Below are 144,179 nucleotides of genomic sequence, written 5' to 3'. Positions count from 1 at the left end.
TTTGTGCAACTTTTGCATATCTCTGTAGATTATGCAATGGCGTCAATGATATTGTGTGGCTTGAAACTATTCAATTTTTCTGAAGTTTGATACTCAACTCACTGCTTTCCCTTGCATCAGGAGTTCATGTTATGATGAACTACTAGCTTTTTCTTTGGGTCTAAAGTTAGTTCATTTCCATCAGGTCAACACTCAAGCACCATCTAATGTCATTGATTGTAGTGATCGAAACAATTCAAAGTATTATGTTGTTGTTGTTCAGGTATTTCTCTCTGTCTCTGTCTGTCTGTCTGTCTCTCTCCCTCTTTCTCTCCAATTCATTAATGGCCTGTTTGGATGTTTAAAAAAGGAGGGGGAGTAGAGTAGAGGGAAGGGGAGTAATTCAATTACCTTGTTTGGGAGTTTTTTAAGGAAGGAGGGGGAGGGGTTTGGAGGGGTTTGAAGGGGTTTCAACTACTTCCAACTCCCTCATTTTTAATTCCCCCAAATTGGAGAGATTTGGAGGGAGAGTAGAGCACATAAAATTATTGATAAAGTAAGTTACCTAATTTACCCTTATTATATTTATAAAATTACAATGTTAAAAATAAGGGGAAGGGCTAATTACTCCCTTCCCCCTTTCTAATTATAAAAACATCCAAACAAGTGGAGGGTAATCATTCTACTCTACTCTCCTCCCCACTACTCCCCTCCCCTCTACTCCCCTCTACTCTCCTCCTCCTCTAAACTCCCAAACAGGCCATAAGAATCTGCTGTCTGACTTGGCTAAACCATCTCGTTTGGACATTCTCTTTATTGCAGTACACTGCTCGATTCAATGCTGAAACTGTTAAAAACTTTCTGTATTTGCTCAACAATGGCCAGATAGCTAAAAAGAAATTCAACTGTAAGTTGTCATAGACTTAATTATCAAAAAGTTACAAAGAAGTTCCAGAGTTACTGAATATATGTGCATTGCAAACATTTATTACTGTTCTGAAATGGACTGAACTAGCCATACTTATATTGTTGGCTTACCATACCAAAGAAAAAAAATGCAATATTCTTTACTATGTTGACAAAATGTCCCCAGTAGTATAATTAGGTGTAAAAAACTAAAACATATCTGACATACTAACTAAGAAGTTGTAATGTTTTAAAATGATTATGCAGTGAGGCTTGCTCCTGAGGATACGTCTTTGAAGTTAACTGGATTTGAGCACAATGCAGTGACATGTATTGGCATGAAAACAGACATTCCGGTAAAACATTCTCTATTTAATTATTCCAGCTTGATATGACAGTTGAAGTGAATCCTTGTTCATGTCATTTGATATGGTCCTTTTGCTGTTATTATCTTTTATCATTTACTGGATTTCATATTCTGCATTTTTTTTTTCATAGGTAAGAATTCATATTCTGCATTGTTCTTGAAACTTTTTGTGTTGGTAGTTAACTTACTAGTAATTGATCAACGTGTTCAAAATGTTAGTATAATTAGAGGGAACATAAATAGAAATTCTATCTAAATTTATGTTGCTGGTTCTTCCAACATGCTCAAGGTTTTTGAAGTTTATATAAGTTCTTTTTGCTGTACACATGCATTTGACACATTTCCAGGCAGTGCTTTTAGAATGTCCTTTCCTACTTGATTTACAAGCCATGTAGCATGGATACGGACATGATGATAGTACAACATGACACGTAGTACGGTGACATGACATTTCTTGAAAAACTAGGATACTATACATTGAGGATACGACAATTAATTAATTAATTAATATTTATTTTTAGGTATATACATTTTATTTTTGGAATAAGTTATGTTTATTTTGGATTTAAAAAGTATGTAACAACAATGAAATGTCTGGAAATATATCTAAAATTAATTTAAAGATAATAAAATGTTGTTTAAAGTATGAATAAAAGAGTTAGGGTAAACTAGACACCCATAAAAAGAGCTCAAATAAACAACATTCAACATCAAAATAGAAAAACTGAATTAAAAAATGATTTTTTCTTCCTGAGTGCATCATGACACATTTGTGTCCATGTTGGATACGTGTTCGACACTAGTACGTTGGCAATTTTGCAGTGTATGTGCTTCCCAGTTTACAAGTAACTCATTGGTAATATATATTTAATTTCCTGGGCTTGATTACAGCCATGCAACTGGTGTATTCAAAGTTTCAGACAGAGGTTCCAATATATTTTGGTGGGAACATGGAACGTTCTCCATGTGCAATATGCATTTCATCTTACAGAACCTCTATTTATGATTTAATCTTTCTAACCTTTTGTCCCACTGCCAGCTGTTGGGTGGGTCGATGGTTCCAATTATCATTCTATCCCTATAGGTGAAAGTTAGGAATTAGGATCCTTCAGGGAAGTTTTTGAATGTATTATATGCTGGCCCACTATTGAATGATTGACTGTATCAATGGTTTTCTGGCAATCTACTTTATCTATAAGAATTGGGGTGACACTTAGAAAGGAATCAGCTAGCTGGGTAGTTTGAGCTTTTGCAAATAAATTTTGTAGAGCCATGATATAATGTTTTAAGATTCTTACAAATTGTTTGAAATTAAATGAATGAAAGTTCCTTTTGTTTAATGAAATTATTATTATTTTTAAACACTGTCATGATAACACATAACAAATTAGAGAGGAAAGAATACAAATGAAATGACATTGTTTGATTTTTATGACCACAGTAAAATTGTTGTTAAATGAGTTCAGAAAGATATTTTGCATTTTTATAGAGGAGATAGTATTTTATATACCATTGGCTTGATTTCAGGTGATTTTGGATGAAGCAATTGTAAAACTTCATCCTGATTTCTTCTGGTTGGGTGGTGGGGAGGTTGATCTGAAGCTGGGGATCAGGACCTCTGAATTTATTGACTTTGTTAAACCTTTTATTGTCAGCTGCAGTGGTACTTGATTTCCTGACACGAGCAATCATCAAACTAATTAAAGCACAAGTCATCTAACATGATCACCCAGTGGAGGCTGAACTGATGCCATTCTATTGAGAATCCATTGGTGTTTGAATGTTTTTTGGGGCGGAGAAAATGTCTTATAGATCTGGAGAGCTGCTTCCCTTTGGTTCTCTGGAATACTGAAATTGAATAAGATTTTTTCCCCCTGGTAACATTTTTTTTTTTTTTATATATATTTGCTCAAATGAATCTTTGCTTCTCTGGGTATTATAGATGAAAATTGACGCAGTAAATTCAAGGCCCATCGCAAGTTGCAACATGTATAATTTTTAAAACTTAGTCATAGCCGTGGTAGTCATAGCCATGGTACGCTAAAATCTGTATTAATACAAATTACTTATAAAATGCAATAACTATTAAGTACCAAATTACCAATATATATATATATATATGAACAAATGACAAACTTCGTCAGAGTTATAAGCCTCAAAACCACAAACATTCTTGATGTCCCAATTAACATAACATATAGAACAATGTTTCTAGCCAATTTCTTCATGGTAAAAATACTATCATCGCTATCCAAACCAAGCTGTTTATTACTTTGTTGAATTATATGCATAATTCTGTATTAGTATGGACTCAGCAGAAGCAATACCAAAAAGATGCTCAAATTACATTATTCTAAGCAAGAACATCTCTCAACCAAGCCTTTAATAGAGGGAGGGAGAGAAGTTTTAGAATTCAGATCCTGTGCAGTAGCTAGGTTATTGAATGGGATCTGGATCCGAAGTTGTATTACAACAACAAAAAAAAAAATTGAAGTCTTTGGTGGGCATCAAATTTGGCTAGTGCATGAGCAATTGAGTTCGGCTCACGATTGACCCAAACAAAAGAATAACTAATAAAATAGTGTCTAAGCAACTTTGCATCATTGTCTCAGTGTGTATGTTCCAGGGCACTGGCACATTATTCGGATCCCCATTTAAGGAATCAACACAGATTTTAGTGTACCATTCCACTGTGATCTTTTGCAATTTCTCCATCTTTCCATCTTTACCAGTTCTAGAACCCAAAGCCTAAAGTATGGTTGCAGCCTCAGCTATTATTGGCTCTGTAATAGGGGCTTCCTAATTCCAGGTCTTCATGATCTGTCCTTTATCAACGCAAACCACTATAACTAAGAAGGTTGATTCTTTCATCAAGGCCGCATTCCCATTCAACTTCACAAATTCATTACAGGACTTTGACCATAGGGGCTTCAGGTTTGCCCAATAAAAGTACATTAACTGAAAATTGGTGGGTCGCACAATTACCTGTATTTCTTTGTGTTCAACCTGTTGGGTGTTGTATGGATAATGATTCTTTTGATATTATTATATTCAATAGAGTTTTGACATTAGACATAAGACACTCTGACAGAGGCTCTCTCTCCTCTGCCTCTTCAAAGATACAAGGGCTATATTTATAGACAACGGAGCTTAGATACAATTAACATTATATTTTTACAGAAGATGATAGGGGCCTAAGTTATGAATGACAAGTGGTGAAGGGCGTAGAGGCCTAGCTGGAAACATGTCTTCATCTGGATAGACTTTTGCAAGGGCAATACGTATGCCTATTAGGTAAGGATAAGGTTCACTTGCATCAGGACGTTTCTAGGACCTTTTTTTATTTATAATTTTTTTTAAGTGTTAAAGCTATTTAGTCTCATCCATCTCTTCTTTGGAACCATTCTTCGTTAACATCAGCTTTAACATCTAGGTCATTGTTATGGTAGTAGAGGTCATTGTAACCAATAAGAGGATTGGGCATATCCCAATGATCTTCATGTGGCCACTGTTGTCTACAAACTTCTGGATCAGTTGGTATAATTTCGGATAAGATTCCCTTGTTAAGGGATTTTGCCTTTGTAAGAGCCTAGTAACAAGATACCCAGGAAGTGTCCATATGTGAATGGAGTGTGTCAAGCCATACATCTTAGGCTTAGACTTGAATCCATCTAACCAAAGAACCCAAGGGTCAAGCCATACATCTATTAATTGAAGCATCATAACCTATTAAATATCATGCCTCTTTTACCATCAAGATCTTTGACCATTTATTCGATTGCTTTCCAAATACATGATGCATTCTTGACTAGAGCTATCGGAACCAATCTTCTCGTGCCTTATTTTTGTTTCATAGGGCCTTCGCGCACTTGTTATCCCCCCTTCTTTACTATCATCCATGTGATCTTTGCAATGAAGGCAGCATTGAAATCTTTAGGGTGTCTGAAATCCAATCCTCCATTCTTTCTTTGGTACTTTTGGTCCCAAAATTTCCAAGTTAACTATTTCCATTCTCCTTTATTAAGCAACACCAAAATCTTCTAGTAGTGACATCCAGTTTATAGTCACCTTTGTAGGGATTCCGAATGTGGATAGTGTAGGTGAGTAAGGCCTACGCCACGGATTTTATCACAATGTTTCTACTTTCTACCAGCCCAAGACAGAGTTTTGCTTCTTTGTCTATAGTTTGATTTTTAATCTGTCGCGTAAGAAACTGAAGTCTTTAGACTTATTTTTTGTGGTGAACAAGGGGCTCCTAGTTACATTTGAAATAACTTGGGAAACAACCTTAGCTTATTCTCGCCCTATTCTCAAGCTAAAATTTTATCAAGTTATAATACCTAAAACTCAAACCCATAAAATAAAATAACTTGGGAAACATTTTTTGAGATGTAACTTGCATATTCATTAACAATAGCTATTTAAAAGGAATAATGCTAGTACTACAACAAAACTCAAAACTTTGCTATAATTTGTTTACATGGTGAGTTATAAGTAGTGGAGTAAAAAGAATAATGTTAAGAGCATCAGTATCAGCATGTGTAAAGTCTTGCAAAATAGAAAAAATAATTGATTTTATATATTTTGAGCAAAAAAACACCCGTAGTAGTGGGTGTAAAATTGTGCATAAATGCACAAGAGCTACAGTAATTGTGCAAATATGTGCAGTTACTGTAGTTCTTACATTTACTATTTTAATAATTTCTAATTCGCTCATTTTTTTCTCTCTCTTCTCCATTTGCAAAACGAACGCATTTCTCCCTCATCATGCTCTTTGTTCCATTGTTTAAAAATTGGATCGGACCGGACCGTCTGGTCCTACCAGTTCAACTGGGAACCAAGAGTCGGTTCGGTCTGGTAAAAACCCCTAAAACTGGTGAAAATGGTCAAAAATCGAGTGGAACTGAAAATTTTGAAAAAAACGGTTTAGCTCTCGGTTCGGTTTTTAAAACTATGTTTTCTTCCTCTGATATTCACACTCCCACAAACACAAAATCAAAAATCAACTACAAAAATAAAAAATCAACCACAAAATCAACCACTGGAACAAAATTGTTGGATTGGTGATCGGTGATCGTGGATCATGGATTGGGGAGATGATTTGGATCGGTGATCGGTAATTGTTGGATCGGTGATCAGTGATGTGGGTTTTGATGGTTGATCAGTGATGTGGGTTTTGATCGGTGCTTCTAGGTTTTGATGGTTGTGGTGCTTGTGATGGAGTGTTGATGGAGATCGGTGGATTGGAGAGGCGTTCATCACCGTCGCCATCGCTGTTGCTGCATGTGGATCGATGCTTTTGGGTTTTGATGGTTGTGGTGCTTGTGATGGAGTGTTGACAGAGATCGGTGGATTGGAGAGGCGTTCTAGGTTTTGATGGTGGTGTTGATTTGACCGTGAGAGAAAGAAGAGGAAGAAAAAGAAAGAAGAAGAAAGAAGAGGAAGAATAGGAAAAAGAAACGGGAGATAAAATAATATTAAAAAAGAATATAAAAATATTATTTATATAAAATATAGTGTATAATAGATGAACTGATGTGGGTGTTTTGTAAAAGTGAGTATGTAAAATAGAAAAAAAAAAAGAAGTAATTTTTTATGTGTAAAATAGATGAGAGCTCTAATACCACAATTTTTACTAATCATGGCAAGGTCATTGTTGATGCCCCGTGATATAACCAATTCTACTTAGTTACAGTTTTGAATTGACTGTATCACATGAAAGTTGGCGATGAAACATTTTTTTTTTTTGACTGAAAAGTTAGAAATTATATTAAAACAAAAGTAAGGTACAAGAGTAAGTAAGGGTCCAGAGATATTTCAGGCCTACACACCTAGCCTAACACCTAGGACAAAGAAAAAGCAAGGAAAACATCACATCCCAATCCGTTCTAAAGCAAATTTGCATGTTGATTTCCCACTACACCCCCGCCTATTAAAACCATGCAACGGTTGTCCACGTCCAACCATGCGAAGCTTACATAGCCCCACTAAGGCCAATATCGTCCACCTTTGAGCCACACCAACCCCTGATATTCAGGCTGCCCCTAAAGGAGGCTTGGCTAACCGTTGGTACTCTTCTAATAACTCAAACGCTTGCCTATATATATCAGTGGGGTGGGTCTGCACTTGCTTGAACTGGGCACGGTTCCTTGCATTCCATATAGACCACGCTGTAATAGACCACACTTCGAGCTCCTTTTTGTCAAGCCTTTCCATCATTTGACGTGCCAGCATAAGGAAGTTGACCGTCGCCGAGTTGCTCTTTTGAAGCTTTCAGTGTTGGGTTCTACCGACTCTACCCCATTGCGCATATTGCACTGCGTCAATTTGGACTGAACCATTAATTTGGTAGCTGAACAAAATCTTCTTTGATATATAGATCCTTCAATTTATTATGTTGTCAGACTCATACTAAAGTATGCACTGGAAATTAAATGTTGTGACTAGTGAAGAGTAACAAGGAGTAGCAGAGTTGCCAGGTCTAGGACTCTAGGGGACAACTTGAACTCAGGGTGCACATGTAGAGCTCAAGTCAACTAAGATAGATTTAAAAAAAAAAACTTAGATCTTTTTAAAAAAATTATCATAATAACCGTGGTAGTTCCAAGAATTTTTTCAGGATGTTCTTCAAGAAGTATAAATTATACAATCTAATAAAAAGAAATTTTATATATTGACGACGACAACAACAACAACAACAACAACAACAACAATAAAAAAACACGTAAATACATAAAGTTTTACAACATAAAACTTGTGAAGTTCAGTTATGGTTGTTATTAGTGTTGCTGAACAGAGATGGACGACGATGGCTGGAAGAGTAAGTGAGTTCTTATTTCCTTTTAGCCTTTAGGTTTGATTTAATTTTAGTTTAAATTGTTTAATGACTTGTGAATCCGCGAGGCATTGAGGCAGTGATGATTTTTTTTTTTTAAATATTTGTTGAATTAAAAATGTAATTATGTTGGCGTTGGAGTAGTGATAGACTTAGTCTGAGATGAGATTGATCTTGTACTGGGTTTTTCTTTTGGCATTTGGTCTGAGTCTATTAGTGGTTTTATTATATTTATTTTTCTAGATTTTCCTTCAAGTTTTTTTTTTTTTTGGTTTTTTCCATGGTTTTATAAACCAGTACGGTGAAAGAACTGAAAAAGTGACTGGTTACTGATTTTTTGGTCGGACCGAGATCCAACCGATGGTCGAGCCGGTGATGTCATAAATAATATAATTCATAAAATTTTAAATTATATATATAAAAATATAATAAGTTTATTACTAATAATATGATAGCAAAATGTAAAATATAATATTTAGTGACACTTTTCGTGTAAATTTAATCAAATTTGCTTAGAATGGACAATCACATGTTTAATTATAATCATAAAAATAAAAATTTTATTATATATATATATAATGAATTAATTGATGTTATATAAAAATTAAGTAACTTTTTAAGTTTATTCACTTAATTAACTAAAACTACTATTTTTTTCTAATCAAAATTATCAGAAAAAGAAAAAATAAAAGTAGTTGTATAATGAAAAAAGCTAATTTTACGTAACTTTGACTAATTAGTTGTATAATATATATTATAATATTTTTGAGAAAAAATAGTCGTACAATGACAATGTGTCAGGTAAAGTAAAAACTAAAAGTACAGCCGTAGAATAGGCTTAAAAGAATATAAAAGCATGTGAGTCTTTTTGCTTGAAAGACTCTTAACATATTGTTAAGTTGCTCAAATTATGGACCAAAATTTAATTTTGTTAGCATAAATTTTTTTTAAAGATAGATAAATATAATTTTTTTTAAAGGTAGATAAATATAAAATTTTAAATTATTATGTATAATTTTTTTTTTCAAGTCAGGGTGGTCCTGGAACCGCCCTGGCCATAAGGTGGCACCGCCCTAGCATAATAATAATTATTATTATCTTTTTAGGATAAACAGTATAATTTTATTCAAAGAAAATAATAAATCTATAAAGTAGAAGCAAAACCTAGTTACAAAGGAGATTCTTGTTACCAAAGCTAACTGAAACAGCATTTTAGACCAACAAGGTTAAATCTAGATCAGTTACAGAACTTTCTCTTCCTCTAACAAACAAACCTTGTCTATATGCAAATTTATATCAAGAAATTCCTAAAAAAGACCAAGACATTCCTACAAAATACTTGAGGAAAGCTTCCATAATTAGCTTCTAAAACTCTAAAGCATGGGTAGTAGTAGACCGGGCTAGGGAAGGAGGATTAGCCCAGCATCATACAAAATTTTTCTTTGAGTCTAATTAGCTTTAGTAGCGCAAGATCTCTCTCCAAATGAAAATTTTGATTTTATTACATATCTTGACAGCCCAAATTGATGTCCAAATTTTATTGCTTTGTGAGTGATTGGCTAATTGGCCATGAGAAGAACTCGTTTGTTGGATTCAGATCATCTTATGTGCACTTTTTACCGAATATTGGTCTGTATATGTGTATACCCAAATTTGGATGTCTTTGCACCAATATATTGCTCAATATATGGGATGGATTTAACAACCTCAGCTTCATGGGGGAAGAAATATATTATATATGTGATCAATAACAGATACTCATTATTTGTAGGGCATGCGTGCGCATGCACGAATTCAAATATTTGCAGAATTGCAAGGAATAGGTCTGTATTATCAGATCTTTGGAAGCTGAAGCTTCTAGTGACTAAGGTTATCAATTCCAAATTGGAAGAATATAGTGGCTTTGAAGACCATCAATCTGGAAGTTTATTTCCACCAAAAGCTCTTAATCACTGCTATATCAGTCATTTTCTTACCTTTTACTATTAAAAAAGAAAAAAAAAAAAACCTAATAACCTATATCAATTAGTTCACAATGGTGAGGCCCGTGGGACCATGTGAAATCTTTCTTCTCTAAAGCATGCATGTGCTGCTTCTCTGCTCATCAGCTAAAACAAACATTCATTTTGCTTGGAGAGAAAATTAGGGACACACTTTATCACAAGTGTGTGGAAGTCTGATCACCACTTGATATATGTGCAAGTCAATGTATAACAATATAATGAGAAAGTTTATATACACAAAATAATTTAACAAAAAATTTTATATTTGCTAATGTGGCAGATTGCTAATAGTAGGTGTAGGGACAACAGGCCCAAAAATGCATATTGGGCCTTGAGCTTTGTCTGAGGATGTTCATTGATCCAAAAACAGATAAATAGTATTGAAGATATCAGACCTAGAGGTCCACGAGCAAGTTGCGACTGAGAAGGCTAAGGAAGGTGAGGGGTGTCTCCTCTGCTAAGCGAAGCAAAGGTCAGATGGTGTGCCTTGTTATCTAGAATGACGTTCCAGGAGATTCTATTGATGTTGATATACTTCATGGGAGCACAGAGCAAAGAAACAACTATGAAATATCTAAAAGAAAGCTAATACCATCGCATTGAATGCTCTGTATTCAACTCTTTGACCGCATTGATGAGGAAGTGATATTTGAACAATAATTTTCAGCCTTACAGCTGCTTCCAAAGACTTTAGAAAAGAGCTGATAGGACAAGGACTAAGACCAGCAAAAAAATCTACACGTGGAGGACGGAGATGGAAAATGGGATATAATATAAAATAGAAAGACGTCCCTAAGAGGGAAAAAAAAAAAAAGGAAAAAAGGGAGAGAAAAGGGGAGTAGTGATCAAGAGAGGAATTTGTAATCAAACTTGAGATATATATATATATATATATATATATATATATATATATATATATATATATATATATATATATATATATATATATATATAAAAGAATTGATCTCCTCGGATTTTGCCGAGGATGATTTTCTTTCGATTTAATAAGTTTATCTTCACTTTCTTGTCATCTGGATTCACTTTATTTGTTGTCTAACTCATTAAAGCCCAGTTTTCCAACTTACTCTACAAATTCATTGTATTGAGCTTTTTGGGCCAAAGTTCATCCATCCTTTGAGCTTGGGAACCAAATTGCGTCCTTGCAGTAGGTCAAAAAGTTATGTAAGTAACAAGTCTAAATGAAAATTAGTAAAAACTTGATTATTGAAAAAAATATTGTTTGTTTCTCAAAAAAAAAAAAATATTGTGAATTTTTTTGTTTATGTATCATTAATTGCACGGCAAAGATTATGTCCATAGACTTTTTGGAAAACCTTTTTTTTTTCGGAAAACATTATTAGATTTTATTTTGCGTATGTCTTTTATGGAAGAATTTTTTCAAAATTCAACCACGTCTAATGCTTTGTCCAATTATTATAATTTGAAATTCCATAAATCACTTTTCATGAAAGGTGAGATTTGGAGGGAGTTATATACTTATATTATATGTATTTAATAAAAACTTTTTGCCATCTCCTACTGGATGACGTTATTTTACCAAAAAGTCTATGAGTACAACTTTTACAATTGCCCTACAATTATTTATTCTATATGGCTGATTGTGAGTACTAGAGAAAATATGATAGACTTATATGAATGTGATAGACAATCAGTGACTATTTGTCACATAAAATACTTATGGGCTATAGAAAAAAACTTGGTCTCAGAGCAATGATCTGGCTTACACATACAAATTTTCTTATGTGAGAGACTGAAACACTACTCTAATACTTTGTAAGAATTACCCATGAGTAATAATATGATAAATTAAGGTAGTGGTAGTAGAACAACTGTTCTTTTACTACAATCACCAGCGTCCTAGCAATTGAAAACAAGGCCTAGAAAGACATAGGGGACAGGTTGTAGGTAAAGAGCCTCTTTCATTCAAGAAGAATACCAACAAACATATTTACAAACGATAGGGACACATCCATGTATTAGGATTCGCATCTTTTATTCAAATCAATTATCCACAATCACGATGACACAAAATCATCATTTTGGCATCACAGCATCATCCAACATACTTGTCGAGAGGGAGTTGATATTCTGCCAAGTCTTTCCCTACGAAATCTGTCTCTCTTTTGTTTTTTGGGTGCAATTCTTAATTTCTTCATATGATACAAGTGTCCTTAAGATTTAACTACTTCATTCTTCATACATTACTTTGAAGCATATATATATAGTTCCCCGTAAGATGAGAGTATAGGTTAAATAGTAGTATATAATAAATTAAAGAGACATGTAGGAAAGATTTTGATGATCTAGGGCTTTTCATTGTGAATGGGTGGTTTCCGATGGGGTTGCGCATAATCCATCACTATACTCACACTGTTGTCCACTCCCTCATTTTCTATAGCATCTACTGTTTCTTTAGCAGTGTCATGTTGCGCAGCTCCCAGCAATGACCGTACGTTCCTCTTCAATCCCTTCACAAGAATTTCAGCATCATATAAGAGAAAAATGATTGTCTTATTATTTTTTTTTTAAGAATAAAGGAAAGTGAATTGAAGAAAAGAAAAATAGATAAAATAGAATTGAATAATCAAAACATTTTCGGAAAGCACCCCCCCCCCCCTTTTTTCAGTGATTAATAAATTAAGATTTCACCCCTCAACTGTGCAACTAGGAACTCAATTCAAAAGCAAATATTAAGTAATATACATGAAAATTTATGATTTTAAAATTAAAAAAATACAAAGAAAATGAAACTTGAAACTCTATTTTTCCATAAGTTTACGTATCATGGAGATCAAGCAAGCATAGAAAAACTTTCTTAAATGCAGTATATTAAGTTTTTCAATTAAATTTAAATATATAATTGTATTGACTAAGAAAAAATAAAAATTATTTTTTTCCTATGATATTTAAATTTAATGTAATTGTGCGTTTAAATTTAATTGAAAAATATAATATATTATTTAAGGTATCGTACCTACACTTTACCCTTAGTTTATATATAGAAATAGTAAGTTTAGTTTGAGAAAGAATATACTTGTTCTAACCGTTTGATGGTACTCCCTTTCCTTTTATTTTATATGGTATTTTGAAGGGTATTGTATCTACCTTAATCATAATTGTTCATTTCAAATGTTTTCATTTTGGTCTTTTATTTATATTCATAAAGGTACTACCTTCTTATTAAAAGAAAGAAAGAAAAAAGAAATTATATTCATGAAGGAACAAGGGAGAAAAAACATTATTTATTAGTTTTTTTTGGCAAATATTATTTATTACTATAACCACAAACATAATTACCTTTCCAAAAACATAGAGGCATTGTCCTCTCTCTCTCTCTCTCTCTCTCTCTATATATATATATATATATAAATATATCATTTTTCTTAGTAAATACATATAAGACCAACACCATCTGTCGTCATTTTTCACATGCATTGTCACGCAAACATATCGATATCATATGACACCATTTTCTCATCTTAGTTGTTTTGCTCTTGTGCATATACTTATAGCTAGAATGATGCATGCATGCATGGAGTGCATGCGCATACCCATTGCCATCCTTAATGAGGACATGGTGAAGAAGGGTGGGCCATTATTAGTCTAGGAAACTACCTTTCCGTACATACAAAACTAAACCATGCAAACCATTTTTTGATGTAAACGTAGTATAAACTATATATACAAACGTATTCGGAGAGTTAAAAAAAAAAAAACATGGAGCAGGTTATCTACCTGTATACTTCTCGCCAGTTGTAAATCTGTGTGGAAAGGCGACAATATAAGATTCTCATATCCTGCACATCGCACCAGTAATATACGTATCAATCAAATAATAATTTTGATACTAAAGTATAGAAGTAAAATTTACAATTTTGATACTTGATTAACTGTGTATACAAATTTTGTGCAATAGTTATTCACAAATAGTATTACTTTAAATTTAACATTAATTACAAAAAAAAAAAAAAATGGTGAAGTAATCAAGTTTCACTTTCAATGAGCTGTCTAGATGATAATCACTTTTCCCATGCAGTTTGAGTAAATAAACCCTCCTACGCTTAGGAAAATAATCAAAATATAGATAATATAATAACAAGTCTAACATATATATGTAAGTCCTCCAAAGTTTCTGACTCTAGTGGGAAAAACAAGAAAAGAAGCTAGGTAGTTAGGAACTTAGCAAGTACAAATTTGATAAGGGAACTAATTTTCTTTTATGGAAAAGAAGTTGGAGTTTAATTCTCCATGCACGTTTATATCTTTTTTGAGGAAGTTAGGTGCAAAGAATTCATCACAAAAATCAATTTGAAGAGAACCTGAAGCTTCCCCATTTTCTTGTTTCTTAAAGGGGACCTTTGATTTCTTCTGCTTGTCATGGCAGTTATTTCTTCCATCGTATTTTACACTTTCTTGTTGTGATATGCACTTATCAAAGGGGCAAGGCCTCGACCTTGATGTGATTGTTGTCTCAAGAACTTTTGTCCTTTCTGCATCCTACAACGAACCAAAATTTTAGATCATTCTCCTTGAAAATGCTTAACAAGTAATTTATAATAATTGTTTAGAATACTTTACAAGTTATTTCTTGCATATGAAAGAGAAAAATCGTATAGTCATCATATTGCTAGTTTGACAAAAATATATTTAGTGCTCTTATGAAGGTTTGGATCAAAATTATTATATATATAGATACTTGAAAAGTCAAGAGAATTCATTTAAGTTTTAAAAAATTGTACATAAAATATATAACTTTAATATAAAAAAAAAACTTTGAAGATTGTTAGTATAACATTATGAATAAGAAATATATAAGATAGTTGAAGTCAAAACCAACCTTGCTGAAATAGTCAGCTTGTTTTCTATTCTCCTTATCAGTAAGTCGTAGACGGGAGGCATCACATGCATGCAAAGAAAGACATAGGAGAATGAGGAGAATAAGAGAAGACATGGTTGGAGGTAATGGTTTTGAACTGGATTACCAGGTTAAAAGTCACAGAATGGAAATGCATGTGGTGTGAATTTAGTGTTAGGTTTCCCAGTATTTGTAGTGGTGGAGCCAAGGAAAAGCATTAAATGCAGGTTTCGTATGTAATGAGAGACGTTCTTTAAGAGAACATGCAGGTGTTTGGGTGATGAACATTGAAAACGAAATTCAAGATATTGAGGGCCTCCCTTGTCCCCTTCCTCTCTCACTTTTTAATAAACTGGGGGCCTCAAGAAACAGAAAGGCATTATAGAGTTACATGGTGAAAAAATTTTATAAATCAAGAGAAATGACCACTTTCCACTTATATGTTAGGGCGAAGCTATAAATACATTCATATATATAATATTTTTTTACTAGTTTATTTTATCCTTAAGAAATAATTTTTCACATCTTGGTTTATATTTTACATACTCTGATCACAAATCACAAAATAAAGTTATATATATTATACTTGTATTATATTTTTTTAATCATGTTATAATAATATTTTGTTATAAAGTTAGTGATTAAAAAAAAGTAAAATTAATGATTATTTAAGCATTTGATTAATTAAGAAAGCACTTAGTGTATTATTTATATATAGATGAGTGTGATTGTGTAGGTTAATAATTAATACAGTACTAATGAGTTGAGTTTTGCCATTTAGTTCAAAATATTTTTATAAAAACAATGAAAAATAAATAACGATAATTGCATAAAAAATTATATAAATTTAACAAAGTAAAATTGTCAGACCTACCCATATTAACAAGAAATAATAAAGATTGATAATGAACCATCATATAACTATTTCAAAATATAAAAACTCGTAAAAGAAAATTATAAAATTTCATATATTTGCATGCATTTTTTTTTGTCAATTATAATTCGATATATTCAAGTTCTCTTTTTTATTAAATTTTGTTTAATCTAAGTTTCTTAATTTAAAAAAAAAAAAAAAAAATTGGAGCCATCAAGGTAACGAAGGTATATATGTTACTCAAAAAAACAAGGAAATTTAGCTCAGGGTAAAAGTAAAACATTGGCCTGAGAGGCCTGGTGTAAAAAGAAATATATATATATATATATATAGAATATGGAAACAGGAGAGCTAGGACATACGCATGTGTTTTTATAGATGACTTGCATTCTTTGTCTCCGCGCTACAAGTTAATTACTGCATAACTTGCAAGTTGCAACTACTTCATTTTGTTTGTACTAGACAGTGAACATGCAGCGAAAATTGAATGCATCTCTCATTTCTGCAAGTTACTAAAGGACGTGACTAATGGACCAATTATTCCTAAAAAATGAATAAAGACAATGGACATAGTTGAAATAGAAGCAGTTTCCTTAGCGAATATAATAAAGTGACCATGGTCAATCTGTACAAATTAAAGTGTTGGATCGTTTTCAAATTGAATACATGTTGAAATATGTATTTCTTTATGTGAAGTGTTGGATCGTTTAATAGATATATGAAGTGTTAAGTGTTGGATTGTTTCAAATTTATGAAAAATAAAGGTAGCATACATTGAATATTAACAAAATATTTTAAAAAAATTACACAAAATAATTATTCTCAACACATTTTCGAATTAATTATTTATCAAAATAAAACTTGAAAATTTTTAAATCTTGAAAATCATTTATTATTTATATTTTACTAAATTTCATAGTAATTTTCTTTTCAATTTAACTATAGAATCAAGTAATACTTTAGAAAATCATCTTCATATTGTGAAGCGTAGTTTGATAACATTTGTGGTTAAAAATGCTAATTTCATAGTTACAGTGATAAAGTTCAAATGCAACCAATCTATAAATAAATTTTTCCAAATTAAAAAAATATATATATATAAAAAAAAATCTATAATTGAATCGGTAGGTAATCGATTTTTAACAATTTGAAAGATTCTGTAAAAGGAACAATGATGAATATAAAAAGAAAAAAAAAAAACGCGTGTATTTAAATTTAGGGAAAAAGGAGGGAGGGTGTGTTAGGGCTAGGGGTCATGGGCTCATGATACTATAGTGGGTTTGTCTGGTAGTTGCATTCATTATTGTATTAGCATTACTCAAAGGATCTATAATAATTATCGTGTTAAATTCCTATTCCATTATTTTTGGAAAATTGTATCCAAAACATATCCAACTATGCATTAAATAAGTTGTAGGCCTTTCCTGATCTAGGAATTGAAATCGAAGTTTAAGATGATCAAGACACAACTCTTTAAGAAACTACTGGATCTATTAGCTCAATTGCAGGCCTAATTGCACTCAACTGATCAAGCTTTACTTAAGCTCAACTATAGGCTTGACACTATTTGACCGATTAAGCCTTGGGATTTTAGATTAATTCTTGATTCAGGCACAATTTGACTTAATTAATTAAGGCCTTTGGAATTGTTCCCTACACATCTAAAGCATAGAAGGTACACCTTAAGTCAATCTAAACATAAGAGATGAGAGATCTCTGCGTGGATGTGCACCAAGGGTTATGTACCAAACAAGTATCTGTCGTCAACAATTAAAAATCCAGATAGGTGATATTTTGGAAGCTATTGCGTCTATCAATTCAGTCTAGCAAGTGGTTGGTAAACCTTCAAGTTGGTAATTGATTTGAAGTCATAAATAGGGTATTTGTGTTGAACATTTCTATGACGAAAAAGTTCAATAGGTTGCAAGCTCAAGAAACAATATTTTATGGAACACCATTTTTATTTATCCTACGAAATATTATCACAGCAAGAAAGAAACCATAATAGAAAGTTCAAATTTGGATAATCCCAAATCAAAATCTTGTCTCGGCCCATGAAAATACAATCTTGATCTTCCCTATATTTGAAATAATCTTTGTCAAGAATTTTGTAATTTAATGACATAACATGCTCTCTTTTATTAGAAAAATCAAAGTTCAAATTCCCTTTCTCATTATTGTCACTATTTGAATTAAAAAGTAAAAAAAGAAGAAGAGGAAAAGTTTTTCCCAACCCCATAAACAAGCAGTCCTATCCCAAAATCCTCGAAAAGGTTTCAACTATCTAGGTTAGTATCACAGAATTTGTCCTACAAAGAAGACATATTAGACTCAAAACAATGGTTTCTACTTCTACTTCTTGAAATTTAGGGCCAATTGTTGTCTACTAATTTTTTATTTTTCCTGTTCAATTAACTTTTCAAATTATTTATTCACCACCAGAAAAAAAAATTGTTTCCACATTCCAAATTCCTTTTTCTTCACTTCCATTTGCACAATTTTAACCGACTTTTTAGATTTCCTTTAATAGGTATATATTTCATATAAAGATATTAAGATTCAAGCACCCAATTTATTTGATAATTCAATGCAACTGGGAAAAGGAGGATTTAAATCCTCAATATTTTCCTTAGAAATGTTAGGAAGTACTTATTAAGTTACAAGATTTTTGACGATTCAAACACCCAATTGCAACATAAAAGAAATCAAATAAATATACATACTAAATCCAAAACAACAAGGGGAGCAAGCAAACTCAGTAATGCTACACATAGATTAAAGTAAGTTGAATTGAATGAAATTCAAAAATGGGATGATGGGGTTGAAATGTAAATGAAGGTTTAGGAGGAACATGTGGGATCTATAGGGAGTGGGTAGGTAGGGTAAGGGAGTGAGGAGACAAGGGGACAAAGGAGCATGGCCAATACCGTCTCTTTGCACCTCCTCTTCAGAACATTGAAAAGGGTCGACTCCTCTAACTCCCACTGCCGTCGGTATCAACCTTTGCATCATCCCAACTTACATGTACACCATGTGTTACTTACACATCATTATTATTATTATATACAGCAACTAATTTTACTTTACATGAGTCTAGTAAAACAATTTGTTTAACGATTAATGAATCAGGCATGCACAGTTTGTTATCTTCAAAAATTGTGCTAAGTTTGTGTATCCATTAATTCCATTTACTTATCCTATAGAGTATGTCTTGAAAGTGCAAATTGATATTCGTCCATTAAAGAAATGATACTTCAAATTTCTCTTAAAAAAATGCTAATTCTCTGTATACTACATAGTAATTGCTTTTATCTACGTATCAAATGATCAAGCATATAAGCCTTTTGGCTCTAGCTTTTTTTTTCTATTTCTCCCTCTCTATAGATAACTGGCAACTCTCTCTCTCTCTCTCTGAAAATGATCACCATATTCGAAAATCTAAAAAAGACAATGCTAAAAAAACTTACCAAGCCAACACTAGCTAGTGTCTTTTGGTTGTTAAAGTTTAGTGGACGCTGATCCTCCAGAGCCAAAAAGGTTTTGGAAGTTTGGGCGTCCCATAAGAGAGATTGGCTTTGGATCATGGAGCTCCAAACCTGCAAATAAAGCTATTAAACAAACCAAGTTAACCATATACATTTACAGTTGAGTCCAAATCTTCTGTCCCACTTTTCCTGCTCCACTCTATACTCCACCAATAAAAACTTGCCACGTGTTCAAATTTTTAATTAATTACTACTATTAATTAATAACAGTAACATTTAATAAGTCAATAATGATAATAATTAATTAAAAATTTAAACACGTGGCAAGTTTTTATTGGTGGAGTATAGAGTAGAGCAGAAAAAGTGGGACAGAAGATTTGAACTCTTTACAGTTTGATTTTTACAAATTAATAATGATGAGTTTAGGTAGTAGGTACACACTACACAACTTTATGGCAGGTTGTCATAATGATGCTTAACAAAAATAATGTTGGTGGTTGACCAGTGTGAGATCCAATAAAACCTTGTAAGTCATGAAAAAAGTTGTGAGGTGGCATGTTTTTTTTTTCTCCCTTAATTACAACAAGAGAGAGAGATTCAAATTTTGGTTCTCTTTCATAGGGTAATCGGGTAGTATTATTGAACAATAGGCCCCGTAAGACTGATGGACTTGACTAACCCCAAGAACGATAAGGAATCTTTGGAGAGGACCCCAACTTAAGCAAAGTGAGGAATGACCCTTTTTTTTCCCTTACAACAAAAGTGAGAGAGAGATTCAAACTACCAACTTAGGCTCCAAGTGTTTTATTGTAATATTTTTCAATGAAACAAATAGAGTCTTGGATTCTTTTCAATGAGAGAATTGAGTAGTACGTATCACTTAATTGCAGGGACGTAGCCAGAGCCCAAAGGTTTTTCAAAAGATTTTTAATGAGAGAATTGAGTAGAATTTAGGTTCTTACTTCTCAGGGAAGATACTTTCGCTTTTAACAAAAGATTCCAAAGGTCACTCTATATCAGTCAAGTTGTTCATTATGCACAGAATTGCACAAATTAGGAAGGGAGGAGAAGGGAAGTGTTGGATCTGTATATGCAACATGCCAATCAAAATATGTAAACCCTACATTTTGTGAGAGTTCCAAACTTGACAAGTCCTTAATTAAATACCACAAAGGTTGTGTTTGAATGACAACATTTGGATTTGGATTTGAAATCCATTAATTTAAAATGCCTTGATTTGAAATCTCTTGATTTTAAAATTCTTTGTTTGGGTCTTTTTAAACAATGAAAGATTTGAAATTCCATTGTTTGGATACCTAAATTTGGATTTGGATTTGGATTTAAGATCAATAAAATATATTTTTTTAATTATTATTTTTCTTAATCCTTCTACATTTTAATTTTAAATACATGAGGTAATATAGATAATCCGAAAGAAATAAAATCTTTTTTTTTTTTTTTGCTTGGGATAATCCTTATTGATGATGCAAAGAAGATCAGTAGGCTGGATGCTTCGGACTTGAAAGGACTACTGGTTCTCTCTGCGGCCTGAAAAAAGAAAGAAAAGCGAATCAAAGGCGGCCCAGGGGTAGGCCAAAAACCCTCCGATGGCAAAGTTAGTTTTTCTCTCTATGTTATCTGAGTTCCAACTTTTTTGGAGTAAAAAATGAGCATACCTTGGCCTTGTCTGAAACAGCCTTTATATAGTGTTCTTATAGGCGGTTATCAAAGTTGGAACTTCTTCTGGATTCAAGGAGAGGTAGAAATCAAACGTAACTTGCATAACCGTTTAGAAGTTACACTTCTGTTCCATAACGGATACCTGGCGGTTATGCGTGGGATAAGGGACTATCACGTCATATTCGGAGATTTTCCTAAGTATGGTACCGTCGTCCTGGAGTTCCTTAGTTGAGTGCTTTGGTGCACGCGCAGGGGCTGTCTCGTCTAACAGGCAAATTCCTTCAAGACGAGGTTATCGGCACTCTGGACGAGTGCATCACTCTGGTGGTGGTTACCTCGTCCAGAGCTCTTCTTCCCTGGACGAGGTAATTGTTGGTAAGTTTCTGAGTGTTTACAATAGTAGGTGGGTTATGGACGACTTGTATGGACGACCTGTATGGACGACTTGGAGATAGGCTAAATCAGTTATCTATTAGTTGCCCCCTATTCAAGGGTCGTCCAAAGCTCTTTGGTTTCTGGACTCGCTTCAACGTATTATTCCCCGTGTCTCAAGATAGAGGACGAGGTTCCAAAGGCCCCAGATTATGCCACGTGTCATTACTTACCTGGGTTAACCGTTGCATCGATTTGGGTTTTTGAGGTTGCCACGTGGTTCTTCCTGATTGATCCTTCCGTTCTGGGTTTTACTTTTCAACACCTATAAATAGTGGATTTCCTCCCCTACCCTCTCCATTTTTCAAATTCTCTCGTTTGACATCTCTCGTCCATCCCCTCGTCTAGGAGTATTCCAGCGTCCCTAGTTTCCTTCGTCTAGAGCCAGGTATTTTCTCTACGATCGTCTTTAGGTTTCCCTTGCATTTCCAAAATGTCCGAAAGTTTTTCTTCGTCTAGCAATAGTGTTGATAGGGAGATAGATGAATATCGTAACACAACTAGCTATAGTGGTTCTAGTAGTGACAGTAGTAGTAGTGGTAATACCACAGACGAGTATGTTTCTGGGGTTCCTGGGGTTCCCTTAGAAGTTTTCCAGGAAGAACTTAGGACGAGGGTAGGGTCTGGGTCTGGGGCTGGTCCCTCTAGCGTGTCCTCGCCCATTAGAAAGGACGAGGTTGAGACTGTATACAGCTGCGCTATAGGGGTTTCGACCAAGACAGACGAGAGGAAATTAGCGTCCCTTATAAGCTGGTACTAAATCCCAGATGAGCTAAATCCTAGATTAGCTGTCTGTGATGAGTGGTGTTGCCAACCTCACTTTGGCATTGGGGTTTATGAAGCCTATCTTCTAGGGGGTCTTAGGCTGCCTCTTAATGCTTTTGCCAGGGAGTTACTTAGTAGGTTAGGTTTAGGTTTGTGTCAGCTAAATCCTAATGCATGGAGACTAGTCGTTTCTATGCAAGTTTTGTGGAGAGAGGTTTTTGAAGGGGATTGTCCTCTTACCGTGGACGAATTCCTTTTTTGCTATAAACCCTCTGAAATTAGTCAATCTCGTGGCTTCTCGGTTCACGGCCCAGGAGAAAAGATTGTAGGATTATTAAATCTTTGGTTACTACAGATAGGAGCTGGAAGACGGAGTTCTTCTTCGTCTCCGGCTTTTGGGCAGGACGCCCTATTGAGTTGAGCAGGGATTCGTTTCCCCCCTATACAGGAGACATAGGGAACCTTCGTCCTGAAGGTATGCTTACCATTACTGTAACATTACCTTTATTATACATCTTTCTATGTTAAACTCTTCGTCTTTATTGCAGGTGTTAGAAGGCCCTCGTTGAACAAGTTCTATCTAGGACGCGTTCAGAAGGCTCGTCTTCACCTAGAGAGGGACTTCCATTCTTTGGTCACCCTGCAGCGTCTTGCGACTTGGGGACTTGGCCTAGAGCCCTCTCCGGAAGCTTTAGCTCACGAAATCACAGTTCGCCGACGTGAGTTCTCGTCTTGAATTTTCTCTTTTTCATTATTTTCTTATTTTTGTCGTCTTAGACAGATTTGTTAACTTATTCATCCATACCTATTATTATCATTATTTATTTTAGGGATGGCCACTATGAAGGAAAACAAGGGCAAGGGAGTCGCGGACGAGCGTGCTAAGCAAGACTCCGAGACAAGGGCTCGTCCTGCTGCTGGCGATAAGAGAAGCCTGTCAAAGGCTATCAACCTTGAAAACCTCCCCAGTCGGAGAGCCAAGCACAGGAGGTCGTCCAAGCCTGGGGTCATCTATCCCGCTGTCCCTGTTCTTCCTCCTCAATCGCCGTCCGTCCAGATCTTCAATGTGGAGTCGTCTGAGCCTGTTCACCCTCCTCCGTCCAAAACTAGTGCTCCTACCTCGTCCCAGCCTCCCGTTGACGTTGTGCCTAACCTTCTTGAGAGTGAAGGCTTGGCTTGGGAGAGGTTTCAACAAGCAGTGTCTGACGAGGACGTGACTGCATGCTATAACATGTCCTTGAAAGATTTTGAACACTCAGGTGTCCACGATCTTTTCAAGGTAAGTGATATGAATTTATTCTCGTCACTAGTTTTGCTTTTATGCTTGTTGACTTTGCTTAATACGAAGACTCTTATTTGCTTGTGCAGGCCATGTCCAAGTTTATAGGCTGCGTCCGGGCGGGCTGCGAGGCTGGACGGGGACGAGGCTACTATTGGAGAGGAGGATCCGGGAGGTCAAAGACGATTGCAAGGGGCTGAGGGCAGGACGGCAAGGCTAAGGACGAGGCCAAGGGTTTGCTTAACCTCGTCGAGGAGCTAAAGGCTGATATAGTGGAAAAAGACTCTCGTCTTGACCACTTCCAAAGGAAAATCGACGAGCTAAACAACTCCCTTGCGAGGGCCAAGGACGAAGCTGTGGAAGAGTTCAAGGCTTCGAAGCAATTCACTGACCTTCTGGATGCCAACTATGCAGCTGGATTTGAGGATTTTCGCATGGAGGCGAAAGAAAAGTTTCCAGAAGTTGATTTCAGCCCCATCGTCCTTCAACTAGGAGGTGCTACCAGTTCTTTTCTTCAGACTAGCTCTGAAGATGTCAATGTTGAAGACGATGCCTCGACCAAACCTGCTCAAGACGACCCTGATGCCTGACGCCTTTATTTGAAGATTTTATTACTATTTGTTCAAGTGTTTTGCTCTCATCTTTTTCTTTCTTTTTTTTTTTTCTTTTTTTTTTTCAATTTATAATACATTTATCTCGTCTGGAGTACTTTTGACGAGTTTATAAACAATTGCCTTTCAAGGCTTATTTCTTAAGGGTTTTTGGACGATGGTCGTTCACCCTTTAATGTCTAATGAATGTGTCTTTGCTTGTCACTATTGTTGTTCCATGGACGAGTTTATGTATTATTTTTTGTTCAATTGCCTTTTAAGCAATGTTCCCAAGTGTTAGGTGATTACATGATTCCCTCATGGACGACTCGCTTAGGACGACGATGATCATTTTGCCTGCCCTATAGGCGACTACTACTCGTATTTTCACAAGTTTACAACGTCTTGACCATTCTCGTCGTTGGAATGCCATGTGTTAATGCCTACTTTCTTTCTTAGACAAGTGGGCCCTGGCCCTTACCTTGGACGAGCATGCCTTAGCATTTTTCTATTTGCTCTATCCCCTTTTTTTTTTAGGAAAGCTTGGACGAGCATGCCTTAGCATTTTTCTCTTCGCTTTATCCTCTTTTTTTTTTTAAGGAAAGCTTGGACGAGCATGCCTTAGCATTTTTCTCTTCGCTTTATCCTCTTTTTAAAGGAAGGCTTGGACGAGTTTGCCTTCGTCCATGGATTTTATTTTTCCTAGGCTTTTGCCTCGTCCGTTGGTATTATTATGGAAACTGGATTTATGCTCCAAATATATAAGAAATTTAAACCATATTATAATTCAAACCATATTATTATATGAACATTGTTCACAAACGCGGCACATGCTTGTAAGCTAGTGCCTTATTAAAATACTCAAGTACATAGCATCGTTTTTCATAGGCTAGTCTGTAAATAGTGCAAAAAGTTTAAGAACTAGTGCACTTTTATTCATAACACATCATAACAGTAGTAAAAGCAAAAGTAAATATAAGCCAACACGCAAATCACAACTGTAATTTTGCCACTGACTTCTTCCCTCGTCCCATCAGCGATAGTACCTTCTCGGATGTTCCACGTTCCAAGGATGCTCTAACTTCCGCCCGTCCGGGGCTTCCGGGTAGTAGGACCCCTGCCTCTTTGCGGTTGATTACCCTGTAGGGTCCTTCCCCGATTGGGTCCCGAGTTTTCCATGGTGGGTTCTGGTTGCCAAGGAGACCCTTTTGAGGACAAGGTCCCAACAGAAACGTCTGGGTTTTACCATGGCATCATGCTGTCTGGCCATGAGATTTTTGTACCTTGCCGTCCTTTGCTCCGCATCCATTCTTACCTCATCAATAAGATCGAGGTCAAGGCGAAGTTGTTCCCTGTTGTCTTTCTCCTGGTACTCCATCACTCGGTGGCTTGCCATATGGACCTCCGCTGGTATGACAGCTTCGCTCCCATAGGCTAGTTTAAAAGGGGTCTCTCCTGTCGGAGTCCGTACAGTCGTCCTATAGGCCCAAAGAACACCTGGTAGCTCGTCTGGCCATATCCCTTTTGCCCTCTCAAGCCGAGTCTTGATGATTTTCAGCAGGGATCGGTTTGCCACTTCTGCTTGCCCATTTGCCTGTGGATGGGAGGGTGAAAAATAGTGATTCTTGATCCCAAAATGATTGCAAAAGTCCCTGAAGGGTGCGTTGTCAAATTGACGTTCGTTGTCAGATACTAATACCCTGGGTACTCCGAACCTGCATAGGATATTCTTCCATACAAAATTTTTCACGTTCTGCTGAGTGATTGCTGCAAGAGGCTCGGCTTCTACCCACTTGGTAAAGTAATCTATTCCTACCACCAAAAACTTCATTTGCCGGATTCTTACGGGGAAAGGACCCAGGATATCCAGTCCCCACTGTGCGAAGGGCCATGGGGCCGTCATTGGGGTCTGGTATTCTGACGGCTGTCTAGGCACATTGCTATAACGCTGGCATTGGTCACATACCTTGACATAGGCTTTAGCGTCTGCTTGCATTGTTGGCCAATAGTAGCCGGCACGGACGATCTTATGGACAAGGGACCTTGCCCCTGAATGATTTCCACACGATCCTTCATGAACTTCCCTCAGAACATAGTTTGACTCGTCAAGAGCTAAGCATCTTAAGTAGGGTTGGGAAAAGCCTCGCTTGTACAACACCTCATTTATGAGGACATACTTGGCCGACCTGACCCTTAACTTTCTCGCTTCATCCTTGTCTTCTGGAATCCTCCCATCTTTGAAGTAAATTATTATCGAACTCATCCAATTCTCTCCTCCTCCTATCTGCTATATGTCAGGGATGTCTATGCTCGGCATGTACTGGATGTCGCCGAACTCGTCTATGACCCCTGCCGAGGCGGCTTTCGCCAAGGCGTCTACTTCCGCATTCTCCTCCCTAGGAAGTTGAATAAAACTTATGGTCGAAAATTTCCGGGCAAGGCGTTTCACTTTGTTGAGGTACTTCTTCATTCGATCTTCCTTGACATCACACATCCCATTTACTTGGTTAATGACCAGTTGAGAGTCTCCTCTGATTGTTAACGACTCCGCCCCTAAGGACTTGGCCAATTCCAATCCCTTGAGTAGAGCCTCGTACTCAGCCTCGTTGTTGGTAGTTGGATACTACAGACGGGCCGCACACTCCAGCTTGTCACCCTCAGGGGACTTCAGTACAATTCCAATCCCTCCTGCATACAGTGTGGACGATCCGTCTACATTAACCACCCACATTTCATTTCCTTCATCCTTGTCCAGGTCGTCCTGACTGGGGGTGAATTCTGCAATGAAATCTACCAACGCCTGCGCCTTTATCGTGCTCCTTGGGAGGTACCTGACATCGAACTCGCTGAGTTCAACGGCCCACTGTACTAGCCGTCCAGCAGCTTCCAACTTGCTCATCGCCTTTTTTATGGGATGGTCTGTTAGGACGTTGATGACGTGTGCCTGAAAATAATGTCTCAGCTTCCTGGAAGCCGTGATTAATGCGAAGGCTAGTTTCTCCATCATCGGGTATCGTCCTTCTGCCCCTCTCATCGCGTGGCTTGTGTAATAGACCGGCTTCTGGACTCTCCCCTCTTCTCTGACTAGCGCTGAGCTTACTGCGTGTGGGGACACTGCCAAGTACAAGTACAACTTTTCCCCAGGTACAGACGGACTCAACAGTGGTGCCGTCATTAGATACGTCTTCAAGTCTTGAAAGGCCTTTTAACACTCGTCCGTCCATTCAAAAGCCTTCCTGAGGACTTTAAAGAATGGTAAACATTTGTCAGTAGCTTTCGATACAAACCTGTTGAGGGCGGCGACTCGTCCAGTAAGAGACTGGACTTCCTTGATATTTTTCGGTGGCTCCATGTTCAGTATCGCCTGAATTTTATCCGGATTCGCCTCAATTCCCCTGTGCGACACCATAAACCCCAAGAATTTACCCGTTGAAACCCCGAAAGCACACTTGCTCGGATTTAATTTCATGTGGTACCGTCGCAACGTATCAAAAGTTTCTTGAAGGTCGTCCAGATGTTTGTCCTCGTCCTGGCTCTTCACCAGCATGTCATCCACATAAACCTCCACATTTCGCCCGATTTGAGGACGGAACATATGGTTAACCAGCCTTTGGTAGGTCGCCCCCGCGTTCTTCAAACCAAAAGGCATTACCTTGTAGCAATACAACCCTTGGCTCGTCACGAATGAGGTCTTCTCCTGATCCGCTTCATTCATCTGAATCTAGTTATACCCTGAGAAAGCGTCCATGAAGCTAAGTATCCTGTGACCTGCCGTCGAGTCCACTAACTGGTCAATGCGCGGTAATGGGTAGCTATCCTTGGGGCAAGCTTTGTTTAGATCAGTGAAGTCCACGCACATCCGCCACTTGCCATTGGCTTTCTTGACCATGACTACGTTCGCCAACCAGTCTAGGTAATGAACTTCTCGAATGAACTTCGCGGCGACCAACTTCTGCACCTCTTCCTTAATGGCATTGTCTCGCTCGAGAGCAAAAACTCTTCTCTTCTAACACACCGGTTTCGAATAGGGACACACGTTCAAGCTATGGGTAATGATGCTCGGATCAATGCCAGGCATGTCCTCATGACTCCATGCAAAGACATCGAGGTTTTTCTTCAGAAACCGAATCAAAGCGTACTTTGCCCCCTCTTTCGTGCTCGCCCCAACTCTAGTAGACTTCTCGGGCTGGTTATCGTCCAAAGGGACGTCCTCTAATGCTTCAGTGGGCTCAGCCACGACCCTTCTTCCATCTATGCTCATTGCCTGCATGTGCTCGTCCATGGCCAGCATAGCTAAGTAGCATTCTCTGGCAGCCAGCTGGTCTCCTTGTACCTGGCCTACTCCGTGCTCGGTTGGAAATTTGATGGACAGGTGGTAGGTAAAGGTTACCGCTTTCCAGCTATTCAAAGTTGGCCTTCCAATAATTGCATTATATGACGATGCACAATCAACAACAAGGAAATTTACCTCCTTGGTTATCTGCTGCGGATACGTTCCGACGACCACTGGCAACGTGATGGTGCCCACAGGTTGCACCTTCATTCCTCCGAATCCTACCAACGCGAGTTCATGGTCGAAGGCGGAAATCTCGTCCTAGCCTCGTTTGTTGGAATGCGGGGTAGTAGAGAATGTCTGCGTTTGCCATTGTCTATCGATACCCTCCTGCGAGTCGTGTAGTCGGAGATGAGTAGGGTGATGACTATCGCGTCATCGTGTGGGTGGTGAATTCGTCACCTTCCTCGTCGTGAACGTAACGGCTCTTGGTCTACCTCCCTCGTCCTAGGAGGTCGTCCGGCAGTTGGATGTTCTGCACCACCTTCGGGTATGTCTTCCTTGACTTGGACGGCTGGCCGTCGAGTTTCCTCCTACAATTACCCTTATCTCTCCTAGTGGGGGGCGTGATGATTCTTCCACCTTGGCCTTCATCTTCTCATCTCTTTGGTCTCGTCCAAGGAAGTTCCTCAATTTTCCTGTCTAATGAGATTTTCTATCTGCGCTTCAAGTCAAAGCACTCGTCCGTATCATGCCCGTGGTCCCTGTGAAAACGGCGTACTTGCTCCTATTACGCTTGTTGGGGTTTCCTTCATTTTGTCTGGCCACTTCAAGGACGGATCATCCTTGATCTGCAAAAGAACCTGCTCTAGTGGCATAGTCAGGGGCGTGTATTGCTGATTCCTCGCGAAGGAACTGGCCTTCTTACCATCCTTATCTTTCCTCTCGTCTACCCGAGCTTTCTTTGGACGAGGTCCTTGATCCGAATAACGATGGTGACCCGCTTCTGAACGTTCTGCCCTTTTTCTCTTCTTGGCTATGATAGCGTCCTCAGCGTTCATAAAATTCTGGGCCGAGTGGACGAGATCGGCCATGGTCTACGGTTCTTGCTCGTAGAGCTTATGAATGAACAAGTTAGAATTGACCCCATTGTGGAAAGCGGCCAGTAATAGCTTGTCATCCATCTCGTCCACCGTCAGGGCCTCCCTATTAAAACGGGTGATGAAGGATCGCAAACTCTCATTTTTCCCTTACTCTATGGTCAGTAAGCTGGAGGAGGAACGCTTGTGACATTGCCCTCCAATGAAATTGTTGACAAACAACTTACTCAACTCTTCAAAGGATCCCACCGAGTTTGGGGGTATTTTACCGAACCACACTCGTGCCGGTCCCTTAAGTGTGGTGGGAAAAGCTCTGCACATAATCTCGTCCGGGACTCCTTGTAGGTGCATGGTTGTCTTGAAAGTTGCAATGTGATCGCAAGGGTCGCGATTTTCATCATACGAGTCCAGAGAAGGCATTTTGAACTTTGGAGGTAGGGGGTGACTGCTGATGGAAGCCGTGAAGGGGGAGTCCGTTCAGTGAACTATATCATCCACTAGGTTCGCTCGCCTCATGTTTTCCCTCATTTCATCCATGACTTTTCTCATTTGGTTCATCTCTTTTTCCAAGTGCGGCACCCTTCTTGAAGCGGTACCCCTTGTTTGATCTTCGGACTCTATATTTTCCCTTCCTCCTTCCTGACTTGGGGCCCTTCCCTCCATGTGCCCTTCTTGACGCTGCCTCCTGAGGTTGATCTCCCTATTCAAATCCACAGTTCGACGTGTCGGTTCTCCATAGCGGCGGCCATGGATTGTATGTCCGAATAGAAGGCGGTTGCATTACGGGTCTTGATACGATCACGAAGGGGATTGCTGGATGCATCCCTACTCTCCTGGTGGCCTGGGCTGGTAGCCCTTGATCTTGTTCGAACCATTCAGCCTTTTGTCTGGGATAGAATAACTTTTTACAACAAAACACGATTGAACCAAAAAGGACTGAGTAGTGTTGGTATGCTCTGCCCTTGCGTTCTGTTTTTTTCCCACAGACGGCGCCAACTGATGATGCAAAGAAGATCAGTAGGCTGGATGCTTCGGACTTGAAAGGACTACTGGTTCTCTCTGCAGCCTGAAAAAAGAAAGAAAAGCGAATCAAAGGCGACCAGGGTTGCCGGCCAAAAACCCTCCGATGGCAAAGTTAGTTTTTCTCTCTATGTTACTTGAGTTCCAACTTTTTTGGAGTAAAAAATGAACATACCTTGACCTTGTCTGAAACAGCCTTTATATAATGTTCTTATAGGCGGTTATCAAAGTTGGAACTTCTCCTGGATTCAAGGAGAGGTAGAAATCAAATTTAACTTGTATAACCGTTTAGAAGTTACACTTCTGTTCCATAACGGATACCTGGCGGTTATGCGTGGGATAAGGGACTATCACGTCATATTCGGAGATTTTCCTAAGTATGGTACCGTCGTCCTGGAGTTCCTTAGTTGAGTGCTTTGGTGCACGCGCAGGGGCTGTCTCGTCTAACAGGCAAATTCCTTCAAGACGAGGTTATCGGCACTCTGGACGAGTGCATCACTCTGGTGGTGGTTACCTCGTCCAGAGCTCTTCTTCCCTGGACGAGGTAATTGTAGGTAAGTTTCTAAGTGTTTACAATAGTAGGTGGGTTATGGACGACCTGTATGGACGACTTGGAGATATGCTAAATCAGTTCCCTATCACTTATAATTACTACTTCTTAGCTTTCAATTTGCCTCTGACCATCAAATGAAATGAGAATTTTATTTTATTAATATACTATTTCCTTGGATTAATTATTGGAAGCACATATATAAAAAAATTCGGCATGACAAGTGATGACTAAATATATTTAGTCATAGCCAAGTATCCAACTAAAAAAATATTTTGCCAATTATTGACAACTAAAGTGTTTTATATCAACTAGAGAGGACACCCACAACATTCAAAATCTCAAACTAAAAAATTATTCTAAAGTTATTAACAACTAAAAAGTTATAAATATGTGTCTTTTATACAAATTCCAAAAGAACAAATTAATGGCGACTAAGGCTGTGTTTGACTCAATGTAAAATGTTTTTTGAGTGTAAAATATTTTCAGATGAAAATATTTTTCAGAAATGAAAACATTTTCAGGTGTTTGTTTGCATTCCAAAAAATGCTTTGGAACATATTTCCAAGTGTTTGGTTGTGTACCTGAAAATGCTCTAGAAAACCCATTTTTATTATGTTTCTCACATTTTCTTAGGATCCAAACAAATATTATTATAGAGAATCAAAATATATAAACAATCAAAGAAACAAAAACCAAAACAAAAAAATCAAAATCACAAGACCAATCGAGAGAGAGAGAGAGAGAGAGATCGGTTCGTGGGTGACTTGGTGGTGGCGACGGTAGTGATGACATGGACATGGTGGGTCGATCCAAAGGTGGCGGCTTGATCTAAGAGTGGGTCACTCACTAGGTGGTTCGATCTAGGAGTGGGTTGCTTATACAGTTGACAAATCGGCTCAGGGGTAGGTTGTTTATGGCGGTCCGATGGGCTCAGGGGTGGGTTGTTCACTGGGTCATGGACTCACGATGGTTCGATCTATTTTCCAGTGGCTCCTACTCTCTCCGTGCTCCATTGTAAGTGTTCTCCTCTCTTCTCATTGGCGCGGAGGGGGACACGGCTACGCTGCTTGTCGGAGTGTAGGGTGGACCTCAGACTAGCATTAGAGTGTGGGGTGGAGCTTTGTCTCTCTCTCGTTGGTGCGTTGGGTGGAGCTAAGGTGAGCTTGTAGATGAATTTCGGACCATGTGAGAAGTGTGGGAGAGGAGTGTGTGAGGAGTGAAAAATTGCGGAAATGGTTCAAAGGTAAAATGAAACCTGAAATGAATTTACGGGTTTGGGGGCCGAATTTTACAGTCTATGCAATGGTTTTCCGTTTGACCAAATTTTACATGCGCAACCAAACACACGGCAGGGTGTAAAATATTTTCAGAAATCCATTTTTAGCCGAAACAAATGCAGCTTAAGTAGAATTCGTATCCAATCATTTTTATCATCATCATTTGAAAAACTTTAAAGTCCTCTACACCTCTATGCATTAATTTCTCAAATATTATCATCATTTGAAACCACTGCATGTATCTCTTCACTAGAAGGTTGTGGTTGCTCTTGATTTTTCTTTACTGTGAAGTACTCTTTTACAAATATTGAACAATACTCTTTAAGAGAGGAACCAATATTTGCAAAACTTGTTGATACAAAAGGCTAATTTGGTTGTTATGCAATGGAAGAATTCACCTCATTTTCTCCTTCCTCAGCCATAACTTCAACTGCTTCGTTCATATGTTCTACACCAATGCCAGTAGCTCTATCCCTCCCACACAAGATCTCAATGTCCTCCCAATTGTCAATAACTTTGTTTTTATAAGCACTTGCTTTTGCATTTTTCTAAATAAGTAAAAAAAAAAAAAAATTAGCAGATTATTTTGCATAGTCTAAGCAAATCAATGTAGTGAATGTAGCAATATAAAATGACCTCATAGGCTTATAGTTTCACGGGCTTACTCAGTGCATTGGTAATTTTTAAAGAAAAAAGCTACATCAAAGATAGTGCACTAAGGATAGGGCTGTCCAAACCCATCCGAAGAACCGACCCACCCAAAGAAACCGACTGGATCAGATCAGACACCGACTGACTCGACTACTCTAGCGGTTGGCGGCAGATCTTCCCCGCTAGAATCCGACTTCGGTAGGTCGGTTTCAGTTTCCCTCCCTCCAAAACTTGAAAAACCTGAATTGTCCAACAAAAACCCATATTCTAGCAAAAATTCTCCAGATCTCGACGAAAAAACCCTGATTTTAGCGATATTTCAAGTAGATCCTGTGAGATTTTGACTAGATCTGGTGAAATCTCATCGAATTCGGTGAGATTTTTCTAGTGAAATCTCATAGATTCCAATGAGATTTTCGTCGAATCTAGGTTTTCTTACCGTTTTCTCGCAATTTCCTCGCCGTTTTCTCAAATTTATGACGTTGACCGACCCGTCTACCACTCGTTAAAGGTTTGATCAGCCTAACCCGTCTACTTCGGCGGTTGGCAATGGGTGAGATTTTTTGAAACCCGATTTCGTCGAGTCGGTTCTAGGTTGGGCACAAACTCGACTTAGACCAACCTGTGAACAGTCCTAACCAAGGATGTGGGGAGGAATAGAACACTTCCGCTCCATTTTGCATTTTCTTAGACTATAAATTAGTTTCAGGCTCCATTTTGCATTACTTGTTAAATTAGTTTCTATCATTTATAAATTACAGTTGTAGTTGTTTTTTTTTTTTCGACTTAAAATGTTTTTAGTGTTTTTCAGGTGTTTGGTGTGGTGCAAAAATCTTAATTAAATTAAATGTATTTTAGGTTGACCATGAAAATGTAGTGGTTTCTTAAGTTGTTAACAAAAAAGTTCATTTTTCTGTATAAAAAATGAAAATTTTTTAATTGTATGTTCTTAAAAATGATTTTTGGTTATGTTTAAGAATGTAATCAAATACTTAAAAATGAATTTTTTATATATAAGTATTTTCAATTAAAAACATTTTCTCTCATAGCATTTTAAAAATGCAGTAGGACCCATTAATAATAACAAAAATAAGTTGAATAGTAAAATAAGTTGGCAAAAATAATTAATACCAAACGCACACTTAGTCAATTTACATATACACAAGCATACGACCTTCTCTTTCCCTCATTTTCCTACGGTTTCCTAGGGAACCAAACTACTGGTCCACACTAACAATTTACAAGAATAACAAGCAACGAAAAGTGTGTCTATTCAACACAATGTTTGGAGCAAACAGGTGTTACTCTATACCATCGGATCCCCATATTACTCGTTTTTCCGCAATTTCTGCCCTCAATTAAATATCCCTCTTACAGTCAGAGCCAAATCTACCGAAATTCAAATCCATAGCTCCCTCCACTAACTCAGATCTAAATAACCTATACACTTGTATTGCAGGCATAACCTAACCTCACATATTAATTAAATCGATTACTTACTCCTTCACAACTCATAAGCAATTCATAGAAACATTTCATAAAACACATAAATAAAGACAAACCTAAAACAAATTATTGAAAATACTATGAAACAAAATGCACAAACAAAACCCACAAATAAATCAAATGAAACCCAAACAAATTCACAAAAAATAAATAAATTAAATTAAATGAAACCCATAGAAAAAACCACAACCTTTGTGGATTTAGATTCAGTAGAAAGAGAGAAACAGAGAGGTTAAAGAGGAAGATAAGAGTTAAGAGAGACAAACCTGAAGTTGCCGCAAGAAAGAGATAGAGAAGAAGAGCTTGTGAGTTGTGATAGGAAGAGAGAGTCGGAGAGACGTGAGCCTAGAGAGAAATAGAGAACAAACATGCATGAGATTTTCAAATTCCACTGTGTGAGAGAATATTTGAAATCCATGGATTTGGGCCTATCAAATTCTGATTGGATTTGGGGCCTAATCCAAATCCATTTCTTTTAACTTATCCAAACAAAGAATTTGGATTTGGACCCTCTCAAATCCAAATCCAAATTCATGCCATCCAAACAGACCACAAGTCTAAAATGCCCATCACAATATGTAACATCACATCAATGCCCAATGCATGTTTCGTAGCTTCAAAAAGTCCCTCTACATACCGTAAGTCTAAGATGCTTCACAGCTTTAAGAAACTCCTAACTCCTGAGTTATATTTGGTAAGTTCAAGTTTCAAACCTTCCACAAAGAAGAAAACTACATGGCAAATTTGCTACGGCTTAGTTAGTTCTGTAGTTCTGCTACCAGCCATTTGATAGTTCAATGCTAAGCCTGGTTTTGATAATTATGGCCTCCAACCTATACCTGGTGTTTGGTCTAGGCCTAGCCTGCATAAAACAACCCGCAACCAACAACCAACCACCGACACATTAAGGTAGTTACGGCTGCTCCAGAATCAGCTAAAGTTTACTTGAGCCAAAAAAATTCCCCTCTAAATAATCTAAAATTATAAACTCTTTATTATTATTATTATTATTATTATTTAAAACTGGAATCTACTTATAAGCGAAACAGGGATCAAAGAGCATGATTATTGAAAGCGAGAAGCAGAAAGTTTTGAAGTTCAAACTGGTTCTTAGTTTTAACCTGTACATATATATACCCTTATATAGGCACAATAATGACATCATCCTGAGCGAGGAAAATAAGATGCACCACAGAAATTAGATATGGTGAAACTTTAAAGAAAGAACATTTTATGAAATCAACGACTACAGTGGAATCTGAAGCCCAAATGTGTTTTCACCGCTGTAAGTAACATAGAGAAACCCATCTTCATCCTTCTTCTCCTCATATATAGCAGACATGATTGCGCCTGCAGAAACCAGACAAAACCACATTTAGTGAGCTGTCTCAAATCAAAAGGCCCATATAGAGCATGTATCTCGTGGATGATCATATTAGCAGCAAGTTTTACCTGTTGGTGGAAGGACATTGTCTACAAATATAAATATTGCCTTTTCTGCACTCAGTTTAATCCTTTTGCGGATGACATAGACAAATTGTCCCACTGTCAGATCAGCTGGAACAAGGTACCTGAAATCTGCTAAATTAGTCTATGGCGGGGAAGAAAAAATAAGCACAACAAATTTATTTATTTATTATTATTATTATTTTTTTGAGAATGAGCACAACAAAATATTAAACATAAGGGTAGGTATAATATACTGAAGGACCATGATTACACAGAAAACAACACTGGGACTTGGAATTGGACTTTTCAAAAACAAATTTGATCGATAATAACAGTTTTTGGTAAAGAACTAGCCGGAACACATTGAGAGAAACAACTTGTTTAAAAATTACAAACCAAGATTCAAAGAATAAGAAGTCCCAAAAAGATATGATAGGGATGTTTCCTAAACGATCATCCACTCATATCAAGAAGGTAACAAAGACTTTTTAATTACATGAACAGGGCATTCTACACCATCGAAGGTCCTACTATTGCTTTCCCGCCTTATGGGCTACAATATACATAAAGAAGCAGTCTTCCAAAAGGTTACAATCCTGTGATTATTGAACCTTTACAAGAAGTAAGAAGTGAAGACCAAGTAAGCAAATGAAGGGTGTTACATTTGTACCTTATTATGAGACAGCTAGGATCTTTTATTGTTTTATTAGCAACAGAAAATTTGGTGTCAAAATACGAACAAAGAATGATTCTTTACACTGGATGATTTTTTTTTTTCCTTAGGTAGATAGTGGGGGAGGGGGAAATCAGGACTGAAGATGTGATGCTTAAATTTAATTAGACCAATGCCAAATTCTATTTACCTGTGACGCCGGCCAGGTGCCATTACAGGATAATACAGAATATGGCAAGTATACTAAATACAATAATAATTGTATCAGTATCGTTGCTTCTCACAGGATCATTAATAATCTAGGAATTGTTAAGAAGCACAAAGCATTGGTGATGGAATATTTTACTTGCAAGTGATCATGTCAACCACAAGTTGAAAGTAAATTGTTATATCATCAAAATACCGTTCTTTTAAATTGCTTCTTTTAACCATGAGATGTACATCATCAATGACCATCACATTAAATAAAATTTTCTTTTCAGTCTTAAACAAGTTCTATGAAGTATGTCTGCTTTTGTGCGTGTGTGTGTGAGTGCAAAACCGAATGGCTCTTTATCTGAAAGAAAATTAATGAACTATCTACACCAAAGAGGGAGAGAGGCCTAAAACCCAGAGCCATTAGTAGAGGACAATGCATTACTTATCTTCCCCTAGTGATGCCTGTTAAGAACAATTCTACATAAGTTCTGTTCGAAACACTGACGGATATAACTTTTCTAGGTTTAATTAAACTAAATCCAGATCATAGACATAGGAAAAGAAAGCAGGGAATGTAACAAGAGATTCCAAAACTAATAGTAGGAATTTACTTACTTTTTCTTATCAATGCTTGGGATATCACTTCTCTCTGCCCTCTCCACAATAACCTTAAAATTATACAAGCAAGATTTCAGAAAAATCAGGTTAGAAAACCAAAAGGGTAGAATGCTGATTCAACATATTATAATCATCTAAAATAGTCAGTGCAGCATTCATCTTCCAAAAAAAAAAAAGTATAATAAAGCCATGTACTTGATTGAAGACAGTCACACAACCAAATTATCAGTACTACATGATTCGATTTCTAGACTATGACATTGTAACACTTTGGGTTTAACATCTCACAAACTTTCTTCCTCAAAATTTCTCTACCAATATATTGCAACTAAACATTAGGATCTAAATTGCATTATAGAAACTTTCCAAGTAAAATCAAGCAAATATAAAGATTGAAAAAAGCATATTACAAAACCTAAAAATCTTTAATTTCATACAAAGATTCAGTATCGGCTTCTTTTTTCCCCAAATATCATCATGCTTTTTCAATAACTATTCTGTTTCTCCATCACATGTCAGACACTATATACAATGCATGCAATAGAAAAGTAAAAGACCTTCACTGTAAAAGACCTATATGTCAATAGAAAGTTTAGATATAGAACTTTGATAAGGTATTCACACAAGCACTAGAAAAAAGGAAAAATATTAAGGATATGTGCCAAGGATGATCAACAAACATAGACATAAATATGACTCTACCCAGATATAAAACAAAAGAGAAATAATTAAGTCATCTATGGTCGACACAGGAATCAGCAATCACTCCAAAACCAAACAGAAAAGGCTGTATTATACATGAGCATTTGGCTACCATTTTGATAATTATTTGTAGTCCCAAGCAGGTGCTCCTTGCTAGAAGTTATTGTTCACGGCTTTATACATCACCAATTTAAATGTCTGTAACCCTAATAGCCTCAAATACATTCATACAAGAATCTTGAAATCTAGATGTGCTTCTCAGTTTACATTGCTCCCATTCATGACCTAGTATAGTCATAATATAGGCTGAATACAAAATAAACTTCATAATAGGCAACCAACATATGTGTGTAGCTATACCACAATGAATTCAGTATTCTCATTACAAACCAGAATTGCCAATATATAATTAAGCTTAAAAAGTAACAATTATTGCTCACCGGAATCCTATCTGGGTATTTCTCCCTAATCCTGGCGGCCTCTGCGCGTCTCTTCTCTGAAGACAAAAGTAATCACATATTCATGAGTTCAATACATTATCCACCTTTCCATACACAACAAAGTAACAATCAGAAATTAACTCGAATTTCAAACTACAAATAATACTACGTACCAAGATCATGCTCTTGCTTGAAGTAACTCTTTGCCATGTCTCCTGCAACTAAAATCCAAAATTAAGTAAATTCTTTTCGCTATTCACTCACTCATTAAACGGAAAATTACTCCTCAAACAACTAATTAAGAGCCATAATAACAGTGCATTGATCAAACCCAAAACTATACTCGACACAGCATAATCTGTATTCTAAGTTTCTTGCAGACATAAACAATCATGAATAATAAGACCAATGACAACAAGAACATGAATTTAATTGAAACCTTGTAAAAGCATAAAACCTAAAAAGTAGTACACAAATTCATTATTAACAAAAATTAATTTCAAATTGAACTAGCTTTGTCAATATCGTATACCCACAAAACTTTGAACAAAAATAAAAATCTATATATTTTTAAGTATCTGGGATATAAACAATAAAGACCCAATTTTTTTTATTTAATTATAAACCTAAATAAAAGCGCAACATAAATTCTTTTGAACAATCAAAAACATAGAATACAACAAGCTCTATCAAAATCAAATACCCCCAGAAGGGAAAACAAAATTTATTCACAAAATTTAAAAAGAATCGAAATAGAATTATATTATTAAAAAAAAAAGACGAAAAACAATTTCAGGGCCTGTGTGTTTACTGGAAGGCTCGATTAATTGATTAATAAACAGAAAGTATAAAAATTTATTAAAAGAAAGAAAAGCAAGAGAAAAAACCTCTTGAAGATGAACCGAAAAAGAAAGAGGTTTCTCTTTTTCTGATCAGAACTGAATGAAGCTCGTGGGTTTTGTTTGGTTAAACAAATTGAAACAGACACGGCTTTTGCTTTAGTGTTTCAACTATTTATTATTCTACTGCTCTAATATTATCCTATACTTGATAGCCAATTCATTAATACTTAATTAATTAATAAAATAAGTGAGAAAGTTACAATGTGGTTGCTCATAGGTCTTTACAGACGTGGGGAAAAAGATTATTGAGAAATATTTTATTAGATTATTATGAATATATTTGAACCGTTGATTTTGTTGTACTTTATGATTGAATAGGGGCAATCAATTTGATTGCACATCAATGGTACATCGAAGGGTTAGGTTTTATTGCTATTATCGTCAAAGCAATAAGAACCGTTCATAGAGGTTGAACCGACTTTAGTGTTAATGTGCTATTGACACAAGCTATTAGCTATATCAGATAAATACTACAGAAGCTCGAACACAAGAAAGTACTTGCACATGGAATAATTAGAATATTCCTCGAACCCTTTATCAACATAAGGACAGTATTAACAGGCCAATTCTTAGGATTTGAAGTTGAGCCCACTTCACTCAAAGTTGTGCTTCTTTTTTCTTTTTTGGGTTTTGTTTTGATTGGGCTACTCCACAAAAGGATTCTACGGCTGATCTCTATTTCAAATTTTTTTTTTTTAATTTATCAGCTAGATTATCTAGTACGTTTTCATTCAAATATTTTACTAGTTAAAGAGAATTACTATTAATTAATAATTGCGTTCGTGAATTTTTTTTTTTTTTGGCCCGAACTAATCATGGGGCTTGTCGTGCAAATGGCAAACACGAACAATTCTAAGGGACCTAATGACTTAAATTTGCCATGAATGATCTTGAAGGACCTAGTTACCAAAGCAATGGCTGAATACCCTCAAATTAAAAAGTTACTTTATATTATCTATACTCTATATATAAGAGGATTCTCATTTTTCAACTCGACTTTCATGTGGTTTAAAAATACCCTCATTAATAAAGAGTAACTTCATTTAGAAATAAGGTCATAAATATCAAATAACAAACTTCATTTTGAATTAAAAAACGTAACTCCTAAAATTTAGAATTTTTTTCTCTTTACATGTGTGCTCATAGTCAAAGGCTAGTTCAATATAATATATTATATATATTTGTCTCATAGTATAGTAATAAAAATATAAATATAAAAATCAAGGCTCTCATGACGGCCCTGATTTTTATATTTTTATTTTTATTGAAGGAAAAAATAGCACAAAACGCAGCTTCAGGTAGGGAAAAATGGGGTAGGGAGCCGCGTTTTTAAAAACGCGGCTTAAGTCCTACCCATAAAACGCAGCCTAAATAGCACAAAATGCAGCTTCAGGTGAGGTCTATAGCCGCGTTTTTCAAATGCAGCTATACGTCCAAGGTGGAGCTGCGTTTTACTCAAATGTGGATCAAAGCTCACCCTGTAGCTACGTTTTACAAAAACGCTGCTTAAAAACTTGTTTTTTGTAGTGTCACTTGGGAAAAGAAAATTTCAAATCTCTTATATTGACCAATAGATGTATTGTCTATTTATCCTACAATTCAAAATTTGTAATCAAGACTCAAAAATTTTAATGAATAAATTTTTTTTTATTTTTTAAATCATCTTTTTGAATGTCATGCTTTCTGTTAATGCATTTTACTCTGTTTGTGGTAGTTTAAGAGTGTTCAATCTCCCAAACACTTTAAAGGTGAATATACTCTTCATTTCTCTTTTTATTAAAATTAAAATCAGAATAAATAGTTTTTCATACAAATTCATTATTGAAATTCAATATTCAATATCTAAAGTTCAACATTGCCAAGAGAGGCAACTAGTATCTCAATTATGATATTTATTCCGATACAAATGATTTAGATTTATTTTCAAAATTAAAATTTGTTAAAAGAAGTCTCACAAAAGAGATGAAAATATTCCAGTTAATGTATTAAATTATATAAAAGACTAGATTCTATTTCTAATGCATGTATCGCTTACAGAATATTACTAACAATACATGTTATAGTTGTGTCTACAGAAAGGAGCTTTCCAAATTATGATTGATAAAATTATATTTAAGATCAACTATCTCAAAATAAAGATTAAGTGGATTAGTCATATTACTAATTGAACATGTATACAAAAACATAATTAGTAGTAATTTTCCCTTTCAAAAAGTAAGAAAGAAATATTTTTAAATAAAAAATATCAAAATATAAATATTATTCAATTAATATTTAAAAAGAAGAGAAGTCCCCACTTCAAAGTGTCGCCTTAGTCCTAAAATACATTGAGTTGGCCCTAGATCCAATCTCAATAGTAAATCCATGGTGGATTTGTTTAGTAGAATGGGGGATGTCTTCTGAGTGACTGGATGTTTGTACACCCTTTGATTATTGTGTGTATCAGGGGAGGCTTGCACCAAGGAGCAATGCTCAATTCAACCAAAGAGGATATATGGTGTTCCTTTTATTGTTCTTCAAAAATATCTACCCACTTGACTTGCCCTACCCTATTTCATCCCATAAAAATTTCCCCTACCCCAAATGGGAGATGGGATAATGATGAGTTTTGCTCTCCCCACCCTGAATGTATATATACATATTTTATTCAATATGCATTTAAATTATTTGTACATATAATTTAATCTTTTCTAAACATATCGAAGTTATAATTTATTTTATACATATTATATTATCATTTCCAAAATACTTGTTTCATAATCATCATTTCTCTTTATGCTTCATTTTTATCTTACCACTCTCATTAGATTAGTAAAACATCTCCAACCCATTCCAAACTCAATATGTTCCACTCCTACCCCATGCGCGTTTTCCCCAACTCGAAGAAGAGATGGGATGATAGCTATCGTAGTGTGACAGTGTGACAATTGTAGGCTTGATATTTGCAGATATTTGTAAAGGTCTGCATGTGTGGCATATGTGGATATTTGTAGATATCTGTAAATAGGCATTATGATGATTGTAGGCTTGATATTTGCAGATATTTGCAAGTAGGTGTAAGGGTGTGCACAAGTGGTGCGTATGTTACTGCAAGGGTGTGCGTGTGTAGGTGTGACAACTATGTGTGTAAGGGTGTGCAGGGAGTGTGCGTGTGTGTGTGCACAACTGCTGTGTGTGTTGTTGCAGAGGGGTGTGTGTGTGCCCGCATGTGGGTGCGGGGGAGTGTGCTGTGACTAGACTGTATTGCAGATGAATTGTACTTCTATTGTACTGTTGCTGTGGGTTGTTAGTTGGTTAGGCCAGGTGTCAAGTAGGTAGTTAGTTTGTTATGTGGGTAGTGCTTATAAGGAGAAGGTAAGAATTGTAAAGCTCATGCAGATAAGAATTCCATTGTTTCTTCCTTATTCTTTCTCTCTACTTTGTTCTTGTTCCAAATTTCAATTCTTCTTCCCTTTCTTCCACTAAACTAGAATCTTATCAATTGGTATCAGAGCCCATTTTTGTAGCCATGACAGAAACTCGATCCATAGCTGCCCCCACAGAAAGGTTTAATGCTCTATCTAAGACTACAGAGCAACATGACAATGAATTCTAAGTCTTGCACCAGAAGATGGATGCCATGACAACCATGTTACAAACCTTATCAGAGATAGTTCAAACCTTCTTTGAAGCTGGGAGCAAATGACAAGCTAGACCAAATTCTCCAATAAGGGCTGTGTCTCCAAGAGTGCAAGCACACCAAGAGTCAGTTTTAACCACTAGGACCGTAAAGCTTGAATTTCTAAGATTTAAAGGGAAAAATCCTTCAGGTTGGGTGTACAAAGCTCAACAATTTTTCCAATTGTACAATATACCATTGAATCAGAGGATCTTGTTGGCTTCTTACCACATGGAGGAGGAGGCTTTGATATGGTTTCAGGATGCTGAAGATGCAGGTCAATTCACTAGCTGGGATGCATTCATCAGGGTCTTGCATATCAGGTTTGGCACTTCAGCCTATGATGACCCCTTCAAAGCTTTGTCAAAATTGAGGCAGGTCAGCTCAGTAGCTCATTACAAAGGGCAATTTGAAGCCTTATCCAATTGTATTAAGGAACTTCCAGACAAGCATAAGCTCTCTTGTTTCTTAAGTGGCTTGAAGGAAGAGATTAGGCTTCCTGTGAAGATGTTCAACCTCCAAATCTTGGTGTTGCCTTTGGATTGGCTAAAATTCAAGAAGAGTACCTCAATGCTAGCAAGAAAGTTACTAAGTCATGGGGTGAAGCTCAAGTAGCAAGACCTTCAATTCTTGGTCCTCCACCTCCCAAGACTAACTTCAAGTTCTCTAAACCACCATTTCAGAAGGTCCCAGCTGCTTAGATTGATGAAAAAAGAAGGAAAGGACTGTGTTTTTTTTGTGATGAGAAGTGGGTTGCTGGTCACAAGTGCAAGACTCCAAAGTTCTTTATGATGGAAGGAGTGCAAGATTTTGTGCATGAAGTAGAGGTTGTTCAGAGGAGATGCAAGTGGAGAAGTGCACTAGTTCTGAGGTATCTTCTGACTTGATTAATTCTACTGCTGAGATTACATGGTATGCTTTGTTAGGCAGTCCATCCTCAGGCACCATGAGAGTACTTGGAAGAATAAATCATCAAGAATTGGTGATCTTAATTGATACGGGGTAACACTCACAACTTCTTGGACACCTCCATTTGGATGCTGCTGAGACTTCTCATAGTTGTTGAAGATAGCTTTGAGGTTAAGATTGCCAATGGGGCATTGGTGTAGACCAAGGATGCTTGTAATGTAGTCCAGCTTAAACTCCAAGGGTAGACATTCCTTATGGATCTCAATGTTTTGTTCTTGGGAGGGTATGATGTTGTATTAGGCACCCAATGGCTATATACTTTGGGATTAGTTCAATGGGATTTCCAGCACCTTACTATGGAATTTGTTCTCAATGGAAAGCCAGTTTTGCTCAAGGGTTTACAACCCTCTGGTCTTAACTTTTAGGACTCTATGAAGTTCTTTAAACTTGTAGTCAAGAGGGGGTTGTGTCTCCAAGTTATCTCTCCAATTTCTTCTTCAATTCCAGAACAGATTCAGCCAGAGATTGAAGACCTTTTGACTGAATTTAGTGTAGTCTTTGCTATTCCATTAGGTCTACCACCCTTAAGAGGCCATAAGCATCAAATTTTGCTTAAGGAAGGGACTCAAGCCATCAGTGAAAGGCCTTACAGGTACCCTTTTTACCAAAAATCTAAAATTGAGAAAATTGTGCATGAACTTTTAGAAGTTGGGTCCATTAGGCCTAGTCAAAGTCCTTTCTCTTCTCCAGTGTTGTTGGTGAGAAAGGCAGATGTTAGTTGGCGGATGTGCATAGATTATAGGTCCTTTAACAAGGCTACAATCAAAGATAAATTCCCTATTCCTGTGGTGGATGAATTGTTGGATGAACTCCATGGTTCTTCCATTTTTTCTAAGTTGGACCTTAAATCAAGATAGCACCAAATCAGGATGAAAGAGGAGGACATTGAGAAAACAGCCTTTCGAACCCATGAAGGACATTATGAATTTTTGGTCATGCCATTTGGTTTGACAAATGCTCCTTCAACCTTTCAATCCCTTATGAACCAGATTTTTAAACCTTACTTAAGAAAGTTTGTTCTTGTCTTCTTTGATGACATTTTGGTGTTTAGTAAATACTTGACATCTCACTTATCTCATTTGAGAGTGGTGCTTACTATGTTGCTTGACAACAAATTGTATATTAAACGGAGCAAGTGTGTTTTTGGATGTGTGGAAGTGGAGTATCTTGGGCATTTGATTTCTGGTCAAGGAGTTTGGACAGATCCTAGGAAGACTGAAGCCATGATGCAATGGCCTATTCCTACTTCTGTTAAGGCCTTGAGGGGGTTCTTGGGGTTGACTGGTTATTATAGGAAATTTGTGAAGGATTATGGCTTGATTGCAGCTCCACTTACTGCCTTATTAAAAAAAGATCCCTTCCAATGGTCTGCTCAAGCTTAATTGGCTTTCCATATTCTCAAGAAAGCTATGTCACACCCATCAGTGTTAGCCTTACCTGACTTTACTAAACCTTTTGTTGTTGAGTGTGATGCCTCAGGTACTGGTCTGGGGGCTATCCTAATGTAGAATTATAGGTCATTGGCTTTCCATAGCCAAGCTCTTAAGGGCAGAAGCTTGCTTTTGTTAACCTATGAGAAGGAATTGTTGGCATTGGTCACTACTGTGAAGAAGTGGAGGCCATCCTTGGTAGGAAGGCCCTTTGTGATCAAGACTGACCAACAAAGTCTCAAATTCCTTTTGGAGCAGCGAATTGGGACACCTGCTCAATAGAAATGGTTCACCAAATTGCTTGGTTACTCTTTCATTGTTGAGTACAAGAAGGGTAAGGAAAACAAGGTTGCTGATGCCTTATCTAGGAAGGAAGAGAGTTCTGATATGCAGCCAGTGGATGTTGGTTCATTATTCCTTATTTCTTTCCCTTGCCCTGCTTGGCTGACTATTTTGAAGGATAGCTACAATGAGGATGCTGAATATCAGCAGTTGTTCACTACTCTTTCTGGCAACTCTTCCACTCCCTCTAATTTTTCTCTGCATAATGGTCTTCTTCTTTATAAGGATAGGTGTTCTTAAGCTCTTCCTCTCCATTGAAGTCTTTGGTTGTTCAGCATATGCATGACAGTCCTATTGGTGGTCATTCTGGTTATTTGAAGACTTTGTATAGGGTCAAGCAAGACTTCTTTTGGAAAGGAATGAAGTTTGATGTCAAGAGGAATGTGAAGCATTGTGAAGTGTGTCAAAGAATTAAGGTAGAGACTACCAAGCCAAGGGGTTTATTACAACCCTTGCCAATTCCCTCCAAGCCTTGGACTGATATTAGTTTGGATTTTGTGGAGAGTCTTCCTAAGTCTCATGGATTTGAGGTCATTATGGTGGTGGTGGATAGATTGACCAAATATGTACATATCATACCTCTTTCTCTTCCTTACACTGCTGTTAAGGTGGCTGCTGTGTTTATGAAGGAGATTTTTAAGTTTCATGGCATGCCTCATTCCATTGTGAGTGATAGAGATGCTGTGTTTACTTCCATATTTTGGCAGGAGCTTTTCAGAATTCAAGGCAGCACCTTAACCATGTCTTCAGCATACCACCCTCAGATAGATGGTCAGACTGAGATGGTTAATAGGAGTTTAAAGCAGTATCTTAGGGTCTTTGTATGTGACAAGCCTAACTCTTGGGTTGAGTGGTTGCATTTAGCAGAATTCTGGTTCAACACTAACTACCACACCTCTACCAAATTCACTCATTATGAAGCATTGTATGGTTGTCCTCCACCAAGGCAATTGGATTACATTCCAAGTACCACCAAGGTTGAGGCAGTGGATCACCTTCTTAGGACTCGATCTGAAGTCCTGTCATTACTGAAACAAAACCTTTTTGCGGCTCAATCCAGAATGAAGCTCCAAGCTGATTAGCATAGGTTTGACAAGTCATTTGAGGTTGGAGACTGGGTTTATTTGAGGCTTCAGCCTTATAGACAGTTGACCTAAAGGTCCAAGGGCTTCAATAAGTTTTCTCCAAGGTACTATGGGCCATTTCAGGTTTTGCAGAGGCTAGGTTCCGTGGCTTAAAAGTTGGCTTTACCTTTAGATTGTCTCTTGCATCCAGTTTTCCATGTGTCCTGCGTTAAGAAGCATTTGGGGGCTCAAGTCATTCCCATTCCTACATTACCTCCTATGGATTCTGGTGGTTTTGTCCATCCTGAACCAGTTGTTGTTTTGCAGACCAGAATTAAGCAGCTTCGATTCAGGTCAATTACTGAGGTTTTAGTCCAATGGCAAGGGCAAGATCTAGTACATGCTACTTGGGAGTCTCTTTATGCATTGCAGCATCAATTCCCTCACCTTGTAGGCAAGGTGCTTTGATTGGAGGGAGGTGCTTTGATTGGAGGGGTATTGATAGGTACTGTAGTGTGACAGTGTGACAATTGTAGGCTCGATATTTGCAGATATTTGTAAAGGTCTGCATGTGTGGCATGTGTGGATATTTGTAGATATTTGTAAATAGGCATTATGATAATTGTAGGCTTGATATTTGCAGATATTTGTAAGTAGGTGTAAGGGTGTGCACAGGTGGTGCGTATGTTGCTGCAAGGGTGTGCATGTGTAGGTGTGACAGTTGTGTGTGTAAGGGTGTGCAGGGGAGTGTGTGTGTGTGTGTGCATAGCCTGTGCATGTGTTGCTGCAGAGGGGTGCGTGTGTGCCCGCATGTGGGTGTGTGAGAGTGTTTTGTGACTGGACTGTATTGCAGTTGAATTGTACTACTATTGTACTGCTGCTCTGGGTTGTTAGTTGGTTAGGCCAGGTGTCAAGTAGTTAGTTTGTTTGTTACGTAGGTAGTGCTTATAAGGAGAAGGTAAGAATTGTAAAGCTCATGCAGATAAGAATTCAATTGTTTCTTCCTTATTCTTTCTCTCTACTTTGTTCCTGTTCCAAATATCAATTCCTCTTCCCTTTCTTCCATTGAACTAAAATCTTATCACACCCACGATCAAACCTGCCCCACCCCATTGTCATCCTTGTGTGAACCTACTGACTTGAATATTTTCTGCAAATTGAAGTCTATACAAAGCTAAACATGCTAACTCCCACCAAATCTCAGTGGGAACCACTGTTTAGAATTTCTAAAGTGTTAATTGTGAGCATCCAAGGAATATTTTGAGGACACGAAAAAATAAGCAGGTTGATAAAAGTGTGGGTTTTAGCTATGGTTTCTACATCTAAGTCATCTTTCCAACCAAAACGCAAACCACTTGTAGCTGTAGGCATACCATATATATAACGTTCAATTAAAAAATGCAGGTATTTGATACTCTAATTAAGTAATTGTAATTTTAGGCTTTTAGCAAAATCATCTTCTAAAATGACTTACTTTTAAATTGCACAAAATTAATTTAAGGTAAAAATGAATGTAAAGGAGAAGAGAAGGACAAAAGTGTAATATATTTTATACTTTTATTGCTTTAATTTATAAAGTAATAAGGATATAAAAGTAATTTCATAAATTGTTTAAACTTTTTTAGAGTATATAAGTAATTTTTGAGATTTGAAGGGAAAGTAAAAAATGAAAAATTTGAGAGAATTTGAGAAATATACATTTAGATAGTTAGATTAAATTAGAGTAGCATTTCTTTTCTTTTTTTCTTTAAAAAAAAAAAACATTTCTCTTCCCTCTCTCTCTCTCTCTCCTCTCTCTCCTTTTAACGAAACAAAGTAATTTGAATCTATTCTCTTTCCTTCTCTCCCATTCCTTCTAACCAAACATATTATAAGAGAACAAAATAATGAGTAGAACTTTATGAAATCAAGCATGAACAAACTGAGATGTTACATGTCAATCAATTTTTGAGAGCTGGTACATCTGCACGTGAAACTAACCATTTCAGCCTTCAAGGCCGAAACCACACTAGCTAGGTGAGTTGAATGGTAAGGTTAATATGTTATAGTCAATGAAATTCCTAGTGACATAGTCGTAAACCCACAAGAGAGAATAGGATAATAATCCAACTGAGACCACTTTTACAAGCACATGATAAGACCAGTTAGTTGATCTTGTCATTATGTCATGTGAATCTTTCATTGCCGCATTTGAAAGGAAAATGTATCTCTCCCAACCTTCAAAAAAAAAAAATTTATTGAATGTAAATTTGAAATTTCAATAGTACTATTGGATTGCATTTTTTTTTTATCCCTTCAATTTGTAAAATTTTAAAAACATAAAAAATCAATAGCTATGTCATCAATAGAATGTTTAAATTTCAAGTTTTGTGATTTAAAATTATGCATAAAATACAAGTTTATTGATTGAAAAGTAAATAATACTATATGTTTTGAACGAAATTTGAAATGCATGTTAAAAACATAAAAAACATAAAATCCAACGATTAAATTTTCAAAATTTACATTCAATTAAAAAATATATAACAAGTTTGAAAAGTTTCTTTCCAAACTAGATTAAAGGGAAACCTTGTCCCATTTGAAAGTAAGAATAGCTAGCAAATTTGAAAATTAGATGGACCAGCGAAGAGATTTAAACATTAAAAAGGTATTTACAAGAGCATATTATTTGAGGAAGCAAATACCCAGTAAAGTCCTTTTATCAGTATTAGAGTAGATTTGAAAAACAAGAGAAAATAGAGTAGAGAACATAGTCGTATTGAAACCTTATGTGATACTAATACCTATTGTTTGAGGTTCTAATCTCACCCTGTATTCTCCCCGCTTTTTACCAAATTAGAAATTAAAATAAGAAGTATAGATAGTAATTTTGCTTGAATTGTTCATATTACATCTTTTACCTCAACAAATATACATCATCCAAAAGCATCTAGTGCTACTGAACACTAGACCTAATTCTTACTGAAAATTGATATATCAATTTTAAAAGGGAGAATCATAGACATAGTCGCACTAGTTTCTTTCCGTGTCATTTGCTGCTAGTTTTCTTTCCCAGCAAAGCTTTAAGTCAAACACGGCAATGTCAGCCCAAAGAAAAGAATGATCCATGATAGAAATGAGACAGAAAATGGGAAGGAAACAAGGCTTAGACAAAGTGATAGTCTTTCTAGCTTTCAAAAAGTCTTCAAATCAGACATTTTGTCGCGTTGAAAAGCTACTGATGCTAACTACTAACAGCTGCGCAGAAAGCTCTTAAATACTGTATCTTTCGTGGGAGGTATGATCGGCTACTTCAATGTCCAAAGTCCAATAAAGTAATAAAATGCTTAGAGTTTTATTGCCTATACAAGGAAAATGGCTTCCTCAAGATAATAACTCTACCAAACACCAATTGCGAAGTTTCTATTGGAATATGGTAGAAAATGTACAAAGCCTGACAAGATTGATTGATTTAGTTATTGCTTCTACTCTCCTCAATTCCCTCTTCACCCTTCCCTTTTCAGAAGCTAGATAATAAGTAAACAGTCCTTCATTAAACGCACGTGCAGAAGAAACACACATTCACGAGACAAGAAACTTGTTTATATATTAGCTAACCTATGAAAAACAAGGCTAAGAGAGCCCCTTGTGATCCAAGAATAAAAAAACAGCAAAGTTCAATATTTTCTTTTGAATTGTCTCTTAACAATCATACAGCCTAGTAAGCCTAGCATAACATGGTTGGGTTGAATTTCTGTCATAAGGTGTCTGAAAATTTTTCTCCTGCTGCATGTTTTCAATACACCAAACACGTAACGCGTCATTCTCCTCACTCTTCCTTTAAAAGTTTACACTATTTATTGTTATAGGCATATAAATTGCTTGTCTTAGCTTTCCTCCAAAAAAGAAAAAAAAAAATTGCTTGTCTTAGAGTACATTGAATTTGGTATTTTGTGATTAGTTTTTGGACATCACCTTATCAATCCATATGGGCCATGTTGATTGAGCCTCCACTTGATTACTCTACTTATCTTTCTCCTAGTTTTCATATTGAAGCCTTGTATTTCAATCCAATTTTTTATATAGATATTTGTACTCAAAAAGTTATTTGAAAGCTAAGATTGTCAACTTCAAATGAATGAAATTCATTTTAGAGTATTATATATTATATATATTTTATTTTTATTTCCAAATTATGCTAGGTACACTTTTATTTATTTTTTCATTGTTTTACATTCAATAATGTTCATACTCTTTTGTATATACAGCGCAACAGAATGTGGATGTTAGACAAAGTAAGTTATAAAAAAAATTGTGAAAATGTTTGTATGTGATTGGTTATAATTATCCAGTTAATATATAAAACACGTTTATTTCCCATTTTCCTAGTTAGCAAAAAACTAAATAGATTAATAATTAATACATGAACGGTGGTCTAGCCACTAGGAACCAGTCTGACCAAGGACAATTCAAATGTATTTGGACATGCATGTCTCCCCCTTTGTAAGGGACACAACAACCCCTTGTGAGGGCCAGGATAACCAAATGAACATGGGCAGAGTGATATTTAAATTCTAAACTGAAACTAAACTATTACTCACAACACATTTTATATCTCTGCAAAAAGTCAAAGAAGTATATGTCATGATGCATGAAACTATGATTCTAATACATTGGAAGTATTAATGCATGGACATAGTGAATGACCATACATGAGTACCCTTTTTCACCCACACCGCACGAGTGTTTTGGGTGAGGTCTTTAGAATGAGGGGTATGATTGACATAACTCTCAAACCTCAATGTGAAGCTAGCTAGGCATAATGAAATGTTCTTCAACATCTCCATAACGTCTCCAATGAGTTGACTCTCATTTTCTCCTTTAGCTTAATTTCCCTTTGGCATCCTTTTTGAGTTTTCTTGACCACATAGATAATCAGCCCTCTTGAGAGCTTGAAGATTGAAGCAATTTGGTCTTGTGTGTCCTCGTACGCCACAATGATGATAGAAATGCTTTACTTAAGGTCCTCTTTGACTCTTAGGCAATGACTTCCCTTCTGCCTTTGGTTTTAAACCAATGACATTCTTCTCAACAGTAGGGATCTCAACCTTGGACTCCTCTACTTTGGGCTTTTCTACATTGTTGGCCAATACGAACTTCACTTCCTTTTTTAGTTTGTTGCTTGAGCTTCCTTCACTGATGTAGCCTAAACCGATCTTGTCATTTGAAGGTTTTTGAGATGAGAGCACACTGTCAAGTTTCTCGGTGGTGATGCATTCTACTTTGACATTTGCTTGAATTAATTCAAGTTCGGGAAACTTGATTTTGGAGTAAGCATTCAACAACTCTTCCTTCAGCTCTTCAACTTCACATTTGACATCCTTAAGTTAAACAAGAGTGGACTTATGCTCTTCTTTAATTTTCTTCATATTCTTAACAGCACTCTTGGCAAACTTAGCATATTTGACACAATCTTTAAGCAATGCATCGTACACTTAATGAAGATTCTTCTCACCCTCATTGAGGTACACATCCTCATCATCCGAAACATTAACTTCTTCACCTTCGGAATGTACACCAAGTTTATCAACCAAATCGCTCAAGTCATCCTTAGAATCAACTGTGGAAATTGCGATGAAAGCTGAATAGTTTCCATTACTATCACATTGTCCTTCCACATCCAAGTTTAAGCTCTTCGAGTCACTAAGGGTAGTAGCAAGCACTTTACCGTTTCCTCTCAAATAGTTTGGACATTCTTTCTCTAGATGCTCATGGTCATTGCATTCATAGCACACGATTCCTTGGGTTGATGATGAGTCTTTCCCATCCTTCTTCTTGGAGTCTCTCGTCATTTTTGGAGGATGAAAATTATTCTTTGCTAAACGACTTCGCATTGTTCTTCATTTTAAGAAATTTTTGGAAGTTCTTTGCAAGAAACACCACCTCTTTTTCAACATCGTCTTCATTGAAGGAATCACCTATTCTCTCATTTATGGTTTTGAGAGCAAGTGATTTGCTGGACTTATGTGAGGGCAATCCGAGCTTGTAGGTTTGGAGAGATCCAACAAGTTCTTGAATCTTGATCTCGTCCAAATCTTTGCTCTCCTCAATGGTAGTGACCTTAGCCCAGAAACTTTCAAGTAAGGATCTTAAGATTTTCCTCACCACTTTGGTGTCTTTAATCTTTTCTTCAAGATTGAGCTTGGTAATAACAATCTCATTGAGTCTCCCATAAAAGGAATCAAATGACTCATCGTCACTCATCTTCACTTCCTCAAATCGAGTAGTGAGCATTTGAAACTTGGTATCCTTGACCTTCTTGGTTCCTCTTCGGTGGTCTTCACATGAGAAATCCTGTGGAATTCATCAATAGAAACACCACAAAAAATAGCGTTAATAGCTTTGCTATTGGCATTTGCCGAGGCAAGAGTAGCCTTATCCCATTCGGCTTTGGTTGTTGTGGATCTCACCCACCCATTCTCAACGGAATCCCAAACAGTCTCATCATTAGCACATACAAAAGTACGCATACATACTTTTCAAAAAGCAAAGTAACTCCCATCAAAGTAAGGAGGTGCGTTGAGGGATTAAGATCTATCAATCTCAAACGTGGTCTTGGATCATACAAGGATATTAAAATCTGACAAGTGTACATATTCTGATACCAATTGTCAGACCATAAGCTGTGTCATTCCTCCTTAAAACTAATTGGTGATGAGGAAAACACACTCAAATCTTTTATGGCATTCGACATCACACCATGCGGGCCTATTTTTAGAGTGGTTGTAAGGAGTCAAATTATGGTCTCCCACAACAAGAACAAATACTAATCTTATCATGTTGTAAAATCCATTTTGTAACTACTACCAAGTTTAGTGCAAAAGATGAATAAGCTTAGGTTGGTATTTATGTTTCTTAAAAGTTGAATACGTATAGTTAACACGAACTACAAAATTGTGGCCCAGTCCTTAGTCAGATTACTTATTTTGGTTGAGATTAGCCAATTTATGAGAGTCGGTTGATGAGAAGAATATGTAGTTCGAAGGAAGAATACAATGATTCTTTTATGTTTTTTTATGATGTCTAGGGCACTAATAGACTATAACATCTTAGCCTATTTGCTTACTAATTTTATGGATTTAGATACTTAGTATTATCTCAATTAATTTAAGTGCATAAGACTTTGATATTTTGATGTTATAAAAGATATGGGCTTTTTCTTAAGTTATGGAAAGAAGTTTGATTATTTAAGGGTATAAATGTAGAATTATTTTATTAATTGGGCATTTCTAAAATATAAGTTAGGGGGGTGGTAAGTAAATTTTGAAAAGTCTAATAGGTGAGTCATCAACCCATTTGTCCCCTAACAAGACACATGCCCCACTAACTCTTTCTTCTTAATGTTTTCTTTGCTGCACTAGGCTTTTATTTCTTTGTTCCTTTTTCTTTGTTCTTCTTTCTTTACTTCTCTTTCCTTGCTCTTGGTCCGGCCATACACTTCTCTCTCTCACTGCATCTGTATCTCTCTCTCTAAGAAGAAATCAAAACTTACAAACTAAAGTTTCAGCTTCAGTTTGTGGGTAAGTAAATAAAATTATTTTTTTGTTTTAGGTATTTTAATGATGTAATTGTTTGTGATTTTGTGTTAGCAATTTGAAAGATTGAAGATATTATGGTTAATTTATCATACTTGGAAAACTGTGAGTTGAGATAATGGGTTAGGGATTTTAAAGGTTATTCTGTATGTGGGTTTATTATGTAAAGATGCTGTTTCTTTGTGAAATTTATTTGTTAATTGATTAAGTTTCCTTATAATTATAACCTAAACAACATGTTGCTGTGAGAATTCTCTGTTTTTTTGTTTGGTATGGTTAAAGCTTCATAAATGCATAATTGAGTCTATGGATTTTACTGCTTTAGTGAAATAATGGATTCTCTTGGTCATTTGATTTATATATATGTATTTATATGTGTTGTTGTGGGAACCTCTTTAGATGGGAATTAAGATTTTCTTGAGTTTGAGAGTTAGGTTGTGATTCATGTGTAAGTTTAAATACTTGGGAAGATTTGTTAGTAATAAGTTTTGGTCTTTCATTTAGGTGACGAGAACAAGAACGTGGACACTTGAGCTCCTCCTATTTAAATCTCCCGCGTCTTTAACTTTCAAGTAAGGGATATGTGACATGTACGTTTGATAAGTATAAGGATTGTTTAGAAAATTTATTATGCATTAAATCCTTTTAATTAAAGATATTACATATAATCATGATTTAAGTAAAGCTATATGTTCATGAATTGTTGAATCTTATATATATGATAATTTTAGCATATTGATGTTATTACTTATACTACGAACATAATATTTAAGAATGAAGTGGATATACTATTGTTATGAAATATTTATGTAAAAGTATAATTATCAGAAAAATATAGTTTTCGGGTTATTCCATTGTTATGATCTAAACTCAGCCAGTAAGGGTTATAGTATTGGTATTTCCATGGAAATATTGATTGGCCATCAAAAGTGGTGAGGAATTTGCTATACTCGCCCTTATTGGAAAATAACAGCTTATGGAGGATGCCAATCAACTCCCATGGTTAATAATTTGATCACATCGAAAAGGATGTGATATTTTCTGATATGATTCTGGGATTTCCTAGCATTGTGAGGAATGCTGGATGCCTGACACAATGTACTAGAAGCCTCCCAAAAGTTGTGACAGATTTACAATTGGACTAACTAATATATATTACGAATGAGTTATTAAGCTATTTTGAATTTATATGAAAAGTTTGATTATAAGAAAGGTATGTTAAATGTATTATAAGTCTAATGGAAAGCTTATGATAAAATGTTTTATAGTCTATTTGAAGATTAGGTTACTGGATTATGTTAAAGTTCATTATTATATCCTTTTATTATTATATGGAAGGAAAATGATGTATTTTTATCTGAAATTTCATAAATTATTTTAAGAATAGTATGAATAATATTGAAGACTATTTATCAAAGTTGGCAAATCCATAAAATATTTGATTTACATGTATTCTTATTAAATGCTCATAGAACTTAAAATCTTACTAGGCTTCACAGCTCACCCTATTATATTTCAGTGTACAGGTTCTTTCCTAGAAGTAGCGAAAGTATTATAGGTGGCAAAGAATCTATGGTTCTCGTCTGTATAGTTCTTTTGTTATATAGAAATTTGGCTTTTTTGTTGTATAGGAGGAATCAAGATGTACTTGATCATTTTGAGCACAGATATATTTTGGAACCTTAGTTTGTTTTGAAACTCAATTATATGTATTTGGGGTTAGGTTTGTAAATAAGAGTTTTGTTAAATGTTTAGTTACATAATATTTACACGACTACCTTAAGTTTCAGTCAAGTTGTAATCTTGCAAAGTTCGAAAGTAATGAAGTTTCAAAGTTTTATGAATTTTGTATACTATGGCTTTTATGTAATGAAATTAAAAGGAATACAAGGAATGATTTTCAATAAGCACCTTCAACTTTAGTTGGTTCATGTTAGTATTGAGTTAAACTTGATATTAACATGTCGATCATGTTCTAAATTCTGAAGTACAGGTTTGTGTCATGACTTGTGACATATACTGTTGCATTAGTGATGCACTAGATGCTCACTCAATTGTGGGGACTTTGATTTATGGTCTTATGCTATCAAAAGTGAAATTGACTCAAAGCCTTTCATGTAAGTTAGATACCTTTGCTTGTGGGATAATTCTGCTTAGCAACGAACATAATATCACACATCATAGGATGTAAATTGTCAAAAAAAGCAATACTAATATAGTCTTTCACTGATAGGTAAAGAATTAACAAACATAGTGACCTTACGATGATTCCTAATAACACCATAAGTCTTGGATTGATTATATTCACCAAATACTCTAACATTAAAATCATATTCTCCCCCAAGTCTTTGAACCATAACACGGTAACAATGAAGGTCTCTCCAAAGTTCAACTTTCATTATATATCGTTAGCAAAATAGGGCACTAAATTTGCTGCTCTAGATGCAGTGATTATGATGACTGCAGTGTACAATGATGTCCATGCCTTGAAAAGAAAACAACTAAAGAATCTAGCCATATGAGAGTGGTAGGGGTATGTAGCGTTTAGGATGATCTGCTTTGCAAATTGGTTAATTATGTAAAATTCTCTTATAATCTCCCAAATGGCTTGCACGTCAAGTAAAGCTTTTTTTTAGCAACAAATACAATATCACACAACATAGGATGTAAATCGTCGAAAAAAAAATACTAATATGGTCTTCCACTGATAGGTAAAGAAATAATAAACACAGTGACCTTACGATGATCCCTAACAACACCATCAGGCTTGGACTGATTCTATTCACCAAATACTCTAACATCAAAATTGTATTCTCCCCAAATCTTTGAACCATAACATGGTAACAATGGAGTTCTCTCCGAAGTTCAACTTTCATTGTATATCGTTAGCAAAATAGGGCATTAAATTTGTTGCTCTAGACACGATCATCATGATGACTGTAGTGTACAATGATGTTCATGCCTTGAAATGAAAACAACTAAAGAATCTGACCATGTGAGAGTGGTAGGGGTATGTAGGGTTTAAGATGATTTGCTTTGTAAAATGGTTAATTACGTAAAATTCTCTTATAATCTCCCAAATGGCTTGAACATTAAGTAAAGCCTTTTTTTTTATTATTATTAAAAGAAAAGACAAACATGTGATTCTTAGTCAACAATTGAAATGAACAGTTTATGATTACTTTTAATTTGAAAATGGGGTGGGGGAGGGAGGATCATAAGTTCAAACTCCACGGGAAGCATTATGGGGTAGATTAGGTGGATTATGATTTCTAACTCAGCTTAAAAAAAAAAAAACTATAATTGATTACAAGATAATTGTATGTGTTTTCCTCAAACAATGAAGAGCTAATTTTGACACTTCTACAAATACATGCACAAACATATGTTTATTGATATGTTTTTACAAATATTAATCTTGTTTTGTTGTGAACGTTAATGATTTAAAATTGTAATTGCATTTGATTAATTTAAAAACTATTGTTTGATCGTTAAGAAACTCAAAATCAATTATAATATATTAGTGCTCTTACATTGACACTTAAAATCAAATGTAATTATACTAGTGTACTTGCAATCAAATCCTTAGTAAGCATTTTCCAGGTCAATAGGTTAGGCAAAAGGCGCCTAATCCAAATATTGTTTTCGTATTGGTGAATGTGTCTTGCTCTTTGGAGTCCAACAATCTTGTATTAATTGACATACATAAATAAACATAATATTTTTGTTCATTATGTTACATATGTTCACTAAAGTATTCTAAACATATGGTAAGTTGGAAGCATTAATGTAAATTATTAGAGTTTTATTAATGGTCTGTTTGATACTCTCGTGTCAAGAAAGTGAGATTCTATATTTTTTTAATAATAAACTAGCAACGAACATAATATAATAAAAAAATTAGGCAAAAATATGACAAATGAATAATAAATAAGTTGTTTCCAAAGGAATCCTAACATTACTTATAATGTTTTTTAGTAAAAAAATAATACATTATTTGAGAGATTTTTTTTAATCAACAATTTGAGAGAAAATGTTATAAAACAACATTGAGGAGTTCATCTCAAAGAAATCATGTGGCTCATAATAATATATGTTTGCGCTTTTCCCTCCCCATGAATGGTTATTATGAGTTGCACTTTTCCCTGACCATGAATGGTTATCTTGATCTAGGTTTGATGCGAACCTCAATCGACACGTTTTGAAACCCAACAAAAATATTGAAATATTTACCCAGGAAAGCTAAAATTCAGATTTATGATAGAAACCTTGACCCAATGTTTATAATTGAAACGTGAACCAAAGGTATAAGTTGACCTTGACCCAATGATTATAAAGAATCACAAACCGAAGGTATAAAGTTTGAACGCCACAAAGAAGAATTCCTGATAAGTTCACAGTTCTTAAAGAACCAAAAGAAGAGCAAAACTTCACATTTTCTAATTTTTATTCAATAATATTATATAATGAAAAACTTTTACAGACTTCAGGACCTATTTAAGGGCTCCATAAAACTTGACAGACAAGAAAATATATTCTAAAATAACTCCTAATTGACACCTTACCATATCAGGAATCAAATTTGACCTAAAAAGCATTAAATGCACCTAAAAACAAGGAAAATACCTAAAAAACGTTCTAAATAATAAAAGCCATAAATTCAGGTAAATTTGGTTTGAAATAACTGCTCCAAAATAGGAAAAAATCTCCATTAACTAATATAGAGCTGGAAAGTCAATCAGACATTAATCCACGCCATAAATCACTCTAAATTAAGCCAGATCAACCCTAAATAGCTTGAATTAAATTTATTACGCTTTCATCTTCCTTTAGGCCAAGCTTGGAATGTCTTGCATTAGAATCAACCCAAATCTCTTGAATCAACTCATTAAGTGCTTCTTTGATCTTCTTGGATCTTGCTCTTGTAATAGGCCTAACTGGAACATGCAATCGATACTTGAATGCTTGTTGATTCTCATCAAGGTTGTTTGGGAATCGGATAACTAATGTATTACTAGGATTTTTTTATTTTTGTTAGTCTAATTATTTAGTGGAAGTTAAAACAGTGAGGTGAGTAACCACACCTGTCAATCTAACACACCTATATGTTTTAAAATCTACTTAATGGTCTAGTTAGCTTTTGCCAAAACTAATTGTGGTTAAGAAAAACTGAAAATTCATATTTAGTACAAGCAAAACTTAATGAATTATATAAATTAACTATGTAATTAGATAAACTAACTAATCCTCCATTTAGCTTTCACACACACACATACACAAACACACACACACATGTTATGGAGGAAGAACGTAAGAATTTTGCAAAGCATCTTGTTTAAGGCATATGGTTTTCCATTTGTACGTCATTTTTTATTATTGCTAGGATGGGGAACTTATTTGTTCCTCGCCGGGACAAGGGGAACTTACCTATTTCCTCTTTACTTAAACTATCTAAAGAAACAATTTGCATACACACAGGAAGACCTAAACACCATTAGTGTTTCTAAGGACTTAGGGCCTTATTTAGGAGTGGTGATAGATTTGTTGTCACAACTGTGTCCACCTTGGACTCTATTCTTTGTAGCTTCAATAGCTAATTTTGCTTCATACGTCCTTATTTGGATGGTCCTACATGGAAAGATACAAAAAAAATCTTCCGTTTGTTTGTCTCCTGTTCTGGTTAATAGGTTTTTCTAAAATTCTATTATAATCTCCCAAATGGCTCGCACATCAACTAAAGCTTTTTTTTTTTTCATTAAAAGAAAAGATAGATCATGTGATTCTTAGTCACCAATTGAAATGAACAATTTATGGTTACTTTTAATTTGAAGATGGGGTGGTGGCGGGATGGAGGATCATAGGTTCAAGCTCCATGGAGGAGCATTACAGGGTAGATTGGTTGTATTAGGATTTCTAACTCAGCTTAAAAAAAAAACTGTATATAATTACATGATAATTGTATGTGTTTTCCTTAAACAATAAAGAGCCAATTTTGGAACACTTTTAGAAATACATGCATAAACATATGTTAGTTGATGTGTTTTAACAATATTAATCTTGTTTTGTTGTGATCATTAATGATTTGAAAATGTAATTCCAGTTGATTATTTTAAAAACTATTGTTTGATGGTTTAGAAACTCAAAATCGATTAGAATATATTAGTGCTCTTGCATTGACACTTAAAAATCAATTGTAATTATATTAGTGTATTTGCAATTAACTCCTTGGTAAGCATTTTCCTATTCAATAGGTTAGGCAAAATACGCCTAATCCTAATAGTGCTTACGTATTGGTATATGTGCCTTGCTCTTTGGAGTCCAACAATCTTGTATTAATTGGCATACATAAATAAACATAATGTTTTTGTTCATTATGTTACATATGTTCGCTAAAGTATTCTAAACATGTGGTAAGTTGGAAGCATTAATGTAGGTTATTAGAGTTTTTGTAAGTGCACAATTGCACCTGGACCCAAAGACAACTACGGGCTCAGGCCCAATGATCCTTAGACAATAAAATTTGTAGAACGTGGGCTTGAAACCTAGATTAGAAGTGCTGAGAACTTGATAACAGGCTAAGAGTTACAAACACCTATAAATAACGAAAGATAATTGTAAATGGGCCTCCTCTGACGCAAGCCGAGGACTACCTCTGTATTATTTCTATTCTTTACTTAAAAGTTACAATTCTCAGTTTCTTTCTTTGTTGCCGATCCCCCTTTTTTCTGGCCTTCACCCCCCTTAAATACTTCCTTTCCTGATACCTTTTGGACAGTGACTAGAAGTTTCAGCCCTACTGTTCAGGGGTCACTTCCCCATCAATGCGATCAGGGAGGTAGGTGCAGAGCCTTTAATGCGGAGGTGGCAGCCTTTGCCCTTGATATTTTCTTTAACACTGGTGCATCTAGAAGGTTCAGGATGTCCCCCTTTTAACCATTAGTCTTTCTAGAGTTGTGCCTTGACCTTCATAATGAAGTCTTGAGTTCTCTTGGATCTGTCCGAGGAGAAGCTCGCCCTCGGCTGTACCCTCGGATCCTCGGCGTATGGGCCAATTCGTAGAGTTTAATTCTGGAGCAGGTCGGCCCTCCATGCTACAGTCCAAAGGCCCATATGCCCATTTGGGTCCTTTTACTCCCCACAATAGCCCCTCAAAACTCTATTTTTCATCATCCGAGGAGAAAAATAGGATTTTGATCCAACGAAAACTTTCCCCCCACGTTCTGTAAATAACTACACGTGCGAAGACCGTTTTGCGTTCCAGAGGATGCCACTTGGCGGTTTTATTTTAAAAAACGCGCGCATTTATTACCGTAAGTTATACCTTGTCCCCCACGTTCAACGGTGAGATGAGCATCCAACAGTCCTTGTTACTCTATGAAAATTTAGGCGGGACAAATACAATTTCGAGGCCGCTTCCCACACGTCGTGACGCTTTGGGAACTTGCGCCTTCATTTATTTCTCCAGAGGCTAATCCCATCAAAACATCAATGATCACCTTTTGTCTGCACAAATCCGTGGAAACTCGCACAACTTCAAATCTGTAAGTTCCTGTTCCTTTTTTCTCTTAACCCTTTCTCCTCTGACCCTGTCCTCGGCTCCCCTTATAGCCGTTCTCCCTCTTAGAATTTTGCCTTTCGTTCCTTTCTGATGGGAAAGTTCAAGTGTCTAGTTGATACCGCCGCTGGGATGGAAGGTTTTAGAGCCAAGTATCATATTCCCAGCGACGTAGGTTTAGAATACTGCCCGGCGGAAGTCGTGGCCGGTTCTAGGAAGGTTGGAGAGTTTATCATCCCAATGGTAGCCTTCGTAGAAGGTGGGATGACCCTCCCAATGAAGCCTGTAACCAGGGAGTACCTCCGCAACCATCAGTTGTGTCCCGATCAGTGCGCCCCAAACGTTTTTAGAGTTTTGGGTAGTGTTGACGCTCTAAACGAGCAAATGGGTCTGAACCTCACCTGGCATGATGTCGTCTTTATGTACGAATGCCACAAACTCACTGGAGTAGGTTACTACATCAAATCCCGCTCCAGCGTAGTTAGGTTGATCTCTTGTTTGCCCAAATCCAATAAAGGAATGAAGGATGACTACCTCATCGTCTCTGGCAACTGGCACGACGGCCCCCACTGCCCAGTTGAGTGGGGAGATCCAGGTGCGACACCTTTAGGATTTAACTTCCCATCCCATAACTCCCTAAATCATCTAGGAATGTGCATTCGCATTTACTTGAGCGTTTACCTTTAATTTATTATATGTTCTACACATCTGACCGTGTTTATTTATCTGGATGTTTTTCTTTGTAGATAAGCAAAATGTACGCCCACGCTTGAGCCACTGCAACGTTGCGGATCTGAATAGAGTGCTACGCTCTGAGGTGTTCATCAGCGGAGACTTACAGCTTAGGGCGGCCCATTTGATTTTGGGGTACGATCCCGTCTCCTCGAACTTCCAGGAGATCGAGAACGCAATAATCGCAGGTGACCGAAGGCGTAGGAGAATCAACGTGGCCAAACCTCACTTTTTAGCCGATCACGACATCCCTGATGCCCCTCACACCGTATTATACACACAGCCCATCGCGGCCATCCCATTCGCCGTGCACTCTCAGGCAATTGCTGTCCCAGAGGAGTGAGTGTCTTCTTCAAACACATTGGACGAGGAGATAGACTAGTTTCGGCTCAAGGACTCCCCACGACCTCGCGGAAACCCGTTTGTTATCCTTTCCGACGCGGAAGAAGACGTAGCTGAGGCCTCTGGAATTGAAGGTCTTGTGATAGCGCGTCCAGACGACAATTCCATTGAAGAAGAGATGGACAAGCTAAAGGACCTTATGACCGATAGAGGCGCCCGAGTGGCAAAGAAGGGAGCAAGAGGATCCCAAGCTCCCCCTGCCTTGCCACCACCCCCTCCTCCAGCCGAGCCAAAACCTCCCACTGACGATTCTAAGAAGAAAAGAAAAGTGGATGCCGAGGGGGCTGGTGGCGAGAAGCCAAAGAAGCTGAAACAGCAGCCACCGCCGACCCAGTAGCAGAAGCTGGACAAGGGCAAAGGGCGCGCCCGCTCAATTGAAAGTGGGGAGATCAGGGACGTGACCGAGGTGCGCGAAGCACCAGCCACCTGGTCTCCTGACTTGAGGCTGGACAGCGCCCCTATTCCCTACCATTCTAGCATTAGGGCAGTCCAACAAGGCCACGCCCACCACTTAGCCGAGGTGTTGGAGCGTCCTCTTCTGCTGCCCAAGGATATGGAATCCTTGGAGAAGACGGGCCAGCCGCAGCTGTTTCTCTCGTTAAAAGGGGTTTAGCTCTGGTAAGTTCCATCTTACACTTATATTCTATATTTATTTGTAAACACTTCACTGCATTTAACCTCCTAAAATTTTTGCAATCCATCCAAGAGGTTTTTGCGGCCGAGAAGTTCGTGGAGGATTCTCGGAAGCGCGCTAGGATGGAGCAAGAGCTAAGACAAGAGGCAGAAAGGTCCCTAGGCCAGGCCCTAGCAGAGAACGGGAAGATCACGTCACAGCTGGCCGACTTGAAAAGATAAAGAGATGGTGACAAGGCCAGCTTGAAGACGATGGAGAGCCAAGTGGAGGGGCAGCGTAAGCTTCTCTGCCAAAAGGATGACGAGCTTGCCCAAGTCCAACAGGCACGCTCTGACTTGGAAAAGGAGCTTACGCGGGTGAAGGAGGAAGCTCGCGCCCACAAGCACACCTTGGAGGCCGCGAAGAAGGCCAGTTATCAGGAGGGGGTGACTAGAACGCAATAAGAGCTGACAGAGGCTTTTGCGGCCTTGTGCCGAGAGTACTGTCAACAGGTCTGGGGATAGGCCATGAATGCAGCAGGGGTTCCTCAAGCTTCCGAGCTAAGGAAGCCCGAGAACATTTGGCTTCCCCTAGAAATACAGGAAATTGAAGACCCTCCTGTTGCTGCCTCTCCTGCCCTTCCTCAAGTGGTGCAAGAGCTTGTTCCTGCTCCTACAGAACCTGAAGGTTCCCATAAAGAGAAGGACGAGTGCGGTGGTGCCGAGAAGGAGTAGATCCAAAGCGTGGAGCCCCTCATTCCTTCAACAGACAAAGGGAAACAAGCCTTGTCCACCTTTGAGCTGGAATTGAAGAGTATTGAGGCTGGCAGCAGCTCCCTTCAAGACCCCCCTTCCCTAGTTTAGGGCCTAGTATAGGAACTTTCTGTACTCCCCTTCTTTGTCTATAATTAATGAAGAACATTTTTATTCGACTTTTGTTCATGTTATCTTTGTTTTACTTTATTCTTTTTGTGCTTGCCATGAAAGTTTTCACTAACAAAGAGTTAAAGGGAGATCAGCATAAATAAGTCTAACTCCACCAAGAAAACAACTATGACTTCAAAACAGCTACATAACTTAATTTAGATATTAAAAAATGTCATAATTAGACAACTCACACGGGGGTTAAACTTTTATCATCTGACATATTGCTTTCAGTAGGATGTAAGGTCTGAAGATCATTCCTTACAAAAATTCGTTTAACACTTAAAAATGTGGAACTTGAGATCCAAATTAATGAATGGTGAGATACTAATCTCCATAAAACGTGTGGTAAGAATAAGAACAGTGACAAGATATTAAGAACAGTGACAAGGTTTGTGGTCCGAGGACCACACTTAACCAAGTTTTTGTTTGATTCTTAAGAACGGTAACTTCAAATGTTAATTTTCCCAAAGTAGGAGGTCCGAGGACCCGGCATAACTAAGGTTCTGTTTAACAAATGCTAAGACATCAATTTCCACAAGGTTTGTGGTCCGAGGACTACACTTAACCAAGTTTCTGTTTGATTCTTAAGAACGGTAACTTCAAATGTTAATTTTCCCAAAGTAGGAGGTCCGAGGACCCGGCATAACTAAGGTTCTGTTTAACAAATGATAAGACATCAATTTTCACAAGGTTTGTGGTCCGAGGACTACACTTAACCAAATTTCTGTTTGATTCTTAAGAACGGTAACTTCAAATGTTAATTTTCCCAAAGTAGGAGGTCCGAGGACCCGGCATAACTAAGGTTCTGTTTAACAAATGCTAAGACATCAATTTCCACAAGGTTTGTGATCCGAGGACTACACTTAACCAAGTTTCTGTTTGATTCTTAAGAACGGTAACTTCAAATGTTAATTTTCCCAAAGTAGGAGGTCCGAGGACCCAGCACAACTAAGGTTCTGTTTAACAAATGCTAAGACATCAATTTCCACAAGGTTTGTGGTCCGAAGACTACACTTAACCAAGTTTTTGTTTGATTCTTAAGAACGGTAACTTCAAATGTTAATTTCCCCAAAGTAGGAGGTCCGAGGACCCGGCACAACTAAGGTTCTGTTTAACAAATGCTAAGACATCAATTTCCACAAGGTTTGTGATCCGAGGACTACACTTAACCAAGTTTCTGTTTGATTCTTAAGAACGGTAACTCAAGTTAATTTTCCCAAAGTAGGACCCGACTAAGGTTCTGTTTAACAAATGCTAAGACATCAATTTCCACAAGGTTTGTGGTCCGAGGACTACACTTAACCAAGTTTCTGTTTGATTCTTAAGAACGGTAACTTCAAATGTCAGAGGTACTTATAACTTTGAAATGTTAACTGACAAAAACATATTTTATTAATAATAATACCTTCTAAGATTATTTACATTCCATGGGCGTGGTACAATTCTTTCATCTAGGTCAGCTAGCCGATATGACCCTATGCCTGCTACTGAAACAATGCGATAAGGGCCTTCCCAGTTGGGTCCTAGCTTACCCCAAGCTGGGTTCTTAGAAATGCCCACAACTTTTCTTAATACAAGATCACCAGGTGCAAGTGGCCCTAGCTTCACGTGAGCATCATATCCCCGTTTTAGCTTCTGTTGGTAATAAGCCATTTGGATCATAGCTGCCTCGCGTCGTTCCTCAATTAAATCAAGACCTTTCTCCAAGAGTCCATCGTTATTCTCCGGGCTAAAAGAACTCATCTTGAGAGTGGGAAAACCAGATTCTAGAGGTATCACTGCCTCGGCCCCATAAGTTATAGAGAATGGTGTTTCTCCAGTGGACCTGCGCGGTGTAGTCCGATATGTCCACAAAACATGTGGGAGTTCTTCCACCCACCTGCCTTTCGCGTCGTCCAACCTTTTCTTGAGCCCACTAACTATGACCTTATTAACGGCCTCGGCTTGCCCATTTCCCCGAGGATAAGCTGGGGTGGAGTATCTATTTATGATGCCCATATCACCACAATATTTCCTAAAGGCCTTGCTATCGAACTGAACGCCATTGTCCGAGATAAGTGTGTGTGGTATACCGAATCTAGTGACGATGTTTTTCCAGACAAACTTCTTGGAATCAACGTCTTTGATATTTGCTAAGGGCTCAGCCTCAACCCATTTAGTGAAATAGTCTGTTCCCACAAGAAGCCATCTTTTGTTTCCTGCAGCCCTCGGAAATGGCCCCACTATGTCCAATCCCCACTATGCAAAAGGCCAAGGACTGGAGAGAAGGTTAAGAACCCCTCCAGGTTGATGAATATTTGGGGCGAACCTCTGGCATTGATCACATTTTCTGGCATAGTCCTGAGCCTCTCTCTACATATTGGGCCACCAATAACCCTGAGTCAGGGCTCTATGGGCTAAGGACCTTCCCCCAGTGTGACTTCCACAAATCCCTTCATGCAGTTCCTTCAGAAGTGCTTCCGTTGATTTAGGGTGCACACACAGCAAGTACGGTCCTGAGAAGGATCATTTGTACAATTTCTGGTCCTCGGACAACCAGAAACGTGGCGTCTTTCAACGTATCTTATCTGCTTCAGACTTGTCCTCAGGAAGGATATCATTCCTAAGAAAAGATATGACCGGGTCAATCCAACTAGGTCCAGGCCTTATTAGATGGATGCGGGCCGCCTTGGCGGGGGTAAGAGTTGGCTCTAGCAAATCCTCCACAAGGATAATCCTAGGTAAACCCTGAGCCGAGGACGTTGCTAACGTAGCCAAGGAGTCGGCATGGGTGTTTCCACTTCTAGAGATGTGAGCTAAGACGAAGGAGTCAAATTATGCTTGCTGACACTTGACCTGAGCCAAGTATTCCTGCATTCTTAGGTCCCTAGCCTCCATGGTCCCCGTGACCTGGCCGACCACTAACTGAGAGTCCGAGAACGCATGGACTTCCTTTCCACCCATCTTATGTAACATGTTTATGCCCACCAAGACTGCTTCATACTCGGCTTCATTATTAGTATCCGAGAATGACAGCCTCAGAGATTTTTCGAAGATAATTCCCTCAGGGGATATCAGAACAAGTTCGACACCAGACCCTCTCTGATTAGCTGCCCCATCCACATACATTTTCCACGTCGAAGGCACTGTGGCTGTGATCACACCAACTAATTTTCCATCCATGTGTGCTTCTTTTAGAGTTTCTTCAAGCAATGGTTCAGTAAACTCTGCCACTAAGTCAGCGAGGACCTGGCCCTTCACCGAGGTGCGGGGCTTGTATTTAACGTCAAAAGCTCCTAAAATGGTTCCCCACTTTGCCACCCTACCAAAGTAATCGGCGCTGCGTAACACCGCCTTGAGAGGCAATTGGGTCAGAATCATTACAGTGTGAGACTGGAAATAATGAGGAAGCTTGCGCGTGGCGTGAACTATGGCCAGAAGCGCTTTCTCCAAGAGCAGATAGCGCATCTCGGCCTCATTCAAAGACTTACTAACGTAGTAGACCGGTCTTTGCACCCCGCTTTCATTACTTATAAGGACCAGGCTGACCGCGTAGATGGCCACTGTGAGATAAGTGAACAAGACCTCGTCCACCTCGGGGCGAGACAAAATGGGTGGCTGAGAAAGATATTGTTTAAGCTATTGGAAAGCTAACACGCAGTCCTCGGTCCATTGAAACCCTTTCCACTTATTCAACAATTGGAAGAAAGGACGGCATCGGTCAGCTGACCGAGAGATAAACCTATTCAATGCAGCAATCATTCCGGTCAATTTCTGGATCTCTTTTGGGTTCCGAGGTGGCTGCAAATCCTGAATAACCTTGACCTGCACTGGGTTCACCTCTATGCCTCTGTGAGTAATCATGTATCCCAAAAACTTTCCGGACCCCACGCCAAAAGAGCACTTTGAGGCGTTAAGGCGCAGCTTGTACTTTCTTAGCACCTAGAAGGTGTCGGCTAGATCTTTGACGTGTGAAGGTATTGTTTTGCTCTTCACCACCATATCATCTACATACACCTCAATGGTCTTCCCTAGTTGCTTTGTTCAAACATTCTAGTCATCATTCTTTGGTAGGTAGCCCCAGCATTCTTCAACCCAAATGGCATGACCTTATAGTGGTAGTTCCCTGTTGGAGTAATGAAAGCAGTCTTCTCCTGATCCTCCAATGCTAGCGGAATCTAATGGTAACCCTGGAAGGCGTCCAAAAAACTCATTCGAGGATGTCCGACAGTGGCATCCACCAGTTGATCAATACGCGGCATTGGGAACGAATCCTTGGGGCAGGCCTTATTCAAATCTGTGAAGTCCACGCATACTCTCCATGTTCCATTCTTCTTTTTAACCACAACCGTATGCGCCAACCATTCAGGGTAAAAAACTTCTTTAATAGCCCCCGCCCTCTTGAGCTTGAGCACCTCTTCCTTTACAGGCTTGGCATGTTCTTTGGAAGAACGCCGAGGTGGCTGCCTTCTCGGTATAATGGCAGGGTTGACGTTTAAATGATGATAGATGAAGCTTGGATCTACGCCTGGGGCCTCATAAGGGTCCCACGCAAAAACATCAATATTGTCCTTTAGAAATTCCAACAACTCCATCTTCTCTTTGTGTGGCAAGCGTATGCCAACTTGGAAGAACCTTTCTGGGTCATCTGTTATTAAAAACTTCTCTAACTCCTCACAAACGGCGTCTCATCTCTCTCCGGTGCATCCGAGGCTGATTAATTGCTATGACTCTCGGATGGGCAAAGGCGATGACTCGGCTTCATGCGATGAAGCAACGCGGCCGAGATGCATTGCACCGGCCACCTTAGATTGGCTGCGAGGATTTCCTCGATATACTCCCGAGGGGAACTTAACCTTAACATGCAAGGTAGAGGGGACGGCTCCGGAAGCGTGCGGCCATGGCACGATGAGGATAGGGCGTATATGGGGAGTACGCATCAACCACAATAAAATCCACCTCAACCGTTTCTGAACCAGATTGAACGGGCAAACGAATATGTCCCTTCGGCACTACTGCTCTTCCTTCAAAGCTTATAAGTGGGGAATCGTAAGGAGTGAGATCCTCCAACTTCAACCTTAGTCCCTTGAATAAATCAGGGTACATGATATCTGCACCGCTGCCCTAATCAATCATCACCCTCTTCACATCATAATTCCCTATCCTGAGAGTGACCACAAGAGCATCGTCATGGGGTTGGATGGTACCAACCTTATCCTCCTCGGAGAATCCCAAGACGGGCAAAGTCACCTTCAACCTCTTTGGCCTGCAACCTGCCTCCTCGGCCTGAGGATGGGAAACCGCCATCACCCTAGTGGGACCTGAACCGGTCCTACTAGGTGCAGCGAAGATAACGTTAATTGTTCCTAGTGCGGGCCGAGATGGATTGTTCCTCTGGTTGTTTGAGCCAGCGTGACTGCCCTGCCCAATAGGTTGACACAAATGCTGCTTCAATTTTGCTTCACCGACAAGTTGCTCCAAATGGTTCTAAAGAGTCCGACAATTCTCGGTAGTGTGGCCCATGTCCTGATGGTACTGATAAAAGAGGTTCTGATTCCTCTTCGCGGGGTCTCCTGCCATCTTGCTAGGCCACTTGAAGAAGGGCTCCTTACGAACTTTCTCCAACAACTGGTGTACTGGTTCTCGGAACACAGTGTTCACTGCCTGAGGTGCAGCCGAGCCGGATTGACTATTGTAATCTCTCCTCGGCTTGCTATTGTGGTATCTGTCCGACCTGAAATCCCTTCTCTCCTGCGGGATAACCTTCTTCTTACCCTTTCCTTCTTCGGTCTTCCTCTACCCTTTTGTATTCATCAATACGGTCCATGAGGCGACGTACGCTACGGACGGGCTTTTTGGTCAAAGACTTTCTCAAGTCGTGATCAGTAGGAAGACCTACCTTAAAGGTATTGAGCGCCACCTCATCAAAGTCACCATCTATTTCATTAAACATTTCACAGTACCGGTCGGAGTATGCTTTCAACGTCTCCCCTTCCCTCATGGTCATGGATAATAGCGAGTCCAATGGCCGAGGTACTCTGCTACACGTAATGAACCGCGAAGCGAATGCTCTAGTAAGCTCCCCAAACGAACCTATAGACCCCGATTTAAGGCCGTTGAACCACCTCATAGCAATAGGTCCTAAGCTAGAGGGGAAAACTTTACACATCAGGGTCTCGTTGTGAGAGTGCACCGCCATCCTCTGGTTAAAGTGACTCACGTGCTCCACCGGATCAGTCCGGCCATTGTAGATGGTAAAGGTGGGTTGAGTAAACCTCACAGGAAGCCTCCCCTTCTCAATCCTCCGTGAAAACGGAGATTTGGAGAGTTGGTGCAACGCCCGACTCATAGCATCGTTCCCTAAGCCCCTAGAAGGAAGCTTCTTGCGTCTGCGAGCTGGCTGGTCGTCCTCCTCTCCAGAGGACATTGCACTGGGGGGTGAGCATGACCTTGAGTTGTAGCTACCTCCTCGTACCTCCTCTGAGGAAGGATTAGATGAGGACGGTGAAGACCTTCGTCTGGCGCGGCGTAACTTTCTCTTCAAACGATTAATCTCCTTCTGCATGGCTTTAGCACCATCCTCGTAGGTGGTGCTACCCCACCATAAGTATGGCTAGCCCCGGGTATTCGTATGGACACTTCCTCACGATCCATTCGACGCTCAGACGCTCGAAAAGATCCTCCGGTTGTGATCCACCGTGACTCACGTACATGGTGAGAACCAGGGCACACGCCATAGTGTCCCAACTCTTTCTCGACTAGATTTCCCACACGGACGGCGCCAATTGTAAGTGCACAATTGCACACCGGACCCCAAAGACAACTACGGGCTCGGCCCGTGAGCCCTTAGACGATAAAATTTGTAGAGCGTGGGCTTGAAAACAGATTAGAAATGCGGAAACTTGATAACGAGCTAAGAGTTACAAACACCTATAAATAACGAAAGATAATTGTAAATGGGCCTCCTCTCGACGCAAGCCGGGGACTATTCTCTGTATTATTTCTATTCTTTACTTAAAAGTTACAATTCTCGGTTTCTTTCTTTGTTGCCGATCCCCCTTTTTACGGCCTTCACCCCCAAATACTTCCTTTCTGATACCTTTTGGACGGTGACCGAAGTTTCGACCCCCTGCGGTTCGGGGTCACTTCCCCATCAATGCGATCGGGGAGGTAGGTGCGAGCGCTTTAATGCGGAGGTGGCGGCCTTTGCCCTTGATATTTTCTTTAACACGGTGCATCTAGAAGGTTCGGGATGTCGCTTTTAACCATTAGTGCTTTACAGAGTTGTCGACCACCTTCATAATGAAGTCTTGAGTCTCTTGGATCTGTCCAGAGGAAAAGCTCGCCCCTGAGCTCTGCCTCGGCTCGGCGTATGGGCCGGTCGTAGAGTTTAGTCCCGGGAGCGAGTCGGCGCAAATCCTGCTATCAAAGACGTATGCGTTTGGGTCCTTTTACTCCCCACAGTTTTATTAATGGCTTGTTTTGTACTCTTGTGTCAAGAAAGTGAGATTCTATATATTTTTTTAATAATAAACTAGCAACGAACATAATATAATAAAAAAAATTAGGCAAAATATGAAAAATAAATAATAAAATTTTCACAAATAGTTAATAAAAAAAACTAGATAAAAAAAATCCACAAATGAACAATAAATTCATAAAAAATGCATATAAACAAACTAGACGGATAAATTTAAGAAATATAATATAATAAAATTATAATATATATATATATAGGCCCCAATTTAAATGTCGTGCGATCTTGAGAAATAAAAAGCCCACGTTGGGTATTTTCTACTAAGATCAACATCAATAAAAATAATAAATAAATAAAAAACATAAAACATAAAACACATATACCATATTTAAATAACCAGGTATTGTGAGACTTAGTTATAATAAATCACACATGGCTTAGTAATGTACTGCCACCTAAATATGGTCAAGTTCTTTTGATCAGTTAAAAAGAAAAGAAAAAACAAATTTACAGTCAAATCACAATACAAACATTTCATCAAACATGTAAAAGCCTCACAAATAATTTGCGAAATCAATTAAACCAAACAAAAATTTAGAAAAAAATTATATTAATAAAAAATCATAAATTTATTAAATATTGAACTAAATTACAAAATCAACCCTAAATTGAAAACCAAAATTAGTGAGTGCGGATCGTGGGGAAATTATTATAAAACCAAAAAAAGAAAAAGAAAAAAAAGAGATTGGTTTTGATACTGTGGACCAATTGGCAATTGGTGCCTGGGTTTGTGCTTGGGAAAGGGGTTAACTTAGGAGAAGCGTGAGGAGCACGAGAAACAGTATTAGCTGTTCAATAAATTCACCTCCCTTTTTATAATCTCTGTCTCGCTCTCATCTCAAGCAAATACTCGTACACTCTCTCACTCCGATCCAAAATCCCAACCCCATTCAATCCTTGAAAGCTATTTCCTTTTTATTTTCTATTTTTCTAAACGCAAAAATTCGCAACCTAAAATGGGTTTTATCAGGAGTAGCTTCTCCTTCATAGTTGGCACAATGTTCGGAGTCTACGTGGCCCAAAACTACGCCGTTCCGAATATCAAGAAGCTCGCCGACACTGGCCTTATCATCGCGAAGCACCTCGAAGAGAGCTATCGGAAGCCGAAGAAGAGGGACGATGATTAGTTTCCCTTATACTACTCGTCGTTTAGGATTCAGGTTTTTGTTTTTTTTTTGGGAGACCCTTTGTTGAGAATTGATGGAATTTTCAGTTTGGATTTCTAGTTATTTCAATTTTGGTTTGTCAATGAAAACCTGGGCAAATTTTTTTGCTTTATAGTTCCAATTCTATCGCAATTTTGTATTCTATGATTCCAATTGGTTGGTGAAATTAATATACAAAAAGTTCAGATTTTTATTAGTAATTTCAGTTTTTTATGCAACGATTTATTTTAATGCCTTGTGGATTGACTGATCTGTTTTCCCCCAAAAATTGCTTTGGCATTGTGTTGATTTCTCAAGTTCAAGTATTTATTCATATGTTTAGTGTCTTATTAAGTTAAGCCATGAAATCCAAGTTCTACGATTTGTTTCGGGGCTAATTTTCCTATGTTGTCCTGAATTATGAGTGATGGTTTCAGCTGTGTTTCCAATCCCTGATGTGGGAAATGTATGCTGTTTATTCAAGTCATTGTACAGCGAGCTAAATACTGCTGTTGGGCTAGAGTATAATGTTAATTGCCACTAAGGAATTGAATATGGATTTCAGGTCTGCTGTATTTCTTTTTATGGGTGAGTTACACGCGCACTCACTGGGTCTTGAAGCCATGATATCACCTTCCATCCCATTATACCGGGAGAGGAGGAAGTTTCAGTTGAGCTATATAGCTCATTGACATTTCAGTTCCCCTCAATTATATTTGTTGAACGGTTTGTAGTCAGTTGTAACATCACTTTGCAGGAAAGAATGCAATTGAAGGAAAGCAGTTGTTAAGTAAGCATACTAATAGTAATCATACAAGATCGGCCATGCTACTGAAACAAACTGAATAGTTGATTGTTGATACCATCAAAAAAAATTAAACATTGGCATATCTATCAAAGAAAATATTTGGTTAATTAGAGCATGGAAGGATTGGTGTGAGTAAAGATAATGATAGAGTTGATTATTATTCCATTGCACCTTGTTTGTAGATAGTAGTTTTAGGTGCCATCAATTTTTTGTGTTCTCTCTCTCTCTCTCTCTCTTGTTTGTGTGTGTGTGTGTGTGAGAGAGAGAGGCAGTTCCTAGAAGTAACTGGAAGTTGGATTTGGCAGATGAAAGATACAGTCTTAAAAGTCAAGCCTGAGGATCAATGGAAGGCTGCAATTTTAACATGTGATTAACAAATTTCTTATCAAAATATTTAAATTAATAATCTTTCTGTTTTTGAAGTTGCATATATGTGCCAGTGTGTTTGGAAGGAGGGAGAGTAAGTTTCAAGGGTGAGTAGAAATTGGAATTTGGTGGCTCTTAATGTTAAAAGCAATAATTCATTTGAAGGCTGTCAATGAATCCTAGATTTTTATATAAGAACTGATATGTCCAATGATTTTATTATATATCATATGTCATTGAGTTTTATCTGTGCTTCTGGTTCATATAAGCTTTTCAGTTTTGTTTAACAGTTTTTCTTTCTTAAAATATGTTTGTTCTGTGAGAGCATGTTCGTTTGGGATGGTAGGAGGTTAGTTCCCCGAAGTTCCATTAACTTTGGTATAAGTTCAAATGTATGGACCAGAAGCTTTAAGAATCACTAGATTTCATTTTTGATACTGATATTACTTATTACAACTTTTGTGTTACTTTTCATGAAAGTTGTGTGCTAGAGGTTGTTTATTGCCATTTTTTAAATTATACCACACACATGGTTTAAAAGGCTTTCATGTCATTGCAAAGATATAATTTTCTCATTGCTTAGAAATCTTGCTAAGATGGTGTGCTCATATTTGAGTCTATGTTTTCATGTTAACCTGTGTCTACATGTTCACAAATCTGAATTTCAAATCATTATAAAAGGTCTCCCCCTTATTTTTTTCGATAATTATATAAATATTAATTCAAGGAAAATCCTAACTTTAACAACATTGTCTAGACATAAATTTTTTTTTTTTTGATAGGTAATAACAGCTTTATTGATAATAAAAGCACAATGAATTTACGATAGTAAACTCACTGCACTGAAAAGAATACAAACCAATCAAAAAGAGAGACTAATAGAACTAAGAAAATCACACAAAGAATGACAATGCATAATCCCCCAAATCTGGGACCACTCAAACAAAGTCCTAAGTAGCAAAGACTTCACACAGTTCTGTTCTAGACATAAATATTCACCTAAAATATCTGACCCAGTTCTGTTCTAGAATTCTGCAAAGGCTCAACTTATCTCTGACTTCTACATTTTTTAAATTGGTTTAATTAGGATTCAATATCATATTTTAGCATGAGACTAATGTTCATCCATATACTTTCAAATAGGAATTGATTTGAATTTTACATACTCCCTAGTATCAACTTTGCGGTTCTTATATTTGTTTTAGTTTGCACGTTAATGTTGTACAACTTTGTTAATAGTATGATGCACACTGCATAAAGGTTTGCCACAATTTGGTATGGATGGCATATACCTTTCTTTTTTTTAATGAAAAATTATTCTTATAGGTTTCCTGCTTGTCTCGTTATGGTATTCAGTGCCTTGAATAAAGGAGCAATGTTAAATCACACTCTTCACTTGGTAGAATCACGACGTTTGTAAGCTTCCTTGTAAAGTAATAAGTGATTAAGAAAATAAACTAATGAGGTACTTGAAATTAGAATGGTGGTCTTTTTTAACCATTTTGTATCTGTAGCATAATGATCCTTGTAATATCTCATTACTTTTGACTCAAAGTCAATCAAAGCCTTCGCCTTCTTTGTTGTCTTCATCCCATGGAAGATTAGCATCTACTCCATAGCAATTGGGCAAGAAGCTTTTGAAGCAGTACTTGCAATCCCACATTATGGATTTTAACATCTGACTAAAGAATTTCTTTCTCATTGAAATTTGATTCATTGTGATTTTGTTTTGTATAGATGAAATTCCTTAGTCACTTAAGAATCCATTCAACCAATTGTGCACTAGGCAATCCCTTTTTTTTTTCTTTCTTTTTTTTTCTTCTTTTGCATGTCTTATAAATCACAACCTTATGTGGTTAGTGGTTCATAGTAGCTTTGCAATTGGTACATCTATAGCTGGTCTGTACTTGGTATCACTCACAAAATTTGTCACTGAAAAGAGAAAACTAACCAAAACAATAACATGAAATATATGCAATGAAGTTTTCACATTTACAACAAAACTTTATTACATTATGGGAGTAGTTGGAAGCTTTTGCATGATCATCATGTGGGTAGGAAAAGACTATTTTCTTCACAAAGATGAAAATTATAATCTGCCTGTGTTTTTGACTCCATGCTTGTCATTCTAACCAATGGATAGGAACAAGTCACTTGAATTGTTAGAGGCTTTCTCACTCTCCAATGAAGAGGGAAAGAAGGGTGAGGGCTCCTTCTGCATGTGTAATGAACGCCACTCGTCAATGTATGCCATTTGATGAGGCTCTAAACTGGGAGGTTCTCTCTGTTCTAGAATTTTCAGAATTTTTTCAGTTTTACCAAGAATGTAAACTGCATGCCTCACGCTTCCCTGTCTCTCTTCAATGGTGCTGCTCAAACACTTAACAGGTATAAGATGCTGTAAATTAGTGAGGCAAGCACCCAGTATTTCAGAGATCATGACAACCACTTCTGCAAATAACTTCTCACCCATCTGGTTGTTAATGCTTTCACAATTTAGCAGAATGGTTTGACTTATTCTATACATGGAATTGGCAGCCAAGACTTTGATGGGCCACTTTGAAGGACTTTGCTTTAAACATTGATTCATTTGTTTCTTGTGAAACTCCACAGACCTGTTCTTTGCAGTATCGGCAAGTTCTTGAAGTATTTCCTTTGGGCTTTTTCCTTGAAGGGACAGTTTATGGAGGTCCACATCCAACCACTTGTGATAGAGTTCAACACCTAACCAAACCACCTCTGCTGTCTTCCTGATGTTGGACAAATCTCTTGCATCCAGGTATTCTTCGATGAGTCTTACATACTCCAGGCCTTGATTCACACCACATATCAGCTGTTTAATCGATTTAGGGCTGACATTTGGAATTGCTACAGCAATACTTGTGAGTGTTACCACAGGAAGCACCCAACAATTTGGTGGTTCCTCAGAATCTAGAGAAGGAACTTGGTTACTGTCACACTTGCCCACTCCCTTGAATCCTTGTGAAAACTCCAACAGGTTTATGAGGTATTTAGGCTGTTCTTTCCCTCCCATCCGTATCCAATGATCAGTGGGGTCACATTTACATTTCATCATTGACTCAACCATAACATCCTCACCTTCAAGATGCAAAACAAATCGGCTAAGATCCAGCTTTGAGGAAAGCTGTGATTCCAAAGCTGATTCAGTATATGAAACACTGTTCTTGAGTTTGAACTTCTTCTTCAACTCTTCACAGCAACTGCAGAAAAGACAGATCCGGCTTACAATGATAACGGAAATGAGGCGAATCACTTTGCTTGTTATCACAATCCCAGTTTGCACTCCGATGCACAAGTCTAAGAATTGAATTTTTGCATCATGGGCAAGTTTCCTGAAGTGCCGATTACGGATTTGTAAAGTTAACGGGCACTCTTTCATCTCTACTAGGCTCTGAATCCAGTAGCGCTCTACTTTAAAATGTTTTGTGTGGCATGTATTTCCTCTTTTTGGGCAACTAAAATTGATGGCTACGAACCACCGACATGCTGGGCCAAGAGTACCAACTCCTACTGCAATGGTCTGTATAACTAGAACTATAGTGGTTGACCACTTATAGTCAGACTCTCCGATGCAAAATTTGAATGACCAGGGCAAGAAGTACGATCTAAACATGGCTTCTGCTAAAGTTGCGGCACTCAGAAGACAGAATGCTCCAGAAGCGGTGCATGTCACTGAACGCCCCATTACAAATTGGGGGTTACAGGTATGAGCCATCATCCAATATTTCATAAGATCCTCTCTAAGTTTGTCGACAACTGTTTTACCAGTATCTTTTGAGCTTTCATTGAGAGCTAATTCGTACTTTTTATTGTACTTGTATTCTAAATACTGCTTGGTAGTTGGAACAGTTAAGGCAGAAAAAGTCATGAATAGAAGCAAAACAAGCATGATAAACATGATGAAAGCATGTTCTTTCCAGAAAACATAGATTACCCCAGTACCTAATTGGATGCAGATATTCACAATAACAGTAATAACAAGTATTCCCATAGCAATAATGTTCATAGCCATTTCTTTATTCTCCATGGTTCCAATAGAAGGCATAGAATTACCCATTACTGTACAGATGAAGGCGGTACTGCTAAGTTTTGCAAGCTGATCCTGGCGGCTAGGCATCGGGGTATTTAGATCCACTGCCAGCTTGACTGCTGTGGCAATCAAGGTCAGGGAAGTAGCGTTGAGAGAGAACAATTTGCAGGGGAACCAAAATTTTCTATAGCGGATTCCATTGATGCCATCCACAGCCATTGCAATGAGGCAGGCCAGTGATGCTGCTGCCACATAGATGCCAATCCATGGCAGTGGCTCGCTGAACTTTGCAGCATCCAGGTTCCCATCAGTGTTGCAGCCGAGCTTACCCATCTTCTTCTTCTTCTGTTCCTGTTTTCTATTTTTTTTTTTGTTTTTTTTGTGATCCAAATAACTAGGAGGGCAGAGGGTTTGACTCTGCTTGTTCTATTGAGTGATGTGATGAAGGATATCAGGTTCACTTTGGAAAATACTAAATAGATAGAGAGTGTTGCATTTTGGTCATGATTGGTGTATTCTTTGTTGTGCTTTTGTTACAGTTAATTACTATTTGGGTCAAGAGTACAGAGGACTGTTGGGTGAATTTCTTCTTTTAGCTTATGGATAAGCTACCAAGGATATACTTTGTTTTTTCTTCTAGGGGCAGGTTAAACTTTCTTTTCTTTTCTTTTTTTAAAGCTGAGAGTGGACTTTCTTGTCTTGTAATTATGAAAGTCGGTATTATAAATTTAATGTAGGCTTTTTCTGAAATGGATTATTTTGTAGACTTGAGAGGGACTGATAGTGGAGTCGGTATAATCTAGAGAGATTCAGAAAGACTGTGTGGGCACACTATCAATTTTTTCAAGTTGAATCGTTGATATCATATCCATCCAAGCCTCTGGGCCCCCATGATTTGTCATTTCGGATTCGACTTGGAACAAAAGTTATGCAGAAAGGTTAATTAATTGTGTATGTTGGTTTTACCTATAGAGCAATTAATTGTGTATATGTTGGTTAACTTAAAATACTGATGCATGAAGATTTTGTTAATTTCAACTTTGATTATGATGGGGATCCAAAATTTGGATGGTAACATGAGGGATTTTTTGCTAAATGTTGCAGTATAGACTATAGAGACATGTTTAGGTAGGAAAGAACAATATTGATTACATGCCTTTATGATATTTGATTTATGACTGCTTACCTATTATTCTCACTCACTGCTAGCGTATTTGTTGAGTTCACTTCAGAATTGATAAATTATATTTTATTCCTTGAAGTTTTTCCTTTCTTTCACAAAAACGTATTTATCATCATGGATGAATTTATATTTTATTCCTGAGAGAAAGATTGTTAAGGGGTTTTTGGGATTTGTGGGTTTCATTACTCATCACCTAAAATAAGTGGGTCTCATGGAGAAGGTGCTTCTTTGAATGGGTTTTGGGGTTTTGTTTCCATCACTCAGTTCTCACTAAATCGAGGAATGAGTTACTGAAAACAAAACAAGTTTTAAGTGTTTTTGACTTACAAAAACAGAGTAATGGGTGGCAACTTTGTAAATATCTTCACATCAGTGGGTCCCACGGTCAGAAAAGAGTCAAATCGGTAGTTCCGTACTCTCCACCAATGGCTTTAATGTGAATTTCAAATTATAAAAGGATTACACTAGAGTTTATTTTATGGTTTAGATTAAATTTTACAAACCTAAAAGTTAACATTTTTTTTTTTGGTTTCAATTTTTGTTTTTAAAAAATAATTTAAACCAACTTAGGACATGCTGGCAATTGCTTTGTCCATGAATAAACATTTGGGTTCTCTATCTCTTATAGATCGGATCACTGGATGCATACAAGAAACCAACAAATAAAAGGGAATAGAATAACCATTTTTTAAATAAAAAAAAAGACAAGTTTAGTTACAAAATTAGTTATAGTTTAAGGTTATAACTTTATTTAATGAAATAAACATTACTACATATTTTGAAATTTTAATTGTTGAATTGTATGTTTTTTTCGCTCTTAATACACATGTTAAGTTTTGTGTCAATTGTATATTATTTACTATATGATCTATAAACTTATATTTTATGTATAATTTTAAATTACAAAAACTTACAATTTAAATAATTTATTAATGACATAGTTATTGATTTTTAATTTTCTAGAAAATTTGCAAGAATGAAGGATAAGAATAAGATGTAATCCACTGGTGGAGGGAATAACTAATTTTGTAGCGAAGATTATAACTAATTTTGTAGTTAAACTTTGTCTATATATCTATAAAAAAAAAAAGAGAGAGAGAGAGAGGGAAGAATAACCATTTAAGTAAGTTTAATTGTGAGAAGGGCATTTCTATTATTTAACCGGTTGAGGGCCATTTTCCTCTCCTCTTCTTCTAACCAAAAAAAAAAAAAACCACCAGTTGAGGGCCGTTTAATTTAACTTCTAGTTGAACGGTAGGGTCATGTGAAACCAATTTCTTTATTGATTCCTTTGAAGAAACCAAAACCTCTAAATTGATAATTGGGTTAAATTTAACTTCCAGTTGAATGGTAGGGTGATGTGAAACCAATTTCTTTATTGATTCCTTCGAAGAAACCAAAACATCTAAATTGATAATTGGACTATTTTATAGTTATGAGATACTATCTTTGATACAATGACTTATACTGTAAGTGCACAATCGCACCTGGACCCAAGGACAACTGTGGGCTCAGGCCCAATGAGCCTTAAACAATGAAATTTGTAGAGTGTGGGAATGAAATCTAGTTTAAGGATGTGAGGAACTTATTGAACAGGCTAAGGTATAATAATGATTGCAAATGGTAAATGATTATTGCAAAAAGGCTTCTTCAGACATAAGCCGAGGACAATGTCTATATTATTTCTCTTTCTTTCTTGAATGTTACAATTCTTAGTTTCTTTCTTAGTAATTGGCCGATCCCCCTCTTCTTTGGCCTCTACCCCTTTTAAATACTTTTTCTCTTGGTGCTTTATCCATGTGTTGCCCAAATCTTTTCTTTTTTCCCTGACACCACCTTCTTCAAGTGTTTTAAATAATAACCAGAATATTCAATTCTACTGTTTTGGGGTCACTTTCCCATTAATGCGGCCTGGGAGGTGGGTGCAGGGTCTTTAATGTGGAGGTAGCAGTCTTTTCCTAAGATATTTTTCTACCACCGGTGCCTCTAAAGGGTACAAGGATCCCCCTTTTAACCAACAGTCTTTCTGTAACTCTGTCTTGATCATTCTAGCGAGGCTCCAAGTCCTCCTGGGTCTATCCGAGGAGAAACTCATCCTCGGATGTATCCTCGGACCCTCGGCGTATGGGCCGATTTGTAGTTTTAACAGGGTTTTAATCAAGAACAGATTGGCCTTCCTTGTTAGAGCCCAAATGCCCAAAATGCCTACTTGGATTCTTTTACTCCCCACATATACCACATGGGTTTTTTTTTTTTTTTTTGCATTTTCTTTTTTATAATTCAATAGTTAAAACAGGAAATATTTAAACTATAAATATCTCTATTTGAAACCGTGTCAGTTGAATTACAAAGTTCTTGGTACATTTAACACTGCACAAAATATGAAAATAGTTCATATCAAACGCAAAGTTAAGGTATTATACTTATAAAATTCTATTATGACTTATTGTGGTGACAAAGAATCCAACTTAACAAACTGAAAATGCTGCCTCAAAATCATATTTTCAAGACAACTTTTATATAACTTGTGTGTTTTCGAATGTTATTATTGTTGGATTGAGATCAGGTATTGCACCTGATGTAGTTCTTATGAATGGTTGAGATTGATAGTTATAAAAAACAACTTTCAATCTCAATCATTGATTCAAAAAAATTAAGATAAGACAAAAAAATCCAACTTAACAAACTAAAAATATTGCCTTGAAAACATATTTTCAATATGACCTTTATTTTATTTGTGCGTTCCTGAACATTATTACTGTAAGTGCACAATTACACCTGGTCCCAAGAACAGTTATGGGCTCAGGCCCAATGAGCCTTAAACAATATGAATTTGTAGAGTGTGGGCTTGAAACCCAGATTAGAAGTGTGTGGGGATTAAATGACAAACTAAAGATTGCAAATATTTGGAAACAACAAGGAATATTGTTGATAGGCCTCCTCGGATGTAAGCCGAGAGCTGTTCTTATATTATATCTTTCTCTTAGCCTTTTTTCTTTTTAGGTTACAAAAAGTCCGTCCCCCTTTCTCTTCCAGGTTCCCCCTTAAATACTCCTCTTTTTAATACTTTGTACACGTGTTGCCCCAACTCCTCCCTTAGCCTAGATATTTCTTTTCTTAGTGCCTTTGAACAGTAACTAGAAGTTTCCCTTCCACTGTTCAGGTGTCACTTCCCCATAAATGCGGCCAGGGTGGTAGGTGCAGGGTCTTTAATGTGGAGGCAGCAGCATTTATCTTTGACATTTCTTCAACACCGGTGCTTTTGGAGCGTTCTAGGGTTCACCCCTCTTAACCATTGGCCTTAACCGTGTCATCCCCTAATCTTTACCATGAAATTCCGAGTTCTTCGATGTTCATCCGAGGGTAAGCTCACCCTCGGCTGGATCCTCGGATCCTCGGCGGGATCCTCGGCGGGATCCTCGGATCCTCGGCGTATGGGCCGACCCATAGTACTAACAGATTCTAAACCCAGGAGCAGATCGGCCTTCCTCAACACGGCCCAAAAGGCCCACCTTCCCATAAGGATCTTTTTACCCCCCACAATAGCCCCTCAAAACTCTAATTTTCAACGTCCGAGGAGAAAAATAGGGTTTTGATCCGACGAGAACCTACTCCATTCACTTTGTGTGTGATGGCACGTGTGGAAATCGTTTCGCGTCCCAGAAGATGCCACTTGGCGGTTTTATTTTCAACAACGCGCGTATTTATTACTGCCAGTTACACTTTGTCCCTCACGTTCAACGGTGAGATGGGCATCCAACGGCCCTCGTTACTCCACGAAATTTTAGGCGGGACAAATATAATTTCGAGGCCGCCTTTTCGCACGTCGTGACGCTTCGGGAACCTGCGCCTTCATTTAATTCCTCAGGGATCAATCCCATCAAAACACCAACAATCATTCTTTACCAGCAGAAAACCGTGGAAACCCGTACCTTCAACTTTGTAAGTTCTTGCTCTCTCTATTCTTAACCCTTTTCTCCTCGGTATTTGTCCTCGGCTACCACTACAAACATTCTCCCTCTTAGAGTTTAGCCTTTCGTTCTTTTCTAATGGGTAAGTTTAAGTGTCTAGTAGATACCGCCGCTGGGATGGAAGGCTTTAGGGCCAAATACCGTATTCCCAGCGACGTAGGATTAGAATATTGCCCGGCAGAAGCCGTGGCCGGTTCCAGGAAAGAGGGAGAGGTTATCATCCCAATAATAGCCTTTATAGAGGGTGGGATGACCCTTCCAATGAAACCTGTAACTCGGGAGTACCTTCGCAACCACCGGTTGTGTCCCGATCAATGCCTCCCAAACGTTTTTAGAGTTCTAGGTAGTGTAGATGCTCTAAATGAGCAGATGGGTTTAAACCTCACATGGCACGATGTCGTGTTCCTATATGAGTCCCATAAACTTTCTAAGGTAGGTTATTATATTAAATCTCGGTCCAGCACCGTTAGGCTAATCTCCTGTCTGCCCAAATCAAACAAAGGCATGAAGGACGACTACTTGATCGTGTCCGGGAACTGGCACGACGGCTTCCACTGCCCAGTTCAGTGGGGGGATCCAGGTGCGACGCCGTAGGATTAATCTCCCCACTACACAACTTCTTCTAACACACATAGAAATGCGTATTCGTACTTACTTAAATTTGTTAAATATCTGTGTGAATCTGACCAGGTTTGTTTGCTTTGACGTCTTTTTTGCAGATAAGCAGCACGTGCGTCCTCGTCTGAGTCACTGTAACATCGCAGATCTAAACCGAGTACTTCGCTCCGAGGTGTTCGTTAGCGAAGACTTACAACTCCGGGCTGCTCACCTCATTCTAGGGTACACTCCCCTTTCCTCGGACTTCCAGGAGATAGAGAACGCCATAATTGCGGGCGACCGAAGACGAAAGAGGATAAACGTAGCTCGGCCCCACTTTTTGGACGACCGTGACCTCCCGGACGCTCCTAACACCATTCTGTACAACCGGCCGATAGCAGTAGTCCCCCTCACCGTGCACTCACAAGCAACTGTCGTTCCAGAAGAGTAGGTGTCTTCTTCACACACACTTGACGACGAGATAGACCAATTCCATCTCGAAGACACCGAGAGGCCTCGCGGGAACCAGTTTGTGGTACTTTCCGACGAGGAGGAAGAAGCCACCGAGGCCTCTGGAATTGCAGGGTTTGTGGTTGCCCTTCCCGAGGACGAATTTGAAGAAGACATGGGAAGAATGGAGGGTCTCCTTACCAATAGGGCTGCTAAGGTTGCAGAGAAAAAGAGGGGGACGTCTCAAGTTCCCCCATCCTTACCACCTCCCCCTCCTCCAGCTGAGCCAAAACTTCTAGCCGAGGATCCAAAGAAGAAGAGGAAGGGGGATAACGAGGGGACGATTAATAAAGACCCCAAGAAACCACGACAACAACTCCCACCGGCCCAGCAGCAGAAGGTGGACAAGGGCAAGGGTAGGGCCCGCTCGGTCGAAATCGGGGAATATAGGGACGAGGCTGAAGTGCGCCGAGCACCGACCACCTGGTCCCCCGATCTAAGACTGGACGGCGCACCCATCTCCTGCCAGTCCAGTATAAGGGCGGTTCAACAAGGCCATGCCCACCACTTGGCCGAGGTTTTGGAACGCCCCCTCCTGCTGCCCAAGGATATGGAGACCTTGGAAAAAATGGGCCAGCCACAACTATTCCTGTCACTAAAAAGAGATCTAGCGCTGGTAAGTTTTTCCCCTTTTCAGGAAGATTCCACTTTCAACAATATTTATAAGTAAGTTTATTTTTTTACTATTCCTAACTCCGTCATCTTTTGTTATAGGCTATCCAGGAGGTCTTTGTAGCCGAGAAGTTTATAGAAGACACTCGGAAGGTAGCCGGGCGAGCTCGAAATCAGGATGGAAACTGAGAAGTCCTTGGGCACAGCCCTTGCTGAGAATGAGAAGTTGACCTCGGAGGTGGCTGATCTGAGGAGAGAGAAAAATGGGGTCGAGTCAAACTTGAAGACCATGAAGACCCAGATAGAAGGACAGTGCAAGCTCCTTCATGAAAGAGATGAAGAACTCTCCCAAGCTCAAAGGGAGTGCTCGGATCTAAAGAAGGAACTGGCGTTGATGAAGAAAGAAGCCAGCTCCTTCCAACTCTCTCTCCACGCTGCCAAGCAGGCAAGTTTCGATGAAGGGGTAGCAACCACAGAGGAGCAGCTGACAGAGGAGTTCGCGGCTTTATGCCGTGAATACTGTCAAAAAGTATGGGGGAAGCTTTAAACGTAGCAGGAGTTCCCCAATCTTCGGATCTGAGGAAGTCCGAGAACGTTTGGCTTCCCCTAGAAATACAGGAGATTGAAGAGGCTCCTGCTGCTACTCCTACCCCCGAGACAATTCTTCCTGCTCTACCTCCAGTGGTCCCACAACAAGTTCCTGATCCTACAGAACCCTCTAGTTCCAACAAAGAGAAGGAAGGAGAAGGGAATGCAGAGAAGGACTTGAGCTAGATAGTGGAACCCAACGTCCTTTCAACGAAGACAGCAGATAAGGGAAAGCAAGTCTTGACTCCTTTTGAGCTGGAGTTGAGAAAGACCGAGGGCACCAGTACCTCTCAGCAAGATCCTCCTCCAAAAGCTTAGGACTTAGCTTAGGGCTTCTCTTTTTCCATTTTTGAATTCTATATGTAATGTATATTTAACAGATTAATGAAGAACAATTTCGTTTGCTTTTCACTTGGGTTATACCTGTTTTTACTTTATTCTTTTTGTACTTATTACAAAAGTTTCCCATTAAGTCATAGCAGAAGTTTCTCAAAGTACACAAATCTAACTCCAAGGATTGCACATTCATAACTTCCACATAACCATGCGTATATTATTAAAGATTTAATAAAAAGTGACATGGTTAATATATTTGAACAATGCCTTGATTAAAAAGAAGAGATGACGTCATATAACGATTAAACCCTTATAATGCATAACACTGTTTCTAGCAGGATGTAAGATCCGAGGACCGTTCCTTACACAAAATTGTTTAACAACCAAAGATATAAAACTTAAGATCTGAATTTAATAAACAGTAACGCATTAACATCCAGTCATAATAAGGAGACAACCTTGATCAAAGTTGTGGTCCGAAGATGAGACTTAACCAATTTTCCGTTTGATTCTTAAAAGTTATAACTTTAAATGTTAATTTTCCAAAGTAGGAGACCCAAGGACCCGACATAACTAAGGTTCTGTTTAACAAATGACAAGACATCAATTTCCACAAGGTTTGTGGTCCGAGGACTGCACTTAACCAAGTTTCTGTTTGATTCTTAAAAATGATAACTTCAAATGTTAATTTTCCCAAAGTAGGAGGTCCGAAGACCCGACATAACTAAGGTTCTGTTTAACAAATGACAAGACATCAATTTCCACAAGGTTTGTGGTCCGAGGACTGCACTTAACCAAGTTTCTGTTTGATTCTTAAAAAATGATAACTTCAAATGTTAATTTTCCCAAAGTAGGAGGTCCGAAAACCCGACATAACTAAGGTTCTGTTTAACAAATGACAAGACATCAATTTCCACAAGGTTTGTGGTCCGAGGACTGCACTTAACCAAGTTTCTGTTTGATTCTTAAAAAATGATAACTTCAAGAATCAGAACTACTCATAACTTTGAAATATATTGACAAAAGCTCACTTTCATTAATAATAATACCTTCTAAGATTATTTACATTCCATGGACGTGGTACAATTCGTTCGTCTAGGTCAGCTAGCCTATACGACCCTATGCCTGCTATTGAAACAATGCGATAGGGGCCTTCCCAGTTAGGTCCGAGCTTACCCCACGCTGGATTCTTAGAAGTGCCTACAACTTTCCTTAATACAAGATCACCAGGCGCAAGCGGCCTTAGCTTCACGTGGGCATCATATCCTCGTTTTAGCTTCTGCTGATAATAGGCCATTTGGACCATAGCCGCCTCACGCCGTTCCTCAAGTAAATCAAGATCTTTCTCTAGAAGTCCCTCGTTATTCTCTGGGCTAAAAGAACTTGTCTTTAGAGTAGGAAAACCAGATTCCAAAGGTATCACCGCCTCGGCTCCATAAGACATAGAGAATGGCGTTTCTCCAGTGGATCTGCGCGGTGTGGTCCGATACGTCCACAGGACATGAAGGAGCTCTTCTACCCATTTACCTTTCGCATCATCCAACCTCTTCTTAAGCCCGTTGACTATGACCTTGTTAACGGCCTCGGCCTGCCCATTTCCTCGAGGATAAGCTGGGGTAGAATATCTATTTATGATACCCATGTCACCACAATATTGCCTAAAGGCGTTGCTGTCAAATTGAACGCCATTGTCTGAGATAAGTGTATGCGGTATACCAAATCTAGTAACGATATTTTTCCATATAAATTTCTTTGAATCAACATCTCGGATATTGGCTAAGGGCTCAGCTTCAACCCATTTAGTGAAGTAGTCTGTTCCCACGAGCAGCCATCTTTTGTTGCCAGCAGCCCTCGGAAATGGCCCTACAATGTCCAAGCCCCACTGTGCGAAAGGCCAAGGGCTGGAGAGAGGGTTAAGAACCCCTCCAGGTTGGTGGATATTAGGGGCGAACCTCTGACATTGATCACATTTTTTGGCATAATCCTGAGCCTCCCTCTGCATATTAGGCCACCAATAACCTTGAGTCAGGGCTCTATGGGCTAAGGACCTTCCCCCAGTGTGGCTCCCACAAATTCCCTCATGCAATTCCTCCAGTAATGCTTCTGTTGATTCAGGGTGTACACACAACAAATACGGTCCTGAAAAGGATCGTTTGTATAGCTTCTGGTCCTCGGACAACCAGAAACGCGGCGCCTTTCGACGTACCTTTTCTGCTTCAACCTTGGCTTCGGGAAGAATGTCATTTTTAAGAAAAGATATGATCGAATCCATCCAACTAGGACCAAGCCTTATTAGATGGATGCGAGGTGCGTTAGCAGTTACAAGAGAAGGTTCTACCAAATCCTGAACGAGGATAACCCTTGGTAAACCTTGAGCCGAGGATGTTGCCAACGTAGCCAAGGAATCTGCATGAGTGTTTCCACTCCTAGAAACGTGAGCTAAGGAAAAGGAGTCGAATTCGGCTGGCCGGCGTTTGACCTGGGCAAAATATTCCTGCATTCTGGGGTCTCTAGCCTCCATGGTTCCCATGACCTGGCCGACCACTAACTGAGAGTCTGAGAACACCTGGATTTCCTTGCCACCCATCTTATGTACCATCTGCATGCCCATTAAGACTGCTTCATACTCGGCCTCATTGTTAGTAGCCGAGAAGGCCAATCTCAAAGATTTTTCGAAGACAATTCCTTCAGGGGACATTAAAACAAGTCCAACACCAGACCCTTTTTGATTCGCAGCCCCATCCACATAAACTCTCCAAGCCGAGGGCGATACGGCGGTGATCACACCAATTGATTTTTCACCCATATGTACTTCCTTTGAAGTTTCTTCTAACAATGGTTTAGTAAACTCTGCCACCAAATCAGCGAGGACTTGTCCCTTTACCGAAGTGCGAGGATTGTACTTAACATCAAAGGCTCCCAAGATGGTTCCCCATTTTGCCACACTGCCAGAATAATCAGCACTACGCAACACAGCCTTAAGAGGCAACTGGGTCAAAACAACCACAGTATGAGATTGGAAATAATGAGGAAGTTTGCGCGTGGCGTGGACTACAGCCAGAAGCGCTTTTTTCAAGGGCAGATAGCGCACCTCGGCCTCATTCAAGGACTTACTAACGTAGTAGATCGGTCTCTGTACTCCGCTTTCATTCCTTATAAGGACTAAGCTCACCGCGTGAATAGCCACGGCCAGATAAGCGAATAAAACCTCGTCCACCTCAGGGCGAGATAAAATAGGTGGCCGAGAAAGATATTGCTTAAGCTGTTGGAAAGCTAACTCGCAGTCCTCGGTCCATTGAAACCCTTTCCACTTGTGCAACAACTGAAAGAAAGGATGGCACCGATCGGTGGACCGAGAAATAAATCTATTCAACGCGGCAACCATTCCGGTCAATTTCGAATCTCTTTTGGGTTCCTAGGCGGCCGCAAATTCTGAATAGCCTTAACCTCGCACCGGGTTTACCTCTATGCCCCTATGAGTAATCATATATCCCAAGAACTTTCCAGATCCCACGCCAAAAGAACACTTGGAGGCGTTAAGGCGCAACTTATACTTCCTTAGCATCTGGAAGGTGTCGGCCAGATCTGTCATGTGTGAAGGTACTGTCTTACTCTTCACCACCATATCATCCACGTATACTTCGATGGTTTTCCCCGATTCTTTGTTCAAACATTCGGGTCATCATTCTTTGATAAGTAGCCCCAGCATTTTTTAATCCAAATGGCATGACCTTATAATGATAGTTCCCGGTTGGAGTAATGAAAGCAGTCTTCTCCTGATCCTCTAACGCCAAGGGAATTTGGTGGTAACCCTGGAAGGCGTCCAAGAAACTCATCCGAGGGTGTCCAACAGTAGCATCTACCAGTTGATCAATCCGTGGCATTGGGAACGAATCTTTAGGACAGGCCTTGTTCAGATCAGTGAAGTCCACACATACTCTCCACTTGCCGTTCTTCTTTTTAACAACAACAGTATGAGCCAACCATTCAGGGTAGAAAACTTCTCTGATAGCTCCCGCCCTTTTGAGTTTAAGAACCTCTTCCTTCACAGCCTCAGAATGTTCTCGGGAAGATCGCCGAGGTGGCTGCCTTCTCGGAACGATGACAGGATTGACGTTTAAACGATGACAAATAAAGTTCGGATCTACGCCTGGAGCCTCATAGGGGTCCCACGCAAAAACATCTAAATTATCCTTCAGAAATTTCAACAACTCCATCTTCTCTTGGTGTGGCAAAAGTATGCCAACTTGGAAGAACCTCTCTGGATCATCTGTTATTACAAACTTCTCTAACTCCTCACAAACAGCCTCGTCTCCTGTCATCGCTCCAGGTGCCTCCGAAGCCATTAATTGCTATGACTCCTGGATGGGCAAGGTTGATGACTCAATTTCTGACTGACGAAGCACCGTAGCCGATATGCATTGCCTAGCCACTACCTGGCTGCCGAGGATTTCCTCAACATGCTTCCCTGAGGGGAATTTCACCTTAACATGTAAGGTAGAGGAGACAGCTCCCAAAGCGTGCAGCCATGGCCTGGCGAGGATGGCTGTATATGGAGAGTACGCGTCAACCACAATGAAATCTACCTCAACCGTTTCTGTGCCGGATTGAACGGGTAAACGGATCTGTCCCTTCGGCACAACGGCCCTTCCTTCGAAGCTTATAAGTGGGGAGTCGTAAGGGGTTAGATCTTCCAACTCCAATCTTAGCCCTTTAAATAGATCAGGGTACATGATATCTGCACCGCTGCCCTGATCTATCATCACCCTCCTCACATCATAGTTCCCTATCCTGAGGGTAACCACAAGAGCATCGTCATGGGGCTGGATAGTCCCTACTTTATCCTCCTCGGAGAAACCCAAGACGGGTAAAGTGCCTTTTAATCTCTTCGGCCTGCTATCCGCATCCTTGGCCTGCGGATGGGAAACCGTCATCACCCTAGTGGGACCTGAGCCGGTCCTACCAGGTGCAGCGAAGATAACATTAATTTTTCCCAATGCTGGCCGAGATGAACTGTTCCTCTGGTTGTTTGAACCAACTTGACTGACCTGCCCAGTGGGCTGACACAAGTGCTGCTTTAACTTTCCCTCACCGACGAGCTGCTCTAGATGGTTCCACAGGGTCCGACAGTTTTCAGTAGTGTGACCCACATCCTGATGATACTGACAGAAAAGGTTTTGATTTCTTCTCGCAGGGTCCCCTGCCATCTTGCCGGGCCATCTGAAGAAGGGCTCTTTACGAACTTTTTCTAATAACTGATGCACTGGTTCTCGGAACACAGTATTTACAGCCTGAGGTGCTGCCGAGCCGGATTGTCCGAAGTAATCCCTCCTCGGCTTGTTGTTGTGATATCTGTTCGACCTGAAATCCCTTCTCTCCTGTGGGATAACCTTCTCCTTTCCTTTTCCCTGCTGCTGGTCTTCCTCTACCCTTTTGTATTCATCAATATGATCCATAAGACGGCGTACGCTGCGGACGGGCTTTTTCGTCAAAGACTTTCTTAGGTTATGATCAGTAGGGAGACCCACCTTAAAGGTATTAAGCGCCACCTCATCAAAGTCGCCGTCTATTTCATTAAACATCTCCCAGTATCGGTCGGAGTATGCTTTCAGTGTCTCCCCTTCCTTCATGGCCATGGATAGCAACGAGTCCAATGGCCGAGGGACTCTGCTACACGTAATGAACCACGAAGCAAATGCCCTAGTTAGCTCCCCAAATGAGCCTACAGATCCCGATTTGAGACCGTTAAACCATCTCATAGCCACAGGTCCCAAGCTGGAGGGGAAGACTTTACACATCAAAGTCTCGTTGTGAGAGTGCACTGCCATCCTTTGGTTGAAGTGACTCACGTGCTCCACCGGATCAGTCCGACCATTATATATGGTAAAGGTGGGCTGGGTGAACCTCCTAGGAAGCCTCCCCCTCTCAATCCTCCGTGAAAACGGAGATTTAGAGAGCTGGTGCAACGCCCTACTCATGGTATCGTTGCCCAAGCCCCTAGAATGAAGCTTCTTACGTCTGCGGGCTGGCTGGTCGTCCTCCTCACCGGAGGATGTTGCGCTGGTGGGGGAACATGACCTTGAACTGTAGCCAAGTCCCCTATCCTTCTCTGAGGAAGAACTAGACGAGGACGGGGAGACCTTACGTTTAGCACGGCGTAACTTCCTCTTCAAACGATTGATTTCCTTCTGCATGGATTTAGAACCCTCATCATGGGTAGTGCTACCCCCTCCATGAGTATGGCTAGCCCCTGGGTATTCTGTATGGACGCTTCCCTCACGATCCCTACGATGTTCAAGACGTTCGAAATGATCTTCCGGTTGTGATCCTTGTGACTCTGCATGGTGAGAGCCTAAGCCTGCCATAATATCCCTACCTCTTCTAGACTAGGTTCCCACAGACGGCGCCAATTGTAAGTGCACAATTACACCTGGTCCCAAGAACAGTTATGGGCTCAGACCCAATGAGCCTTAAACAATATGAATTTGTAGAGTGTGGGCTTGAAACCCAGGTTAGAAGTGTGTGGGGATTAAATGACAAACTAAAGATTGCAAATATTTGGAAACAACAAGGAATATAGTTGATAGGCCTCCTCGGATGTAAGCCGAGAGCTGTTCTTATATTATATCTTTCTCTTAGCCTTTTTTCTTTTTAGGTTACAAAAAGTCCGTCCCCCTCTCTCTTCCAGGTTCCCCCTTAAATACTCCTCTTTTTAATACTTTGTACACGTGTTGCCCCAACTCCTCCCTTAGCCTAGATATTTCTTTTCTTAGTGCCTTTGAACAGTAACTAGAAGTTTCCCTTCCACTGTTCAGGTGTCACTTCCCCATAAATGCGGCCAGGGTGGTAGGTGCAGGGTCTTTAATGTGGAGGCAGCAGCCTTTATCTTTGACATTTCTTCAACACCGGTGCTTCTGGAGCGTTCTAGGGTTCACCCCTCTTAACCATTGGCCTTAACCGTGTCATCCCCTAATCTTTACCATGAAATCTCGAGTTCTTCGATGTTCATCCGAGGGTAAGCTCACCCTCGGCTGGATCCTCGGATCCTCGGCGTATGGGCCGACCCATAGTACTAACAGATTCTAAACCCAGGAGCAGGTCGGCCTTCCTCAACACGGCCCAAAAGGCCCACCTTCCCATCAGGATCTTTTTACCCCCCACAATTACTATCAGATTAATGCAATTCTTATAAATAGTTGAGATTGATAGTTGCAAGTCAACTTTAAATCTCAACCATTGATTTAAAAAGGTTAAGATACAAATTAAGAGAAGTAAAAAAAAAAAAAAAAAAAGAGGGTAAAAAATGAAAAAAAATTTATGAAGGATTTGGATGAACTGAACCTAATGTATTGCTTCGGCTCCTGATCCATTATTGTTACTAGCCTCATCGCACGCGCAAAACGCGTGCGATGACGCTTTTTTTTTTGTTAGTGGTCCTATTTTGTAGAAAAAAAAACTGTGTTTTTTATTTTATTTTATCTTCTCTATATATTGAGAGGATTCAAAAAGTTAGTTATTATGTTTTCAACTTACAAAAATACTCCTAATTTAATTAACTTATTCTTATTCCTAAAAAATAAAAAATAAGGTTAAAACTGTAAATCAACAAAAACTAATAACAAAAAAATGAAAAAATAAAAACTGTCCACAATCTCCACTTTCTCCTAAAAAAAACCATCCCACCGTCTAAAAAAAACTACCCTACGGTTTTCTATTAAAAAACGTCTATCCCAAGTTTTGTAAAAAAATAAAACTACCCCACTTTCTTTAAAAAAACCCACACACGGTTTCTTTAAAAATTTAAAATTAAAATTAAAAAAACTGCCACATATCACATAAAAAAACAAAATAAATAATTAATAAATAAAAACTAATATATATCATTTTTATTTTGAAAAAGTAATTTAAAAGTAGATAAAGTAATTTAAAACTTAACAGAAGAGTGGTCATATTTTTTAGACAATGTTTTAGTGGGAGTTAGAATTGTAATTTTACGAGATTATCCTTTAGTTTTGTCTTTACTTAAACATAAGAGTATATGGACATTTTTAAACTAAAAAATGTGGAATCCAAACAGAATACCCTTAAATAATAGTATAGAAGACGAAAACGCGGCTTCAAGAAAAATTGTAAACGACTCTACGGAATCAGGGAAAAACGAAACGACATACGATCCTTGTCCATCCTCATCAATATTTTCGCCGGAACGCACCGTTTCAAGACCTTCTCTCAATTCCTCTGGCTCGTGAATTTGTATCAGAAAGAGAGAGAGAGAGAGAGAGAGAGAAAATGGGGACTCGGTCGAATTTCTACAAGAACCCTTCCTTAGCGTACAAGAAAGACTTCAGTCTCTCCTCTGTACTTCAAAACCTTAGAGGTATCATATTGATTCACTACTTATTAACTGTTTTACTAAGAGAATTCCATTTACCTACCAAACACAGATTTGTTTGTTAATTCTAATTCTTCAAAATCTTCAGCTTACAACATCGCCACTGGAAATGCTCCTCTCACTGAACAACCACCGCCACCGCCACCACCACCACCTCAGCGTGACGAGAAAAAGCCGTGCCAAAAACGACGCCGTAATCCCAAACCACCGCCTGATCGGAAACTTGAAATCGAAGAGAACGATGGACCTATGTCTCACCAGGATTACATTGCAAAAAGAAGGTAAAAAAAAAAAAAATTCAATTCACTGAATTTGACATTTTGAGCTTTAATTAATGCAATCGTTGTCCAGTTTGTAATTTTGTTACTTTTCCAGTGGTGTTAAACTTTCAATTTTTGAACGACCAGGAAGGAAGTCAGTTCGGTACGGGTTTACGAGGAATTAACTGCCGACGTTTTGGTAATTCAAATTGTTGGCAGTTTGATTTATCTTGTGTTTAGTTAGATTTTACTTTATGAGTGAGTTTTCAGTTACTGTTTGGTTGCAGGAAACTTCTAATTCAGGTGCAAATATAGTAGGATATGAAAGTAAGTTCCTCCCACTCTTTATGTTAATTCATTTTTTTATCTTATTGATATTTACTGTTTCTAGAAATGTTTAGTATTTGGGATTGAGTTGCAAAATTGGATGAGAGTTTCAATATCAAAAAAATGAAGTTGGCAGTGATATTTTTTCAATGTTATAAGGTGTTGTTATGATCACATTATAAGAAATCTTTATATGATAACATTACATACATGTGGAAATCGTGTGTCTTATGATCAAATTATAAGAAATCTTAATCAAGTTTTTAATTATATAGCTTATTGTATGATGATTTTATATCTGACTTTCTTATTTGTCTGAATTTAGTAATGAAGCTTGGGAAATGGTCTCTAGTTTGAAGTATTCATCCTCTCTTGTCTCAACATTGACTAAGAAGGTGGAGTGGTTTGAGTAGATGGGCATCAGGGCATTCATAATATAATATGTTATGTATTGAAGTCCAGTTATGCCTATTTTCACCAGTCGCTAATGAGCTATAGCTCAATTGGCACTTCCTCCTCCCATAATAATGGGGTGGAGGGTGAGGTTGTATGTTTAAGATCCACTGGGTGCATGTGTAACTTACCAATTCAAAAAAAATATATATATATATATAAAAAAAAATTGTCTCCAGCCATGAATGCCTTCGTAGACATTTTCATGATATGGATAATAACTATGATGTACTTGAATTGGTATTTTGCAGTGGAATTAGGCTCATGTTAATTTGTAACACTGTTCATTAACTCCAGGTGATGAAAGTAATTCTTCAGAATGTGAAGAAAAGCAAGATCCTCCAACTTCTGGTTTGTTTCTGAGCCTCTATCTGTTTTGCTTCCAGTTTATAGTCATATATAAAAATTTGAGGATTAGTTATGATTAACATTACTAGATCTAAAAGTAGTTCCTCTTTGTAATTTACTTATCAGTGAAAAACAGTTCCTCTAATTCCAGTGTTGATCTGACTTGGTTGATAAATGACAAACATTTCCATTTAGTGAAGGGTTCTAATCTGTAAAGTAATATTTATCAATCTTCATAACTTTTTAGGTGGGGAAGTCATGGATGTGTCTTTGATTATGCTAGTTTTCTTTCTATGCTTCTTTTAGGTTCCATAAATGAATTCAATCGTGTCAAGAGCAGAAGTGAGCAACGTTTTCCGGAACCAGGAGAGCCTGTTTGTGTAGTATGTGGGAGATACGGAGAATATATATGCAATGAGGTGAGATATGTGAGCTGCATATTTTCTTTTTCAAACTTCTGCTCACCTACTCTGCTTTCTCCCGGCCCACTCACCTTCTGAACATTGTGTTTCTGTGCTGATAGACCGATGATGATATTTGCAGCATGGAATGCAAAGCTGAGCTTTTGCAAAATCTTAAACTTGACAAGGTGTTGATCTGTTTACAAAATTATTTTGATATGTTAGAATATACTGCTTCCTGAATTCTTAGTCTTTCCATTTTAAAATTTTCAGGGGTCCTCAAGTGACCAAATTTCAGATGTCTCCACATCTGGAGTTAAAGGTGCCTTGCCGCTGCCTGAGTTTGGGGAGGACACTTGGGATTATAACCGCCATCGCTGGTCCAAAAAGAGATCTAGTCTTTGTACTTATGAATGGTTTATTTCTGGCTTAACATTTTGATCATGGATCATATACATAAATGTGTTACTCAAGCTAAATAATTGCGTTACAGCTGAACCCATTCTAGGATAAATTACAATTGGCTACTTATATAAAAAAAAAGGATAGATTACAATAGGCGAGCATTAGCAACTTCTTTCTGCTATTTAATCATATCACTCTAATATAATGTCAACACTTTAAATGAGATACTTTGAAAGGAGGAATCATTGCTTCCTGCTTGAGTAACTTCTGGGATATACTTCTGATACTTCAGTTTGGGCCTATATTTACTTGTGATTGTGAATTTGTTATTGTAGTTGGAAATGTCAGAGGCCTGGACACCTTGCTGAAGACTGTTTGGTAATGACGTATAACCAAGTTTGTTATAATTTTTTAACCACTTCTATGAAAAACCTGCATGTTTTGGTGATGTGACTTACCTATTTCGTGCGTTTGAAATTATTTTAAAATTTTAAAGTTATCTTTTCTAGGTTGCAGAGGGGCAAAATAAGTCAAGTTCAATATCCAGAGATCTTCTTGGACTGTACAGAAGGTTCGAAAATACTCTTTCCTCATCTTGTATCATTTTATCACTACTGTAATTCATGAATGGGATAGGTAAATGGGGACATGGCCCTAGTCATAGGGCTGAGTGCATAAAAGGATCCATGGAGCAGTCCTCAATTAGTTGGGATTAAGGTTTGGCTGAGTTGAGTTGAGCTATAAGAAATTTGTGCTATTCTTCGCAACCCCTCTTGGCATATATTACAAAGAATCTTATTGACATATATTTCCCAGCTTTCTGTTTGAGATCACATAACATGCAAATATGGGTTATTAAATAATTTTTTTTGATAAGTAACGACAAGGTTATTAAATAATTTTAACATTCATTTTGGATTCTTTTTGTATCTGCAGATGCCACCAGATAGGAAAAAACTTGTCAGCTGCAAATTGCAATGCATGCCGCAGCTCATTAACTTTGGCTACATGCCTTGACTGTAGTAATATCCTTTGTGACAAGTAAGTAGTAGAATTTGTATTCTATCGCTTGGCTGCTTTAAAATTCTTTATGAAATACAACAAGGTTGTGTTGTTCTCCAATCATTTCTGCTTTTCTTGGTCCTAAGCTATTATATATGTGCTTACTCATCTAGTTTCTACAGTTTTCTGGATCTAGTGTGGATCAGTGTTGGAAGCTGCTTTCAAAGAATGATAAATAAAGGCAGTTTCCTGTTTGCATGTGAAAATTTATTTACAACCAAGCCTAGGGTTCGAATTTTATATTGTGCCTATTGACTTTCTGTGGATGCTTTATTTTGCATTTGAAACAACTTGTGCTGTTCTTGTGCGAATAATAGGTCAAATGTCTCACTTTATGTTGTGATGTGGATATCTAGGATTACTTCTACTGGATAGGAGCAGGGGTTTAATGTTAATGGTTGGGGAAGGTTGTTACATTGTGTGTTATATCAAGTAAGAGGAGGGGTGGTCTCCATGCTGTTTGTTTGTGTGTTATAATGAAAGGTGGGGTATAATGGGATGTAAATTTGATGCAATATTGAGTTTTGGTGCACTTGCTAAATAGGAGATATTATTGAAAGAGTGTTGACAAATACTAAGAAAACCAGGGGGAAGAAAAAAGAGAGAGGGGGAGGGAGGGAAGGGGGGGGGGGGGTCTGAATGCCTTTTTGGCCCCCTTCTTCATGTTATGATATTTCTTGATGGTGTTTACTTATGTTTGACCTCCGAGCTCTGAGATAGAATATATTTTATAATTTATAGTGCAGGCCATTTGAAGGAGCATATCAGGATGCATCCATCCCATCGACATTATTACTCCCACAAACTCAAGCGTCTGGTGAGTATTTACTTTGCTTCAGTGTAGTTCACATCTAGAGAAGGAAATGCTGCTGTTTCACTTTGAATATGTATAATAGTTAAGTTGAGAGGTTCTGGTTGAAAGTTGACATGTTAATAGTGTCTGTATAAATGTTTATGCAATTATTACAGTAAAAAAAAAAAAACTGTAATAAGATCTGTGCATGTTGCTAGTTTGGAATAACAATATGAATACCAAACCTTATATTCCTGCAAACTCATCTTGACCAAGAACCTGCTTTATGCGACCAAATCAGTATAAAGAAGTCATTCAGTTTTTCTGTCTGCATATTTATTCACACTTTTTTTGTGTCATCTGCCTTTTATTTTCCTTCCTCTTAGAAGCTTTCTTGTCAATATTTTTTCTCCTATGCTTCAAAATTCTGATCAAATTAGTGTATAATATACAAAGTAAAATAAAAAATGTGGATAGAATCTTTTGGTTGCCTCAGAAAATAGAGGTTTTTTGTGTTTTGTTTGTTGTTCTTTTTTCCCCCTTCTCAATTGGGCTGCCTTATGATAGAAACAGAAAAAAGACGACAAAAAGTCATATTGTTAAAGGTAGCTTGAAATTATATGTTGTCTCCTAGGAGAAGTCTCTGTGTGCTTACCAATGTCTTGATATATGGTGCTTATTTTGCAGTGACTGTCTTCTATGATGCTAAATAATGTTAAAATGTGATTGAATCTAGGTAAAATGCTGCAAATCAACATGCAGTGTGACTGATATCAGGGATCTTTTGGTTTGTCACTACTGTTTGGATAAAGCCTTTGAGAAATTCTATGATATGTACACTGCAACTTGGTACGCAATCTATATTTACAAAAGCATTTTTTTAACCTGTTTTTATTCATATCCTGAATGTTTTAGGGGAGAGGATTATGGATATCTGAAAGTAAATGTGAAACTCAAGATTTCTATTGTACATATGGAGAAATGTCTTTTTAGATCTCTGGAACATTGCATAAGTCTAACCAACATAACTTTGGAAAAAAAAGGTCTAACTAATTTAATGGTCTAGAATATGAATATAATAGGGAGTTTCTTTGTCTTTTTACTCACCCCCCCCCCCCCCCCCTCCAAAGTTAATTTCTTTTTTAGTATCAGTTGTCATCAATAACTGAATATCATGATTTTAAAAACCAGACTAGCCCGGCTAGCCTGACCAACTTAACCGTGAACTGGCCAGCAGTCTGGTTTTTATAACCCAAAAAACCAGGGAGGAAAAAAAATTGCAAGCTGTTGGAACTACAGTCGGACGTGCCAGTTATCTGAACTGTTCATGGGTTTTACAGTTCCAGCCAATCTTACTGCCAATTTCACATTGCTTTCAGTGCCGCAATATCTCACTGGCAACTGTCGAGCAAGGCCTTGCTCTGGGTGTTGGTGTTGCTCATCACCTTATCTTTTCTAGCTCCTCCCTTGTTTCCACTTTCCATTGTCTTGGCAACAGTAGATCCACATTGGTCAGGCTGATAATTAGATTGGCAATGCGAAAGCCCTTCTTAGTCATTTTTTGTTGTTTTTTTGTAAAGAATCAAGTCTCTTCACTTTGTTTGTCCAAATATGTAAGTTAATCTTATCTCCATTGCATGACTGGGCTTCATGTTGGGCCCTTCTACCTACCAACCACCTAAACATTAATGCCAAATAGCCTTCGTTTTTATTTTTTATAATACATCTTAAGTAAGGGAGGGAGATTCAAACCCTAGATGACTCTGATGAAAACACCAGAAAGTGCTAGTTGGCCTAAAGGTCATTGGCTAGTTGTAGATAGTTTTAAGTTTTAACTTATATGATTTTATTTTCAATTTCATTGCATGCCTCCTCATTATTTGATGGGTTGTCTAGTTTTTTTTTTTCCTTGAAAATTTACTATTAATTTAACCTTTTAGTATTATACAGTAGATATTTATATGTCTTAAAAAAATTATCAATAAAATTTCTATTACTTATAAAAAAAAAGTTTTAAAATAATTATACAATATAAATATCTATACGTCTTAAAACAACAAAAATATTTTCTAGTCAATATTTACAATTTTGAATATTTTATTAATTAATTATGACGTCATTATGGTTGGACCTTTGTTCCAATCCCTGTTTGACCTCAAAACCTTAAACTTGTCATTTTTTAGTTTTTTTAGTAGTTTGGTTTTTTAAATATTAGTTAATACTTTCCTTCATCTCTTTCAAACAAGGTTGCAATGTACCATGGGTTACACCCTTTGATTTGTCTAGGAGGTTGAATATGTAGCTGTGTTTGTTGAGTGCAGGAAAGGAACTGGACTTTCTATTATCTGGGGTTCTGTTTGCTGTGAAGATCACTTTGCTTGGTTAGTGCCAAAAAAAAAAAAAAAAATTCTCTACTATGAATTGGGTGAGTCTCTCTGCTCATGGTCTGTCAATTGTACAGGCACAGAATGAATTGTTTGAGTGCAGGCGTGGAAGACAGTGCATATATTATCAGTAGGAATGCCCAGAAAGAAAATCGTGTTCAGCTTAGTGACTTCATTTTTTGATGGGATCATGAAGGCAAATTACACTTCAATTGCTCATAACTTGTATTCTCCTAGAAATACTTTCTCCTGGCTGTTTTAGTATGACAAAAATAGAAGAAAGTTTGCAACTCAATGAGAAGTTGTCTACATTTGGTGGAAAGCCATGCTGTCTATTGAATCCAAAAGTTGGTGGTACTCTATCATAGGTGTTTCTGCAATTATAGTAGTATGATTTAATGAGAGAAGCGATCCTTATTTATGCTGGCGGGTTTCTGTAATGTGGATTATGTCTCTGTCAGTTTACATCTGTCATATGGATTGGAATCTCAGGCCGGCAGCACCACCTCAATGTCCATTGATGACCATCTATAGTATAGGTTTTTGCAGATATAACTGTAGTTTTTATTTTTTTTTGGTGGGTGGAGGGGAAGGGCAGGGGAGGAGGTGAGGGAGAGATCTGCAATATCTTGTTTGCCATTAATGGCAAGAGTTCAGAATCTGAAGCAGTTGCTTAAAGCTCTGATCTTCCCTGGATAGGCATGATTTTGCTAATGTCCATGCTTGCAGGTTCATTCAATGTCCATTTGTTTTTATTTATTCTATTATTATTGTTATTATTTATACTTTTAAAATTATTTTTAATGCTTTTAGGTCTTTTTGCCACATGAGTTGCTCTGTTTGTGAAATGTGATATGAGATCTAGTTAAATTTCTAGACATGTTATACTCCTGGATCTCTTAGGTTGGGATATTGTCCATACCCATAAATTCATTGTCTTAAATTTTTGTTGCCTCTAAGAGTCTTGTACTGTAACTCAATGACACTTTTGTACTTTAATAGAAACATTTAGGTTTTTAAATCCCTTACTCCCTAACAATTGGATTAAAAAAAAAAAAGGAGTTTTATTGCCTTCGCTAAAATATGCAATGCGTGAAAACGTTTACAAAAATACATTCATGTGCTATACATATTTAAATTATGAGTTGCTGAAAATGTTTTACTTAATTTAATTAGAGTTTTTATAGAAAAGATTAAATATAATTCAATTAGAACTTGTTTAGTGCTGTGTTGTTATAGTTTGATTGCTTTGCGAATATAATTTGAATGCCCAAAATGATTTTGTTTTTCCCAATTTTAAGTAAATTGGTTAAATAAATATTTGAAAAATGAGGCCGTTGATCAACTAAGTGAATTCATTTGAAAAATCTCTTTAGTGAGAACTGAATTTGATTTTTCAAATTTTGAGGACTAGGCCGGTTGAGATATACAGCATACATAACACAACAAATTTTTCATAAAAAAAAAGGCACGCACGCAACAAATACACACACACACACACACACACACACTCGCAGCTAAAATGGGCTACTCATTGGCAGGCCTATTTTTAATAAAACTCACAAGCCTAATCCTAACACCCAGCACCCTTGTATACGGTACGCTTTCCCCGCTATAAAAAGCGAAATGACGACAGTGCCGCCTCCCATGCCGACGTGGCGAAAATCAATTCGCTTATATAATACGCTTAGAGAAAGGAAAAATAATTCCCAGAACAAATTTAGCCCCCAACTCCAAACAAGACTTCCTTAATTGGCAGAGTTCCATCACCGACCTTTGAATTTTGATCATATTACGGCATACTGTTCTCGATTCTCAATATATATATGTATCTACTTTAATTTGTTCATTTACAATTATTTTTCGAATCACAAACAAACAATCGCCAAAGCGAAACCCTAATTCCGCATTCGTTTTGGGAAATCCATTACCATCTGTGTACTGTAGGTTGGATTGGTAAATAGAGTAGTAATGGGAGGTCATGGAGGTCTGAATATTCTGCCACAGAAGCGGTGGAATGTGTACAATTTCGACAACCGAGAGAAAGTCCGCCGCGACGAGGAGGCTGCGGCGAAGGAGGAGCAGCTCAAGCGCGAGCAAGCGAGGAAGCGCGACACCGAGTTCCGAATCGAGCGCCTCCGTACTGCTCGTGGCTTGGCTCCCACAGTGCCAGTGCCAGAGCCAGAGCCAGAGCCAGCACCAGCACCAGAACCAGTGCCTGCTGAATCGGAGCCAAAGACTGGTCACATTAACCTCTTTGAAGGAATCAGGATTTTTGATCCGATCAAAGTATCAGAGAACAAGAGAGGCAGTGAAAAAGATGAGTTCAAGAAGAATAAGAAGATGAAGAAAGAGGAGGCGCCGAGAGTTGTGGGTCCGGAAGACGAGAAGTATAGGTTAGGGTATGGGGTTGCCGGGAAAGGAGTTAAGTTGCCGTGGTACCTTGAAAGGCGGAGCGATGATGGGAATGGTGAGAGTGGTGGAGATGGTGAGGTGAAAAAGGATGAAGGGAAAAAGAGTGGGAAGAAGACATTGGAGGAGTTGAGGGAGGAACGGTTCAAAAGAGAGAGGCGCGAGAAGGAGAGGGAACGGGCTTTGATGGCCGAGAAGAGTCGAAGAGATAAGGGGTTTTCCAGGAGGTGAGACTGCAGCATTTCATTCTTGTTGAGATGTTTTTATATGCATATATTATCAGATTGTATGTATTTTGTTGTATCTTTAAGAACAAATTTTGTGTGCATTTATGAATGTCAAATTGATGGATGGACGAGGAAGAAAGTTTTTTTTATTCATGCTGTGCCACAAATTGGTAACCTACATTAAGAATTATGAAGCTTATTGTGTTGTGGGAGAGTCTAATAATGTATCATGTACTTCTGAAGCATGTTATTAGTATTGTAATTTACATTAGAATTGTTTGTTCTACTTTAGTTTAAGTATGACTATAGAGATTTACCATTTGGTTGTTTACAGTCAGGCGATTTTTAGTAAATATATAGGATGGCTGAAGAAATGTTTAAGAGAAAATCTAGTCTATATGTTTGCCTCTCACTGTGCACCTATGGATTTTTGAAGCCTAGAGTTGGTTCTACATGCATTTTTTCACTATTCATATCAAACATGATTTCTTATTTGTCTTGTATGTTGTTTGCCCACGTTTTTGGTCTTCTACTCATGATGGTTTGTATATCTCACAAGCGTTGAGTTAACTTTTTGATTGCCAAATGCCAAACTCTGATATCAATTTTAAGTTGCAGTCACTGTACATGGAATCATCTCAATAGTATCTGTCTTTGTTATAGGTGGAACTTAAGATGATGTTATTACTTCTGCAAGAGTAGTTAAAAGTATGCACTTAGTTGTAGTGTTATTGTATGGGAGTGGCCTCCTGAATTCACTAAACCAATTGTTGTAATTGCTAAAGGGCCTCACTGCTGGTCTTCTTTTTCTCCTGTCCCTTTTATGGATTAAGTTGGATTAACTTTTTTAGTTTGCTGGAGATCAATTCAAATTTCATCATTAAAGGAGTCTATTAATAAAGAGGATTCCTGTTAGAATTTTATAGCCCTCTATAGTTGCAATATCAAATAAAGATCAATAATCAAGAATGAATCTCCTCATTCTGTTGTAATTCATTTATTAATTATATGGTGACTTGTAAGTGTGAAGGTATAATTAGCTTCTGTCCTTGTTATGATTTAATTCTTCTTCCCTTACTTCAAAATTTTAATTCTTCCATATAGTATCAGGAGAAAAATGAAAATGAAAATAAAATAAAATAAAGGAAGATAATGAAGAAGAGAAGTCATTCGTTTGTGTCATAACTGAGAAGTATCAGGTTAATGCATTGCTAAAGATCCTAAGCTTGCTTTTTTTTTTTTAATGGTTTTTATTATTGTTCATCTGTGCCAATGAGCTCCCTGCTCAAACGGCACTCTGTTCATAAAAAATTTCTGGTGGTTGAGGTCATGGGTTCAAGACCCATTGGGCAAATTTGTAATTATTGCCAATAAAAAAAGAAATTGTTGCTCTACCTTTCTACAATCTACATAGAAAGTTGCTGCTCTTATATAAAACTATAGCAACAGTACTTGCATCAGCTAATAGTACACTGAAGTGGGAGGAGGACTAGAGGAGTTTTGAGGGGAATTTTAAAATCTTAATTTTAAAATCTTTATTGTCTAAATCTCTCCTCTGTTAAATCTGACTTCTGATCCCAAACTTGCCAAAATTTTTTGAGGTAGTTTTAGATTCCTTTACTATTGGAAAGCACCTAGTAAGTGTTGAATATTGAAGGAACTAGAGATAGTTTAGCTATGGTACAGATTGCTGATTGGTGTCTATTTTCTTCCAGATGGCTGTGGCCAGATATTTCAAGCCAAGTTGCATAGGTTTGGACTGTGACTAATGTTGTCTTGAATTTTATGAACTAATTTATCCTGAGGATATTCAAGTGAAAAAGAATTGTGCACTGTTTTTTTTGGTTTTCAACAATATATTTAGGGAATCAGTATTGGGCTGCCCTTGTTTTGGTTATGTTTCCAAAACATGCTTGCTTTACTTTTATGGTTTCATGATGAAGTGCCTAAGCATTGGCACCGGCATAATAACAGGGTGATGTTAAATGGGCAAAACTTAGGTATACCACCTTAGGTTTGGTTCCTTAGGTTCCTCAATTACATAACTACACATGGTCAATTTATACACAGTCAGCAAATGATATTAACCTCATTTACCCTCCTCACTGTCATGCCTCAACCTCCACTCCTACTCCTTCCCTCAACCTCTCCAAGCTCCACTACACCATCACTGACATCTTCTCGTAGCCGGAAACATCTTTAGTGTCCCTTTGAAGACCAAAACCCTCTTAACCCGAAATTTCCAACACCACTAAATACAATCTGCAGGGGGAAAAAAAAAAAAAACCCAACCCAACCCAAATTCAAATCCAAATCAACCACCACACCCACAGTTGGAAACCACCACACCCACCGCACAAATCAAATTAAAAATCAACACAAACCCAACAACCACTGCACCCAACGCACAAATCAAACCAAACCCATCAACCACAACCTAACAACCACTGCCCAAATCAACCCAAATATCAACAAACCCACAAAATCAACCTTCAGACATCCAAATCCGCCACCACTATGAGCAGCTATGACCACCAAAATCTAAATTTGCCACCACTGATGAACTATGACCACCCAAATCGGCCACCACAGGCCAACTACAAAACCACCCAAATCCTGCGGTGGTTCATGACAGCTACGACCAAACACCAGATCATGACATCTACCACCAGATGGCAACGCCAAACTAGCACCACCACCACTGATCCTGGATCAGTGCATGAGAGAGAGAGAGAGAGAGAGAGCTGGCTTGGTGCTGTGTTTTTTTTTCCATCAGACTTAAAATTTTGTTAGGGGTTAAGTTGAGGCTAGCATCGTTTATGCTTGTGTATATATTGACCACATGCAGTGATGTAATTGGGGAACTTAAGGAACCATATCCAAGGTACTGTATCTAAGTTTTGTTCATCTCAAATAATACTTTCTTTTGACACTCACAATATTTGTGTAAAACAATGCTTTACATTGAAGAGGATTGACCACCGCAAATTTAATGAGGTCTTTAGAATTGCATGAAATGGGCGAGTGGTTGAAACGTTGTGGATAGTGTGTTTAGGAAATTTTCTTTGTTGTTTTTCTTTTCTTTTTTTAGTTTGCAGATGAAGTAGTATATGAATGTGCATTTTCTTTTTGTGCAGGGGATGATCAAGGCTGTACAGGATTTTCAGAATATTTAACTCTCTCTGGTTCACCTGTTTTGTTAATCATGTCAGGATTTGGGTGGTTGTTATGAGCTTTATGGAATTCAGAAAAATAATTGTATACAGGCGATACATTTTCAATGTATCTCTTACTATAGAATTTCAATTCCGTGTAAAGTTCAATTGCATTTTTTATTATTATTGTTGATGAGTTTTGGAGAAAGTTGCCCTTGCTCGTGCTTAGAACTGGTCCTGGAGTGTAAAGTTCTGTAGTCCTCGTCAAGGAGAATGAATCCTTGTACATAATGATGAGTTTTGGAGAAAGTTTCCCTTGCTTGTGCTTAAAATTTCTCCTTGAGAGTATAGTGCAGTAGTTACTAATGAATCTTTATAGATAAGGAATCAACCCAGACAAATGTATATCGCAGAGAACGTATTGTATTGATCTTATCCTGTTATCATTTTAGGTTCTGATTGGCAGAGGATAATACCGTCTAGCTAACTGATAGAAATTATTCCATGAGTTGCAACTTTTTTTCCCCCTTATTTGAACTAGTGTGACCTATAAAAGTTTTAAATTGGTAATCATGTTGAAAAGATGATCAAATTTTGGTGTCATGGAAGTCCTACCATGGTTATATTGTATGCCCCATGCATTGTAAAATTGTTTAGATATGTCCTCTCTCTCTCTCTCTCTCTCTCCATCAAACTTGAACGTGATATCCACCACATGTAGGTGTTGGCAGTAAAAATAGTTTTAGCATTTGTTATTTGACTGGTTTTATAAGTGTTTAGTCTATTAGAAGAATGTCCTGTGATCATTTTTAAAATCTGGAATTCTCAAGTCCAAAGGGGTGTGATTGGCATTGGCATTTGCCAGGCCATAACTAACTTGTTCGTGGGTATTGGGTAGAATGATCTACAGGAACATTGGTGCTTTTCTCCACTAGGATTAGATAAAGAAAAAGTTTGTGCACGCTTCAGGCTCAAGCACATCTGATTTATATTTTAATTGTCTGTCATTTAAAAAATAAATTGTCTGGCTTTCAAAAAAAAAAAAAAAAAAAAATTGTCTGAACTCCAGAATGTCTTGCACGCTATGTAGAGTGGTTGAATGGGTGACCTAGTCAGACGAAAATGGTGGCCTACGTAAATAGGATTGAGTAGATGGATGGGATACCTCATTGTTATTTGCTGGTAAGCTGGGTCCGAAATTCTTTTACTTGTTGTGGCAGGCTAACGACAAAGTCCTAAGGCAAAAAATTCCACTATTGTTTTATCTGTTATCGGAACCTTAGAATCATTTTCCCCATACCTACTTCGGTGTGAGATCAATAATTAGACCACCAAATTTCTAATATGTTAACTAGCTCTTTGATTCCGATCTTATCTTCACTAATAATATTAAAATATATGTGCAAGACAAGGACTCATTAGAACATGAAGCCCAAAGTCGGTCATATTTGGAATCTTGGGTGCAAGAGCAGCCAGCTTAATAATGTGGTGGGCTTGACCCTGCCTAATCCGCTATAACAGCTCCCTTTTCAATAGCAATGCCAATAGAGAGCCTGGAAGATCGTTGAATTCAGTTGTGATGTTGATGGTGACAAAGTTGAATTCAGTTTTGCATGTGGGAATCTCGTGCACATATATGTACAAATAGAGTTGACCAAGCAAAGGAGAGGACCAATTAAGCTCATCGTTATTCATTACCACATAAAAGAAACAGGGAGAGAGCTCTCCAGCAATGCTATGATGCCAATACTAAACGAGAAATCTCTCTTACACACGGAGAATTTGACACCCCCTTCGGTAGGATTCATCTCTCTCTTTTATTCTCATGTTGAATTCATAATGAAAATTCTTTTTGATGTTCCACTTGTTCAATTCTAGTGCCTCCAGTGTTATTCTCGTGTGGCCACAATGACTGTTTTTCGTAAATTGAATTTCTCATCACATGTTTCTCTGTCCCCGCTTGTTAATCAATTTATATTGAGAGACATAAAATTGTTTCAAAGTGGTAGGGATTTCCCTTGTGCATCTTAAGTTCCTTTGAATTTGAGTAACTGATATTTGCTGCACAGTAATAACCATTTCTTCTTTTTGGTTGTACTGTACAGCCACTCTGTTTTCCTTTGTGCTTTTTGGAGATGGCCAACTTAGCAATTAAATACCCAATTTATTATACACATAGCATAGCTGTGTTTATGCCCTTTCATTTGAGGTGCTCTAATTTCTATCTATAGTTTCAGGTTGTAGTGCTGACTGCAAACATGGGATGTAAACGTTGTCGGCAAAGAGTCTCCGAAGTTGCTTCTAAAATGACCGGTAAGAAATTCCGTTAATGTTTTATCACATCACAAGTCCAAGGCAAGAAACCGATAAAAGACAACAATTAGTAAGGGATGATGATTTGGCTCCGTCTTGTGGACACCCTGTCCCATTTGTTGGGACAGAGCGTGGGATGATTCTTCAATCTGAATTGGACTTAAATATAATAAAAGTATATAAAAATATATTCAATTTTTTAATTTTATATTTATGTTTTATGACTAGAATGTTTTTTTTTTTTGAATGATTCTCTTCTTATGTTACTGTTTATGAGACTGGCGGCTTGTAGTGTTGCAACTTGATTTGTAGTAAATAATATTTAACGGCTTGTAATAAGATTAAGTCTTAAATTGTTTATTAAATAATAGAAAAAGTAGAAAATTATTGGTCTACTCTAGTGGACCTAAAAATATTGGTAGCTACTACTAGCTTGTAGTGTTGGAACTTGATTTGCAGTGTGCAGCGGGTAAAAAGTGTAGCTAATAACAGATGTAAATGTGTTAACAAGTTACTTTCTACTCACACAATACATTTTTAGAGGTGGGATGCATGATCATCCTTTTTAAGTACCCATTCTATGATAATTAATAATAATCAACCTAGTTTATAAGATGATGAGAATGTATTGAATTAAAAAGAGTCTTGAAATGGCTAAGTGTTTATTCTTGGGTTTGGTTCAGTCCGAGGATGTTGTTATAGTTGGTTCATCTCCCTTTTTCTTTCCTTTTCTTGAAAATCTCCTCTTCCATGGTTTAGGTGCTTCTTGGATTTATATAGTTAGCTAAAATACATTTAGGCTCTACATTTGGAGAGTTAGGATCACACTTTTTTTTTTATACTTGTTCCATCAAGGCCTTGCTAGAAGATTTTACACCAAGGTATGAATTATGTGGGCATTATTCATGGTCATTTTTCCATTCATGTAGTTAGTTAAATAGTTGCAATACATTTAATGCGGAGGGGATGATTGCTTTGTCCTTCCTTTTTCTTCTCTTTCTTATTCAATGCTAAGTTACACTTTTCCTCCCTCGGGTTGCGCCATGCTTCCTTCACCCTTGATTCTCGACTTTCTGAGGTTAAGTAGGAGTCTTCTGTGCCCTTATCAACTGTAATAGTTCAACCTCTTCATAAGTTAGGTAAGTTCTTTCTAAGGACAGTTCACAAAGTTCATCTCCTCAGAAATGCCCTTACCTATCTTATTAACTATTTTGGATCCTCGTCCCCACTCCCCCCCCCCCCCCCACAGTGTATTATGTTTAATAACTTGTAATAAGATTAATTCTTAATTTGTTTATTAAATAATAGTAAAAGACTATAAGTATGGAAAATTATTGGTCTACTCAAGTCCATGAAAAAAGAATTTTGGTGGATGGGTGAAGTAATTCTAAGCATTTAAAAATCTTAAGGGACAAGATTAAGGCAAAGAAATTCCACCTGAAATTGGGGTTGGATAAAGATGAGGGAATTTTGGATATACGCATTATTTCTTTGATCAATACAATATCTATATAGTTAGCCACTAAATAGGGAAAACAAAAAAAGAGGAAAAAGAGATGTACACATGCTACATATAACAGTAGAAATCTCATTATCAGATATGTAGTTTGAACACTCGCTATGGAGTTTAATGTTTGTTTTACACTATTATGCAGGGTTAAAAGAGTATACAGTTGATGTGCACAATAGACAGGTGATTATGAAGGCAGATTTGGGACTTCATTGGAAAGTGGAAAACGATCCCCTTAATAAGAGCGAGATGAACCAAGAGTGTCGCCCATTAACTTACCTTCTCAAAACTTTCAGATCAATTTGCTTTGGCGACCATTTGGCTGCTCAAACATAAACGTACGTGTATAGTCTATCATCTTAGGTACCATATGCTGAAGAATTTAATGTCACACTGTCCGATGGCCATCATAATCTATACCAGAAGCGGTATCTAATGTCAATTTTTTTTTTTTTTTAATTCGAAGTTGGAAACTTGGAACTTGTAATTTCGTTTTATAAAATGACTTCAATTAGATTGAAAAATGACACAATGCATTAAAAAGCTATGTACATACCTGATTTTAATGAGCTTTTGCGTGGTTGGGCTAGAAAGTTATTTTATTATTTTCAGCTTCAGTAAGCCTACGTACATACTTGATTTTATACAATTTTACATAACTTGCAATAGGTGAAAAAAGTTTTTATTATTTTTTTTACACATTTAGGATATGTTTGAGATCCATTTATTTTACTAAAACTGAAAATTTTTTGCTAAAAATAAAGGTAAAAGTTATATGAAAAAGTACAATAAAACTCATAATTAGTACAAAAAATAAGCTGAATGGTAAAAATTAGTAAGGTGTTTCACAAGCCCCACAATGGTTGGGTTTAGAGAGAATTTTGAGACGACAACATCACATACTTTGCGGACAGGTGGCCCTGTTTTAATAAGATCATAACAAAACAAGGCGAAAGAATGGACAAACAGGTGTATAATTGCAAAAGCAAAAAAGATAAATAAACGCCGTTGCCGGGGATCGAACCCGGGTCACCCGCGTGACAGGCGGGAATACTCACCACTATACTACAACGACACGTTGATGTCTTAACTCATTCTGTTAAAATTTTATAATATAATAAAGAAGGGAAAACAATTATAAGTTGGGTTAGGACTTTAAGACTTTGCAGAATCAATAAACTAAACACTGGCTACTAGACCAACTGAAACGATAAAGGAGCTCTTGAATAAAAAAAAAAAAAAAAAAAATATATATATATATATATATAAAATTCCCAAATTTGCAAATTATCAGATTCAAATTAAATTAACTTTTTTTTAGAGAAATATTCAAATTGAAAGTTGGTCTAAAGAATTTATTTAAAAAAAAAAAAAAAACGAACGTCACTTGACTTGTGTTTGACGTTTGGGATTTAATTTAAGGTAATGTTTAGATTGCACAGAACACATTCACGTTTTGTTAAAATGCGTTTCAACTTTTTTTTTTTTTTTTTCCTTGGACAGCGCCTCTTGCACTGTTCATTGTCCATGAACAGTGCAAGAGGCTAATGAATAATGCATTTGCTGGCGTTTCACGCTTGTCATTTTTTTAGGCTGTGATTTTTGACTTTTTCGCACACTTGTAGGCTCCCGTGCACTATTTACGGGCTTACAAACTTCACTTTTTTGTAATTTTTTCATTAAAATTAGGTTTCACGGTACTATTCATACATTGAAAAATTATTTTATTACAGTATTTTCAGTTTTCAGCTGTATTCAAACGGACCCTAAAACTTTAAAGTTTGAGATTAATTTTAGGTTGAGCGATGTTGTGTTCTTTGGCTCCATTTAAAGGTTTTTTTTTTTTTTTTTTCTTGGCAAAACTAATTGGTTTTTTTTTTTAGTGATAAGAATATTGGACATATAATGATTATATATATGAATTTCAACTTTCGCATTTTTAACTATTTCCTTAATTTATAAAATAGTTGTACTTCTATTTACTCTTTGAGTTTTTACTGTAATTAAAATATAAGTATTTTTAGTCATGAATGTTTACAAAAATATTTTTTACATCAAAATGAAAGATAATTTCCTAACAAAAATTGTTGACACTAATTTTTGCAATTGATTTTGTCTGCTTTTTTGCTACTGCTTTAGCCATGCATGGTAGTAAGTCTCACAATTTGAGCACATTTTCAGTGATTGAGCCTATTGCTCTGATGCTTCACTGATATTAATATTATAATATCACTTTTAAAAATCATGATGAATTTTGGAAAAAAAAAGGAATACAGTAAGTCTAGAGATTTATGTTTTCACAGTTACAATTGATAGGTTGATACAGGCCTTTGGGAAAAAAAAAAAAAAACACAGTAAATCTAGGGATTATGTTTTCACAATTACGATTGATAGGTTGTGATTAATCTATAATAAAACTATGTCTGTGATGAACTTTTTTTTTTTTTTTTTGAGAAATAATTACAACATGCTGTTAACCCCGCAACTCGAACCTTTTTCCCCCTAGACCCCTAACTCCTAAGAACTTTGTACATAAAGAGGTGCCAGTTCAGTTACAAGGCCTTTGGAATGTCCGTGATAAATTAGGTTAAATGATGTTAATCAACAAACTACTATTGTGGAAAAAAATAAGTTAAATGTTATCCATCCGTGTAGTCCTGTTTAGACATGGAAAAACGGGTCAGAATTTTCTAACCCGACCCAAAAAACCCAACTCAAAGCCGATTTTTTTGACCTGAAGCAAAAATAGGTTGACTAGTGACCCGACTCATGTTTTTTGCGGGTCAACCCTACCCGACCCAAACCATTTTTTGAAACTTTTTTTGGTAAAAAAAAAGGGGTAAAATTAAGACAATATTGATTTAATTGTTTGTTGTGAGTTTTTAGGAAACAATTGATACATTTACATAACCGCATGCAAATTAATTGAAGGATGAATGGTTGAGTATTTTGTAATGAGTAAAGATATTTAGATATTAAATAGCAAAGTACATGTCAAGATAATCTGGTTACAGTAGAGTTAAAAATATAGATTTAAAATTGTAAACGTGAGTGAGAAACATTCAGAAGTGTGAAAATAGTGAAGCCAAAGTATCAAATTAGCATAAATTATGAATGCTTGACCTATTTTTTTTAACAATTTATGTCCCAAATAGGTTTTTCAAAATAAATTATGATATTTTCTAGAGTGTATGTTGCTTAACAATGATATGATATTTATAAAAGAAATCATGTATAAATAAGTAAACAATAAAACATTAATGTATATCTCAAATTGAAATAGAGTGCCAATCACAATTGATAATAGATTATAAAGTTAATTTTCAAGATTTTAAATTTCTAATATGTTTTTATTTTTTATCAAATGAGTTATCCAATAAGTCATTTGTAATCTTGTTTTATATTTTGGAATGTTGATATTGTGTAGAAATAAAACTTGTGTATTTGTTTTACTTATCTTTGTATTATTTTGTTTTAGATAGGAATGTTAGGATTTGTATAATTTTAAAATTATTGAATAAATATTAATAAGTTTAACTGAGTTCATTTTTGATATAAGTTGTGGGGAGTAAAAGGACCCGAGTGGGCATATGGGCCTTTGGACTGTAGCATGGAGGGTCGACCTGCTCCAGAATTAAACTCTACGAATTGGCCCATACGCCGAGGATCCGAGGATACAGCCGAGGGCGAGCTTCTCCTAAGACAGATCCAAGAGAACTCAAAACTTCATTATGAAGGTCAAGACACAACTCTGGAAAGACTGATGGTTAAAGGGGGACACCCTGAACCTTTTAGATGCACCAGTGTTAAAGAAAATATCAAGAGCAAAGGCTGCCACCTCCGCATTAAAGGCTCAGCACCTACCTCCCTGGCTGCATTAATGGGGAAGTAACCCCTGAACAGTAGGGTTGAAACTTCTAGTCACTTTCCAAAAAGTATGAGGGAAGGAAGTATTTAAGGGGGGTGAAGGCCAAAGAGGAAAGAGAGGATCTGCAACAAAGAAAAAAACTAAGAATTTTGTAACTTTTAAGTAAGAAATAGAAATAATACAGAAGTAGTTCTCGGCTTACGTCCGAGGAGGCCTATTTACAATTATCTTTTGTTATTTACATGTGTTTTGTAACTCTTAGCCTGTTATCAAGTTCTCATTACCTCTAACCTAGATTTCAAGCCCACACTCTACAAATTTTATTGTTTAAGGCTCATTGGGCCTGAGCCCGTAATTGTCTTTGGGTTCAGGTGTAATTGTGCACTTACAATTGGCGCCATCTGTGGGAATCTAGTCCAAAAGGAGTTGGGATACTATGGCAGGCCTGGGTTCTCACCATGCAGAGTCACAGGGATCACAACCGGAGGATCTTTTCGAGCGTCTTGAGCGTCGAAGGGATTGTGAGGGAAGTGTCCATACAGAATACCCTGGGGCTAGCCATACTCATGGTGGGGGTAGCACCACCCATGAGGATGGTGCTAAAGCCATGCAGAAGGAGATTAATCGTTTGAAGAGAAAGCTACGCCGCGTCAGACGTAGGTCTTCACCGTCCTCATCTAATCCTTCCTCAGAGGAAGCACGGGGAGGTAGCTATAGCTCAAGGTCATGCTCACCCCCCAGTGCAATGTCTTCTGGTGAGGAGGACGACCAGCCAGCTCGCAGACGCAAGAAGCTTCCTTCTAGGGGCTTAGGGAACGATGCTATGAGTCGGGCGTTGCACCAGCTCTCCAAATCTCCGTTTTCACGGAGGATTGAGAAAGGGAGGCTTCCCAGGAGGTTTACCCAACCCACCTTTACCATCTACAATGGCCGGACTGATCCGGTGGAGCACGTGAGTCACTTTAACCAGAGGGTGGCGGTGCACTCTCACAATGAGACCTTGATGTGCAAAGTTTTCCCCTCTAGCTTGGGACCTGTTGTTATGAGGTGGTTCAACGGCCTTAAATCGGGGTCTATAGGTTCGTTTGGGGAGCTCACTAGAGCATTCGCTTCGCGGTTCATTACGTGTAGCAGAGTACCTCGGCCATTGGACTCGCTGCTATCCATGACCATGAGGGAAGGGGAGACGTTGAAAGCATATTCCGACCGGTACTAGGAAATGTTTAATGAAATAGATGGTGACTTTGATGAGGTGGCGCTCAATACCTTTAAGGTAGGCCTTCCTACTGATCACGACTTGAGAAAGTCTTTGACCAAAAAGCCCGTCCGCAGCGTACGTCGCCTCATGGATTGTATTGACGAGTACAAGAGAGTGGAGGAAGACCAGCAGCAAGGAAAGGGTAAGGAGAAGGTTATCCCGCAGGAGAGAAGGGATTTCAGGTCGGACAGGTACCACAACAACAAGCCGAGGAGAGATTATGTTGGGCAGTCTGGGTCGGCAGCACCTCAGGCCGTGAACACTGTGTTCTGAGAGCCAGTACATCAGTTGCTGGAGAAAGTTCGTAAGGAGCCCTTCTTCAGATGGCTTGGTAAGATGGCAGGAGACCTTGCAAAGAGGAATCAAAACCTCTTTTGTTAGTATCACCAGGATGTGGGCCACACTACGGAGAACTGTCGGACCCTTTGGAACCACTTGGAGCAGCTGGTCAGTGAAGGGAAACTAAAGCAGCACTTGTGTCAACCTGGTAGACAGGGCAGTCAATCTGGCTCGAACAATCAGAAGAATAATCCATCTCGGCCCGCATTGGGAACGATTAATGTTATTTTCGCTGCACCTGGTAGGACTGGCTCAGGCCCCACCAAGGTGATGGCGGTTTCCCATTCTCAGGCCGAGGAATCAGGCTGCAGGCCGAAGAGGTTGAAGGTGACCTTACCCGTCTTGGGATTTTCGGAGGAAGATAAGGTTGGTACCATTCAACCCCATGACGATGCTCTTGTGGTCACTCTCAGGATAGGGAGTTATGATGTCAAGAGAGTTATGATTGATCAGGGCAGCGGTGCAGATATCATGTACCCTGATTTGTTTAAGGGGTTCAGGCTGAAGTTGGAAGATCTTACTCCTTATGACTCGCCACTCATAAGCTTCGAAGGAAGGGCCGTTGTGCCGAAGGGACAGATTCGTTTGCCCGTCCAATCCGGCTCAGAAACGGTTGAGGTGGATTTCATTGTGGTCGACGCGTACTCCCCATATACAGCCATCCTCGCCAAGCCATGGCTACACGCTCTAGAAGCTGTCTCCTCTACCTTGCATGTTAAGGTTAAGTTTCCCTCGGGGGAGTATGTTGAGGAAATCCTCGGCAGCCAATCAGTGGCCAGGCAATGCATATCAACCGCAGTGCTTCATCAGTCAGAAGCCGAGTCATTAGCTTTGCCCATCCAAGAGTCATAGCAATTAACAGCTCCGGATGCACCTGGGGCGGTGACAGGAGATGAGGCTGTTTGTGAGGAGTTAGAGAAGTTTTTAATAGCTGATGACCCGGAGAGGTTCTTCCAAGTTGGCATACGTTTGCCACACCAAGAGAAGATGGAGTTGTTGGAATTTCTGAAGGACAATATTGATGTTTTTGCGTGGGACCCTTATGAGGCCCCAGGCGTTGATCCGAGCTTCATTTGTCATCGTTTAAACGTCAACCCTGCCATTATGCCCAGAAGGCAGCCACCTCGGCGCTCTTCCAAAGAGCATGCCGAGGCTGTAAAGGAATAGATGCTCAAACTCAAGAGGGTTGGGGCTATTAAAGAAGTTTTCTACCCCGAATGGTTGGCGCATACGGTTGTGGTTAAAAAGAAGAATGGAACGTGGAGAGTATGTGTGGACTTCACAGATTTGAACAAGGCCTACCCCAAGGATTCGTTCCCAATGCCGCGTATTGATCAACTGGTGGATGCCACTGTCGGACATCCTCGAATGAGTTTTTTGGATGCCTTCCAAGGTTACCATCAGATTCCATTAGCATTGGAGGATCAAGAGAAGACTGCTTTTATCACTCCAACAGGAAACTACCACTATAAGGTCATGCCATTTGGGTTGAAGAATGCTGGGGCTACCTACCAAAGAATGATGACCAGAATGTTTGAACAGCAACTAGGAAAGACCATTGAGGTATATGTGGATGATATGGTGGTGAAGAGTAAAACAATATCTTCACACGTGAAAGATCTGGCCGACACCTTTCAGGTGTTAAGGAAGTACAAGCTGCGCCTTAACGCCTCAAAGTGCTCTTTTGGCGTGGGGTCCGGAAAGTTCTTGGGATACATGATTACTCACAGAGGCATAGAGGTGAACCCAGCGCAGGTCAAGGCTATTAAGGATTTGCAGCCGCCTCGGAACCCAAAAGAGATCCAGAAATTGACCGGAATGATCGCTGCATTGAATAGGTTTATCTCTCGGTCAGCTGACCGATGCCGTCCTTTCTTCCAATTATTGAATAAGTGGAAAGGGTTTCAATGGACCGAGGACTGTGTGTTAGCTTTCCAACAGCTTAAGCAATATCTTTCTCGGCCACCCATTTTGTCTCGCCCCGAGGCGGACGAGGTCTTGTTCGCTTATCTGGCAGTGGCCGTCCACGTAGTCAGCCTGGTCCTTATAAGGAATGAAAGCGGGGTGCAAAGACTGGTCTACTACGTTAGTAAGTCTTTGAATGAGGTCGAGGTGCGCTATCTGCTCCTGGAGAAAGCGCTTCTGGCCATAGTTCACGCCACGCGCAAGCTTCTTCATTATTTCCAGTCTCACACTGTGGTGGTCCTGACCCAGTTGCCTCTTAAGGCGGTGTTACGCAGTGCCGATTACTCTGGCAGGGTGGCAAAATGGGGAACCATTTTGGGAGCCTTTGACGTTAAATACAAGCCTCGCACCTCGGTGAAGGGCCAGGTCCTCGCTGACTTGGTGGCAGAGTTTACCGAACCATTGTTAGAAGAAACCCTGAAAGAGGCACACATGGATGACAAACCAGTTGGTGTGATCACAGCTGCAGTACCTCCGACTTGGAAAGTGTATGTGGATGGGGCAGCTAATCAGAGAGGGTCTGGTGTTGGACTTGTCCTAATGTCCCCTAAGGGAATTGTCTTCGAAAAATCTTTGAGATTGGCGTTCTCGGCTACCAATAATGAAGCTGAGTATGAAGCAGTCTTAGTGGGCATGAAGATGGTACGTAGGATGGGTGGAAGAGAAATCCATGTGTTCTCGGACTCTCAGTTAGTGGTCGGCCAAGTCATGAGGACCATGGAGGCTAGAGACCCCAGAATGCAGGAATATTTGGCCCAGGTCAAGCGTCAGCAAGCTGAATTTGACTCCTTTGTCTTGGCTCATATTTCTAGGAGTGGAAACACCCATGCAGATTCTTTGGCTACGTTAGCGACGTCCTCGACTCAGGGTTTGCCCAGGATTATCCTCGTGGAGGATTTGCTAGAGCCAACTCTTACCATTGCTAGCGCAGTTCGCATTCATCTGATAAGGCCTGGACCTAGTTGGATTGACCCGGTTATATCTTTTCTTAAGAATGATATCCTTCCTCATGACAAATCTGAAGCAAATAAGATATGTCGAAAGGCGTCACGTTTCTGGTTGTCCGAAGACCAGAAACTGTATAAACGATCCTTCTCAGGACCGTACTTGTTGTGTGTGCATCCTGAATTAACGGAAGCACTTCTGGAGGAAATGCATGAGGGGATTTGTGGAAGCCACACTGGGGGAAGGTCCTTAGCCCATAGAGCCCTGACTCAGGGTTATTGGTGGCCCAATATGCAGAGAGAGGCTCAGGACTATGCCAGAAAATGTGATCAATGCCAGAGGTTCGTCCCTAATATTCATCAACCTGGAGGGGTTCTTAACCCTCTCTCCAGTCCTTGGCCTTTTGCGCAGTGGGGATTGGATATAGTGGGGCCATTTCCGAGAGTTGCAGGAAACAAAAGATGGCTTCTCGTGGCGACAGACTATTTCACTAAATGGGTTGAGGCCGAGCCCTTAGCAAATATCAGGGACGTTGATTCCAAGAAATTTGTCTGGAAAAACATCGTCACTAGATTCGAAATTCCACACACACTTATTTCAGACAATGACGTTTAATTCGATAGCAAGGCTTTTAGGAGATACTGTGATGACATGGGCATCATAAATAGATACTCCACCCCAGCTTATCCTCAGGGAAATGGACAAGCCGAGGCTGTTAACAAGGTCATAGTTAGTGGGCTCAAGAAAAGGTTGGACGATGCGAAAGGCAGATGGGTAGAAGAACTCCCACATGTTCTGTGGACGTATCGGACTACGCCGCGTAGGTCCACGGGAGAAACACCATTCTCTATGACTTATGGAGCCGAGGCGGTTATACCCCTGGAATTTGGTTTTCCCACCCTGAAGACGAGTTCTTTTAGCCCGGAGAATAACAATGGACTCCTGGAGAAAGGTCTTGATTTACTTGAGGAACGACGCGAGGCAGCTATGGTCCAAATGGCTTATTATCAACAGAAGCTAAAACGGGGATATGATGCCCACGTGAAGCTAAGGCCACTCGCACCTGGTGATCTTGTACTAAGAAAAGTTGTGGGCACTTCTAAGAACCCAGCTTGGGGTAAGCTAGGTCCCAACTGGGAAGGTCCCTATCGCATTGTTTCAGTAGCAGGCATAGGGTCATATCGGCTAGCTAACTTAGATGAAAGAATTGTACCATGCTCATGGAATGTAAATAACCTTAGAAGGTATTATTATTAATAAAATGTGCTTTTGTTAGTTAACATTTCAAAGTTATAAGTACCTCTGACATTTGAAGTTACTATTCTTAAGAGTCAAATAGAAACTTGGTTAAGTGTAGTCATCGGACCACGAACCTTGTGGAAATTGATATCTTATCATTTGTTAAACAGAACCTTAGTTATGCCGGGTCCTCAGACCTCTTACTTTGGGAAAATTAACATTTTTGAAGTTACTATTCTTAAGAGTCAAACAGAAACTTGGTTAAGTGTAGTCCTCGGACCACGAACCTTGTGAAAATTGATATCTTATCATTTGTTAAACAGAACCTTAGTTATGCTGGGTCCTCGGACCTCCTACTTTGGGAAAATTAACATTTTTGAAGTTACTATTCTTAAGAGTCAAACAGAAATTTGGTTAAGTGTAGTCCTCGGACCACGAATCTTGTGGAAATTGATATCTTATCATTTGTTAAACAGAACCTTAGTTATGCCGGGTCCTCGGACCTCCTACTTTGGGAAAATTAACATTTTTGAAGTTACTATTCTTAAGAGTCAAACAGAAACTTGGTTAAGTGTAGTCCTCCGACCACGAACCTTGTGAAAATTGATATCTTATCATTTGTTAAACAGAACCTTAGTTATGCCGGGTCCTCGGACCTCCTACTTTGGGAAAATTAACATTTTTGAAGTTACTATTCTTAAGAGTCAAACAGAAACTTGGTTAAGTGTAGTCCTCGGACCACGAACCTTGTGGAAATTGATATCTTATCATTTGTTAAACAGAACCTTAGTTATGCCGGGTCCTCGGACCTCCTACTTTGGGAAAATTAACATTTTTGAAGTTACTATTCTTAAGAGTCAAACAGAAACTTGGTTAAGTGTAGTCCTCGGACCACAAACCTTGTGGAAATTGATATCTTATCATTTGTTAAACAGAACCTTAGGTATGACGGGTCCTCGGACCTCCTACTTTGAAAAAATTAACAGTTAAAGTTACTATTCTTAATAGCTTGTCACTGTTCTTATTCCCATTACACGTTTTGTGGAAATCAGTATCTTACCATTCATTAATTTGGATTTTAAGTTCTATGTCTTTAGGTGTTAAGTAAATTTTTGTAAGGAATGGTCCTCGGACCTTACATCCTACTAAAAGCAATACCATAGATTACAAGGCATTGTTTAATTAACGCATTGTTTAACTAAGGCATTGTTTAACTAAGGCATGACTGTGTGAAGGTTATGATTGTGCAATCCCTGGAGTTAGATTTGTTTGTTCTGACCTACCTTTAACTATGTATTCATGAGAACTTTACGACAAGTCCAAAAATAATAAAGTAAAACAAATACAACATAAAAGAAAGTTGCACAAAAATTGTCTTTCATTAATAATTCTGACATACATTACATGCTAAGTTCTGATTACAAAGAAAGAGAAGTCCTAGGCTGGTCCCTAAACTCTTGGAGGGGGGTTTTGCTGAGAAGTGCTGGTTGCCTCGGTGTTTCTTAGCTCCAACTCAAAGGAAGACAGAACTTGTTTCCCTTTGTTTGCTGCATTTGTTGGAGGGACATTGGGCTCCACAATCTGACTCAAGCCTTTCTCGGCATCCCCACCCCCTTCCATCTCTTTGTTGGAACCTGAAGGTTTTGTAGGATCTGGAATGAGCTTTGGGGCCACAGGAGGAGGAGCAGGAAGAGTTGCCTCAGGGGCAGGAGCAACAGCAGGAGTCTCTTCTATCTCCTGTATGTCCAGGGGAAGCCAAACGTTCTCGGACTTCCTCAGCTCCGAGGCCGAAGGAACCCCTGCTACATTTAGGGCTTCCCCCCAGACTTGCTGACAGTACTCCCGGCACAAGGCCGCGAAAGCCTCTGTCAGCTGCTCCTCTGTTGCAGCTACCCCTTCCTCATAACTCGCCTGCTTGGCGGCCTCCAGAGTGCGTCTGAATGCGCCGGCTTCCTCCTTCATTCGCGCAAGCTCCTTCTCCAAATCCGAGCGCTCCCTTTGGGCTTGGGCCAGCTCATCATCTTTTTCACGGAGAAGCTTGCGCTGCCCTTCTATTTGAGTTTTCATAGTCTTCAGGCTGGCCTCGGCACCATCTCTTTCTCTTTTGAGATCAGCCACCTGAGAGACGAGTTTCTCATTTTCTGTGAGGGCTTGGCCTAGGGACTTCTCAGTTTCCATTCGAATGTCAAGCTCCAGTCTAGCCTTCTTCCGAGAGTCTTCTACAAACTTCTCAGCTACAAAGACTTTTTGAACGGCCTACATAAAGTGTTAAAGAATTAGATGTAGTAGGACACTCATTAATAATCCAGTATTATGAAGAAGGAAATATTCATAAAAAATTAAACTTACCAGGGCTAATTCCCTTTTTAAAGACAGGAATAGTTGGGGTTGGCTCATTCTCTCCAAGGTTTCCATGTCCTTGGGCAGCAGAAGTGGGCGCTCCAACGCATCGGCCAGGTGGTGGGCGTGGCCTTGTTGGATTGCCCTGATGCTAGACTGGCAGGAAATTGGTGCACCGTCCAGTCTTAGGTCAGGAGACCAGGTGGCCGGTGCTCGGCGCACTTTGGCCACATCTCGGATCTCCCCACTCTCGACTGAACGAGCCTTGCCTTTGCCCTTATCTAGCTTCTGCTGCTGAGTTGGCTGCGGCTGTTGTCTTGGTCTTTTTTGTTTTTCGCCAGTAGTCTCCTCGGCCTCCCCCTTTCTTTTCTTTTTCGGCTCTTCAGCTGGAAGCTTGGGTTCGGCTGGAGGAGGGGGAGGTGGCAAGGATGGAAGAACTTGGGACCCTCCTATCTTCTTTTGGGCGACTTTTTCGCCTCTCTTGGTCAAAAGGCCGTGAAGACTGTCCATGTCCTCCTCGGATTTGATTGGGGGGTGGGCAACAACGAATCCTTCAACTCCAGAGGCCTCGGTGGGCTCTTCTTCCTCGTCAGAAAGTACGAAGAATTGGTTTCCTCGGGGTCTTTCGATGTCCTCGAGATGAAAGTTTTCTATTTCGTCGTTTAGTGTGTGTGAAGAGGACACCTGCTCCTCCGGGACAGCAGTTGCTTGAGAGTGTGTTGAGAGGGGGGTTGCCGCGATAGGACGGTTGTACAGAATGGTGTTGGGATCGTCGGGAAGGTCTTGGTCAGCTAAGAAGTTCGGCCTGGCTACATGAATCCTTCTTCGCCTCCGGTCACCCGCAATTATTGCGTTCTCGATCTCCTGAAAGTCTGAGGAGACAGGTTTGTATCCTAGAATCAAATGAGCCGCCCTAAGTTGTAAGTCTTCACTGACGAACACTTCGGAGCGTAGCACTCAATTCAAATCTGCAACGTTGCAGTGGCTTAGGCGGGGGCGCACGTTTTGCTTATCTGCAAAGAAAAACATCCAAATAAATAAACATGGTCAGATGCGTAGAACATATAATAAATTAAAGTTAGACGCTCAAGTAAATGCGAATGCATATTCCTAGATGATTTAGGAAGTTAGGGGGTGGGAAGTTAAATCCTAAGGTGTCGCACCTGGATCTCTCCACTCAACAGGGCAGTTGGGGCAGTCGTGCTAGTTGCCAGAGACGATGAGGTAGTTATCCTTCATGCCTTTATTGGACTTGGGCAAACAGGAGATCAACCTAACTACGCTGGAGCGGGATTTGATGTAATAACCTACTCCAGTGAGTTTGTGGCATTCGTACATAAAAACGACATCATACCAGGTGAGGTTCAGACCCATTTGCTCGTTTAGAGCATCGACGCTTCCTAAAAATCTAAAAACGTTTGGAGCGCACTGATCGGGACACAATCGGTGGTTGCGGAGGTACTCCCTGGTTACGGGTTTCATTGGGAGGGTCATCCCACCTTCTACGAAGGCGACCATGGGGATGATGACCTCTCCGGTTTTCCTAGAACCGGCCACGGCTTCCGCCGGGCAGTATTCTAGACCTACGTCGCTGGAAATATGATACTTGGCTCTAAAACCTTCCATCCCAGCGGCGGTATCAACTAGACACTTAAACTTTCCCATCGGAAAGGAACGAAAGGCTAAGTTCTAAGAGGGAGAATGGTTATAAGGTTAGCCGAGGACAGGGTCCGAGGAGAAAGGGTTAAGAAAAAAAGGAATAAGAACTTACAAATTTCAAGTTGTACAAATTTCCACGGATTTCTGCAAACAAAAGGTGATTACTAATATTTTGATGGGATTAGCTTCTGAGGAAATAAATGAGGGCGCAGGTTCCCGAAGCGTCACGACGTGCGGGAAGCGGCCTCGAAATTGCATTTGTCTTGCCCAAATTTTTTGGAGTAACAAGGGCCGTTGGATGCTCATCTCACCGTTGAACGTGGGGGACAAGGTATAACTTACGGTAATAAATGCGCGCGTTTTTGAAAATAAAACCGCCAAGTGGCATCCTCTGGAACGCGAAACGATTTCCACACGTGCAGTTATTTACAAAACGTGTGGGGTAAGTCCTCGTTTAATCAAAACCCTATTTTTTCTCCTCGGATGATGAAAAATAGAGTTTTGAGGGGCTATTGTGGGGGGTAAAAGGACCCGAGTGGGCATATGGGCCTTTGGACTGTAGCATGGAGGGTCGACCTGCTCTAGAATTAAACTCTACGAATTGGCCCATACGCCGAGGATCCGAGGATACAGCCGAGGGCGAGCTTCTCCTCGGACAGATCCAAGAGAACTTAAAACTTCATTATGAAGGTCAAGGCACAACTCTGGAAAGACTGATGGTTAAAGGGGGACACCCTGAACCTTCTAGATGCACCAGTGTTAAAGAAAATATCAAGAGCAAAGGCTGTCACCTCCGCATTAAAGGCTCAGCACCTACCTCCTTGGCTGCATTAATGGGGAAGTGACCCCTGAACAGTAGGGCTGAAACTTCTAGTCACTTTCCAAAAAGTATGAGGGAAGGAAGCATTTAAGGGGGGTGAAGGCCAAAGAGGAAAGAGAGGATCTGTAACAAAGAAAAAAAACTAAGAATTGTAACTTTTAAGTAAGAAATAGAAATAATACAGAAGTAGTCCTCGACTTACGTCCGAGGAGGCCTATTTACAATTATCTTTTGTTATTTACATGTGTTTTGTAACTCTTAGCCTGTTATCAAGTTCTCATTACCTCTAACCTAGATTTCAAGCTCACACTCTACAAATTTTATTGTTTAAGGCTCATTGGGCCTGAGCCCGTAATTGTTTTTGGGTCCAGGTGTAATTGTGCACTTACATAAGTGGTGAATTCAAAGTAATGCATTTTATATCAAGTAATTTGTTGCATAACTTTTCAAATGACAAATACATTTTTTTTTATTAAAAAAAAATTCATCTGAAAAATACGGGTCAACCTGACCCGACCCACAACTCGATTGACTTGACTTTCTAGTTTTTCCATGTCTAGTCCTATTACTAAAAAATAATAACACATTACAATTTTCAACGAAACAATTAAACAAGCTAGTTTTACTTTTACGTATATATTGTGATGACTTGACTGTTGCATGAGAAAATTTAGTATTTTTTTTTAGATAATGCTAGCTTTATTGAAGAACAAGAGGAATCAATGGGAACCGGCCCATCACCATCTATCTGTGAGAGCCCAAAAGGGATAGAGGTGATGGGGGAGGGTCCCCAAGAGTTAAAAAAGGATTCCCAGTGGGTTAAGTTGTGAACAAGACCATTACAAAATCTTGGGCAAAAAGATGATAATACATCAACATAACAAGGTGTCTTACAATAATTAGAAAAAAATGCTTAAATAAAAAACAACAAAATGCATAAAAAAAAACACTAATTGTTAAATGCTCAGGCTTGTTTAATTTTCAAGGTCAATTACTATCAGGTTTCATCCATAAGGTCACAGGTTGGACCATCTTCTTTTTGCTCTTCCTCCCATATATGCCTTTAATTGAAAGCTTGTATTTCGTGTCCACACCAACAAATCCTTTTCTTTTTTAAAAAAGATTATATTAAAAGGAAAGAGAAGGGGGAGGCCCAGATCCATCTTTAATTTCCAAATAAAAAACTCAATTAGGAAGAGAAGTGATACTATAGGCCCATCTCATTTATAAAAAGAACTCAACAAGTTTAATTGTGAGTAAAGTTATTAGGCGAAACTACATTATTGGTCGCTCAAGTTTATCATGTGTGCACAATTGGTCTCTTAAGTTTGAAGCGAGCACAATTGGTCTCTCAATTTTTTCTTTAATACAAGATAGAATTTCTACTCTAGCATAATCTAAGCGTATATTTGTGTGAAATTCCCTCTGAAGACTTGAACTTTGACCCTTACCCCCAACTCCCCACAAGTATTTATACTTGTGGAGTGACTACTGCACCAAGGGTGCGCGGTGGTGTCCCTCAAGTTTTAAAACTGAATTGTATTAGTTCTTTTACTAACAGTCGTTAGTGGTGTTACTTACGTGGTTAATAGAACAACAACTTTGCATTTTTTTTTAATGATGTGGCATAGTTTTTATTCAAAAAATTAAAAAAATGAATTTACACATTAAAAAAATTGCCCCACTCTAATTCAAGTCTTAATCCTAACCGGTAACAAATTAAAACTCATTTGCAATCTGATTCACAAACCCACAATAGAGAGATTGAACAGTTCCAAGCCGGCCATTATCTTTCAGAGCAAAGACAAAGAGCTCGACATCGATCATGGAGGAGATGAAGAAGAAGAAGATGAGGACTACAACAATATTCGCAACAACCGAATGATACAATTGTATTCAGTGGCTGAAGATAGAAGAATTTCCATCGTGGTGGGGTGGTTGGATCTCACTTCGACTTTCGGCAAAGCTGCAAAGCACAGGATCTTGCCTTAGCCTAGAAAGCATTGACGCGGCTACAGGGTTGCTGTACTAGAGTTCGATGAGGCCTAACGCGGGGTGCGATGGGCGATGCCACTGCCTGCGTGTCGGTGCCATGTTGATTTTTTTTTTTGTTTTTTTGTTTTTTTTGGTTTTCGGATTTGCATCGACTTGCACCAATTTGGCTTCGATGCATGCCAATTTGTGCTGAACCAGGCCGATTTGGGCTGAATCGAATCTTATCGGCCGAATATCGGTGTGTTTTAGACGGAAAAAGGAAATCGGCCGGTAAGAAAAAAAAAATTTAAACTGAAAATGTCGATGGATATTGATACAAGATAGTCGTTGTCGCTGTTACAATTTCACTGGCCTTAACCCCTTTCTTCTTCTTCTTCTTCTTCTTCTTCATTGCTTCTTCGTCTTCTTCTTCTTCCTTTTTTGTTTTTTTTTTTGTTTTTTTTTTTTTTTCTGCCAGAGAGCCCCAACCTTCTGTTTCGTTTCTCTTTTTTGACAAGTTTTGTTAAATGCCTTTGTTAACAACTTAAAAGGCTTTATTTTGTTTTTTGTTCCTCTCGGACCAAACACGTGAGCCATTGAACCACATCTTCCTTTTTTATTTTATTTTATTTTATGGGAAGCTACACCTATTTTAATACCTGCCACATATATATTTTATTTTGTTTTTGGGCTAACCAAATACGTGAGCCACTAAGTCACATCTTTTTATTATTATTTATTTATGGGAAGTCTCATCTATTTTAATACATCTGTCAATAATTCAAGTGTCAATAACTTGTGTGTACTTATTACTATCTAATTTTATTTTTATTTATTTATTATTATTATTATTATAATATGAGTTTTCTATTATTATTATTATTATTATTATTATTATTATTATTATTATTATTATTATTATTATTATTATATAAAAAAGCATGCTTAGCAATATATAAAATATATAAATAAAAATATTTTTAATAATTTTTTAATCGCCGCACCTGCACCGTATTTTTTCAAAAATTTTCGAGTCCCGCACTTGCACCCTACCCACACCCGAATTTGGAAATGCACCCGTGCTTCATAGGCCTTAGCAGCAATAGAAACCTCTGGTCAAGAAGAGCCGATGTGGAAAAGGTCTCGAAGCTCACAATATCAAGGTGTTATGTTTTATCGAAGAACTAGTCGATGGAAATCACATATTTGGTTTGTAATTTTGTTACTTTTAAACTCTGATTATCAGTAATTTCATTACAAAAATTTAACAATTTTGGTGGTTATTTTTTTCTCTGTCTAAATTTTGAGGCATCAATATATATATATATATATATATATTAGGGATTGAGGAAAGCAAGTGTATTTGGGTAAGGAATATTAATTTTTATTGTTTTGGACTTTGGATTAATTTTAGAGTTGGGATATGATAATTTGGGTGTTTTTGGTTTTTGTAGGAGGATTTGACACTGCTCATGCTGCTGATAGGTAGATAAAAAAATGAACTGTTTCTGATTATTTAGATTGCAATGATTGTAGTTTTTACTATTTTGGATAAAATGAACTTGTGGGAATGTTATGATAATTCGGGTTTTTTTGATCACAGGGTGTATGATTAGGCTGCAATCAAGTTTCGAGGAGTGGAAGCTGATATCAATTTCAATATTAGTTACTATGATGATGATATTAAGTAGGTTGAGTGTGAGATTCCTGTGTAGTTTGATTGGTGCAAGATGGACCATAACCAAACCATCATGAGTTGCAGACTTGGTTGTAGCTGTAGAGGTACAGAAAGATAGTAGCAATAGCAAAGGCCACGATAGATGAGACAGCAGTAAGGGTGTGTTTGGTTGGGTTGAAAACAGGGAGGATGGAAAATAGGGAGAGGAAAATAGGGTGAAAAATGCTGTTTTCCACTGTTTGGTTGAGGAAGGAAAATAGGAGAGACAGAAAATAGGGGAGAAAATTTGCCCTCTTGGGCCCACTTTTTTATCCTCCCAAATAGGGAGGAAAATGAAGAGGGAAAAGTGATGAGAAATCTATTTTACACAAATACCCTCTCACCTACCCCTCACATATTATGTAACAAGAGTATAATAGTCAATTTATATAAATTACATTTTCCATCTTTTCATTTTTCTTTCCAACCAAACAAAAGAGTTTTTCATCCTCTCACTTTTCCACCCCTCCAACCAAACACACGAGGGAAAATCAAATATTTTCCATCCTCCCACAAATTTTCACCCTCTCATTTTTTCACTTTTCCAACCAAACAGACCCTAAAGGTAGAAAGTTGGTGCCTAAGGGGATTTCAAGAATTAGTGGAGGGGGAGATAGTTAAAACTTGAACCCGAATGTGAAGCCTCCATTACCAAAACAGGAGCAACTTTTGCTGTATTGAATGATAATTAAGTTGCACTCATGCTTACATTTAAGAATAACAGTGAATTTTACTACACCTGGCTTAGCTGATCTCAAACAAAATACAAGTAGAATACAATCTTCAACCCGTCGTGCAATTACTTACAAATTAGTTTCAAGCATATCAGCCTTAGAATTATACCATGAAACTATACTAGATGGTACATGTGGGTCAGTATTGGGGTAAAGCTCCTGAGGACATTGAAGAAAATAATTTATTTTTCTATGAATGAGCTCATTGGGCCATAGAAATCAAGACAACTTAAATAGTTTGAGTAATATACTAATTCATAATGGAAGCGACAAAGCATTTTCACAGACTCCACCCCCCCTCTTTTTCTCCAACTTCCCAAGTGGCATCAACACAACCTTATACCCTTACCATTTATGCTCGAATCCCAGAACACAATACTGAATTGTTTCAGAACAGAGAAAGAGAAATTATAAACCAACAACAATTCCTTTCACACCTAAATCCCTCCCTTGTGGACCAAATAAAAAATCCCCCCCTTAATTAATCTGGGTTTTTATGAAATCTGGAGAGACAAAATACAAGTTACTGCAAGAAGAGAAAGAAGGATAAGAATTAAAGAATGTAAGTAATCCGCACTATCCACCACATCCCAACTCATCTGATTAATTACAAAATTACAAATTTTAAACATGACACCATCAACTACTAAGCAAAGTGATCATATTAAACCCAAAAAAGAAAGAATAATCTGATTTTTTCAACAGCCTATGAATAAGCATGAGTTTGAACACATAGCTCCCAGGACTTTAGTAAATCAAGAGCTACTTATTCCTAGATGATTAATGATAACAATGTTCACCAACAAGACCCTAAATGCTCTCAATAAAGCAAATAAGCAAATTCTTTCTAGCCGTCTAATATACTAAGTTGCACCAACACGAACACGGGTACGGATATGGGGGTATAGAAATTTTTGAAAAATAAGGCTACAATATGGCGTGGGTATGACAATTAAATAATTAATTAAATTTTATATTTAAGCGTGGTTTTTAATATTTGTAGACATAAAATACGGTTATGTCTAGAATTTAAATTAAAAGAGAGAAGAGAGGTCTGGAGAATGAGAAGTAAGAGTAAAAAAGAGAGCTTTTTAAATTAAAATTACATGTAGGAAATAGGAATAAAATAATGTTATAAAATTTAAAAGTAGAAATAAAACCTAGTGAGATAGGGTACTGTTGGGCAACTGTTGTATTGGCTGGAAGGTCCATGTACTTATATTATATTTTATTATTTATTTGTGGTTCTAAAAGGCTGAAGTCTGATGTTCTTTTTATTAAACATTAGTGGTTGCCAACTCAAACCCTACTAATGTTACTAGAAGACAAAATTGAGTTATAAAAAAAAGAAGAAGCCAGTCATCTTGTTTTTAATGAAACCAAGTCCTCTACACCAGAAAGAAAACAAAAGCGATGGAAAGAAAGCAAAGGTGACGGAGGCTCTCGCCTAACGCCTGGAAAAACTGTTCAAAGCGAGAGACTTGTTGACAAAGGTGCTTGCCTTAGTGACCTTGAGGTGCTTTTATGTCGCCTTGACTCACTTGAGCACCTAGGCGCTTGCCTGAAACACCTTTGACTACACTGTGTCCATCTGTCAAAATCTATGAATTTTTGCTATTTTTTTTCACTGTTGGCGTGTCCACTATGTGCATGCCGTGTTGGTGCTATGTTAGTGCTGCGTTAGCACCATGTCGGAGAAGCAAAAAAAAAAAAACCGCTCGGACATTGGAGTTCTGCGAGTATTACCGGTATCGATGTTCGACATGTGTCGGACACCGATGCTTTGGCAAAAATGGCGTGTCGGTGAAACCTAGTAATATATTTGTTTGACTAGTGCATTCTATTTGGTTTCCTACGAATAAGCCAATGCTATAAAGCAAATAAGGCAATTGTTGAGAGAAGTAGGGAGGCGGCAGCAGTTTAGTGGTTGTGCGAGAGAAGCAGGGTTGTTGCTAGCAGCAGCTAGGGCTTGGGCTGTTGTTGGCAGCGGCTAGATATTGGGTCTCCACCAGTGGGCGGCTAGACTTGGGTTTTTCTTCACTCCCTCCCCTTCTCTCTCTCGTGGCTGTCAATCTCTCTTCTCCTTCTCTCTCTCTCTCTCGTGTCATCATGCCTTTGTTATGATTTAAATTTCATCTAACGTGGAAACTAATTTTTTTAATTAAAAACATGCCACATCATCAAAAAAGTGCCAAGTTATTATTCTGTTAGCCACATAAGTAACACCATTAACAGTACGTAGTTAGTAAAAGGACTAATACAACTCAGTTTTAAAACTTGAGGGACCAATTATGCTCACTTCAAATTTAAGGGACCAACTACGCATACAGAGCAAACTTCAAATACCAATAGTGCAATTTCGCCAAGTAATTAAGGTTCCTAGATATAAAACAAAACTCTACTAGTTCAAAGACGAGGAAACAATAAGCATAGAATCCAACAAGAAATTTGGGATAGTGGGCGGAGAAGACTGCAAATTGCCAATCACGGATCCCCTTAAAACTGGACAAATATGAGATGGATTACAAACCTAGTTTTCTTTTTATTAACCTTTTATGATGGATTACAAATCAGGTATGTTCTCAACCAAATGAAGTCAAAGCGTCTTTGTTTATTTTCTCATTATAAAACCCCAGGGTAAAATGTATAAAAATTAAAACATTAAAAGCTTAAAACTATATAAACAAAAGGCAAAAATACAAAACTGACTCTCTGACTTTCACATTTTTTTTCATTTCAGTTCTCTAACTTTCAGTTTTGTCAATTCAGTCTTTTAATTTTCAATTTTTGTCAATGCTGGACTCCATTATAACTTAGTTAGTGGTTGTTGTTAGAACTCCTGAAACGATGCTGTTTTGCATTTTTTTTTATAAAAAATTTTGAAATTAAAAGAAAATAAGACAAATCTAAATTTTTTTTTAAAAAAAACATTAAGGCGATCCGACCCAAGATGGGTCCGATGAGCAACAAAAGCGGTAAAAAATATACACGTAAGAGGCATTGTGGCACGTCTACGCCATGAATTGGAGCATCCGCCATGACAAGAAGTACCGTCTAGCCATTGCGAGCCTCCTTGAGCAATTCCCCAATCGGGTCGAGATAGTCCAGCTCGATGACTCCAACGGTGAGATTTGATTTGACCCGAACCTCTCTTTCGAGCACCAATACCCACCGACAAAAACCATCTTCATCCCCAACAAGGAGTGCACCAGGCCTGACCTCCTTGCCACCTCCAGCGACTTCCTCCGCGTTTGGCAAATCTCCGACGACTACGTCGAGCTCAAGTGACTCCTTAATGGGAGCAAGAACAGTGATTTTTGCTTAACTGATTCATGATTGTGATTTCTTTGTTTTGATTTCAGGGGAAGGGAGACGACATCCCCTTAAATGTTTTTTTTTTTTTTTTTTTACAGATTTTTCTTATTTTCTTTTAATTCTGAATTAAAAAAAATGCAAAACAACGTAATTTTAGAAGTTCTAATGGTAGCCACTAACTGAGTTATAACATAATCCTGTATTGACAAAAATTGAAAGTTAGAAAAATAAATTAACAAAATTAAAAATTAAAGAATTGAAATTAAAAAAAATATAAAAATTAAAGAATTAATTTTGCATTTTTACCTAAATAAAAGTAAGAGTAAAGGCGTATGTGTATCAAGCTAGGGCATATCATGCATGGTGTGCAGGCTACCTATAAATCTTTCTGTAAAATATACTTCTAGGCTTGTATAGGTGTTGAGGCTGGTTTCAGGCCTTGAATGGTACCTATTTGTAGCAACTAACGCTCCTCCTGGTGACAAAAGTACGAGTAAAGGCGTATGTGTATCAAGCCTGCAGGGTCTATCATGCATGGTGTGCAGGCTACCTATAAATCTTTTTGTAAAATATACTTCTAGGCTTGTATAGGTGTTGAGGCTGGTTTCAGGCCTTGAGTGGTACCTATTTGTAGCAGCTAACGTTCCTTCTGGTAACGAAAGTACGAGTAAAGGCGTATGTGTATCAAGCTAGGGCATATCAAGCATGGTGTGCAGGCTACCTATAAATCTTTTTGTAAAATATACTTCTAGGCTTGTATAGGTGTTGAGGCTGGTTTCAGGCCTTGAGTGGTACCTGTTTGTAGCAGCTAACGTTCATCCTGGTATAGGCCTTGTGCTTATGTCTTATGCAGAGCTTACGTACTCTGCTGGCTGTTGGTTTTGGCTTTTTGTGTTTTTTCGGTTTGAATAAAAAATTATGGGAAATGTTAACAAGCATGGGAAGGTGCTTGTTAACATTTTATTTTTTGTGTTTCTTTTAGAAAAAGAAAAAAAGTTGTAAAAAAATTACTAAAAGAGATAAAAAAAATTTGTCAAAAACTGAAAAAGTATCAAAAATTAAAAAAGTTACACAAAAAATTACTCAAAATGTATTTTTAACGGACGCCTTATAGTGCTCATGAACACAACTCAAAAATTATTACTAAAAAATATATGAAAAAGAAGAGAAATGGCACACTGGTGTAAGTGTAGCGTGCAGGCAGCTCAGCCATCTATACTTTCTTCGGTTGAAAGAAACACTATTTGGATTAATGTAACTGTATAAGAATCAAAGGAGACTGGCAAACAGGCTTTGCAAATTCCAACAAGGTGACCCACAAAAAACATAGGTCGGGTCACAGGTTAACTCGTTTTTGCTTCGGGTAAAAAAATTAAGTTCGGGTATATAATTTTTTGGTTTGAGTCAGGTCAGAAAATTCTGACTTGTTTTGCCGTGTCTACTATAAAGCATGACAGACTTGCGGGTATGAAATGTTTACGGTATTGGTTAGCAGCAGTAGGCCATTGCTAGTAATTTTAGCAGATCCATCAAGATGTAGCTTGGCTTGAAGGAAGCCATTGTAGATGAATTGGTTTTCATTTTGAGCAAAGGCCATGCAAATATTGGAAACATACAGAATTACAAGAATTATAGCCATTGGTAAAAGTGGGAAAAGCCTTATTTTTGTGTAGAGAGCGCTTTTTGCTTGTTTAAAACTCTAGGATTTTTTTTTTTATAGAAATGAGTCTTCTGCTTTGCTCAAGTTTAACATCAGAGTCTGTGTTACCATAGTCATAGGCTAACCAAACAATTGACTCACAAAGAAGACAAGGGTGTCTAGTCAATTTGATGCCACAAAATGCAATCCTGATAGTCAATATCGTTTGTAAAGCAAGTTGAAAAAATGACTTGTCCCATAAATCAGGGAACCTTGTACTCCACTCCCCTCTTTACTTCAATCTGCTAGTTTAAAGTGATCTATTTATTGTGACAGTGAGAGATTTGATAATATAATGTTTGGTAGAACTCTCATTTCATCTACAACAAACTCGGACCCAGCTGCTAGGCCTTGGAGCATTCATGGTTAATTAACTGCTGCAAAAGCTATTTGCAGTTAATCCCTCTTACACATGGCCGGCTCAATTTGCAATAAGCCATTAATTTTAAGCAAGGTTTTTTTATTATTTAAACTAGTCGCTAATCTGTGTCATGCACGGAATAGTTGAAATATTTTTTTAAAATTTCAATTTGCTTAAAGTTATGATCACTTGACCAAAAAAGAAATAACAATTTAATAGGAATATAAAATACTAACACCAATATTGATAAGCCAGCACCAATAATGTAAGGCTATGTCTATTTTCAACGACATAGCATGCAACATTACATATTAGAATAAAAGGCGTAATTAAAACAAACATTACAACCCATCTTTATGTGCTTTTGTTTCTTAAGCATAATTAGAATATACATAATAGCCCATTGTATGATTCTGTTACTTCTGGTTAGCACAAGTTGGCTACTCCCTTAAACAAATATAAATCCATCTTACAATTATTTGTGCATAAGACAAATCTCTGTATATACAAATCAAAAAGTGATGCTCTTCTCAGCTATATCAGAAAATTGTTCATCACAAGTTCAAGTATTTAATTTTAGGATTTAATGGAACTCATTGCAACATAATATAGGCCGAATCATGTTTCTTCGTTGCCATAGTACCCATGATAGCATGATAGTGAGTTTGCATGTTTTTTGGTCCCTATCCCAAGCCAAATCCATGAGTTCAATGAAAGATGAAGGCTGGCCATTGAGCACACATATTATCACGTCATGTTGCTAGACCAACTAAATTTTGGAATAGCCACAGATAGCAGGAAGAGCATCTTCGACCTCGGCCCCACATAATGAACTACACCTACAACCTTCCACTTGAAAAAAGTTGAGCAAGTTGACTACGATCTATCATAGCCCTCAAAACAATTTGGGAGAAAGTTACCACTACCATGGTTGGGATTTCAAGCAGTGTTATTTGTTAAGTTTCAATTTTAAGTGGTAAATTTCAATTTTGAGTGAGACTTTTTGTCAAATACATGGTGTACATTTTCTAAATGGGAATGAAAAGAATGTTTTACTGCATGAATACACCCAAAAAATGCACCTAAACTAAGCACACTACAATTGAACATTGACAAAAGGGAAGAAAAAAATTCAAAATGATCCGTAATGAAATTTAAGAAAGCAATCTCTTGTACATTTTCCCTTTATAGTAGCAACCTCAAAGAAATCAAGAAAGTAGCCACATATTTTGTATTTGATTGTAACCCATTACATAAACAAAAGAGATTTTACGTAACAATGATCATAAGTTTAGATTATGACATTGACAGTAACTACATTCTTTACAACTTCGATATTTCATAACAATTAAATATTTTTGTGATTGGAGCAATATCATTGTCACATATAGATGTATTGATAACATTATTTTTATTATGTATCAATCACAACAGGGTATATCAATAGTTAAAAAAGATGTTATGTCTCTATCAAGAATCATCTAGAATGCCACTGTTATATACACACAAACTGCTCTTCAGCAATCCCTTTGCTAAAGTTTAAAGGATCAAATCTTGGCAAAGTAAAAAGCAAAAGTTGAATCTTTTGCTGGAGAGAAAAACAGAAAGGAGAAGATTCTAGGAAGGATGGTAACTTTGAAAATTAGTGCCAAATACTGATACTACAGTAAAATATTATAAAGATCTGTCATAAAAGAACACAACTCTTGCGACATCAAAAGACAAATAGTTTCTATTTGGGGGAGCTATGCCTATGATCTTAATGATTAGGAAATTAAAACTATTCAATGACACCAAATCCATACTATATATAATCCTTTTCTACTTGGGTTGTGAGGAAATTGTACCAGGTTCCTTTCCTTGGTTTGTCAGATGGAGAGTAAGGTGAGCTTTGAGAGGTAAAATTTTGGATTGGCTCTTCATCATTGTATTCGATTGTCTCTTCCTTCTTTCTCATCCTAAGTTTTGGATTTTGATTTTGGGGGAAGGAGAGGGTTTTGATTTTTGGAGAGAGAGAGAGAGAGAGAGACTATTTAAAGGACAAAATTTAGATATAGTAGCTTAGGTGCTGTTTTTTAAGTTTATTTCTTAAAATTTAGTCATGGCAACGTAATTAAAAAATATACTTTTATCCTATGAAGAAAAATTTACATGGCAGAATTTTGGGAGGTAAACTTAAGGAATAACATCTAAGTAATATATTTAGATCTTGCCCTTATTTAAATAGAAAATTGGCTTATGAGTTCCAGTTAGCTCAACTGGTAAAGTCTCTGATAATAAGAGATTTGGAGTTCAATCCCCACCTACACCAAAAATTGATTGGTGTTTTGGTCTAATAATAAATAGTTATCATTAGGAGTGGACGCTATAAATTGAAATTCTCTAAAAAAAAAAATAGAAAATTGGCTTTGATTTAAAGGTGTATATTTTAGAGTTGGGCTGAGTGGTTAGTGGGAAAAAAAAAACAAATTTTTTTTAGTTTTTAGTTTCAGTTTTTAGTGGGTTTCACTATTAAAAAAAAATGAGAAATGTTATGTTTATAATATTTGCAAAATATTTTTATAATAAATTTTAAGTGGTAGGTTGGTACGGGTTGTTATTAGTAGGGTAGAAAAGTAATTTTAGTGGTAGATTCAAATTAGAACTAATAATAACTATATACATATGATTTGTTGTGAAAATGTTGTGGAAAATTGGTTTGGTTTTAGCATTTGTATTTCGTTTTCAACTTCAATATCCTAAAAGTTAGAGTTGAATACAAAACATTAATATAAATTTTCAGCATTTTTCGTTTTTTTATGAATACGAATATAGTGACATATTAGTAAATATTATGAAAAAACAAAGTTAATTTTTTGTTAGTGATGTAATGTGTCTGAGTGAGAAAAGTTACTTTAAAAAAAGAAAAGAAAATAATGACCAAATCTAGGTATAATGTATGCTATACCAAAGTCATGTATTCATAAAAACTTACCAAATACTATAAATGAAAAGTGAATACACCACTTTTTGAAACCAAACAGGTACTTTGTTTTTGGATTACTGTTTAAATGATAATTCTCTATCAACTTCAACTTGAGGACTCATCTAGCAATTGCGAAACCCATGGTGTTCAGAAAATCATTCTCTTCATTTGCTTTGAAATTGAGAGTTGGTTTTTGTTATATGCTTAGTATTGTGTCCTACTAATAAATATTGATTTATCTATCTATGATTACAATCACATCCAATTCAAAATTTGTACATGATTTTAGTAGTGCTGTTTTATGCCAACTTGAATCAAGGAATAAATTGAATATGCATTTTCTTTTAATATTTGTAAAAAATTCACATAATTGAAAACTAGGTAATCAAATATCAAGTTATTAAAGTTTCAATAACTTACAAAAATAATGTTCATAAGAGCAAAGACAAACATTGCATGTACTTGTTACAAAAACTGCTGGGTGCAAAGATGTAATAAGGCACCTCAACACCTATACAAACCTAGCAGATAGCAGTTTACATCCTCTCTCAAAAAAAAAAGAAAAAAAAAGCTTACTGTAAATTTATAATAACCAATCTTTCTAAAGGCATCATCATCAGCTTTAGCTGTGCTAAAAAAAATTATTTTGACATGCTAAAAGGTTTATTTATTTTAATACATCACTTTATTATACACTCTACCTCATAATTCTTAATAGATGCATATTTCCTCTTCTTATATGAATAGTGAAACTTACCTTGATATTATATGAGAGTAGAATAAACATTTTTTGTGATTTGGAAATATTTTATGGTTACCCTTAAACTTTTAAACCTAAGACCAATTTAATAAATATAATAGTAAAATGATGAAACCAAAAATGTAGGAACCCTAAATTTTATTAAGAAAACAAGGATAAAATCTGTAAAAACTGAAATTAAAGAGAATCCTAAAAAGACTATTACTATTCTTATATATTTTCTTCAATATCGTGTAGGTTAAGTGATATTGAGAGAGAGAGAGAGACCAGGTTCAAATTACCTTCTTTCATTTTGTGCAAGTTGATTTAAAAAAAAACTATATTTTCTTATCATTTATAAAAATAAAATAAAATCCAATTGAATCTACCTAAATTGGACTTTTCACATCAATTATCTAAACAAAGCTAGACAAATATATATATATATATATATATATATATATATATATATATATATATATTTTAACTCAGAATGTAATAATTGCCGACTTTCAAAATCACAACATGCAATATGATAAAATGAAAAACAAGCAATACAAACATGTTCACATCCAAATATTCAGACATACATACATGTTCCTAGCCAATTTATGTCCAATGACTTTGGGCTTTCAGCCTCAAACAAAAGGGTAAAGTAATTGATCGTCATATACACAAGCCTAGAACTTCCAATGTCATTGCATCTTATATGCCCAAATATTTATCATCCTCAACAGATTGTTACGAAACTTATACAACCCAGAAATAAACTTAGGGACACTTAAATCTACCAACAAAAACAAAATGTCGGTTAAAAATTCTATGATTTTGATAGTTAATAGGATTCTTAAGAGGCCATTACAATGGTCCACAATTTAATTTGGAGTTTGGACATTCTTCCTCAAAAACAAAAGGGTAAGTTAATTGATCATCATAGCTACAACAGCCAATGTTGTTAAAGCTCATGCCCAATGTTTTCCATCATCTGTAGATTGTTACATTCTGGTTTTTATTTTATTTTATTTCTAAAAAAATTACATTCTGAAAGAATTAAAAAAAAAAAAATTCTAGAGAATTCCATTAAAATTTCAATTTACTTCAAAGTCAAAACAACTTCAGCACCGTTTGTAGTTCTAAGACTGTTTTATTATTAGGTCACATATTGTAAAAGTTGTAAATACTTTTAAACATAATTCAAAGACTGCACCAAGATACTCAATTTTCAAATAGAGATCATTACCCATTCGATTGTTCTCCTCATCAAAAAGGTTACACATAAAATTCATCACATATGTTATAAAAAACTTCAGAGACATAGTCTAAAGAAAAATTGAGAGAGTGACAAGGATTAAAAAGAGATATAAACCCATGGATACAAAGAAAATAGATTCATGCAATTTCCATATGGCAATAACATACTTCAACTCTGTTATCCATAGATTCATGAGCCAAAAAAAAAAAACTGTTGTCCAGAGTTCGCAAAACAAGCATGCATTGCTATTTTCAGTAATCCCCATATATCCCAAAACAGAAAAAGACGGGGATTTTTTTTTTTTTGTTAGCATAATAAGCACTAAATGAAACCCACTTGCATGTCATTTCAATCTTCACCTATTTTCTGTAACTAATCAACATCTTCAAAAAGGGTCCGAAGCTACCAGCATAGGTCCTGCCACTCTCCACCTGATTAGAATCCATCCCAGCTTCACTGTTAAGACTATGTATAGATGTTGAAATTGGGTGCGTAACAAGCTATTGGATTGATTGTAATTGATTAGGATCTATTGTATAAATAAGTTGGTACAGTTAGGATGTGGTTGAGGGAAGTTAGTTAGGTTGGTTAGTTATAATAACTAACTGAAAGTAACTCCCAGAAGCTACAGAATTAGCTATTAAAGGACTTGTATCTTGTTCATTAGATTCATAACAAAAATAATAGAAGTTCCATTGTTCTTGATTTTCTAATTCTTCTCTCTATCTCTTCTCTATCTCAAGGAGGATTGGTTCCCTCGATGCAACCACTCATAATTCCCTATTCCACCATTAATTCCTACCTGGAAGCTTAACAATCACTAGCGAGCAAAACACTACCATCTTTCACGCAAACACTCACTATTTCCTTAGTGACTGCAGAACAAAATTGAAACAACAAATATGATGCAGGATAACTAGAACAAAATTGAAACAACAATAAAATAAAGGGATATGATTTAGGAGTCAGTACCTAGGCCTACCTTGGAGTCAGCACCAAGCGGGAAAACCACTAGAAGTCATCACCTAGGGTAGACCTGAAGTTAGCACTAGATCAAAAGAAAGACCAAACGACCATTTTTTTCATTCATCAAAATATCAACTATTTCCTCAAGAAGTACAATAGGTTGGTTATGAAGAATTGCTAAACTCTAGTTCTAATTGGCTAAGAAATCCTAATTGTCTTATTATAAAAATAAGATTTATTCCAAATTAAAATAATAATAGCCTAATAAACTACTAGGACCTAAAACATAAAAATACAATTGACTTGCAAACATAAATAATATTAAATAATAATTTTCTTGCATCTCCTGCATCACCCACACATAAAAGCCGGCGTTTACCATTGTAGCTCCAAATGAATTCATGGGCCCTTTAGTTTGGAATGGGTGTAAGAGTGTATATAAAACTCCTCGCTCTTCTAGACCAGAGAAATGCAAAAAAATTAATTTTGTTAAACTTATTTTACTATTTATCTTATTTTTGTTACTATTTATAAATCTCACTGTATTTTTTTGGTACTATTCATAAGTTATACTATATTATTTTAACTAATTTTTATTTTTATCTAAGTTACTTTAAAAAAAATTTCAGTTTTATGTGGACCCTAAACAGAACCAATCCAAAACTAACAAATAAAACCACTAGAATAGATCACGGCAATAAATAAATGGAAGCGTATGAAGCTTGATATGAAGGAAAATATAACTAAATTTACCATCAGAACATCATCCGTTGTAGTCTAGTTGGTCAGGATACTCGGCTCTCACCCGAGAGACCCGGGTTCAAGTCCCGGCAACGGAAATTTTTTTAATCTCAGAAAAAAAAAAAAAAAAAAAATTTACCATTAGAAACTTCATCCGATGTACCAACGAGAATGACCATAACAGCAACGAATTGCTATCTTAATTTTTTCCTGTTAAACAAACAAGTAATACAATACAAGAATATCTATTACTAACATATTACTCATGAATTTAAACATAAACTTATAAAAAGTGAACGGGAACTGATATAATTTTTAATATGATCATGCCCTTTGACGATCTCATCCTCAGCACACCGTTGATTAAATTGGCTTGAAGTTGTGTGACTTGACAACAGCTACAAGGCGGTCCAAAAAAACCTCTATACTTCCTTTCCTGATCGTGCTCTCATTCCGAAAAATACAAAGTTGTAAGGATCGCCGATGTAGAACATTTTGTCTTTGGGGACACCAAGCATCTCTACCCGCATGAATAAATCATCACTCTTTGCTAGAGCGATTTTCACCACAGCACTTTTTAATTTGGTCCACTCTTCTGAAAGGGGTTGTTCTTGGCGTAATACTCACCTGTTTCAACGAACAAGAAATGAACAAACAGAAAGAATAGGAAAATATAAAAATGAAAGAGAATGTTAAGAAGCTGGTAATAGAACAAATTAAGGAAGGACATGTATAAAAAACCATAAGAGGAAGTAGAAAAAACCTGAATCAGTAATTCCAAAGCCAGAAAAGAAAGGATCTTCGGGCTCGGGTTGACTCAGGAAGTACGGGTAAGGACCAGTTGAAAAAGCCATTCTCATTTCTCAAAAGGGCGGTGGAGGTGGAGGTGCGGTGAGATGAGGTGAGGGTTAGTGGAAGTAGGGCTTTGTGGGGGAGAGGAAGGGTTTTTGCTTTGAACATGAATGATCCCATTCCCATGGGTAGGATATGATGTGTGTGTGGATTGTGAGCAGAGCAGAAGGGTTTGGGTTGGGAAGTGAAGGTGTCTGTGTTTGAAGAAATGGGTATAAAAACAAGGGTTTTGTGGAGGAAGGGGTTTTAGTTTTACTTTACTTTTTGACTTTGTTTTGATTTGAATGATTCTTTTTCTCTTTTTATCTGCTACTGTGTCTGTGTCTGTCACGGAGAGTGTGAGGGAAGGAAACTTGGGAAGGGTAAAACGGTCACTACGAAATAAACATGGGCTAGCTTAGCTTGTCTGGCACTGGCAGAGGGGTAGGAGAGCATGGTAACGTTTCTCTTCTCTTCTTAATTTGATGATATTTGCATATTTTAGAGTGAATGCACGTTTCACTGAACCACTATTACTTGAGTGCCGCTTAACCCCAAGATGATACAACACTTATTTCAGCATTTGATTACTTCTTTTCTTGCTACAAGTACCTACAAGTGAGAGGTTGAGGACAGTTAATGCTATCTTACTCCCTATAATATTAGTTAACATTTTAGACCTTTCTTAGACTAAAAACTGAACTGCGAGTGTATAGAGATCATCCTTCTACGTGGGAAGAACAATAATTGCCTGGGCCTCCAAGATTTACTACAAAGTATTAAAGATTAGTTTCAAAGGGTCTCTCGAGATAACATTAATAAAGATAAGGAAGACCAGCAAACAGGCGTTACAAATTCCAGTAGGCGAGCTGAGTACCCTAGCAGTCTAGAACCATGGCCAATCAAGTCGATATATAGTTTGATGACTTTTTTCACCATGAAAATATTGTCGAACAATTTCATGCAAGGCAAGGGCTAACTATAGCATAGTCATATGTTAGTAAGGCCTTACTATGATGATTGAGCTTTGGATGGCTTAATATATTCAAATTAAAATCAAGAGCTATTTTCAAGAATTTAACATATATAGGGAGAAAATTTCAATGTGACATCATTTCAGATATAGTATTTACAAACTTTTTTTAGAAGATCCATAAAATGAGTAATGCTATAGATACAAACTATTTTACAATATTTTTATAAATTATTGATGTGATACAATTTTAGTAATTTTAATATAAACTACATTAATATCACATTTTTATTTATTAATAATTATTTGATAAACGGTAAACCACATCAGATGGAAGAAGTACCACTGCCTAATTTTTCACCTTAAAACAACAATCAGTGCAAGCTGGGGTGTTGAAGTAGAAGTAAGTGGTAAAATACTATTTTATTATCAATTACAAAAGACAAAAAGAAGGAAAGGCAAATCTCAAAAGATTTTTGAGAACTCTGTCTCATGGTTGAACAGAGAGATTTCTTGTATTTACTTATATAGATAAAATGTTACAAGGTGGGATCTGTACAACATAACTGATGTAAATGTAATAAGAGATATATTAGGCAAGAATAAAGAAAATATGGAGGAGATCACGCCTATCCTTGCTGGGCATGTTTGAATTT

General features: G+C 37.9%; 7 protein-coding genes, 1 long non-coding RNA gene and 2 other non-coding genes across 13 annotated transcripts in view; 6 read left to right on the top strand and 4 right to left on the bottom strand.

The window, feature by feature from the left end:
* The window catches only part of LOC142611873 (uncharacterized), a 5,039-nt gene extending 1,859 nt beyond the window's left edge, over positions 1 to 3,180 (top strand). The window contains exons 2-5 of one of the 2 annotated variants that reach the window (XM_075784017.1): positions 121 to 262; positions 802 to 886; positions 1,153 to 1,241; positions 2,780 to 3,180. In XM_075784017.1, coding sequence (XP_075640132.1) covers positions 121 to 262; positions 802 to 886; positions 1,153 to 1,241; positions 2,780 to 2,923 — 460 coding nt within the window. In that variant the 3' untranslated portion in view covers positions 2,924 to 3,180. The remainder of the gene's footprint in view (positions 1 to 120; positions 263 to 801; positions 887 to 1,152; positions 1,242 to 2,779) is intronic. The other variant, XM_075784018.1, reaches the window with a different exon arrangement.
* Positions 3,181 to 12,085: 8,905 nt separating this feature from the next.
* On the bottom strand, positions 12,086 to 35,372 carry LOC142613146 (uncharacterized). 2 transcript variants are annotated; one of them, XM_075785359.1, is made up of 5 exons: positions 34,718 to 35,372; positions 19,308 to 19,436; positions 14,431 to 14,608; positions 13,847 to 13,908; positions 12,086 to 12,579 (listed from the first exon to the last, which is right to left on the bottom strand). In XM_075785359.1, the coding sequence occupies exons 1-5, from the start codon at positions 34,823 to 34,825 to the stop codon at positions 12,415 to 12,417; spliced, it is 642 nt and encodes a 213-aa protein (XP_075641474.1). In that variant the 5' UTR covers positions 34,826 to 35,372; the 3' UTR covers positions 12,086 to 12,414. The 2 variants fall into 2 exon arrangements, with proteins under 2 accessions (XP_075641474.1, XP_075641475.1); XM_075785360.1 differs by lacking the exons at positions 19,308 to 19,436; positions 34,718 to 35,372 and adding an exon at positions 14,949 to 15,253.
* Positions 35,373 to 35,499: 127 nt separating this feature from the next.
* Positions 35,500 to 39,574, bottom strand: LOC142613147 (autophagy-related protein 8f). 2 transcript variants are annotated; one of them, XM_075785361.1, is made up of 6 exons: positions 39,419 to 39,574; positions 38,705 to 38,752; positions 38,532 to 38,587; positions 37,387 to 37,439; positions 35,904 to 36,022; positions 35,500 to 35,801 (listed from the first exon to the last, which is right to left on the bottom strand). In XM_075785361.1, exons 2-6 carry the CDS (start codon positions 38,739 to 38,741, stop codon positions 35,698 to 35,700), a joined length of 369 nt encoding a protein of 122 aa, XP_075641476.1. In that variant the 5' UTR covers positions 38,742 to 38,752; positions 39,419 to 39,574; the 3' UTR covers positions 35,500 to 35,697. The 2 variants fall into 2 exon arrangements, with proteins under 2 accessions (XP_075641476.1, XP_075641477.1); XM_075785362.1 differs by having other exon boundaries at positions 38,705 to 38,746; positions 39,419 to 39,563.
* A 33,369-nt stretch (positions 39,575 to 72,943) lies between these two features.
* On the top strand, positions 72,944 to 73,580 carry LOC142613685 (uncharacterized). Its single transcript, XM_075786134.1, has one exon. It carries the CDS (start codon positions 73,171 to 73,173, stop codon positions 73,339 to 73,341), a length of 171 nt encoding a protein of 56 aa, XP_075642249.1. The 5' UTR covers positions 72,944 to 73,170; the 3' UTR covers positions 73,342 to 73,580.
* Positions 73,581 to 76,391: 2,811 nt separating this feature from the next.
* LOC142611856 (uncharacterized) lies at positions 76,392 to 79,048 on the bottom strand. The gene has a single exon (XM_075783995.1). The coding sequence runs from the start codon at positions 78,915 to 78,917 to the stop codon at positions 76,662 to 76,664; it is 2,256 nt and encodes a 751-aa protein (XP_075640110.1). The 5' UTR covers positions 78,918 to 79,048; the 3' UTR covers positions 76,392 to 76,661.
* Positions 79,049 to 94,516: 15,468 nt separating this feature from the next.
* Positions 94,517 to 102,026, top strand: LOC142613197 (uncharacterized). Its single transcript, XM_075785432.1, has 15 exons — positions 94,517 to 94,758; positions 94,862 to 95,054; positions 95,181 to 95,232; positions 95,321 to 95,360; positions 96,111 to 96,164; positions 96,468 to 96,580; positions 96,685 to 96,750; positions 96,836 to 96,978; positions 97,303 to 97,345; positions 97,477 to 97,538; positions 97,904 to 98,008; positions 98,771 to 98,846; positions 99,559 to 99,671; positions 101,144 to 101,203; positions 101,284 to 102,026. The coding sequence occupies exons 1-15, from the start codon at positions 94,671 to 94,673 to the stop codon at positions 101,387 to 101,389; spliced, it is 1,314 nt and encodes a 437-aa protein (XP_075641547.1). The 5' UTR covers positions 94,517 to 94,670; the 3' UTR covers positions 101,390 to 102,026.
* Positions 102,027 to 102,916: 890 nt separating this feature from the next.
* LOC142613198 (uncharacterized) lies at positions 102,917 to 107,309 on the top strand. Its single transcript, XM_075785433.1, has 2 exons — positions 102,917 to 103,845; positions 106,983 to 107,309. The coding sequence occupies exons 1-2, from the start codon at positions 103,178 to 103,180 to the stop codon at positions 106,987 to 106,989; spliced, it is 675 nt and encodes a 224-aa protein (XP_075641548.1). The 5' UTR covers positions 102,917 to 103,177; the 3' UTR covers positions 106,990 to 107,309.
* A 1,118-nt stretch (positions 107,310 to 108,427) lies between these two features.
* Positions 108,428 to 111,410, top strand: LOC142613846 (uncharacterized). The gene is made up of 3 exons (XR_012840316.1): positions 108,428 to 108,797; positions 109,232 to 109,313; positions 110,969 to 111,410. It is a non-coding gene; the product is annotated as an uncharacterized LOC142613846 (long non-coding RNA).
* A 416-nt stretch (positions 111,411 to 111,826) lies between these two features.
* Positions 111,827 to 111,898, bottom strand: TRNAD-GUC (transfer RNA aspartic acid (anticodon GUC)). The gene has a single exon. It is a non-coding gene; the product is annotated as a tRNA-Asp (tRNA).
* A 29,846-nt stretch (positions 111,899 to 141,744) lies between these two features.
* TRNAE-CUC (transfer RNA glutamic acid (anticodon CUC)) lies at positions 141,745 to 141,817 on the top strand. The gene has a single exon. It is a non-coding gene; the product is annotated as a tRNA-Glu (tRNA).
* Positions 141,818 to 144,179: the final 2,362 nt, after the last annotated feature.

The sequence above is a fragment of the Castanea sativa genome, chromosome 10, assembly GCF_040712315.1.
Source record: "Castanea sativa cultivar Marrone di Chiusa Pesio chromosome 10, ASM4071231v1".
Taxonomy (NCBI): domain Eukaryota; kingdom Viridiplantae; phylum Streptophyta; class Magnoliopsida; order Fagales; family Fagaceae; genus Castanea; species Castanea sativa.
The sequence above is the reverse complement of the archived record's forward strand: the minus strand, read 5'-3'. Positions and strand labels throughout refer to the sequence as shown.

Coding starts and splice junctions, on each gene's coding strand:
- LOC142613146 (XM_075785359.1), bottom strand. CDS start 34,825: ATGCATGTTTGTTCTCTATTTCTCTCTAGGCTCACGTCTCTCCGACTC. Junction 19,437..34,717: donor CTTTCTTGCGGCAACTTCAG/GTTTGTCTCTCT, acceptor CTTTATTTGCAG/GTTTGGAGCTCCATGATCCA. Junction 12,580..13,846: donor AACTGGCGAGAAGTATACAG/GTAGATAACCTG, acceptor ATTCTTGTGAAG/GGATTGAAGAGGAACGTACG.
- LOC142613147 (XM_075785361.1), bottom strand. CDS start 38,741: ATGGCAAAGAGTTACTTCAAGCAAGAGCATGATCTTG. Junction 37,440..38,531: donor AATACCCAGATAGGATTCCG/GTGAGCAATAAT, acceptor TATAATTTTAAG/GTTATTGTGGAGAGGGCAGA. Junction 36,023..37,386: donor CCAAGCATTGATAAGAAAAA/GTAAGTAAATTC, acceptor AGCAGATTTCAG/GTACCTTGTTCCAGCTGATC.
- LOC142613685 (XM_075786134.1), top strand. CDS start 73,171: ATGGGTTTTATCAGGAGTAGCTTCTCCTTCATAGTTGGCACAATGTTC.
- LOC142611856 (XM_075783995.1), bottom strand. CDS start 78,917: ATGGGTAAGCTCGGCTGCAACACTGATGGGAACCTGGATGCTGCAAAG.
- LOC142613197 (XM_075785432.1), top strand. CDS start 94,671: ATGGGGACTCGGTCGAATTTCTACAAGAACCCTTCCTTAGCGTACAAG. Junction 97,346..97,476: donor ACCTTGCTGAAGACTGTTTG/GTAATGACGTAT, acceptor TATCTTTTCTAG/GTTGCAGAGGGGCAAAATAA. Junction 99,672..101,143: donor GATATGTACACTGCAACTTG/GTACGCAATCTA, acceptor TGTTGAGTGCAG/GAAAGGAACTGGACTTTCTA.
- LOC142613198 (XM_075785433.1), top strand. CDS start 103,178: ATGGGAGGTCATGGAGGTCTGAATATTCTGCCACAGAAGCGGTGGAAT.